Source organism: Lissotriton vulgaris, chromosome 1_1, assembly GCF_964263255.1.
Source record: "Lissotriton vulgaris chromosome 1_1, aLisVul1.2, whole genome shotgun sequence".
In the NCBI taxonomy this organism is placed as follows: domain Eukaryota; kingdom Metazoa; phylum Chordata; class Amphibia; order Caudata; family Salamandridae; genus Lissotriton; species Lissotriton vulgaris.
Window position 1 is genome coordinate 428,655,448 of NC_141685.1, and position 144,179 is coordinate 428,799,626.

The 144,179-nt window shown below is 45.6% G+C and overlaps 1 protein-coding gene across 1 annotated transcript; it reads right to left on the reverse strand.

Annotated features, from left to right (window-relative positions):
- Window positions 1-45,401: 45,401 nt before the first annotated feature.
- LOC147747302 (uncharacterized) lies at window positions 45,402-119,479 on the reverse strand. Its single transcript, XM_086936217.1, has 5 exons — window positions 119,207-119,479; window positions 104,334-104,374; window positions 77,506-77,580; window positions 58,500-58,695; window positions 45,402-47,731 (listed from the first exon to the last, which is right to left on the reverse strand). Exons 1-5 carry the CDS (start codon window positions 119,271-119,273, stop codon window positions 47,304-47,306), a joined length of 807 nt encoding a protein of 268 aa, XP_086792343.1. The 5' UTR covers window positions 119,274-119,479; the 3' UTR covers window positions 45,402-47,303.
- Window positions 119,480-144,179: the final 24,700 nt, after the last annotated feature.

Here is a 144,179-nt window from a genome sequence, read left to right on the forward strand (position 1 = left end):
AAGCCTACCAATCCGCGGTCAAAATTTACAAAGAGGCTATCAAATCAGCCAAAGCTTCCTACTACAACACACGTATACAAGAAGCATCGAATTCAGCACGAGAATCTTTTCTGATCGTCAAAGAGCTGACCAAGGTCCCCACCACCTCCTCCTCCACCACCCCCAAAGTTGACAGAAGTAACGAGCTAGCCAACTTTTTCAACGAGAAAATTACCCGGATCCTGGCCTCCCTCCCTCCCCCCAGCACCCCCTACATTATGGAAAGCAGCACTCCCCCCGAATCGACTGAAAGCATCTGTCAATCTGCACTTCAGACTTTCCGACCTGTCACCCACGCAGAGGTTGAGCGAACCTTCGTTAAAATGAAAAGTGGTTCCCCTTTAGACCCAGCCCCCATCAGGTTCCTCAAGACCGTAGCCTCAATAATCGTCCCTACCATTACGGACCTTATCAACTGCTCCTTCTCCCATGGAACCGTCCCCGACAGCTGGAAGAGTGCTGTGGTCAAAGCACTCTTAAAAAAACCCCAGCTAGATTCATCGGACTTGTCTAACTATAGGCCAATATCCCTGCTCCCGGCCATTAGTAAAGTCACCGAGAAATTGGTAAACACTCAATTATCTCAGTTCCTCGAAACAAATAAACTGCTCCGACAATCCCAAACCGGTTTTCGCCCAGGCCATGGAACTGACACCGCACTCCTTGCAGTGATTGAAGAGGCAAGGGGCTTACTAGATTCAGGAGGATCAGTGGCAGTGATCCTCCTGGATCTAAGTGCAGCCTTCGACACTGTCAACCACCGTGTCCTTCTGAGTAGGCTGACAAATGCAGGACTTACTGGGACAGCTATCAAATGGATCGAATCCTTTCTTACTGGACGCACCTTTCAAGTATGGGACGACAGCCACCACTCATCCACCCTCCCACTCACTAGCGGTGTTCCCCAGGGCTCCTCCCTAAGCCCGACGCTTTTTAACGTCTATATGGCCCCCCTCGAGGACGTGGTAACACCTTTTAACATCAAAATGGTGAGCTACGCTGACGACACCCAACTAGTCGTCTCCCTGTCCCAGCTGATTGACCATTCTGAAAATCTTACCAACTGCCTCATAAACATCCACAACTGGATGAACGAATCATCTTTGAAACTGAATGGGACTAAGACAGAGGTAATGTTACTCGGCAATCAATGGACAACTATCCCTCCTACGATATGGCCCGATGTGTTCGGTGAAATCCCCCCCCCCAAATCGGAAATCAAGACACTCGGGGTATGGCTAGAGCCACAGCTCACAATGAAGACCCAGGCAACCAAAACTTCGGGCACATGCTTTGGGCTCATGCGTACGACCCGTAAAATTCTGCCCTTACTACCACCCATGTCCAGAAAGCTCCTTATCCAGGGCCTAGTGTTGTCCCGTTTAGACTAAAGCAATCTGGTCTATTTGGGAGCCCCCGAGGCTACCATCACAAAACTCCAGCGGACACAAAACGCGGCAGCACGCATGATTACCAACACCCCCTCCAGACTATTTGCCAAGCCAGCCCTCAAAGCCCTGCATTGGCTGCCTGTTCGCCAAAGAGTGCACTTTAAAGCAATGTGTATCACACACAAGCTCTACAACGGATCTGGCCCTGCGATCCTCAGTGAAATGATCACTCCTTATACAGCAACCAGATCGCTACGATCTCAAAATGAGAATCTAGTCCGCATCCCCAGATTCAAAAAAGTCCGCACAGGAGGTCGTCAATTTTCAGTTCAGGCGGCTAAGGGCTGGAATGCACTCCCTCGGGCCCTCAGACTGGAATCCAACTTCCTTGCGTTCCGAAAAAAATTAAAGACCCATCTGTTCCCCAAATAATACCCTCCAGCTTCCTCCCCTCTCAACAGGATTCAAGCTATATAGCGCGGAGATGCCCTTGGGTCACCAGGCGCTTTAGAAATCGCGTAAATAAATAAATAAATAAATACTGAGCTGATGCCTAACAAGCCTTGAAGATGATCTGACAGGCGCAAGCCCGGAGATTAATATGGCACAGGGCAGTAGGTGACACCAGTACGGCCACCCTTACTGCCAAAAGAAGACTGTAGGAAAAGCTGACAAGGCAGGTGAAAACACATAGTTTATAGTTTATTCTTATAAACACCAACATATGAATGCATTTCTAAAGTTATCCCAACCACCCTCCAACATTCCATACGAGCATCCGCACACACCATAGGCGGGAAGTGTTGTAACTTAATGCAGCATTCCAAGTCCCTGCTGCTCAGCCAGTGTGTTAGTTCATGTAGAATGTTGAGAGTTTTAGAGTGGGACGGGGTGTCAGTCGAAGATATGGGCTCAGCAGCATGGATGCTGTTCCTGCTGGGGCTTAGCTATCTACTTACTTGTAACTAAGATCTAATAAACCTTCTTATAATCTACACTAAGGCTACTGGACTTCGTTTACAACAGGAAGTCAGGAGGGGAAAGCAAACAAGTGCACAAATTACTTCAAGAGGCAAAGTTATTGCTAAAATAAAAAAACACATGCTCTTCTCAAAAAGATATAACTCACAGGGAATCGAAAAACATTTTAAAGAACTACCGAACAAGAAGAGCAGCACACGAATAGTACATGGATCTGAGTAAATGACATGCCATGAGTCTTATGCAGCAGCTCTCTGCCTGCAGTTGGGTTTTCCAAAACAAAAGGAAAATGCTCTGCTGTGCAAGATGCACTTACTTTCTGATGCTTTGCCGCCGTCACATTTTCAGGATGCTGCAATAAAATTAGAATTAAAATCCACGATTTACCCACAATTCTGGTGTTATAGATGTTGCGTCCATGGCCGGGATATGCTAGATTGTAGCACCAAGGGCCAAATACTAATTATTGTGGAATGCCTAGATCTGGAAGTTTTTGAGGCTGTGATGTTCTTTCCATCCGGCGCCATAACTGATCACAGTGAATGCGAGCCAGTAGAGCAGCCATCATCAAATAGAGCTTCAATAAAGAAAATTAGAACACTGGGATGTTGAGGTCTTCATTGAAGAAAATGGAGAAGCAGTGACCTACATACACGGTGCAGGCCCGCTCTCTCAACATTACAATGTCCTAATACACATGTAAATGTAAATGTACAGGAATTTATATAGCGCAATACACCAACCGGTCTCTAAGCGCTTGCTTAGGGAACCCGTCCTGGTATTCCCCTGTGAGATAACCCCGGCAGGGTATCCGCAAGGTGAAAGCCAGGCATCCCGCCGCGAGGGGCCGTTGTGGAGATTAAGCAAGCTATTGCCCAGAGTCGCAGAGTGTGAACCCGTGAATCGAGTAGGCACCGGAGCGAGAATTGTCGAGTCCATGGACATTTTAGGACTCAAGACCCTGCCGCGTCGGGAATTGAATCCTGGTCCCGGGCTGACCTCTGCTTCCAGGTCTGCCTCCTCTAACCAGTGAGCCACACTTCTCCACATCCTGTGCCTCTCTCTTTCCCCTGTTTTTACAAAATATATGGATTGGGTAGAGGAAAGCAAAAGGCAGATCCTGTGCAGCAGTGCACACAGGAGCCTTCGCCCCTTCCTCTTTCCGTAGCTGACAGTGTCACTGGAGCCTCACAAGAAGGAAGGGGGGATGCTGCTCAGCTCCTATGAAAAGCAGTTTAGCTGAGCCCAGGGAGAACCAAGGACTGACTTCAGCCAACTTTCAAGGCTATTGCTGTGAATGTTACAGCGAACAGCGGTGGCTCTGCACGTGGTTGTAGTCTGTTGAACATTCACAACAACATAGGCTTTGGACCTGCTTGGGTCACCTTCCCCAGGCTCCGAGTAGCCTTTGTTATTTTAATTAGGACATTCTGCCCTCATGGGGTGGAATGTGCTGATAGCCTTATAGCCCTACACCAGCCGTTAAATCCTACGCTCCCTTGTTAAAGGCCCTCGCCTTCAGCTTGGGCCTTTAACACTGGAGTGGGCCTTTAATGGCTGGTATAGCCCGCTACGGGGTGGGCTATAAGGCTATGTACAATGGCATTGAATTCGAAGGGCAAATACAAACAAAAAATTAAATAAGTCAATTGTGTGCTATAACATATAAAAATAATTGATAAAATGCTCATTTATTTATTTATGTACTTATTTATTTATACATGAGATAAAATACACAAATACGAGGCTGGTACCGAAGCCTTACTTGGCTGCTATTTCATTCAATAAAAACTGCAACTCATCCATATTAGGTCAAAAAACTTACAAGGAGACTAATTGAGGTGATGTTATGGGTGGGCTAAAAAGTTTTTTTTCCATTTATGGAACTGAAAATCTTGGTACACCTGATACATTCTATTTTCATCTGTCTTCTTGCCTAGGATGACATTGTGCTATGTTGCTTTATATGTTATGTATTCTATTGCCATGGAGCTTTCTTGGCAAAAGTTCTAATGGTTCAGTAAGCCAGAGGATCTGCCTGTTAAGGTTCACTGGTACTGTGCCACTCTCAATAAATCCTTTATATATAGTTTACATTGCCTCCTGAATTCTTACAAAACCCTATATCAACACTTAAGGAACTACACCTTCACTATTATGCAAATACAAAATAAACTTCAAAGTGTTGTTGGCTAACATCTAGCACATTTTGCAACGTGACTGAAGTACTTTCAAACCTGGATGTACTTTGTGAAGCAATTAAGCTAATTTCAGACAAGACTGAAATTGGCCTTGTCGGACCACGTTTAAGGGACACAGGGAAGGCAGGGGCTACTGGGCCACAATCCTAAGGGTTGAGATATTTTGCCTCTGGTGTCCTCAGATCCATCCTACTTTGGAGCTGCAAACTGGGCTAAATACACCCTTACCACACTTGAGTCTCGGAGTAGAGTGGGTAGGCAGTACAAAGGGTTTCAGGTAGGTACGCAAAGGGTTGAGACTGAGAACTTGTCCAGACTAGTAGATTTATTTTAAGTAAAAAATAAGTATTTTAATCACACCACAACTCAATACTATACATAAGGAGCGTCAGCACTACATGGAAGGTATTCTACCGATGTTATGCAGGGTACTACACAGATAAGTAGCAGCTTTACATTTAAGCATGGTTTAGGCTCACTAAGGTAAAATCTAGTATTTCAGTGACACTCAGGTCAGTTGATATGGTTTAGCTAGGCAGTTCAAAATCCATTAGTCAAGTTCTCAGTTTTATATAGCACAAACTTGACCTGAAGGTATCAGAGCGCTTCAAATGAGCATCAGATACAATACAGACGGACACACTCATTTGCTTTTGGTAGGCATGGGGAGATTAAGTGATTTGCCCAGAATCAAAGGATGTTGAGCGTCCCTGCCGAGATTCGAACCCCGTTCCCCAGCTTCAAGTTCGACCGTTCTAGCCGTTAACATGTTCTGTTCAAATGTTAGCATTACCTGATTTCCTCATCATCAACCAAGTGGCAGTGCTCAGGAAGGAAAAATCTGCAGTCCCTTGCTAAAAAGTTATTATACAATTTCTAAAGGCAGCTTTGTCACCATCTCTGTCCAATTCTAGGGCTACACCTTCCACCTAAGGAATGCAGTCAAAACATTTCCACTGTCTGGAGAGGCTGTATAAAACCTCCATCTTGTGACATGTCAAACCACAGACAATCCAAAATCGATCCCACTGGTTTCAGCTTTTACATATTTGGGAGCAACATGGAGTTTTTGATCATTCACCATGCATATACACACACACACACACTCGACTTGTGCAAAGGGATGTCAGCGCAAAGCCTGGGCATGGTACACAAATGCTACACAGGTGTTCCTGTAGGCTTTGCGATCTCACTTTTGAACAGGCAAGAGAGGCCTATCTAATACTATGCATTCAAAACTGGTATGCTGCCACCACTGCTCACTATACATGTCCCAAATTATAGACAGTAGTCCAACATCCACTTGAGAGTATGATTTTGGCACCCCTCCTAAACTCAGAGCCAGGCCCTGGGTCTCATCTAGGTCTGGGCAAACTTTCCATTATGCAAGCGTAATTTCATGTTACGCTTGTTATGTGAAATTCCTCAAATTACACTACTATGACATGTTTTGTAAATCTGTGCCATCCGTGGCAAAAATTTTGCGAAGAGGAACAAGGGGAATGTCCAGAACAGGAGCAGCTCCTCTTTGCAGAGCTTGTGTTCTTTACATTTTATTTTTGCACAAAATTAATCCTCATGTTCAAAATAGATGTAGAAATGCATTAAGCATTTTACACTCAAATTGAGTGCCCAATACTGTTTTTGCATTTTGTTTAAGTATAAAGATTGTAACTTTCTTTTTGCATAATTACGCAAAAGCAAATTATGCAAATTTAGCACCCCAGTTGCTGGTTGCCTAGGGAGTTTCAGCATTTAGATCATACAAACCAAGTATGCAGAGCCTAAGCACGACAAGCCACAGGAAAGAGTCGGTAAACCTTTCAGCTGAAAGGTTTCCTCCTGCACACTTTACCAGCCTGTGAAATGCAGGTTTGAGTCAGTTCAGGAAAGTTCAGTCCAATGGTTTGGCATTAGAGAGAAATCAAAGTTCAGTAGGACAGCATGCCAGGCAGGAAAATAGAAAATGACAGCCAGCCTGACTCCTCCTCCAAGGGGCCATTATACTTCTAAAAATGTTAGTTTTTACCCACAAAGTATCCTTTTTTGTCATCCCATATGGTTCCCATTAGTCATCCACAGTGGGTTGTTCATGTTGTGATTGGTACCTCACTAAAAAATCTTGAATCATTAAGTAATCCTTTTGCAAAGTCATCTATTTCAAATATTGTATATTTCCATCCTTTCCTCAGAAGTAAGAAACTTCACTTTGTTCATTGTGAGTCTGTACCCACACGCTCTCTCTGGGTTTGCAATTTTATAGTTCTGTCAAAAATGTTGCTGAATCAAAAGAGAGTTCTTTGTCTTAAGAGTACCGGAAAGAAACTTCACGAAAAGTTCTCACAGCATTTAACGAGACTACTTTAGCCGGATTCAGCCTTTCGAACAAGGAAAGAAAAGCATCTGAGGCCTACATGAAAATTTGCTGAATCATTACCACATTATGATTAATATTAAACACACATTAATACAAGTATTTCAATTTTCATAGTTAATTCAATCATTCTTCTTTTTTTAGAAGTTGCATGTCAATATAAGGCACTGCTAAAATTATTTACATGTTTATCATTTTCAAAACAAAATATTTACGTTTCCATTCTAAAGTACACGTTTTTTATCACACAATAATAGAATAAGCTGAAAGCTTTCATTCTATCGGTCATTGCTAAATTAAGAATTTTAATAGTTTCAGGTGCTTTAGTACGTAGACATTGTTTTATTCTGACACCTTTAAAAAGTTCTCATCAGTACATTTTCTAAGTTAATTAGGTTTAGTTTCACAGACCGCGTGATTACAAACATAGGTAAATAATATCGGTTTCTCTCTTTGTTTACGTTTTCACATTTCCATGGTTTCAAACACTTTTGCATGCTTTTACGATGCAGTATGTAATCTCACGTTTTTCGTTTCAGCCATTTTACACGATTTCATCAAGAATTTATTTTCGTAATCTCTTTTTAACAGTGAGAATTGACAGAGCCAACCGTTATTTAACTTTTACGCTCCATCAGCCTCAAGGTTTAACAGAAGATATGGAGGGTAAACATGTAGATCGAGTTGACATATTTTCATCCCACTGGTTTCAGTACATTTGCAATAGCTCCACAGGCATTTCACTCATTGGTGGAGTTTGAGCCTGTAGATGCCACCTAAGTGCAATTCAGGATTATAAACCAGCAGTACCACCTACATATTATAGGGCATAATAGTTTGAGTTACCAAGAGCATCAGAATTGGTTTACGTGGTGAGCTACCATACACACAGGAATATCATAAGGGATCCCATTAGTAAAGAAGGGGCTATATGCCCAATATTACCTGGATACATACGCCTTCTACGTCCTGAGCCCCTGCCCATGGCTGAAGTTGTGGGGATCTTGAATTATACAGCCTCCTTATACAGGAAACTCATGCTGCATGTGCTACGAACCATGAACACTACACCAGCTCTAGCATGACTGTAGTACAGGGGGCAGGTTGTCAAACACGTAATTAGTCGATAGACAATACACACTTTCATGGGATAGATGCCCACGAAGCGTGATGGAATTACTTTCTAGATTGCTTGCAAGACCAACTAGTTGGAAGTAGTTTAACCTCACACAGCACTCGAAGACAAGTAAAGAATACTGACTGTGTGCCTTCTCTTGGAATTATGTCACCCAAAGAGGAGTGCAACACCTGGGGAAGTATGTTTGCTTGGTGTGTATCACTTACAACGCAACTTTTACGTCGTAATGCTGTTACAACGCAGCTATTACAACGCAGGATCCATTACATCGGATGCCATTACAACGCATGGCATTACATAGCAGATGGTTTTACAACGCATACCATTACATCGTAAGTATTGGTAAGTATATAATTTTTTTTAATTTTATTTAATATTATTTAATTGATTTAATTATTATTATTTATAAATAAAAATAAATAAAAATATTTATTTATGTTTTTAAATATTATAAATTAAATTTATTAATTTAAGTAATTTTTTAAATAAGTATGAGTATAGGAGTATATGTTTTGGGGTACTGAGGTATATGTTTTGGGGTGTTTGGGTATTTTTAGGTTTTAGGGCAGGGTTTGGATTTTGGGGTACAGGGGTGTTTTTAGGTTTTAGGGCAGGGTTTGGGTTTTGGGGTACAGGGGTGTTTTTAGGTTTTAGGGCAGGGTTTGGGTTTTGGGGTACAGGGGTGTTTTTAGGTTTTAGGGCAGGGTTTGGGTTTTGGGGTACAGGGGTGTTTTTAGGTTTTAGGGCAGGGTTTGGGTTTTGGGGTACAGGGGTGTTTTTAGGTTTTAGGGCAAGGTTTGGGTTTTGGGGTACAGGGGTGTTTTTAGGTTTTAGGGCAGGGTTTGGGTTTTGGGGTACAGGGGTTTGTGTTTTGGGTTAATTAAATTATATTTACCATTTTTAAATTAATTAAAATATATTTAATAAATTAAATTAATTTTATTTCATTAATTACATTTTTAAATTAAATTAAATAAATTATTTCAATTAATTTAATTTAATATCAATTATAAAAATATGTACATTAAGTTAATTTTATTATTTTAATTAAATTAAAGTATTCCCATTTTTTATTAAAATTACATTTATTAAATAGATATTATTTTATTAAATTAAATTAATGGCTATTTTAAAATGTATTTTATTTAAATTAATTAAATTAAATTAATTAAATTAACTTAATAACATTTTTAAAAAAAGGTATACTTACCTATACTTACGATGTAATGCCATGCGTTGTAATACCATCTGCTATGTAATGCCATGCGTTGTAATGGCATCCGATGTAATGGATCCTGCGTTGTAAAAATTCCGTTGTAACGGAATGCGACGTAAAAATCCGCGTTGTACTGACACCAATCCGTTTGCTTGCATGTACACTAATATGCATGGCACACACCTGCTAGCAGTAATCCCTGAAGTACGGAAACAAGTACAAAATGAGCACCATATTGCAATGGCTCTGAATTTAGGTATCTCCCATGCTATTCCATTAGGCAAACAGCTCCACGTACAGGCACAAAATCTGATGAAGCCAGAAGCAAAGTGCGACATAAAAGCAGTGTTAAATTAACTTTCATGTCAAGGCAATATAGCACCTTGTAATTCATCAACGAATACGAATGCTACGAACCATGAACACTACACCAGCTCTAGCATGACTGTAGTACAGGGGGCAGGTTGTCAAACACGTAATTAGTCGATAGACAATACACACTTTCATGGGATAGATGCCCACGAAGCGTGATGGAATTACTTTCTAGATTGCTTGCAAGACCAACTAGTTGGAAGTAGTTTAACCTCACACAGCACTCGAAGACAAGTAAAGAATACTGACTGTGTGCCTTCTCTTGGAATTATGTCACCCAAAGAGGAGTGCAACACCTGGGGAAGTATGTTTGCTTGGTGTGTATCACTTACAACGCAACTTTTACGTCGTAATGCTGTTACAACGCAGCTATTACAACGCAGGATCCATTACATCGGATGCCATTACAACGCATGGCATTACATAGCAGATGGTTTTACAACGCATACCATTACATCGTAAGTATTGGTAAGTATATAATTTTTTTTAATTTTATTTAATATTATTTAATTGATTTAATTATTATTATTTATAAATAAAAATAAATAAAAATATTTATTTATGTTTTTAAATATTATAAATTAAATTTATTAATTTAAGTAATTTTTTAAATAAGTATGAGTATAGGAGTATATGTTTTGGGGTACTGAGGTATATGTTTTGGGGTGTTTGGGTATTTTTAGGTTTTAGGGCAGGGTTTGGATTTTGGGGTACAGGGGTGTTTTTAGGTTTTAGGGCAGGGTTTGGGTTTTGGGGTACAGGGGTGTTTTTAGGTTTTAGGGCAGGGTTTGGGTTTTGGGGTACAGGGGTGTTTTTAGGTTTTAGGGCAGGGTTTGGGTTTTGGGGTACAGGGGTGTTTTTAGGTTTTAGGGCAGGGTTTGGGTTTTGGGGTACAGGGGTGTTTTTAGGTTTTAGGGCAAGGTTTGGGTTTTGGGGTACAGGGGTGTTTTTAGGTTTTAGGGCAGGGTTTGGGTTTTGGGGTACAGGGGTTTGTGTTTTGGGTTAATTAAATTATATTTACCATTTTTAAATTAATTAAAATATATTTAATAAATTAAATTAATTTTATTTCATTAATTACATTTTTAAATTAAATTAATTAAATTAAATAAATTATTTCAATTAATTTAATTTAATATCAATTATAAAAATATGTACATTAAGTTAATTTTATTATTTTAATTAAATTAAAGTATTCCCATTTTTTATTAAAATTACATTTATTAAATAGATATTATTTTATTAAATTAAATTAATGGCTATTTTAAAATGTATTTTATTTAAATTAATTAAATTAAATTAATTAAATTAACTTAATAACATTTTTAAAAAAAGGTATACTTACCTATACTTACGATGTAATGCCATGCGTTGTAATACCATCTGCTATGTAATGCCATGCGTTGTAATGGCATCCGATGTAATGGATCCTGCGTTGTAAAAATTCCGTTGTAACGGAATGCGACGTAAAAATCCGCGTTGTACTGACACCAATCCGTTTGCTTGCATGTACACTAATATGCATGGCACACACCTGCTAGCAGTAATCCCTGAAGTACGGAAACAAGTACAAAATGAGCACCATATTGCAATGGCTCTGAATTTAGGTATCTCCCATGCTATTCCATTAGGCAAACAGCTCCACGTACAGGCACAAAATCTGATGAAGCCAGAAGCAAAGTGCGACATAAAAGCAGTGTTAAATTAACTTTCATGTCAAGGCAATATAGCACCTTGTAATTCATCAACGAATACTCTTTTTCACGTTTCAAAACCAGACAGCTCATGTAGAATAGTTTTAGATTATAGAAAGCTGAACTCACACACACACACGCGTAGTCAGCCCACAATACTCACAGCAAAACGTGGTGCGGGAATAATACAAACTAACCATATACATTTCCGATGGGGTTTTTAGTCAAGACATAGCACTTGAAAACAAGTATGTAACTGCTTTTAGTTGCGATGGAATTCAATATTCTTTTCGGTATTACCCGGTAAGTATAACAATAGCCCTGGCTTATTTTCAGCATGTACAATGGATATCCTACAACCGGATCCCAAGCTGTTCTCTTACATTGATGACATTTACCTCGCAGATGATGATTTAAACACACACCTGACCTGGGTATTGACATCACATGTTACAAATTAACTTTAAAAAGATCTAAAATTGTTTACTGGATTGTTTTTGCTTGGGTATGAATTATTCAATGAGGGCAAAGGACAGGCACCAGATTTCCTTCAGAAATATGCTTCTTTGCAGCCTCAAGACACATTGAAGAATTTAGGATTCCTTAACTTTGGGCGGACTTACTTGCAACATTATGCATACCTAGTGAAGCCCTTGTAGGAATCGATTTTTCCCATGTTTTCTCCAAACAATTGACAGAGAAATAGACTGATATCTTGGACGCACTTCGAGCAGACATGCTAGAGACAACATATTTAAAGATTCAGGATAACAAGATGAATCTAGTATCAAGGATTGCACCAAGCATCTCAGGTAACACATACGTAATTAGGGACATACCATTTTCATAGCTTACAAGTCACACTTGTATTCTGGTGTCAAAGCACATTTTGCTTCCATAGAGAAAACTCCTGTGGCTGTGCAAACGGCCATTTTGAGAGGGCACCCTCAGGCGCAGGAAAAGCAAATAATTTTAGTTTCTCCCATTCCCACGCTAGAAGAGGCCACTAAGTAAAGCATTCCTAACACTCGCGCCCTACACTCTAGATGGGGGCAGCGGACCTCTTCAATAAGTACAGTTGAGGTAAAGTTAGAATGCAATCCGACTCTCCAGACACAAAAAGTTCTCCAATATGAATAACGTACACCCCAGACTTCCCAAGCATTATCCATTGAGTCATATACAGACGGCTGTGTACAACCTGTGCATGGTATGGTACTAAACAAAAGTACTTCACAACCTGCGCAGCAGTGCAAGGTGTAATTAACGATGGCAAATTCCTTCATCAAAATGTTGGGCATTAGGACTGCACAGCATGCAGAAATCCATGACTTTGTATTTGCATTACAAAATGTTACAAGTCCATTCCTACACTAACAGTGTCCGATACATCCTTCTGTGTGCAAGGACACAATGTTAATTTAACACACTGGTGCCTGAACTATTTCAAAGATTCAAAAGGGAAAACAATCGAAAATAGACAGCTCTGGGGAAAGGCAGAGGTTGTATAAGACAATCTTCTAATGGTCACATGCCACACACTTTGGGCCATCAAGCTTAAGAAATTCAGGAGAAGGGGAACTGTGCAGGCGACTCAACTGCAAAGGCAGCCTGCTAACTGTATAATTAGCAGCCATAACCAGATCTCAAACAAAGAGCGATACAGATATACAAGCAGGGATAGAAGCAAGAGCAAAGAGTGAATCACCCACATTCAGCTTTCCTCACAGATTCTCCTACACCTCACGTCCATACAAAGAGGGGGATAGGATAATGCCTAATCAGCTGCCCAGATTAGACTTAATTCAAGCACCTCATTAAGGGATTGCGTCTACTCATGCTGGGATGAGTGCCACTGTTACAATGTTACAGCAACGTCACTGGTGGCCGAGTTTACATAAAGAAGCTAAAGAATTTATATGACAATGTTAACTTTTGACAACAAATTAAAAATTCTACTATCAGGAGACCAAAGCAGACCCCACTCAGTGTCTCCAACCATTCCTTTAGAATTTTGTATTTGTACCATATTGGGCTTAAAAATCCTGGTAACGGATATAAATATATATTGGTAGCAATTGATTCATGTTCTCAATTCTTGTGGGTTTGGCCACAAAGAAATGCTGATGCTGAAGCAGTGATAAAGGATTTGAGCTGCCTTTCAGCCATGTGAGCAGTTCATACATTCTATTCAGACAATGGTCCAGCGTTTGCCTCCAAGGCTTACAGGGATGCTATGTCGGCAATTCAGCAACCTATTTTGAGCAGAGAGTAATGGGTTATTCAAGGAAGCTAATGGCATGACTACACAAATCCTGACCACTAGGGCGCTCAGTTCAGGACTTAGTTGGTACCATAACCAGTAAGGGGTCCAGAGAGCTTTAAATAACTTGCCTAGAAGAGTACTGGGTGGTGACACTCCATACGAGATGCTCTTCGGAGTACCTATGTATGTACTTGACCTATAGATAATTCTGGGAAGGTGGTAGAAAAAAAAATATTTGACCTGGAACAACATTTCACTAGCTTACAGAACGTCCAAGAGGTCCGAGACAAGCTATCTAAGTTAAAGCATTCTGAAAAGGCATTGCCAGTTGCTGATGAGTGGATCTCCCCAGCAGGTGATCTACTTCAAGAAAAGATCCCCAATAAACAAGTGTTTGGGCCATCCTATAGACCAATCCCCCAGTTCTTTGGGTAAAAGACACTTGACCTGTAATCCTGCCTCCGTAGTATAGTTCAAAGAAAAACAGAAAGATGTCCATTGACCACATTAAGAAACAATGTGTGGCCAATCCTGTGCAGCTAAGGAGACTTCAGAGTAGAGGTTCGTAACCTCCCCCTGCTCTTAATGAGATGCTTCTTGAAGAGAACAGTAACTTTGAGAACTTGACTCCAAGACAGAGATATTTGAACCTGCTGTGTCCCCAGCTTTGCACCACAAACAGGTTCGTTGGAAGGATCTGGTGCAGGAATTTCTACAGTTGCAAACATTACAATCAACTACATGGTTTATAAAAAAATTCTGCATGAGTAAACATCAAACAAGATGATACCTTTTGAAGAAATAACACTATAGAAGAATGAATCAGTATTCTGTACAGATGAATTTTCAACACAATCTTCTGTCACTCTACGCCATAGGCAGGTAACCAATACTACCATGGTCCCATGTTTGGATTGCTACAGGACTGTACTTTCTCATCATATGACTTGTGATGATGACTGTTCTGCTACTAGTAAAACGACACTATGTTCCTGAAGGAACAGTACCACCACAAGTGGTTTGAGAACTACAGTTTCATCTTTAATTCACACAGAGCTCAAAGAGATCTCTACTCTGTGAGCATTATAGCTTATCCTGTGCCCAGTGGCATCATTTGGGAACGGGTTCCTTAACAGGTTATTGGATCTACTGAGGCAATGAAATTGTTGTATGTGTTGAACGTTTTAATAAATTACTTGATTATTCCTGGCTCTATTTCAAATAACTAGGACACCGAGACTGTAAAAAGCAAGATATCTCAGTTACATGTTTTTATAACTCTTGATAACGAGAATCCCTGCATAAATGAACTTATCTGCAAAGAAATGTACTGCTTTTACCTTTATGCAGACCCTAACACAACATCGAACCAGCTATGCCCGAGAGATATAGAATTATACACAGTGGGAGTTGAAGAAATTACCTTATTTTCAGAGTAATTCAGGTCAATTCCTTCAGCTTTCTATTTTTCGAAACACCCAGAACATTTTCTGAAGAACTTACTTTCTCATACTTAATTACTAAAAATAATGAATCTATTAAGAAGAGTTTAATCAGAATCTGTCCATTCAAGGTTATGAGTACTGGAAAGAAAATATTGATGATAAAACTATTTGGGGAGCCAAATATTCTCAAGTTCAAGGTAAAAATGCCCTATTTAGAACATTGCAAAAACAACAGTTGATGGACAGAATGCAGAACAATGTCATATATTCACCCCAGTACATATGGCCATGTCTGAACTGGGGTGGCGGACTGAGATAAAGAATGGTGATGGATTCAACCAAGATCAGTTGACTGGGGGTGAGTTTTTGATTTTCTCAAACGCTCCGTCCATCATCCCCTTTTGTATCGCTTTGTTCGCCCTAAGTTGGCAGGGTATGCTCAGACGTGAGTCCCTTGCTCACTTTGCCACTGGATTCAAGATAGCCTGACTGATGATGATTATGAATCCGAAACCGGTCCCAGGATGCTTGTTTCCGGTCCAGGGAAGATATGACTTGGCAGTTCGGGCTGAACTTATCCCATGTGGCACAGGGTCAGATTGATTTGCATATGGCCATGTCTGAACTCGGGTGGCGGAGTGAGCTAAAGAATGGTGATGGATTAAACCCAGATCAGTTGACTGGGGGTGAGTGTTTGATTTTCTCAAACTCTCTGTCCATCATCCCCTTTTGTATCGCTATTTAGAACATTGAGCATTGAGAGCTCCATTGAAGACAATGAAGCAGTTACAGACTTATGGTGGCTGGTATAAGCCTTCTGCTCCAACATTCCAATGTTTGTCTCTAGGTTTCTCCCTTTGAAATTTAGAACATTCTATCCTTGGTGGATGGGATGTTCTAATAGCATTGTAGCCCTTCTGCCTTCGGCTATACGGGTTGTTAAAGGCCTTCTCCTTTATTATAGGCCCTAGTCTGCAGCCTGGTCCTATAACTCTAGTTCAGCGCCTTTAACAACCGGTATCACCCTTGGCAGCGGGCTATAATGTTATATTCCAAGCATATCCAGAGAAATTTTTTTCCTGAATTAAACAATTCAGCAGGCTACCTATCTGGGCTTTGGAACAAAGAAAAATCTTAAGAGAGCCTCTACATCAAATGTCTACTTAATGCAGTTCACCAATTGGCAACTGAAAATAAACATATCAGACACCAAGTTAAACAATCTGATCCAAAATGGAACCTACAATTCTTCATTATTGTCTCTTGAAACATTTAGCCCTATGGCCCATTGGCTGTAATACATTCATACACCATTTTCTTTCCTACACTCCTGGTCCTAAAGCTAATCTTGCTGACATCCAATATAACAGATGCATACCTGTAGTCTCTACTACATGTAGAGTAGGTAAGCTGTGCCAACGCTGATTGACATATTCCCGTGTACTGGCTGTGAAGGAGCATTTATCCACTATTAAGGGAAATATGGATTTTTCAAATTTCCTCCTGGGACCAAACCCCATTAGAACGACACGATTCATAGCGACCAGAATATATGCCATTAACAATTAATGGAACAAATATTCAAAAAAAGAAGCTGCTGAAAGGATTTGACAAATGAATTGAGAAGATATGCAATATGCTTTTAAAATTATAGACAATGGTATGCACATACTCTCTAAAAGCACCTTATCGATTATCAAATAAATGAAGGGAAACACATTTTCTGTCGCTGAGAATCCACAAGTTATGTGGCTTCTACACAGAGTTATTTCCCTTACAATCACAGTGTTCCACTTCTAGGAGTGCCAGAAGGAAAAGTAATTGGGCTGGTAATAGAAAAAGCACAATATACATGTACATCATGTAGGGATCCTTCCTTTCAATCAGATGTGTTTAAATGAAGACAACTCAGTATTTATCAGTGTTTATAGCTGCAGACATCTTCAAGGTCACTCGCTACTGTGTGATTCTATTTCCTTGCATGGAAAGTGTAATCCTTTTAAGACAGGGTTGAGTTGTACCTTATCAGTTACTTCTGTTTCAGTTATTCCAACACACTTCTAAGAAATGGATCACATTTATTGTTCTGGAAAGCATTCCTACCAAATCGGTGCCGGAATGCTTTCTAGACGATTCGGATCGGTGTAGTCCGACCAAGCAATTTTGATATATCCGGATGCTTCCGGATACGATTCGGCCGGACTCCCATTGACTTCGATGGAAGCCTGGGTTCTGAATGAGAACACAGGCTCCCATTGAAGAAAGCGGTGGCTGGGGAAAACCTTGCGCCCTGTGGCGGGCACCCCATGGTGCCTGCCACACTGTGCATGGTTGAAAAAGGGGGTTCCCTTGGGTACCTACATGAGGCCAATTTGGAAGGCCCCCGCTGAAGGGGGGCCTGCTATTCCAGCAGCCGTTCCGGAGAAACCGAATCGAAATGGCTGACCGAATCGGTCATCGTACACGCGAAACTGAGTCCATTGAGCTGTCCAATTCGACTCCAAAACACGCCACCTGTCCGAATGCCTTTGACAAAATTAACTAACTTCTATGTTGTTACGAAGGGAGGTGTCTTCAACATATGCAGCTGAGACTTATAACCTGCACACAACCCGAACTGCCTCAGAAATACACACGCTCTTACAAATGCAACAGGCGTTGTGCACTTTTTAAGAACATCATATCTGTTCTGGTGACTGGATTTAAAGCTTGACTGTACTCATCCCCTCGTTTTTTCCTCTCTTGTTCTCAAGCCTGTTTCGTGAAATCCTTATCATCCATCTAATCGCATGCTGTGGCTTTGTCACGAGTCTTTTAATCAAACATGGGTATCAATCTCCTAGAAAACATGAAGTACATGTATCCAGCTGAGCAAAAATGGCAAAGAAACATTAGTGCACAATCTGGGACATGAATGACTTTCTGAAATAAATGATGAATTGATTTTTTAAAATCTTTATTTATATTTGTCAGGGAAATACAAATACAAGTGATCTCCAATACCATTGTAACCATGTGACAGATATATGTACATGACTCTCAAAAAAACACCACTCAAAACAACAAACCCTCATCAATAAAAGGGGGGCATGGTGTACATCCACACAGTGTGTTAGGATGGCATGGTTTGAACGGTTGAAACAGTGGAAGATCGGACATCAGAGAATAATAGAAGGAGGGAATGAGAGGGAAAGATTGAGAAATCGGAAAAGAGAAGGGGAGAGAGAAGCGGAGAAGGGGGGGGTGGGAGGGTTACGTGGACATATCCAGGGTCACAGACCATTTTGCAGAGCCTTCGAGAAAGTTGTCTACATTACTGTGGACTTAGGAGCCTATGCAGAGCAGGAAATAAAAATAGGAGGAGACTGGGTGAGAGGGCCAGTGTAGGCGCTCCGGCTGGGTTGCAGACAAAGTGAAAAGATGGTGCAGGGGAGGAGGGGATTGGGAGGAGGGGAGGGCAGGGGAGATGAGGAAGGGAGGCCCTAAGCACAGTTATCGAACATCCAGGTGCCGGTTGGGGCTTACAGAGTGTATGCCCCTCAGGCAAAGAGGTAGGTGCCCAGAAAGGGCAACCAGGTCTGCGAGACAATTTGTTTTATCCAGCACTCTGTATATAAATCATTCATAAGAGGTCATTTTTTACATTTCTGTTAACCACTCATCATGGGTGGGGAGATGGGGCAATCTCCAATGATGAAGAATGCAGATTTTTGTCACAGCACTGTGGCTAATAAGAGTTTCTCGTGGGTGATGAGGGTAGGGGAATCATCCATATCTTGTAATATAATCAATTGCTGTGGAAAGGGCAGTGACAAGTGCAAGGTCTCAAAAAGGGCAATTTCTACCTCCCTATAAAATGAATGGATTTGGGGATGGTCACTAACAATGTGAATTATGGTACAGTCCATCTGGTCACATCTTCAACATTTGGAATGGTGCCGAAGGCCTGCTGAATGGAGTTTATGCGGGTTCCAGTCTTGCAATGTTTTGAAAAGACACAGTTTCCCTTCTGGATTCCTGGACTCCATGGTTAAGATCTGCCACAAGTTTGTCCCAGTAGAGTTCAGTGTAGTAAGTCTGTAATGATCTCTGCCTGGAGTCTCGTAGCTTGGTGAGAGTCAGTTTAGCATAAAGGTTGAATATTAACAGATTGTACAGTCCTGGCATCACACCCAGCTGTGAGCCCCAATGTGCCAGGTATCATTCTACAGAAGAATCTCATGTATCCCATGGGCGTGGCCCCAACAAGCACACAGTGTCGTAGTTTGACATATTTTCACTGGTGGAGGGCGGGCAGTTTGAATTTGTCTTTGAGTGATCCAAAGGGGAAAATGTCCTTGTGCGAAATTAGCTGGTCAAGGGTCAATATGCTCGCTCTGCTCAACAAGCCCCAAATTATAATGTGTCCGTGTATCTGGAGTACTGGGTCATTCCAAATGGGTGCGTGATTGTGCAACCACTCATCAGTCCCCCGACTTCACCGTTGGGTGACTGATCGGATTTATGTCAGGGAGGTGGGGTTTTGGGTTTAATAAAGGAGTTGCAGCCCTGGACCAGCAGAGATAAGAAGACATTCATGCAGGCATCCATCCCTTGGCTAACACTGTGAAATTAATAAGATGCTTGTTGACTCCTCACTATAGCTGTACCTACATGTGCTTCTCCGAGAAATCACCACCGAGGAGACCCTGAAAGGAGGCTATGCAAATTAACTAGTGGAACCTACAGTGATCTTTGCTCCCGCAATGGGTATGGGCTAACTGCAGCAGGAGAAACCCCCGCTTTGAGACAAAGAAGACTTTGCTGCCGCCACTGTGGATCACTTGCAAGATGCGGTAAGTGATGAGCCCTCTGATTCCTCAATGGCTATCCTTATTGAGCTCCGTAGGTTTGTAATCTATTGATGCTAAGATTGACTGATCTCCCCCAAGATGCAGCCCTATTGTCCATGTGATGAGTTATCAGTCAGACTACTATGCATGTTGTATTTTCTTGCAAATTTTATTGAGTCCAAAGGAAGAGATGGATACTCCCTGTCCTTAGATCATAAGGTTTGCGTCAAGGTCACCCTGCATTTCTGGTTATGCAATCGCTTGGGGAAGAATATTTTATCCGTATCCGCATGTATAAAGTCTGTCTTCACATGTACAATAACTATGTTTATGTAAACTGTGGTTTTAATTCTGAGAATATAACTATTAGCTAATGTTTGGGATTGTTCACCCAGTATTCTTAACGAATGTACCTATAAAAGTTATGTTTTCATTTGTTTTTATTGCGCTTTTATGATTATTTCACAAATAGTCAAATAAAGCTTGATTTGATTGATTGATTGACTCTATGGCTACTCATCTTGACGGCCTCACGGAACATATGGATAGAGGTGCAGATCGATGGAACAGAAAGGCAAAGTTTGGACCTCGAGGTGAATGGTACAGCTATTAGAGCTAAAGTTGTTAAGCTTGAAAAGCAGGTCTTGGCCATTTTAATGAAGAATGAGGATCCAGATGCACACTTTGGACGCAACAATATTTGCCATGGGGGCGGGGGGGGGGGTGCTGCAAAATATACTAACACTGGACACATGTCCGCGTATGAGGAGATTGTACCAGCAGGGCATCTCTGTGGCATTCCTTGTGGAATGGGAGCACAAGTTATTTGGTCTTCAGCCCCCTTCCTGTGACCCTGCAAAGCCCATTATCACCAGGCTTCTTAACTGCCAGGACCGTAACAATGTCCTCCGCCTGTCAAAGGAAAAAGGCCTGTTTCAAAACCAGGGATCGCAGATTTCCATATTTCTGGACTTCATCGCTGTAGTCCAAGAAGCCAGATGTAAGTTCACCAAGGTCTGGTACTTGTTTCGGGATTGGCGCATCAGAGACTTCATGTTCAATTCTGCAAGACTCGGTATAACTTGATGGAAAGGCACATATTTTTCTGCAAGCTCTGGAGGCCCTTAACTTCCTTCGATCCATCCCTACCTCTGGAGCCACACCAAAAACCCTCGCAAGTCCTGCCAGAAGATGTCGCTCCACTACTAGTTCCCAGGCTGGAACTCCAGAGGACTGATTTAATGAGCCCTTGTGATTTTCCCCTTCTCGTCCTCCCTTTCGTCTTGGAATTGCGCCATATGAAGGCTTTAATGTTACAGCCAGGAGGGATGGATTGACTGGGAGGGGTAACATGCCAAATACATATGTAAACCCAGGTACTATGACCATTTTCACAACCTGTATCCTGCCCCAAGGCGAGAGGTGGAGAGGGAAGGAAAGGAAAGAGACGGGATCCAAAATAATATATGTAGAAGGAGACAAAGGTTGTGTGAGTGGAAGGATTGAAGCCAGATTACTTACCCAAGTAAACTCTCCACAACATCCGGCACAATGGACGCTACAGCACGTCTCTAGAAAAGAAAAGGGAGAAGAAAGGTTAGAGAAGGAGGACAGACTAGAACACTGGCACAGAGAAAAAAGAGACTTGAGAGGAAGAGAGTGGAAATAAAAACACTCTCCCTATTCGTTCTAGCCTCTCACAGAATGAAGGAGAATGCAGAGCAGGAGAAGAACGTAGATCAGGAGGAGGAGATTCTGGAGAGGTGGAATATCTAGAAACTTCATCCTGCCCAGACATGGAGGGAACCAGGGCCCGCAAAGGATAAAAGAAGGAGAAAGGGCGGCCTGCGGCTACACAGGGGATTGTGAGAACCCGAGGAACCAGAAGAGAACTTTGACTAGAACTGACCCTTTAACAATGGCTATCACTCCCTTCATGATTCTAGGGACCTTAACTAACTAGTTGAGTGACAGGCGGTAAATGATGTAATGCCACCCTAAAGTTACGTTTGTGAGATTGAGGGGAAAAAATAAAATTTTACGCTGTCTCTAGCACTTTTTGTCAGCCGATGTCAAACCCAAAGTAGTCTCAGATTTTCTCCTTTTGAACTTCTGTTCAGAGAAAGTCCAGAACACTATTAGAAATGATGCATGAGGTATGAGAGAAGCAGACCAACTCCAGAGAACCATTGTAGTATGCCACCCAGTTACATAATAGATGAGTAAGCTGAAGGGGCTTGTCCAAGAAAATATTTCTAAAGCTAAGGATCAGCAAAAGGGATGGTACAAAGTTGGAACCAAATTTAGAGAATTTCAACCAGGCAATCCTTGTCCAATGGAACGTGCGCTTTCAGATTTAAAAGAGACTAAATACTGTCAGAGAGGAAAACTGAAATGCAAATATTTCATGTGAACCACCTTAAAAACAGGAAGGGCCAATGCCCCACAGGAATATGGTCTAGATAATCTAATCACAGTATCCTGAGCTCTCTGAGGCAGATGCTAACCCTAAGCTTTCCCTAAAAGAAAAGGCAGACTTGAACTCCTGTTGATATCATTCACCACAATTTGTTTTCCAAAAACACAGGAAAGACTAATTTAGTTAGACACAATAACACCACCAATCCTAGAAGGGTTGTTAACCCAACCCTCCATTTAATATCAGAGGCACTGCGGCTGGCAATACAAGAGGAGGTAGAGAAAAAGTTACAACTTGGAGTAATAGAGCCCTCCCAATGACTGGAATTCCACATTGTTTTAGCCAAAACACCAGATGGATTGTTAGATTCTGTGTAGATTTTCGGATGCGAAATCAAATTTCTTTATTCAACTCGTACTCTTTCCCTCATATTGACAAGCATATAGAACAACTATGGGAAACAGTGTTATATTATGACTCTCGACCTTACAAAAAGTTACTGGCAGATTCCGCTAAAATGTAATGTCAAGCAAAAACCATCTTTACTACACATGATGTTCTCTATCAGTATACAGCCTTTCCTTTTGGGTTACATGGAGCACCAGAAACCTTGAGGACACTATAATCTATAGCAGGACTTGCAACACCCATTTGAGTGGGGGTCTTTGATACTTTGGTGGAAGCTGGATTACATCTCATCCCAAACGAGAGTAGAATCGCCCAGAAACAGTTCAAATACCTAGGGTACTTAGTGAGGAACAGTGAGATAAAACTCCAGGAAGAAAACATATCTGTTATACATGGGGTTCCTTTCCCAGAGGACCAATGGTGAGCAAAGGGGGTCGGTGGCAGCTTCCTCCCGCGCTCGCTTGGTGGCTGAGGTGATTCCTTACTCGCACTCACTGACCTAATGCTATTTTAAATCAGAAATTGGAACGCATTTTAATGTGACATTTTAGCCATTTTAGACATTTTAGCCTGTGCATTGCGGTGATTACAACTGTATTTGCGCTCCTTGGCGCTCACCTTACGTGAAGGGGCTTGCCTGCACTCAGTGACCTGTCCCACCCGCCCTGGTCCGACGCGGTAACTAGTACCGTTGCGCGGAGGGCGTGGTGGGTAGAGTCAGGCACTTCCGGTTTGGTGGGTCAGCGTTCTAGCTGCAGGGGGAGAATCAGCCATAAATTTCACATGCCCCAGCGACCGCGTGCAGCGGCGCGCCAAAGGCAAGCCCATCTGCGCCCGTCCTCGGGCGGCTGGGGCCTGGGGCCAGGACCCCTGCTCGATCGCTGGCAGACCTATGCTACTCTCATCAGGAGCTACTTGATATGCGCTTAGGTACTGAGTACAATTGCAGGCATGATGGGGATCTCGATGTAGATGGCCCAGGGAACACATGCAGATGCTGTGGTTATTCATTTAGCCACTGGAAGAATCTTAGAGGATTCAATAGAAAGCTCAGTTGCGCATTAATCAATTGTAGGTCCCTTAGGAAGCATAGCATGGAAGTACGAGATCTACTTGAGGACAACAAGTTAGATATCCTTTTCGTCACCGAAACCTGGTTAGACGAAGATTCGGCCCCTGAAGTGCTGGAAGCTCTCCCCCCGGACTATGGAATACGCAGGTTAGATGGACCTTGCGAGAGGGGGCGGGGGGAATTGCGGTGATTCATAAGGGCGATATTGAGTGCACCATGGAGATTACCTCGGTATCTGATAGCGAGGCAGGCACCTTCTCCATAACGGTTTCTAATAACTATATAATTAAAGGCCTCCTAGTGTATAGACCCCCTGGAAGTAGTAGCCAGTTTGCTGCCAGTTTTATACAAAACATATTATCCCCGGCTATGCGCTATGAGAAATTCTTGTTGTTAGGAGATTTTAATTCCAATTAATCAAAAAGAGACTAGCTAGGAATGGGGTTGACAAGATTTTGATATTTTAAAGATCATAGTGACTCAGTTTTGTTTTGTCAAGGGGTGGTGGCACCTGATGGGTGTCATTAAAAAGCCCTCACCCACCAACCTAGTTGGTGGCATGCTTCATCATCGGGCCCACCCAGTGACACCTAGCGTGTCCCGGGTGTGCTACGACGCCTGGTTACAGCGGAGCAGGTATGTCACTGTGTGTGCGGTGAAGGGTGATAAGATTGTGAGTTTAAAACGGCTTGGCGGGGGTCCCAGTACCCGGAGGGTAAAGACACTTTATTACCTGGGCCTCCGTCAGAGGTTAAAAATAAGGCTGTGGGACGTTAGAGGCGAGTTACGACCTCCCACGTCCTTTAGAGTGTCAACATGTTTCAGCCAGTGCCTTATCAATATGTTGGCTTTCTACAGGACTGATAAAAAGGTGTGTGCAATTAAAACTAGTGGGTGTGTGAAACAGGCTATGTGTCTACACGCCCTAAAGTGTATCTATATGTGAGAGGGGGGATTCCCTTCTCAAGATCACGCTAGTTTTAAGTTGTTTTCTCTTCAAGGTTATTGAAGTGGCAAGGGGTTGGCCAGGATTTCTGGTCAGCGCCGGCTTTGGACCTGTTGTGCCTCCTTCGCAGAACTGGAGATTTTAATTTACATTTTGACGATGCCTCGAGTACCCTGGCCCAAGAGGTTCGCAACGAATTGCTAACCCTGCAATTAGTTCTGAAGTCTGAATTACCCACACATCGGCTCGGACACACACTAGACCCCATTTTTTGTAACTGGGATACTCTTAAAGTTAATTCCCCAGAACCAATGGTTTGGGCTGACCATTTTTTGGTGCCATTTCAGATCAATTGCTCCATGAGAATCAACCCAGGGAAAAGGGGTGGCACATCTAAGAAACAGAGGAGATGGGCTAGGTTTTCCCCTGCAGATTTTAGGGCCAGCTTGGTGCAGGGGGGATCACCGGAAGGACTTGGCTCAACTATTGATGGGGCCTGTAAAGTATTAGACCTTCGTATTAAGGCTGCCCTTGATGAAACTGCCCCTTGGTCGAACAGGGGACCCACGAGGCGTACTAAATCCACAGCGTGGTTTAACGATGACTTAAAAAGGGCTAAAACAGCCTGTAAGCGTTATGAAAGAACTTGAAGACAGGGGAACCTGCCAGACCATGAGAGGGCATATAAACTGAGCCTCAGAGGGTATCATGCCTTGATAAGGAAAACTCGCGCAGCCTACTACACTGAGCGGATTGACAAGGCTGAGTGCTCTGCTAAAAAACTTTTTGTAGTATATAAGGAGCTATCCTCACTGGCCTCTCTGGAAGAACGAGTGGTGACTTCTGTGCAATCCTGCAATCAGATTGCAGACTTTTTCCACAATAAGGTTACAAGATATTTACTCTACTTTTCCCAGTACGGCCAGAGCTTGTTCCGGTGGCAAAGTGTCGCTGGTGGAGGGACTACTGGACACAGACAGTCTGTAGACCAGCTGATTAAAGTGGCCGGAGGTGTTAAATCTGGCTCTCCCAGAGATCCGGCCCCAGCCAAAATTTTAAGAGGCAACATGGAAACGTTAGCGCCGTATATTAGGCATCTTCTTACATTGTCTTTTGACTCTGGTAGGGTCCCGACAGTTTGGAAACAAGCGGTGGTACTCCCACTTAAGAAGAAACCACAGATCAGTATAACTAAAATGAGTAACTTACGGCCTATCTCACTTCTTCCCTACATTTCTAAAATAGCAGAAAAACTGGTTAATCATCGACTTACAGCTCACATTGAAACCCACCTACTGTTACATCCTACTCAGGCAGGGTTCTGCGCTCTCCACTCTACGGAGTCGGCGTTACTCTACTCCACGTAGATGCTGCGGAAACATGTGGATGAAGGTCAGACAGCGGCATTGATTCTCCTTGATCGCGTTTGACACAGTGGCACATCACACTCTGCTTCAGCGCCTGAGGGAGGGTGAAGTTGTTGGTAAAGCATGGCAATGGCTGGAATCTTTCCTCCACAAACGTAGTTTTTGTGTGGAGCAGGGGCCTCATAGGTCTAGGGCTATTGCCCTGAACCAGGGAGCCCCGCAGGGCTCCAGTCTGAGCCCCACCATATTCAACCTTTATGTTGCTCCGGTGGCATTGATCACGGAGAAACATGGGGTTGATGTGGTGACTTATGCTGACGACACTCAGCTGGTTGTGGCTTTGTCACAGCCAGCTGAGCAGGCAGCCAGTCGATTTGCGTCTTGTCTTCAAGACCTGGCCAACTGGATGTCGAATAACGGTCTCAAATTAAACGGGGACAAGATGGAGGTGCTAATTGTAGGCAAGTCTCCGTCTGTTTGGACATCTGCATGGTGGTCCCAGACCTTGGGTCCTCTACCCGAACCTAAAGATCAGGTCAGGAACCTAGGCATCTGAATGGACTCGAAATTATCTTTCGAGTATCATACTAGACGTATAGCTGGATTTTGTTTTGGCATCCTCCGCTGTCTGAGGAAGACACTTGATTTGCTCCCGGTGTCAGCTAGGAGGGCAATGGTCCATGCCCTGGTTACTTCCAGGCTGGACTACGGGAATGCCTTATATATGGGAGCCAAAGCGAAGTGTCTCCAGCGACTGCAGCATATCCAGAACGCTGCAGAACGCCTGGTATTAAAGCTGCCTAAAAGATCTCCCTCCAAAAAGTCCTTGGAGGCGTTACACTGGTTGCCGATCAGGGAGCGGATCCAGTTCAAAGTCCTATGCATTAGCCATCGGATTGCACATGGGAATGGTCCTAGTTTCCGGCGGAACCTGCTCACTCCGTACAAGCCCACACGGCTTCTGCGGTCTGAGGGTACTGGCTTAATATGCATCTCAAAGACCAGTAGGGCTAGGATGGGCGGCAGATCCTTCCGCCTTCTGGCGGCCCGTAGTTCGAATGCTCTCCCCATTAGACTTCGTACGGAGCCTTTGGAAAAAGCCTTTGCATGGAACTGAAAACATACTTGTTCCCAAAATGATAGTTGCATTAGCTTTGTGAGCTGTACTGGGGGGTTGCTTAGGCCACTGAATAGCGCGGGGACACACTGGCTAGTGTAACCAGGCGCTGTATAAATTCAGAATTATTATTATTATTAATTGGATTTATGAGGTTTTTAGGACTGGTAGGATACTACTTTTGTTCAATCCTTGGTTCTCCCAAATAGCCATTCCCTTATCCAATCTCCTGCAGAAAGAAAGTCTTGAAAAACTGAAAAATTCCCCTAGGATAGCCATTCAGGCTTTCTAGAAACGAATTTTATATTTCTCTGAATTCTCTAACGGGTTTATCCTCCAAACCAATGCTTCTGACCTGGGGATAGGTGCTATCCTTTCCCAAATAGGCTCAGAGGGGTTTAAAAATGGTAATCTTTATATCATGGTCTGGCTGATAAATGGGCGGTAGAAAAATTCAAATATTATCTGGAGAGTTAAGAGTTTATTCTATGAACTGTAGATGCCCCTTACTTGGATGGCCCAATATGAAGGTAGAAATCCTGCATTTTAAGCTGATTCTGGTCTCTGCATCCCTATATCTTATAAGTTAAGCATAGGAAAGGTTAAGAACAAACTAATGCGGACTGTCAGTTTCTTAGTAATCTTCCCGATCGGAAGAATCCAGGTGATGTTTGTGAGCAGAAAGGACAGGGGCAAGATCATTTCCTTGAGAAAAAGCTCCCATGACATTCAGCACAATGGGTTTACGACAGGTCCCCGGAAACTAAAAGTAAGTACATCAATCCGGGTAGTTTACCTTCCCCATCTTGGCCTAGGAGGGCACGTGATGAACTATCAAGCGACCTCCTTCCATCCTATGCCCAGTAAGTCTCAATGTGGCACTATCCAATCCATTGTAACCAATCCCCTCAGAGAACCGACTCTCAACAACAGATCAGTAAATACAGATAACCTCACAAATATCACACCTATACTAAAGAAAGCAGATACCACCCCATCTGATCTCAACAACTACCACCCTACATCCAACATCCCCACTAGAGCAGATTACCCTAAACCACTCTATTAATAAGTTGAAGTGTGGGCTCATTAATTGCAGATCTGCTAGCAAACATGCTCCTGACATTTTCAACCTCATTCTAGAGAATGATTTAGACATTATGGTCCCCACAGAAATATGGCTAAATAGTTCGTACTCGCCCATCCTTGATTACTGGTTCCTCCTACCCACGAACTAATCTGCCTAGACAGAAACGGGAAACTTGGGGTAGGGGTAGCCTGCATTTATCGTAACTCAATCTCAGTCAAGCAAGCAGACTCCATCGGTCTATCCTCCTGCGATTATCTCTGTATTAATATCTCTGATGCTAAGCGCATCGCCATCAAACTTCACATATTCTACCATCCCCCAGGTGATAACTTGACTTGTATCGAGGAGATAATGGAGGTAATTGCATCCAACGCCAACTCACAAATACCTCCAATTTTCTTGGGTGACTTTAACCTCCACTGAAACAACACAAACGATCATGTTGTAGGCTGTCTTAAAGAGTTTCTGTCAGAACAGGAGCTATCTCAATTCTGTGACAGCCCTATTCACAACAAGGGAGAGACTCTGGACCTCATCATTGCAAAAACAAACATCGTCCTACTAGAATCCATCACCCCATGCGATTGGACTGATCATCACTGCATCCTCTTCTCCATCAATATCGAAGTTGCTCAAAAAAGGGGCCAACTCTCACAAACAAGACAATGGAAAAGGAACTTACAAAATATCAACCCCATCACTATGGCAAACCGATGCAACTCTGCCCTGAACCACACGACGGACATGACTGATGTACATGACCTCACAACCTTCTAAAATTCCACCTTGCTCAAAATCCTGGACTCTACAGCGCCCCTGCAAGAAAAAAACGTCTCCTCAAAAATGTCCAAACCTAGGTTCAATGAGACCCCGAACTCTGAGCGACGCCATCTAAGTGTTGCGGAGTGTCTATGGAAATCTGCACCTACCACTGGTAACCTTAATCACCTTAGAAGGTTAAGGAACTCATACAACAAGAAGATTTGTAAGGCAAAGGCAGATTTTTTCAGAACCCAGCTGAACCAAGCAATCAACCAGACAAAAAAACTCTTTGAAATCGTTAAGCAACAAGCATGCAACATGACTAACTCGAGGGAACTAAATGACCTGGCTACACCTACCTGTGATGTGCTTTCCAATTTCTTCCGCGAAAAGACTAAGGCCATCAAGCTCGACATCCAATCCAAGAAGGCGCTCCCACAATCTACAGTCCAAGATACTAAATGTGGAGCTCTACTCAAAGTCCATTTTAATACTCCAGGGGAAGTCACAAAAAATAATGCTCATGGCACACCTTCTCGCCAATCTCCCAACAAATAATCGATAACACTCTTCAAGCATTCAACCCCACCAATCACTTTTCTGCCTCCTGCCCTGTTCAAAATGTTAAAAACAACTATCCTACCGCTATGGGCAAAAATTGTAAAAGCCTCCCTGAGAGAAGGCGCCATTCCGGACTGTCTTAAAATAGGGCAGGTCACACCTATACTAAAGAAAGCAGATGCCACCCCATCTGATCTCAACAACTACCACCCTACATCCAACATCCCCACTTTGGAGAAATGTGTACAAATTCAATTATGCAACCATATTGAGAATTACAACCTCCTAGACAGTCACCAATCTGGCTTCCGCCAAGGTCACAGCACAGAATCGGCACTCACACACATTATGGACGACATCCTAAAAATGCTTGACCGCAACGAGTCATGCCTAATGATACTTATTCACTTGTCCTCCGCCTTCTGTACGGTCAAGCATGACAACCTTTTGTCCCTATTGGAACGAAGGATGGGCCTCTCGGGCACAGTGTTGCAATGGTTCTCCTCCTTTTTAAATAACAGAACACAAAAAATCAAGATGAAGAACTCACTCTCGCAACCCTCCGTGGTCACCTTGGGTGTCCCTCAGGGATGAGCCTTATCACCCATTCTTTTCAACCTACTCATGGAACCTTTGGCGAACGCACTGAAATCAGCAAACATTCGATATAGTTATAGTTATAGTTATTGATTTATATAGCGCTGAATCACCCATGAGGGTATCTCAGCGCTTAGGCTGTGGAACCCTTCCTGGCGTTCCCTGTGAGGGGCGGAGCCAGGCATCCCAGCGCTGGTGGGGCCGTTGTGGAGATTAAGCAAGCTATTGGCCAGAGTTGCAGCGTGGGGCCCATGATTAGAGAAGGCGCCGAAGGGAGAATTATCGAGTCTGCGGACATTGATCCTAGACCCTGCCGCGTCGGGAATTGAACCCTGGTCCCGGGCCTGATCTCTGCTTCAGGGTCTGTCGCCTCTAACCAGTGAGCTACACTTCTCCATATCACCTTAATGCAGACGACTCCCAGCTGTATCTGAAAGTCTCCTCTCCAGAAGACTTCATTTCCCTCAACGCTGGTCTACTGAACACACAAAGCTGGCTCACTAACAACCACCTCATGCTGAATACCCAAAAAACGGAATTCATTCTCATCTCTCCACCGAATCATACACCTAAGTTAGACCTATGGTTAAAACACCTAACCTCCTTTGACTGTGCTCTCCTCATAATTGACTCAGCAAAATCCCTAGGAATCACTATAGACAAACATCTGAATATGCAGTTGCACATCTCTAATGCCACTAAGGAAGCTAATCACAAGTTGAGTACACTAAGAAAACTCAAACCCTTCCTCCCTCAGGCCGATCTAAAAATGGCAGTGAAAGCCCTAGTGTTGTCAAGATTAGACTATGGAAGCAAAACTCTTTGTGGTCTCTCCAAATACAAGCTGGCTCCGCTGAGGGCATCACTTAATGCTGCGGCTAGACTGCTATCAGGAACTAAAAGAAATAGCCACATCTCTCCGACCCTAAAAGCCCTGAACTGGCTGCCTAATGAGGCAAGAATACACCTAAAAGTGGCCTGCATGACCCATAAAGCAATACATAACAATACACCCAGCTACTTAGCTCTAAAGCTAGAAAGGTTGGGAGGTTGCAGACAACTTCGAAATGTGCGAGTACTTTCCTTCTAAAACCACAATCCTTCCATAAGAAGAGAACTGGCTGTAGAGCTTTCTCAGGGATTGCACCAAAGATTTGGAACTCCTCACCTCCAGTGGTGCGTGGAATCTCTTCCTTTACCGCATTCAAAAAAGAAGTAAAAATACTACTAATGAACAAATTCACGTCCTAAGTCTTAATTCTAGGCTGACACCGAGTCACCTATATGATCTGCATATCATTGCCTACCTCCGGTGGAATGTATGAGATTATTATATGTAAGATTACTACCACAGCCACGTAATGCTCAATAACTGTATGTAGTGTAAAGCGTAGTTGGCTTTGGGTCTCCTATATTATCCATATACTTCATACTCATGGTGAATCGAAGGTGTATATTATATATTTGTTTGTTAGCACAATCACCTAATGCTCAATAACCGTATATTGTGCAATGTCTTGCTAATTCCGGGTCCCCTATGTTTGTTATCGATACATTATATATCTCTGGTGAGTTCTGCTGGCGCTCTACTCAGAGGCTGTTTTTTAAACTATTTTGCTTCTCTTTTATTGCTCACACTGTCTAGCTGCTAATTTGGGGCACTGCATTAGGTTCCAGGCATTTTCACACTGCGCCCGTGTGCTCCAACCCCGGTCCACCGCAGTTAACGCTGTTTGAGTGGAGGGAGGACCCACACGGCGCAACACACCCCCCTGGCACGTCAGATGATGACGGCAGGCAGGTGGGAGTGCACTTAAACAACTGAGCAGGACGCGCAGCGGACTTGGTGAGTTCTGCTGGCGCTCTACTCAGACGCAGGTTTTTAAACTATTTTTCTTTTCTTTTATTGCTCACACTGTCTAGCTGCTAATTTGGGGCACTGCAATAGGTTCCAAGCATTTTCTCACAGCGCTTGTGTGCTCCGACCCCGGTCCACCGCAGCAAACGCTGTTTGAGTGGATGGCGGACACACACGGCGCGGGACAACCCCCCTGGCACGTCAGACGTTGACGGCATGCAGGTGGGAGTGTACTTAAAAACATCTATGAGCCGGACGCCAGGCGGCCACCAACCTCACGAAGTGGATCAGCGACTGCGCAGACTAGCTCGCCCCCCTGAGGACCCCGCCTAGCAGACCCGGCAGCAAGAAAGCCCCATGGTTCACCGACGAGCTCAAGAGCTCCAAGAAGAACTGCCGAGCCCTCGAGAGAAACTGGCGCAGAGACCCAACATCGGACAACATGACTGCCCTCTAGCTCGCCACCCGAAAACACCACCAACTCATCCACGCCACCAAGAAAACTGCATTCAAGGAACGACTGGACAACAACGCACACAACAGCAAGGAACTCTTCAACATCGTCAAAGAGCTCTCCAACCCCAACGCCGGAAACAACGACATCACCCCTTCGCAAGAACTCTGCAACTCCCTCGCCTCCTACTCCCACAACAAGATCGCGGACATACACAACAGCTTCAGCACTCTACCGACGAACGCCACGACCGAACCACCGCCCCCCACCACCACCCTGCGCACCTGGACTCCGATCAACACTGAAGACACCGTCCGCACGATGAACTCCATCCACTCCGGATCTCCGACCTACCCCTGCCCTCACCACGTCTTCAACAAGGCCGACGCTGTCATCGCACCCCACCTGCGGGACAGCATCAACACCTCCTTCGACACCGCCACCTTCCCGGAGAGCTGGAAGCACGCCGAACTCAGCGCCCTACTCAAGAAGCCATCGGCCGACCCGACCGACCTCAAGAACTACCGCCCCATCTCGCTGCTCCCGTTTCCTGCAAAAGTCATCGAGAAGACCGTCAACAAGCAGCTGGCCGCCTTCCTCGAGACGAACGGATTCCTCGACCCCTCGCAGTCTGGCTTCCGGGCCAACCACAGCACCGAGACCGCCCTGATCGCAGCCACCGATGACATCCGAGCGCTGCTCGACAACGGAGAAACAGCGGCCCTCATCCTCCTCGACTTCTCCGCGGCCTTCGACACTGTCTGCCACCGTACCCTAGTACAACGCCTCAGCAACGTCGGAGTCCTGGAGAAGGCACTGGAGTGGATCATCTCCTTCCTCGCCGGAAGGACACAGAGAGTCCGTCTCCCTCCGTTCAGATCTGAAGCCACCGAAGTCATCTGCGGCGTCCCTCAAGGCTCCTCGCTCAGTCCAACCCTCTTCAACGTCTGCATGAGCCCCCTCGCAGACATCGCACGCCAGCACATCCTCAACATCATCTCCTACGCCGACGACACCCAGCTGATCCTCTCCCTCACCAACGACCCCGCCACCGCCAGAGCCAACCTTCACGAAGGGATGAAAGAGGTAGCCGAATGGATGAAGAACAGCCGCCTGAAACTGAACTCGGACAAGACTGAAGTCCCTATCCTGGGATCCTCACCCGCCGCTTGGGACGACTCCTGGTGGCCCCCCGCCCTAGGCAGCGCACCCAAACCAACAGACCACGCACGCAACCTGGGCTTCATCCTGGACTCCTCCCTCTCCATGACCAGACAAGTCAACGCCGTCTCCTCGTCGTGTTTCAACATCCTGCGCATGCTACGTAAGATCTTCCGGTGGACCCCCACCGAGACCAGGAAGACGGTCACCCAGGCCCTCGTCACCAGCCGACTGGACTACGGCAACTCCCTCTACGCTGGAACCACCACCAAACTCCAGAAGAGACTCCAGCGGATCCAGAACGCCTCAGCACGACTCATCCTGGACATCCCCCGTCGCAGCCACATCTCCGGACACCTAGGAGACCTGCACTGGCTCCCGGTCAACAAGAGAATCACCTTCCGTCTCCTCACCCACACACACAAAGCCCTACACAACCAAGGCCCAGGATACCTCAACAGCCGCCTCAACTTCTACGCTCCCAAACGACCAGCCACGCCCTCGCTGCCGTCCCCCCACCACAGGGAGATGGTCCTTCTCCTACCTCGCCGCCAAGACATGGAACTCCCTCCCCACCCACCTCCGCCTGACCCAGGACCACCTCGCCTTCAGGAAGCAACTCAAGACCTGGCTGTTCGAGCCGTAGCGGACCCCCCTCCCCCAGCGCCTTGAGACCCTCTGGGTGAGTAGCGCGCTATATAAATGCGATGATTGATTGATTGACGCGCAGCAGACGCGCGCAGCGGGCGTGCCTAGGGCAAGTCCGCCTGCGCCCATCCACTCTCGGACCGCGCTCAGGGTCAGTCCCCCTAAATCTTTTGTCCCAGGGAAGATATGCTATTCCAGAGACACTTTAATGAATCTTGACCCTATGAGGGGGGAGGTGAATTGCCCCAGACATTCACCTAATACCCACCTTCAAGGTCAAGCAGCTCCATGCATAAACTGCCTGTCATCTCTCCCACAGATTATGCCTCTCCCCAGCAAACTGTTGCCCACTTCGACTGGAAGAAATAACAGGCAAAAAGATTGCGTGTAAAGCAAAACTGCCATTAATTAACGCAACAGGGATGGTGCCTGGCTTACTGAGAAATGACGGTTTGAACTGTGGTCTGCTTAATTTAAGATTGCTTCCTAAGCATTCCACAGAGATACAGCTACTGATAGAGACACACAACTTAGATGCTCTATTTATGACAGAGACATGGACCACGGCAGGACTGGAGTTAGAACTGGAGCCGGCCTGTCCAGTGGGCTATAAGGCCTTTCATAAGCCAAGATCCAGGGGTCAGGGAGGTGGGACTGGAATTATTTTCAAAGAAGCATTGAATATCTCCCAGTTAGATATTGATGAAATCACTAGCGCGGAAATACTGGGCTTTTCCGTTAAGGATCAGACAGGACACTCTCCTACGGGTATGATCTGTTACAGGCCTCTGGGGGTAATTAATGTACAACAACAGCAAGAACGGATTGAAGTAATTAACAATGTGGCCATTACCCATACCAGGTTCTTCGTCCTGGGAGACTTTAATCTGTGGGCCAATGGTAGAATGGACAAAGTATTCAACAACCTTAATTAGTCCTGTGCAAAGCTGAGCCTGACACAATGGGTGACAGAGCCAACGCACACCGAAGGTCATATCTTAGATATGATATTTGCGGAGGAAGGACTTATTACTAGGGGGGAAACTCTGCCGGTGGGATGGTCGGACCACTATCTAGCCAATTTTAGCGTGTCAATTATAAGCAAGACGAGGTCCTTGAATTGGCAAGAAAGGACCTTCCGTGGCAGGGACTGGAAAGGATTACTAAGAAAGGCAAATACGGGCCCTCTATTCCAGACAGGGACCCTGTTTAACCCGGAGAAACAGGTAACAGAGAATTATACAGCCCTCTAAAAGTACCTAACTAGGAAGATTGACCAGCTTGCTTCTGTAAAGGATATCAGGAAAAGAGGCAGTCCCTCAGTCCCATGGTATACAGAGAACTTAAGGAGTCTTAAGCTGACCTGCAAAGTGGCAGAAAGATAGTGGAGAAAGAACTACGTGGAAAAGGATAAAGTGAGCTGGAGTTTTACTCTAACAAAATACAAACAAGAAATAGCTACTGCTAAAGCAGAATACTTTGCTTCCACCATATTCAAATCATCCAATAAATCAAGGGACATCTTCAGGATAGTAATAGACATGACCCACCCTGACTGTATTAACAGTAAAATGAAACCCACTCAGGAGTTATGTGATGGGCTGGTTCTCCTCTTCCAAGAAAAAATTAACAAGATCGTGGAAGGCCTGAAAGACGTGACCCCATCTGGTCCTCCAAAGCAGGAAAGGGGGGAGACTTGTGAGAACAACCTTAATTGGGATAGCGACGCCAACTTGGCTGTACCGAAGGTCATCATGGATGGTTTCACGATACCGTCGGAAGAGGAGTTTGGCCGAGTGGCCCTAGGAATCTCCTCCGGGTCACCTTTGGACCCTATCCCCCACAAGAAAATGAAAGAACTCAAATTAGAGAACTCTCTTATCTTACATCAGCTGTGCTGCCAATCCCTTAACAGTGGAATGGTGCCACCTAGCTGGAAACAGGCCATTATCACGCTGCTCTTGAAAAAACTCACACTGGACCCAGGCTGCCATAAGAACTATAGGCCTATTTCCCTCTTACCGTACCCGGTTAAGATCTTGGAATGTCTGGTCTGGAGACAAACAACAAACTGGAAGAGGAGCTATTTGGGTTCAGACCTGGTCACGGAACGGAGACAGACTTGGTGACCATTTTAGACAACCTTCGAATGCGGGCAGACAGGGGTCAATCGGCAACCTTTTTTTTTTTTTTTGTTCCAAGACCTTTATTGTCAGTATGCACACAAGTTACACAGCTGAGCGCCCATAACCTTACAATGGAAGGTCGGCGGCGTGTTGTTGAAGCAGAGAGACATAAGTAAGTTGCATGCATAACATACGTTACAGTACACAGCAAGTCGCCTACAACCACTGTGGGCCGGCCGCGTTTACAAACTCAGTTGGTCTCAGTTTTTGTTCAATTTTATGTAAATAACAATGGATATAACATAACTTAATCAGACCGCTACCGCATTCCAACTCCAGTTCCACATTGTAATGCTACGATATATATGAAACCACCATTCAGTAAGACACATGTAAGCAGTGTATCATGGCAATACGCCATGTCCTGCAGCCAGTGCTTAACTTGGGGTGTGTGTGAACTGTCCCAACACAGTGAGAGTCTGCGTTTGGCTAATAACAATGCTATGACGCAGAATTTACGTCGCGTTGATTTCACGTTATGTATCAGGCCCAGCAGACAACCTGTTACTGTGCATGCAATCGGTATTTCCACCATTTCCGTCAGTTTTTCGGTCACTTCTGTCCAGTAAGCCTGTATCTTTACACAATTCCAAGCCAAGTGTATAAAGTCTGCTTGGTCATGACCACATCTTTTACATCGTGCTTCCTCGCGTAGACCGTATCTATATAATTGGGCAGGAGTGTAATCCACTTGGTGAAGGTATTTGAAGTGGATTATACGCAAGTTACCATTTGGCGTTAGTATTTTCGTGAGTGTGCATGTAGTTTCCCAGTCTTTGTCCGTGAGAGGGGTGTCCAAAAGCGTATTCCATTTTTCCAGTGCCCTGGTAGCCCTGCGGTCTAGCTCTGTCTGTACCTGACCATATAGTCGCGAGACCAAGTGTGAAGTGTTTGTGGAGGTGATCAGTAGTTGTAGGGTGTCCATCGTCTGGGGTTCGTTCGGGAATGTGGGGAAGTGTTGCTTCATCGCTTTTTTTAGTCTGTAAAGAGTAAAGCGGAAGAGTGTCGTTTGATTTTGAATAAAAGCTAAATCTTGATCAGTTAGGAAGATCCCCTCTTTATAGACGTCACCCATTGTACAGAGACCCACTTGTTCCAATAGGCCCATTCCTACTTTTTCATTAGTGACGGATAGATTGGGGTGATGATGCAGTGGCAGTGCCGGAGCGTAGAGTGGGAGTTTATGCATCATGTGGCCCAAAGCTCTCCAGGCAGCGTTAGTGGTGTCTATTGTATTAATATCTTTATTATGGAGTGGAGGTCTGGTATGCGTTATGAGAGCGTCCAGTGGGACCGGGGCTGCATCTCCCTCCTCCACTGCCACATGAGTCAGATATGGTGTTGTGTGGTACCAATGTGTGGCAAATTGGGCCTGTGCGCATAGATAGTACAGCCAAAAATCAGGTACACCCCAACCTCCCTTATGAAATGGTAGTGTTAACGTGTCTAGTTTTATCCGTGCTTTTTTACCTGCCCAAATAAGCTTCAAAACCATGGACGTGATGCGTTTGAACACCTCCCTAGGTGGTTGTATCGGTATGTTGTTGAAAAGGTGAAGTAGTTTAGGGAGTACTACCATTTTCACAATCGCCATCCTATCGGCCAGCGACAGTGGAAGTTGGATCCATCTCGTGATTTTGTCTTCAAGTGTGTCAATCGCCCTGCCATAATTTGTTCTAATAACCACCTCTGGGTCTCGTTGGAACCAAATACCTAAATATCGGATAGGGTCTGTCTGCCACTCCAGTGGGTATTCCGTCGTGAGCTGTTGGGTGGAGTCGGTCAACGGAAATATGGAGGATTTATCCCAATTGATGTGCAATCCCGAGTACCCCCCAAATCGGATGTATACTCTTAGGAGTGGGTCCAGATTGATAGCTGGGTCTCTGACATATAGTAACATGTCATCTGCATATAGGGATATATGCAAAGGCCTATTCGGGAATTGAAGTGCAAGGTGGTGGTGCTTTTGTCTGACTATGCAGGCCAGGGGTTCTAGGGCGAGTGCAAATAGGAGAGGGGACAGGGGACAACCCTGTCGCGTCCCTCTCTCTATGACAATGGTCTCCGATACATAACCATTTATTTTGACTCTGGCGACTGGTTTGGTGTAAAGTAATTGTACCCACTGGACGAAGACCCGAGGAAAACCCATTCTATGCAGTATCGTTATGAGGTATGACCATTCAATAGAGTCGAATGCTTTAGCAGTGTCAAGCATGATCGCTGCTGCCTTGGTGGATGGTGTAAGATAATGTGAGGTGGCAAATAAAGTTCTGGTGTTGTGTGTGGTGTTTCTAGAGGGGATGAATCCCGATTGGTCAGGGAGAACCAGTGTGGGCATTAGTGGTTGCAATCGGGTGGCAAGGACTTTAGCCAGTATTTTAGAGTCAACATTTAAGAGCGACAGAGGGCGATAGGAAACGCAGGTCTCAGGGTTCTTACCTGGTTTCAATAATGCTATAATCACCGCCTCGCGCAGCGTGGCCGGAAGAATTTGGGCCTCCAGTGCCTCACCGAACATATCTACTAAATATGGGGACAGTAAGTCGCTGAATGTCTTATAGAATTCACAAGTGAATCCATCGGGTCCAGGTGCTTTCCCGTTCGGTAAAGTTGCGATTACTTCAGCAATCTCTTCTTTTGTTAGAGGTTGGGCCAAATATTGTCTCTGGTTATCCGACAACCAGCCAATGGCGATATCATCGAGATATTGTAGTGTATCGCGTTGTGAGGCAATGGGACGCGATGTATAGAGGTCCTGATAGGTGTGTACAAAATTCTGGAGTATACCTGCTTGGTCGGTGTGAATTTGCCCATCCTCTCCAACAGTCTTTGTAATGATGTTTCGTTTGTGCCCAGTGCATATTTTAGTAGCTAGTGCTCTACCCGGTCTGCCTCCTTCCCCGTATGCTCTAGCCACATGTCGTTTGTTTAGATATTTGATTTCGTCCGCGGCGAAATTTTGGTGCTCAGTGAGTGTGCTTCTGATGTCGCATAGTATGTTTTGTGTCGGAGTTATTTCGTATTGTCGCTCTAGAGCACGGAGCGTAGACTCGCATCGGGCGATCTGTACTCTGATGTCTTTTAGTATACCAGCGGTTGTACCTATACAGACCCCTCGTATGGTCACCTTAAAGGCTTCCCATAGAAGACCCGCGTCCTCCGTGGTGTCAGCATTGAGACTGAAGTAATCTTTGATAGCCTTACCAATGGCATCGACGTACAGTGGATCTGTAAGTGCGGCGGAATTGAAACGCCAGCTGTAAGGTGGCGGTATGTAATTTGGGATGATTAACAATAGTTTTACAGGGTTGTGGTTAGATAGCGTCCTGAGCATGTGAGTGATTGTGTGTGCCCATAGCGAAATGTCAGCTGTCCCCAACCAATAATCTATCCTAGACCAGCTAGCATGATGTATTGATGTGTGCGTAGCTTCAGAAATTCCAGGATGCCGTACCCTCCAGATATCTTGTAGGGATAGATCTCTCATAATGTCTAGCAGTTCAGTCCTAGCACGTGTGTGGTGTTCCATTGTGCCGTCTGATCTATCGAGGGTATCATTTAGAGCAATGTTGAAATCCCCGCCCCATAGTATTGTCTGATCAGTATCAGTGTGTAGATAGTGCCAAATTTCACGGAAGAATTCCGGTGCGTCCGTGTTTGGACCATATGTGTTAACCAGTGTGATTTGTCTACCCCGAATGTCACCCTGAACTATGACATATCTCCCACTGTCGTCCAGTTTCGTAGTGTTCACTTTAAAGTTCGTGCCTTTTTTAACCAATATAGAAACACCCCTAGCATAGGACGAATATCTTGAACAGTGTATGGATTCCGCCCATCTGCGTCCCACTTGGGCGTGTGTGTGTGGAGATTCATGTGTTTCCTGAAACATGACTATGTCAGTATTCCATCTGTCTAAACAGGCGAATATGTGACGAATCTTCTTCGGGTTTGTGTAACCTCTAATATTCCATGAGAGGACGTTCAGGGATCTGGATTGAGACATGGGGTTAGCCATTAGAGCGGTCGTGTCTGAATGCATGTGTTCTCCGCGTCTCACCCGGGGGGAACTTCGATGATTTGTAAGTGTGATGTGAATGGTTTCTGTGTTTGCAGTGATGAGAGTGGCATAACTGGTGATAGGCAATGCATCTCAAGCGGTCCGATCTATAGAGAACAAGAACAACCCCCCCGCCCTCCCTCCGCCCCAAAACAGCAGCCCAAACCTGCTGAGGCCACACCCGTATTGAACATCCCATGAACATGAGAACTGTATTGGGGGTCACCCATGTGGGGGCCCGCCTGGACTGCACATCACCGTCCGAAATCACGGACGTGGACGGTTAACTAAACTCATAAGGTCAGAAAGTACCTGCCATGGCAGCTGCAGCGATGCATAATGACTACATTGCTATGAGGAGCCAACAAAAGAACAGCAACATTTCCCCGTGGCCCCTAAGAAATGTGAATAAGCGTATAAACAGAACTATTAAACAGCTTGCATGCATCCCCGCATATATCTAGTGTAATTACGCGCGGCATGCAGCATACATTTTACCATAGATTCGTGAAGCTATGCAGTTTGTGAAGGTTGTATAGTTGCAATAAAGGAAGGAGTGGCTCAATGTGGACTACATGATGCAGTTACATTTAACCCTGTTTTACCTGGGCTATGCGACCGAGAAGCGGTGCAGCACAAATTTTGTTTCATCCCACCGCTGTAGAGGTCGGTAACCTTAAGTTTGTGGCACAACTGCATAACATTAGAGGCCGTCAACTATGACATCGTAACTGACCATAAAGTACAAGTTTGAAGGTCCAGAGGCTACATTGTTATGTAGATGAGTGCCCTAGGTCAGTGTATGTCCGACTGTAACAACAATTGCAGTAGTTTCAAATGGTGCAGACGAGTAATATAGTTCAGTTTTTAGAAAGAGTCATCGGTCTGACCTTGTCGTGCTGTGTTCCAAACCTATAATGACGCATGCACCATACAGTTTACATAGTCCAACATACCTGGTGAATGGAGTAGACCACATAGTGACAGTCCATATCGCAGCGCAATTGAGCCCCAGTCACTGATGCCATGTTTTAAAGCTGTTATTAAGTACCTGTCAGGAGCGTACGCCATCAACAACCTGCGAATTTGTCCTAACTAGCGGATCGGTCTGACGGCGTGTCATATCCGTTCTCCGTTATCAGTCCCCTTCGTGATCTTGCTGTCGACGCTGATCACTTTTCCTGTGATTCGTGATTTTCTTTATGAAATCATTTGCTGCTTTGGGCGAGGTGAGCAGAGTGGATTTGCCTTCCCAGGTGACTTTTAACCTCGCCGGGTAGAGCATGGCGTATTCCACCTGGAGTTCACGCAGTTTTGATTTCGCTCCATTGAATTCCCTTCTGGCCTGTTGGACCGCTTGCGTGTAGTCAGGGTAGAATGCCAGTTTGTTGGATTGGTATTGAAGATCTTTGTGCTCGCGTGCCATACGTAGAATCGCATCCCTATCGCGGTAGTTGAGTATGCGGGCTAGTATTGGTCTCGGAGGTGTGCCCGGGGGTGGGCGCGGTGCCAGTGTTCTATGCGCCCTTTCCACAATGAACACTTGGGACAGTTTGTCCTTACCGAACAGGGAAAAGCACATTTCCTCCACATATGCTTCCATATTGCCAATGTCTGTTGATTCAGGCACGCCCGCTACGCGTATGTTATTCCGGCGTGATCTCGCTTCCAAATCCTCGGACTTGGATTTAATGACGTCTAGTATTTTCTCAAATCCTGAAACTCTGGAGGTGCTTTCACGTGATTCATCTTCCACAGCGGACAATCTTGTCTCTGCTTCGTCCAGCCGCTCTCCATGTCGGTCTACTTTGGCCGCCATGTTGTCCAGCCGTGTTGTTAGATGGTCCATTTTACCATGCATTTCTTGCAGGCTGTCCTGTATTGCTTTCAACATCACCTCCATGTTTTTGGGTGGCGTGCGCTCTGACTCAGTCTCTGTGTCTGAGTGGGGATGGGATCCTCTCACCGTTCGGCGTTGTTCAAAGTTGAGTTTGGGTTGTTGCTTGTCCGGTTTCCCCATCTTGCAAGGTATCTGCTCTGTACTATGCTGCTATGACAGTATATTTTGCCACTCTGGGCTCGAAGCGCAGGCACGATTAGCTGTGGCGTCTTGTTGGCGTGCAAGGTCGTGAGCTATATGGTAGACTCAGTACCAGATGTGGCGCTAATCGGTAGGGTCGGACATTGCAGAGCCAGAGGACGTAATGGTTAACACCCGGCAGGTATTGTCACAAGAGTGCGGTATGCACGATCACAGGGGAGGACGCACTGGCCAACTTTGGTGCATATCACGGTGAAAAAAAACAACTGGTGTGGCGCAAACAAGTGGTGCTAGGCGTTTGTACACCGAACGGCGCTTAGTTTCCCAGGGACGCTCCTCTGCTATTACATTGAAAATCTCCAGCTACTAGCCTTGTGAAGGGCGATGCACTCCGTCGCCTCGCGGCACAGCAGTGTCTTCTGGCAATGTTGAGAGGATATTAGTTGACACCATGCAGGGGCTTAGCAGTCATAGCAGTGGATTTGCGTGTATTTGATTTAGGTCCATGCAGTCGGAATTAAGGTATGAATGTGGTTGTCTCCGCTGTGTAGAGATCCGTGGTATGACGCAAATGACCGCCTAGAAGTCACAGTGGGGCCGGTCGCGGAGACTGTGCTGACATCAGTCCGGCAGGGAATGGTTGTGCTACGTGGCGAGATGGAAGACTCGAGCACATCAACCTGTACAGTTGTAATTGCCACGCAAGGGTAGACAGAATGGTCGTCAGTTCACATGCCGTGTAGAGCGCATTCCAGGACATGCCAGTGGGGGACATGGGTTTGTGCAACTCCCTGTATGTGCACGCGTTCTGCAGCCACAAGCCCAGACTTCGGTGAGTGATCAGGCGCCAAATGCATATTAGTTCAGGACGGCCGCCGCCATGTTAGGTGATAGATTTCTCGCTTACAGCGTCCTGTAGCAGCGGTGTTCCGAAACAGGGTAGATCGCGGTGCTGCTGAGTGGGGGTAGTTATGGCAGCAGTCTCCCCCGCCACGACATGTTATATGGAGCCCAGTGTCAGTGCATAGAGGACGGGTCATGATATAGACCCAGAAAGCGGCATGGGTACAGTGATCGAGCCTCCGTGATTAACGCTATCAGTGCTCTCGCCGCGGTTGAGCCCACTAGTTCATTTATGGCCGGCTATAATGCATGTGATTGGTGCAGTTACTCACTGGTCCGTGGTAGGGGTGTTACGAGGCTCCGTGGTGTGTGCTCCATGCGTCACCGCTGTTTAACGCTCCGACCGGTCACAGGCAGCCACCATCTTGCCCGCAGGGATTACAGACCTCGGCTATCTTTGCCAGACAGATTCCATCGTTGCAGCAGCTCGTACAGCGGAAAAAAGCATATCATTGTGTGCCGATCATCCTTCGCTATCTGGTTCTGCCTTTTGTCAGCAGGTTCCGTGACCTTACATACGTTGTTCTTGCAGTTGAAAGAAACCGTCCGGCGGAGCTGTCAGACTAGCCAGCCATCCCGCAGTGCGCCCTCTAGCGCCCCCCAATCGGCAACCTTAATACTGCTAGACCTGTCCGCCGCATTCGACACGGTCAACCATGATATATTTCTCTTGAGGCTGGAAATCCTAGGAGTGACAGGTGGGGCATTGAGATGGATGAGCTCTTACCTATCGGATAGATGGCAAGCAGTAGCGCTCCCTCCGTAACAATCGGAGTTTATAAAAAATGAACATGGGGTACCTCAGGGGTCATCAATAAGCCCATTTTGTTTAATGCATATATGCGACCACTGCTGGAGATTATAAAAACATATAACATCAGCGTGGTCAACTATGCCGATGACACCCAGCTCATGGTGTCCTTGGACAGCGATCAGGCTGATCCCATGGCAAGTTTTCACGCTTGTATGCCTGAAATGGTGAAATGGCTGAAGAACAACACGCTTCAATTCAATAGCGAGAAAACAGAAATTTTACACTGTAAGGTGGGAAGGATCCCACGAGGATTGCCTACAGTTTTTTGGCCAATAACCACGGATGGCCCGTTGACACCAGTGAGCATAGTATGTAATCTGGGGGTCAGTTTTTATGAAAAGCTGAATCTGGAGTCCCATGTCAACAAACTGGTGGGAGGTTGTTACACTCTCATCCGAGGACTTCGGAAAGTGCTACCATTGCTGCCAGTTCAGGTTAGAACCATGGTAGTTAGGAGCATTATACTGAGCCGCCTGGATTATTGTAATGCCGTTCTTTTAGAGTCTCCAGGATATTTGATTGCCAGACTCCAGAATATCCAGGCGGCAGCAGCAAAGCTTGCTCTGCCTCGAGCACGCCGCTCCTCAACGACACAAGCATTGGTGGAACTGCACTGGCTCCCAGTGACTCAAAGGATTTTGTTTAAATCCTTATGTACAGTGTTCAAAGCACTTCATGGACAGGGACCCAAACTGCTTCAAGACAGGTGCCAATGGCATGAACCTATACGTAACCTTCGCTCATCCACTGCCAGCCTTGCCACGATTCCCAGGATAAGGAAAGTAACCGGGGGGGGGGGGAGGGGGGGGGGCGGGGTTGGGTGAGCATTTGGCGTGGCAGCTTCCCGCCTCTGGAACCGCCTTCTGCTGGAAATCAGGAGCATACAGAATCTAATGCTGTTTCGTAAGAGAATCAAGACATGGCGTTTCCCCAAAGTTTGATCTCTGATTCAGTTACATGATTTCTCACATTAGCTGCCTTCTTTTCTTTCTTCTTCTTTTTTTCAGCCCTCTCCTTATGTCTCAGCGCCAGGATGCCCGTAGGGTTGCAGTGCGCTCTACAAATGCTAAAATTAAACAAATAAATAAATGCTGTATACCACCTCATCCATTTAAGTTTTATACTGTATACTCAAAGCGCTCTGATACCCTCATGGGTCACGTTCGCGCTATATAAAACTTTATAAATAAATAAAGAAGTAGAAAAGTTAGAAAGGTTTGAGAGACTAGGAAACGGAAAGGCAAAGAAACAACTGATTTGAGAGGGAAGAGAGTGGAAATGAAAGACTCTTTCTATTAATTCTGGTCTCTCACAGAAGGAAGAAAAACACAGAACAGGAGAAGAACGCCAAAGAACATTGACTAAGAATGGCCTTCTGCCAACAGCTATCCACAGTTCTGAGGAGGACCATGGCTAACCATGTGGATGACGGGACAGGGGCAGAGTAAAACAATGCTGAATATGTTTCAATGGAGTGGATATCGGTAGCAGTGGTAACAATGTGGTAAAATGGGAAAACGCGATTTGCAGGAGAGCATTATTAGATAATTCTAGGGAACGTTTAATCCAGAGGCAAAGTGCAGGCCTAGCAGAGCTCTTGTTTAAAGTCACACTGTACCTGTGGAAAAGAGTAGCACAAAGGACACGAAGAACAGATTACAAAGAATAAAGTGAGTAAAACAGAGACTCTACTTCCAAAGAGAAGAGAAAGGTAGACTCAGAAGAGAAGTAAGATTAAAATATATCCCTCTTTCCCCCATACTTACCTGTTCTGATCTCGAGGGTGCTGCTCGTGCAGCAGCCTGAGACGGTTCAGAGGACAGAAAAACCTAGAAATAAGCAGAGTGGGAAAAGGACATGAAACACGTAAGTTTGGAATTCTGTTGCTTCATGAGACTGATAAAAGTAAAGAGCATGCCAATCAGTTTTGTCTTTTTTCCTAAAAAAATCTAATAAAAGAATCAGACTGGACATCAGCGAGGCCTAGGACGTAGTATTTAGCAGACTAATTAAGTAAGCTGGGAGGTGAATAATAATTTGTACCCCACTGGTAGGGAAAGGAGTAGATGTAGAGCTAGTACACGAGGAAGCGGTGAATCAGAAAAATCCAGAGCACAGAAGAATGATTTACAAAATAATACTGCATAATCAGAAGTAGACAAAAGCAAGTAGAGATATACAGGCCATATCATGAACACATTTTGAACCCATGCAAAGATGCAGAAGAGGTCCATGCCCCTGTTTTTGATGAAATTATGCTGCCAACAGTACATACATTAACTGCACTAAGATTTGAGTTGATGAGTGAGCTGCATGTTTTTTGATGAGATGCAGGAGATGATAGCTCAGCTTGGAAACAGCGTGGTGAATCTCTCTAGCAAGGCACAATTACATTTACCGCCAGTGCTGTAGAAATGATTCAACATCTTAATTAAATATATGTGCGTGATAAGAATGTACATTATCCTATGGCAAACCACCGAACACAAGATGTTAAAGGTGTGCACTCAATAGATATGCCAAAACATACAATCAACAATTTAGGAAATGAAATGCCTTAAATAAAGACTTCAGTCACATTTCTGCATTATTTAAATAGTCCCGTCAAAACTAATAAACACATAAAAAGCAGCAAGAAATGTATCATCTGAATAACACTTACGTTACAGAATTTCAGTTGGAGACATTACTGATGTTGCTGCAAGCCCAATTTGTACTTCATTTCACTCTACCTACAGCTCACAAAAAATAAGGAGACTTTGAAATGAGGAAATCGGTTTTAATGAAGAGTTGAAATTGCATTCTCACTATACAGAAGATGATCTCTCATAAAGGCACAATACAAATGTATTCTTCATGATATGTCAATCAGACTTTGGACCAATCAGGCCTCGTCATTTTCTGAGGAGGAGGCCGAATAACAGTCTAATCCTGGGAGGTTTTTCACATTTTCAGTGGCTTCTGCAATTTGCACTTCTTTGCTTTGAGAAGTGACAGTAGCTATTGTCTGTGGTAGGGGCTGATGAGGAGATAAAAGAATATCCTTCATTTTCAGTACATCCTCTCCCAAAGTGCTGTAAGGGGAGTTTGCCCATAGATACTTTGGGTTCATTTTGTTGCTGAAATTCAAAGGCTTGTCCTGTGCATCATGGTCAACACTTGAGCAGCTGATCAGTGCAGTGCTGTTGCTTGCTTCTGGTAAGCTGCAGTTTATGTCATCTTCATTCTGATTATATCGTTGATCTGAACCTGCATCATGTTTGACTTCACTGAGAAGCACAGGTGTGTGCAACAACTTTGTAGATTTTGGATCTAGCAGAGAGAAGGGAAATACATTATTAAAAAGTAGTATTCAAAATAACTTCCCATGATGATTTCTATGTTGTGACCTGCAAAGTACTATTGCTAATGGGCTTAGGTTCACTTGTCCGGATTTCTGATAACCTCCTTCCGCCTACCTAAAGGCCCAATTAACAAAAAGTAGTCATACCATTCCCGTTTACTCCAACACATTTTGGGTAGGTTACCTCCACCATCCCAACCTAAATATGAAATTACTGCTGCCACTGGCAAGCGTCAAGATAGGAGTATTTTCTTGGTGAGAAACTTCTTGTCCTCATTTGCACGTTTAGTGGGGGTGTTTGCCTAATTTTAAAGGTGCTCCCACCTAGATATTTATACAAACTGACCCTTTGAGGCGATGTAGTCATATGTACAATGATACAATACACAAGCACATACTTTTAGGAGGGTAAATTCACATTTTCCTAATATCAGACATAGATTTACACACCTAAATCTAGTCATTTGCTCACCTAATTTTAACTCAAATCCACACCTGGCTCTATGAAATGGGTCTTATAGGGGTAAATATAATAATATTTGGTGTTGCTTGCATGGTCCAAGAACAACAATCTCTTCACTACTATGCATTTGCAGGCACAGCATCATTTTAAACATGCAAGATTAGGTAAAGGTTGCTGTACAACAAAAGGTTTGGAACATTGTAACAGCACTGGTTCTTTGTTCTATCCTATCTGTCAAAAGCGAAGGCCAGTGAAATACATGGTGGTAACAAGAATGATCACAGGTAAAAACTCTTGCACTAGAATTTGATTTGTTTATTTAAATATATGTAGAGCTCGTGCCTAAACAAGCCAACAGAAATATAAAATAAAAGACTTAGGGAACAGCTGGGAAACTGAACGTAGATATTTGATGGGAAAGAATCACCACAGAAGGAAGCAGCTGAACAGCAAGTGTAGATGTATCGAAAAAGCTGCTAAATACGTTTCCTGCTAAGGTGGTGGGAGAAGAAACTAGTTTTTAGCATGCAGAAGGAAGAAAGAAGAGAACAAGCCAGATGAATGTCCATGGGGAAGCGTGCCCCAGTCTAAGATGCTATATTCATCTGTAGTCACCATTTGCAAGGCTTGAAATAAATGAGGCATAAGCATGGAGAGAGTCCGTGAAAGGTGAGAGGGCAGTTATGGAATATACAACCAAATCATACACAGAATCAAAAATAAACGTAGAGGTCAAGTTAATGGAAGTTAATTGATACTGAAGAGATTGGTCTAATTTCAGAGACTCGAGCAGAACAAGACAGCTGTGCTTCAGGGTCAGGGGGGGGGCAAGAGAAAACCCCTTCAAACAAAGTGGTATCACGAATGGTAATGTCTTACTTGAAGAGGACTCATCTTTCAAGGTAAAAATCATCAGTCATTTACTTTAAGTCCCACTAGAACCATTACAAGGCCACAATAATATAACAAGTGATTACAAAGTTTTCAGGAAAGGAAAAGGACACCTATTAAACTCACTGAGTTTAGTGTGCCTAAAACTGGTCACCATCCTGGCTGCAGAAAGGTAAAATCTGGGTATTTATGAATAAAAATACCACCACTAGGCATGTGAAGTGCGAGTTACTTGACTTCGGTAACGATGCATCTAGTAGAGACGATTCTAGCGGCAGTATCTTTAACATAGAATTATCCCCAGGCGTGAGACTGGATCTGGAAAATCTTTTGCCACAGCATCTCTGCGCGCCGGGAAACGGCACCACGTGACTCCGCCCTGACATTGTCCGCGTACGTGACGTCAGCGAGGTCACATAAGTCCCACCCCAGCGTGCTGACATCAGTTTTCTTCGGAGAACACTTCCGTGCCACAACGCAGAGCCATCACAAACAAAACTGTGAGAGTATGGGAACAGTGTGCGAAAAAATCAGGGAAAAAGCAAATGGTGATGAACAGCACCAACATGGACACTGCCATGCACTGTGTCACTGAAAGTCATAGAAGAAAAAGAGCAGAGCACCGCTCCGAGGAGCAACCCCGCAAAGCTAAGGTGATATCCTCCCTGGAAGCAGAAAAACATGTTAAAAATGCAATTGTAGACGTCAGAAAGCCCGCAACCAAAATCGATAACAGAGAAGGAGTCACAAGCCCGGAACAGACGAGTAACGACAAGGTACCCCAAGACAACACCATCAAGGAGTGTTGCATACCCTGTAAGAGCTAAGGGCTGAGGTACAGCCAAGAGACCCCAACCCATAGGATTGCAACCCAGGGGACAGCAGAGGAGTCAAAAACCCCAAGCAATGAAAAAGGGAGAGGATTAGGAGTAGGCCCCACACTGGGAACCAGGGTGTAGGGATGCAGAAGTACACATGAGCCTACCGTCCAACCACCAAAAAGGAAAAAGAGGAACAAATAACCAGAACAAAGCAGGGAGGAAGGGAAGAGGGCACTCGCAGAAGACAAGCCACCCGGAGGGAGGCGAGTGCAAAAGACCAAGCTGAAGGTCCTCGCAGAACGGGGAGGAAGGGCGGGCCGTGAAGGAATCTGCGGCTAGAATCGTCTCTACCAGATACATCGTTACCGAAGGTAAGTAACTCGTACATCTGATAGAGACTACTAGCCGCAGATTCCTTAACATAGAATAGATACCCTAGCCATACCCAAAAGGGGGTGGAGGGGCTGCGAGAGAACCTCATCAGCTTGGAAGAACACAGTGTCCCAATAGGCAATGTGTCATGAGTACAGGGAGGAAATCCCAGTTCCCACCAAGCAGAAGTAAGCAAGAACAAGGAGAAGGGAAGGCCAGGATACCACAAGCCTAGCCGAGGGCCAGGTCGTCCGCCAGAAACCCCGGAGGGACAAGCAGCACCAAGAGAATACCAAGGGAAGAAAAGAACCACCCGCAGAATCCAAAGAGCAGAGGTGGAAACGAAGGCAGAGCCCACCGCAGGAGAACACACTCACAGCGAAGGGGACAGCTGAACTGGCATCAGCCCGAGGCAGCAGACAAGGCAGGAACGGCTCCACAGCCGAGAAGCACAGACGTGAGAAGGAAGACACAGTCGCGAAAAGCTCCAGCAGAGCAAAGGACAGGAGCACACCAGTACACGCCGAGGTTCGCGGAGGTGGACCATAACAACCAGGCGTGCGCAGACAGTGGCTGGTAATAATATGAAGTAGTGTGCCCAGAGCAAGCCAGTGCAAGACAAAGGCAGAGGCAAGGGAACCTCAGAACAAGCCCCAGAGAAAGGCCGTCCCAGTGGCACAACCCGCCCCACGAAGAAATATGTAGTACAGACCTGAAGCCGTCAACCAGAACACAGGAGAACACCAGGAGTATCCTAGCCCCCCTGGAACAAAAGGCAGAGGACCAGGCCAAAATGTCGGAGAACAAGGTGAAAACACCACGACCCGAAACCGTAAACGGCCTGACAACAGTTGGGCTGAAGAGGGAAGGCAAAATGTACAAAAGCAGATGATCCCGCAGGAACAAGGGACAAAATGCACGACTGGCGAGCCCTGTAGACGAAGGATAGAAACACCCTTGGATACTGAGCAGGACAGAACCTTGAGCAGTGCAAGCCGCGCTAAGACAAAAGAAAAAGAAAGAAGACCGCACCAAGCAGTATACAGCGACGCCAGAAAAGGCAAGGAACCCAAGAGGGTAACCACACCCACCCAGCTTAGGACAGAGCTATACAATAGCTACAAGTACCCCACCTAGGGTATGACACGTGCAAAACAAAACATGGTACCACCTCTTAGGGAATAAACCCGCAGCAGAGGTCAAGAACATAAAGGACTGTGGGTAGCACCACAGGCGGCTTACTAAGCAGCCAAAAAATACACAGATGGTCCAATCCTAAGGACCTATACTATTTCACCAACATCCAAAAAACACATCAAAGCTAAAGGACTGTACTAGCAGCCAGCAGTACAGTGGGGCCAACTTAAGGACCCTGAAGGCAGTCCATGCCATACAGAACACACAGACAGGCCAACCAAAACACTAGGCCCCAAGAGAAAGGTGGAATAAACGCCTCCCATAATGCACCTGAGGACCAACAAGACGAAGCTTACTGAGGGGGAGGACGGAGCCGCGCAAGGAGTCGTTGAATGGCGGAGTCAGCGTGGGTGTTGAATAAAAGAATCCCATCAAAAGGCAGGTCAACAAGACGCTCTCTAATGTTCTCCGAAAAGATGCCATCCCGCAACCAAGCATGACGGCGGAGAGCCACAGAACTCGCCATAGTATGTCCGAGAGAATCAGAAACATCCAATGCCGAACGGAGAATAAAGGCAGCCAACTCCCGACCATCCAGCACATGGTGCCGCAGATCAGCGCAGACATCTTCATGAGAGGAGCGAGACAGAAGGGACTCCGCGGAATCCCAAAGGCCGGAGGTAGCCCTGGCCAACACACAAAGTGTGTTGAGAGCTCCCAAAGCAGCACTAGTGGAAGTGAAGATATTACGCTCCTAGGAGTCCAACCACCGGCCCTCCCGTGACAAAGGGAGCAACACTGAAGGCAAGGCAGGAAAAGCAGACTGAAGGACAGGGCCCTGGGCCAAAGGGTGGGAAAAAAGGCAGACTGGGTCGTGAGGGATAGGACGGTGGCGGTGGAGGAGCGGCTGAGGCACCGGATCTCCCATAGCAGGACGCCCCCAGGTCCCCAGGCGAGAGTTATGGAGCGAAGCTTTAGGTGGAAGAAGCAGCTCCCTTCCACCAGAGCCCTGGTGGAAAACCTCTAACAATGGTCCGGAGGGAGTCGATTGACCGGGGTGCCCATTTGCAAAATGCCAGCGGCCTTGGAAATGGCCCGGGCAAAGGCTGCACGCGCCTCCATAGGGCGTCGCGGGGGAGAGAGCAACTCTGCCGTGGGCGATGGCTGCAGACTAAGCCGCCTTTCCCCGAGCCCAGCTGGAGAAAGAAATGGCCAGCCCCTGAAGGATGGAAGACCCATGGATGAGTGAGGGGTCTGAGGGGTCTCCAGAGAAGGCAGAGAAGCCTGCGGGGCAACCAACTGTGAGGTGCGGAAGAGAGGGTCCGGGGGCTGTGGCTGCGGAGACAGCGTAGAGCCCTCTCTGGAAGACGCCGGGGAGAAGGCAACAATGCGGCGTCCAGTCTCCGGTGAAGAGGAGACAAGGAAGTGACAAACCTCCGGAGAGGAAGGGACTTCCGGAGATGAGTCGAGGACAAGACGTCGGGACGGCACCGTAGAGTCCACCATGGGCACTGGAGAGTCCTTAATCAGTGCCGAAGTGGCCCCTAGGGGTGCAGAGTCAACCTCCACCACCACTTGCTTTGAATGGAGAAAGGGGCAGGATCGGAGCTGGAGGGGCCAATGAACGGCGCCGGCTAGGCCTCCGACAAGGCAGCCGCCTGCGCTGAGGACTGAGAGAGACTCGGGAGGCGCCTCGGGTCCCAGCCTCCACCCGCTGCCCCGCCAGGGCCGGGGAGGAAAGCTGTCGGTGCCGTCTCGGCCTCCGGTAAGACAGCCGCCTGCCCACAGGACCGAGGGGGACTCGGGGATGAGCCACTAGTCCCGGCGACCTCCTGCGACACCACAGGGAACCCCACAGGGTTTAGTGGCGAGGCAGGATGCCATGGGCCAAAGAGGGGAACCCTGAAGGGCCGCACCTCGACAATACCACACCTCCAGAACCTGAAGCTGAACTCGCCGGCAAAGGCGGAAGGCCCCGCGCCTGGCGAGGTATCCGCGGACGTCTCAGGAAGAGGAGGGGGCCCCAAAGAAGCCTGCAGAGCCGTAGCGTAGGCCTCCATTTGGGCCCTTGTTACCCCAACGCCAGGAAACGGCAGATAGGGCAGCGACCGCCGAGGGCGCACGTACGGGGAGGAACCCGCGCCTTTGGCAGAACGAGGACAAGGCCTCGGAGAAGAATGATGCGCAGTCTGAATCGGCGGTTTTTTAAACCTTCCGAGGTAGGGGACGGACGCGGCGACGAGACCGATCTGGACAAGTGGGGGGAAAGCAACGTCATCCAGCGCTCCCGCCGGGACTTTGGCTTGAGATGCTGACAAGCGTCGCAGTCTGTCAAATCATGGTGCTCGCCCAAACACTACATACAAATAGGGTGAGTGTCCGTCGCCGACATCTGACGTGTACAAGAAGTACACGTCTTGAAATCTGAAGGCATTTGCACACTGTTCCCAGCGCAAAGGTTTCAAAAGAAGGCCTGAAAACAGGTCAAGGGAACACAATCCGGATCCGCGTTGCATGCAAAAAAGAAGGAAACTGATGTCAGCGCGCCGGGGTGGGACTTATGTGACCACGCTAACGCCACGTGGACGTCAGGGCGGAGTCACGTGGTGCCGTACCCCGGCGCACGGAGATGCTGTGGCAAAAGATTTTCCGGATCCAGTTTCATGCCTGGGGATAATTCTACGTTAAGGAATCTGCGGCTAGTTGTCTCTATCAGACAATGTCATGCAGAAAACTCTCATACCCACTATGTAGGCGGGTATAATCCTATCAAACTGCTTGGTCGTCAGTTATGCTTATGTCTTACTCATTTTACATAGCTTGTGTCTTTCTCGTGCCAATCTTATTTTACATACACAGACTTATGTAAACAGCCATTGGGTTAGTGATGTCACAACAGATCCTAAAACCCAAGTTGACATCATCAAATGAACATTCTAGCATACCGCACAAACCAGCAAAACACGCTAAACTGACATACGACTCAATTTATATGGGACCTCCTGTATTATAGCAATAGTGGATTCTTCTAGACCCTTCCTACGTCAGCACTGTACTAAAAGGATACTTGCACAGCTAGATATCATATCTCGACATTAAACTGAACTGCATTCTTGTCTACTTTAGTAGTCTTGGAGCAACTAGGAGAAAGAAAAATAACTATTTTTTTCGACAGTTATGACATGCTATACATGTACTAATAAAACTGAAGGCATTCCCCTTGTACAACAAATATGCTGCACTTGGTTTTAGGATTCATTGGTTTATCCTTAATACACAGTGAAGTTATTAAAAAGCAAACCAACCTCAGAGCAATATTAAAATGCTGGATATTGTTTGGGATTTTTATGAATGCAATAAAGACTAGGGAATAAAATACCTCTGCCCTAATTCTTTCCATGAATTAGGGCAGACAAGTCTTTTTTTTGTTGTTGTTTAAATTTGTTTATTAGATTTTAACAATTTAGATACAGAGAAGCACAGGTTCATACGTGAATTACATGCTTAGATAGGTTGCCATGGGTTTGGCAGTTGATTATACATTGGTAGTGATCTTCATACATAATTGCCACAGTTCGTCATTACACGTGTACATGCATATTGAGGTAATCTACATTGCTTGTCTGCCTTCGGTATGGTGCCTATAAACATATACCCTGGTGTGGGAGCTACGCCTATCTTTGGTGTCAGTGGGAGTCGTGATTTTCTGTCCCCTCGATTGGGCTATATCCTCTGCTAACAAGTGTTGATACCAAACTGCTGGCCTGTATCTCTGTCTGGTAACCTGGGTGTTGAACTGGGGTATTGATACGGGGTCAGTGGAGGGGGGTGCAGATTAAGTAGGTCCTCTATCCAAGTTTACATGGTGATCTGACGGTCGTAGGGCAGACATGTCTTAACAAGCATTGGCAAAGCCAATAGGTCTCTACAATGCCCAAGCTATTGTCTAGTCAATGTGAATGTCTTTTAGCCATGTTGTCTAGCAGCACATCTGCTGTTCAGCGTGGTTGAAAGTCACTGAAAAGCCATACTGGTTGCTCTAGAAGCAGAAAAAACATCCAACGTGTGGACTGCCACTTCCTAGGGAAGATGCTTCTGAAAGATGATTTGGTCAAAACTTTGTGGCAATGAAGTTGGCAGGATATTTACTGGTGAGGATAGTACTAACTGTGTGAACTTCCAGGGACACAATGTGGGCGCCCACTCTCTCCCCTGCTATTTGCTCTAAGCAGGCTAGCAGAATACAGGCTGATGAAGAGATTAAAAGCTTACATTTCGGCCTACACACATCCAAGATAATGTATTCACAGATGAAATACTCCTAACATTAAAAGAGCCAACATTATCTCTCCCCAGTTATAAGAACAGCTAACTGAATTCAAAGTAGTCTTGGGCTTCAAAGTAAATGCATCTATAACAGAGATTTTCTGTAATCAGACTCAATAATAAACTAAGCTGGACCAGGTCGAAAACTCCTTGAATTTTAAGTAATGCCTCAGGAGGTGTTACTTACTTGAGAGTCATGATAACGTCAAATATAGCTGACTTAAATAAAACGAATAGGATCCTCCTCCTATCCAAAATGGGCGAGGACCTGTAAAGGTGGACAACTTTGCCAGTTTTGTAAATGGGCAGAATTAATGCCATTACAATGAATACCCTCATACGAATATTGTATCTTTTATAGGCCCTCCTTATTAGAGTTTTGGATGAGAAGCATGACCCTGAAATACATTTTGGAGAGGGAAACACATCAAGAGTTTCAAATAAAATGCTATGTCAGCAACCCAATCCTGATCTTATCTGGGTGCCCGCTTTTCAGGGGTGGGAAGGTTGCCTACACCCAAATATCAGAGCTATCCACATCCCATGAATTATTGTTAATTTTATTTTAATATGTATGTATTGATGTGGTATTTCTATAGCACAAACGTAGCAAATCGCTGTAAGAGATTAACATAAAGTCAATGAGCGATAGAAGTGTTAACTGGTTTGTGGCCTGTTAGTTCATTGTGATGTAGTGTTCTTTAACGAGGTGCATCTTCAACTCTTTCCTAAATTGCAGCAGTGTTGGGGTTGTTCCGATGCATATTGGGTTGTTGTTCCAGGTCACATGTGCTTAGATAAAAAAAGGTCCTGCTGCTTTGTGTTTTTTCTTTTTTATACTTCTTAGTCTGCAGTCTGATGGAGTCCTGGCTGCGAGTATGCCAACAGCCAAAAGAAACGGTGGGGATGCTGAGAATGACTTGAAATGTTGGAGGTAATCTGGAGCAAGCCCATCCCCTTTCCATTTTTAAAATGTTTTTTCCTATCTAGTGGGATTTCGGGTGGGGGTCAAAAAGACTATGTGGCTGCTAGTGATGGGAGTATTGACCCATGTCTGTGGAGTCAAAAGGAGCCTTCCTCCTGTGATAATGTTCCAGTGGTCGAGTTGAAAGAACTCCTGCTCAGGAATTGCTCGCCTGCAGATGTCCAAAAGAAGTATCCAACAGGGATGGGCACCACTGGAAAGGCCAAAATCTCTGCTTTTCAATGAAGCCATTAGGCTTTGGTTGCTTTCAGTTTCGCTTACAATGACATATTTCCTCCTTTGTGCCCCTGATTTATCTGATAATGAAAGAGATCTAAACTCTTAGGTGAGCCACAACATTTCTGCAGCTTGGCCAGGATGTTCCTCCTCAACTGTTATATTTTCATCTATTACCATAGCCATGATGGACACGGAAGGTCTTCCTGAGCTTCATCGGCTTGTAACCATCTGATATGCTCGTAAGTGATGGTGAGAACACTGGCATTAAAAGGTAAATACCACACGCAGAGGTGAAAGGCCGACCTTATACACTTTACACCCTCTTGCGCCTTGTTGATGCTCCCTGAGCATCCATGGCACACGATTCCTGCATCTGGTGCAACTTCACATGCCAGTCCACCAAAGGAAAAATAATGAATTAACTGAGAAACAACTGCGAGCCGTTCTTCGTCTTTCTCAACTAGGTACGCAGCACCCATTGGCATAAGTAAGAGGAATACAGACGTTACTCTCGCTTGCTTCAGAAAGTGCACTTTTAAGATGGCGTAGATTTATCTTATAGAGACAATTTGAGCAAATCAATTTACTTACAAAAGATTTAATTTTACTGAATCCTTAAACAAAGTCCTATTTCATTTTGATAAAAATAGTGTTGAGTGCACAGTCAAGGTACTGCAGTTTATTTAATTGAACACCTACATTTTTTAAACCATCTCGCTTGCAGTTCTTACATTTTCGACTTCTGTGCACCCCCATTAAAACATAACTGGAAGCCGCAGACCCCGTTTAAGAAATTTGTATATATTTAACCCCAAACCTATACACAAAAATACAGAAAAAAGGGTACATCAATCAAATAAACAAATTATTAACTATTTCATTGAATTCAAACAAATGCAAACGTCGACATTTTAATGGGAAGGTTGGACTTTTTCAAAATGTAGTTTTATTTCTAAAAGATGAACCAATATACTAGACTCTAGCATATCATCCTATCTTTTTTGCATCAAATGTGTGCTTTTCTTTTGTCAGCGCTTAACACTGCTGCTTCAATTGAGTACACTAATTCTGCATACTAGATCCCGTTTGCTCTACTTGGGCTGCTCCCACAAATTAAGATAAGGAAGCCAAGTTATTGTCTAGCGTCCAATGTCAAATTCTTGATCATTTGCCGTGCATCTTGGAACATTCAATTTTACTTTTTATGTAGTTTATTAATCAAATATTTAATTTTCAAAAAAGACGTGGACCCTCTGAGTTGGCATAGCAGATCAACAGGGGTCCGTGGACCATAGGCTTAGAACAACTAAAGTAACCCTTGACAACATGCCCCGAGGACAGCAGCACAACAATGAGAATATTAGCATTTTAGTGAGCTGTGCATTAGCAGCCGCTTCCCTGGGATCCCCAATTAAAAGTCAATGCTTGCCACAAAGATTTCCCCCAGGTCCGGTAAAACTGGCCAGATGCAAGTTATTGTTATATTATGTGTTTAGGAGTCTTTTAATAGCCTTTTAAAATACCTTGATCACTTCCTGCAGTCAAGTTATCTGTAGGTCGTTTCCTTGTGTAGCCGCGTGGTTTCCACGGATGTTCTTTACAGGAGGGATCCAAACGCCTCAGTTTCCACAGGTGACTCTGGTAGTCCTTCCGTAATTTTTCTATGTGTTCCTCAAACTCCTGGATTTTTCTTTCAGAGTAGTGAGGCAACTGTGACTGCTAGGAAACACATGCAGATGACACTGTTTCAGAGTTCATATTCTAAAGGGAGCACGCTTCACAAAGCAGTGTTATTCAAGTACTTTTTATGATGCAAAATCGGCAGGGCTGAGGTTCAATGGACTGTGTTCTTGATCGAATAGGGTTGGCTTTATAGCAATATAAAAACAGTTGTGTAACACAATATTGGCCTGAATTGTTATTGCTGCTGAGATAATTATTTTAGAACGTGTCTGAAGATACTTTTAACAAATAGAAGCATTTTACCCTTTTCCACAATACTGGTTCACCCAACACAACCCCTGTACACCCCCTCTATCAAAATAAACATTTCTTCATGAAAGGACAACAATCTAAGGTGATTGTTTGAGGTTCTGAGATAATTGTCTGAGGTGCTACACATGTAATGCAACAACGGCCTCCTCTCCTGCTAGTTTGACCTCTCACATGTTTGTAGTTCATTTTACATATTGCCCAATTCTGGAGTTCATCTAAATGCAGCTACAGTGGCTCTCGCAGCTCCCCTATCAACAGGTAAGGAGTTTGCTACTCCACAAAGGGAGACTGGGGGAGCAAACTGCTCATTGTTGCTTTGATCGGAAACATTCCTGGCCCAACTAATTTGTTTCCACCTGTCTGCACTTGGCACGTTTGGTCAGTGGCACTGGTTCCCTTCATCTTAGAACATTTCCATTTCTATGGCAACAACCTGCATTACCTTCAAATTCTGCGTCTCTTGGTCAGTGGTCCTCCCCAATGTTTGTGAATGGGGAAGTTCACAGTCGTGGTTATAATTATTCCTTACCTCGCAGTTTAAATTAACCTCAAAACGCTAAACGCCCATATCTCAGCTCTACGTCAGAAACGTTTTCTAAAACTGGCTACATTTGCCATTGCTTAAGGAGTATCTAACTCGGACCTCAGCAGTTTTTATTTTTCTCATTATCTTTTGGTATTGTGTAGCGAAGGTCTAAATACGGGCCGACTTAGTATTCTTCCAAATATGGGATTCTTATACTTTCTCTCAGGGCTCTTTTTTTTGGCCCTTGAATTTGTTCATTTGTCGATATTACCACTTTTTAGTTGCACTATCCCTTAATCACTCATTTACAACCAGTGTATGTATGTCTTTTGGAGTCTCATTTACTGCTGCTATTAGGTTAATCTGGGAGGTTCTGGTTCATTCTTTAATCAGTTTCCTAAAATCTTCTTTTAGGTTTGCGGTAGACAGTATGTGGTCAATTATTATCAGGAAAGTAGGCTCATGCACAAAACTTGGAAGTAAGTTTTAATGATTCTCCTATTCCCCTTATTCTGGGGGTGCCTCAACTCGCCTACGTGAGATAACTCCCTTCTCAACACAGGGAAGTCAGGTTTTCACTGTATTGGGAGTATTATTTCCAAAATGAAAAGCCTTCTGTGTCTTTGTCCCATCTTGATGACACCAATAGGTATTGTAGTTAAATTTGACATTCTAGGGGCTCTGCAGTCATTGTCAAATAAGTCATCTCCTACAAATTATCACCATCAAAATATAACAATTCTAGACTACTATGGAGTAACAATATAATTATCAAAGTCAGTCAAACAGTTGCTGCATTATGGCCTTTGACAGTTATTTAATGGTGCACCATCAGACAACCTGTACCATACAAAGCTTAGCAACAGCACCTGGAGTCTCTGCCATTTGGCAATTGCTTCTCAGCAAGCTCTTCTATCTGCAGGCTTTGCCAATGCTTGTTTGTAAAGCATTGTTAAACAAATCTAAGGTGCTGGCGGTAACACAAACACAGGTACAGCAAAACTAAACACTGAATTCAACATATTCAATCTTTAAGAAATGCACAGCTTATTTTTTTAATTTTACCCAGGAAACTCTGGAACACAATTTAAAAAACGTATTGCATGATATTCAGCTTAATAATAAAATATAGAGTTAGTTGCACATACATAAAAGAACTGGGAAGTGTGCTAAATTTGCCATTTACTTTCCACATGACTAGAAACTGGAACACATGCTCCAGATTTAGGTGCTCTGCAGCATACCTGCACCCGATTTATGGAGTACACATCTCTCCAGTCACTAGTTTGCCTCAAATACAGGCCGAGTGCAAAACCCTGCCCCTCCCAGTGTCATTAATGCGGGTTTTGTGCGTCATGGCTTAGGCTTCCATGCAACGTGTGGAAAGCAGAAGATAAAGAAATTCAACACGATAAAGTCTGCTCTTTAGTGAAATCTGGGAAAAATAGACTTGTTGCTGTGCTTTTAGGGAAGGGATGGGGTGCAACATGGTGAGAATTAGGATTTAAGGAGGAAGCAGCACATGGAAAAAGAGTATAAAAACCCATGCATGCCATGGAGTGCTAAAAAGAGAAAGCGTATTTCCCTCTTATGAGCCTTGGAAGGATAGAAGTCATCCACTCAAAAGGATTGCAAAGAAGCTAACAGAAGAGGCAGGAAGGCCATCCATAACAAGGAAAAAAGCAAACAAGATTGATAAGAAAGCGAATAAGAAGCAATGTGCGAACCCAAAGTCCCCCTCACATTGGGATTGTATACAATAGGTCTTAAACAGATAGATCAAAGAGGAGACCTAAAAACTACTCAGATATGCTATTTCCTTTAGAGGGTAGTCACCTTGCTTATTGGAAAATGTATCAATAAGGCGTTGCTTCTACTTTTTTCAGGTGGTATTTGATGCCTGAGATTCCATACCCCACCTGTGTCTTCCCAACCTGTATTACTCAGGCAGTAATTCCTTCAAAGCCAGAATTGAAGGTGGGTGGGAAGACACTGCCTCACATCCCAGCACTCAATTTGCCCCAATGCATCATAGTAAATGTAGTGCATGATAACACTTACTTCAGTAGTAGTCTCTAATTTTTCACACTTGTTGGGGCAGCCTGTGCTGTGTAACTCTAAACACAAGTTTTAGACCTGGCATCTTTTGCGTGGTTTCGCCTGAATTTTTGCCTCTACCTCCTGTATTTTTGACGCTGTGCTGGAATTTGTTTTTGCTGCTTTCAATGCTTTGGGCATTTTGCCACTGCTGATCAGTGTCCGAGTGCAAGTGCTCCCTAGGAAAATTGTTACTGTGATTGGTTATCCATGATTGGCATTTTTTTTTACCAGTAGGTCCCTAATAAAGTGCCCTCAGTGTGCCAGGGCTGGTGATTCAAATGCTACTAGTGGGCCTGCAGCACTGATTGTGCCACCCACATGAGTAGACCTAAAATGGTGTCTCAGGCCTGCCACCGCAGTGCCTTTGTGCAGATGCTATCTGCCATACTGCCCTGAGGCCTAACCCTTCCATTTCTGTACATATTGGACACCCCTATGGAAGGCCCAAGGTACTCCCCTGGGCAGGGTGCAGTGTATGTGAAAGGTAGAGCATGTACTAGTTGGCTCACATGCTCTGATAGTGAATAACAGCCATTTTCGTTTTTCACTATTGAAAGGCTATCTTGCCCATAGGCTAGAATGGGGAATGCTATGTATAATGTTTACCTGCATATCTTCCCATAGGAGCAAGATGGAAAAATGAAATGGGGAACCCCGAACTCGGACTTTAATAACCCATCTTTTATGAAGGATGTTTTTTGAATCCTGTGTTTGAAAACAGCACTTTTAGTAAGTGGCTGCTTTCTTGACTGACCTTTCTGCGTGTCTTTTTGTGAGTTGACTGTCTGGTTTGTGAGTTACAGGGGCTGGGGTGGCTCCAGGAGGCAGGCTGGGTCAGATCAGGGCTGAATAGCTCCATCTGCATCTTTAGTGGTGGGAGGGGATAGAACTTGGGCCTGAATAGGGCTGTGCCTGCCTTCCACAATGCTGGCTTCACCACCTGCTGAGCGGCTGACAACCCTGCCCCTTTCTCTCAGAGGAAAGAATGAGTCATGTAAACAGAATACTCCAGGACTGACCAGAACTGGTTTGGACTAGGCAAAGGCCACACTGCCTTCAGAGAACAAAGAAAATGTTGATATAAAAAGGAATACCCAGACCCCAGAATTTTAGATCATCCTGGAATCAAGAAGGAACCTCTGCCAAGGAGAAATGTGGAAGACTGCAGAGGAAGGACTGACCTGCAGTAAGGCTGACCTGCAGTTGCTTTGCTGCCAAGGAGAGGGGAAGGACTTTGCTGTTGCTGTGTCCCCTTGCTTGAAGAGATTTCCAAGGGCCTGATGAGAACTGGCCTACTGTTAAGAAGTCCCAGGAACAAAAGTTCTTCTCACCCCCGGCTTCCCCCCTGAACTCTGCTGTGTGATTTCTGATCTGCCTAGAGTGCTTGATTCATTTGTGGGGCCTCTGGAGGTTGTTTCCTGCTGTTTGAGGAGCTGGAAAAGAATACAATCTACAATTTGCACGCATCGCTCGCTTGCGGAGCGCATCGCCGACAGTGCAAGAGAATTCCCGTCGCCGCGAAGATCGTCACCGCGCCTGTTGCCACTGATTGAAACGACGAATCGTTCGCTTGCGGAGCGCATCGCCCCGATGCTGGAAGATTCCTGTCGCTGCGAGTTTCGTTGCAGAGCCGATCGTCGCTGTGATAACCATTGCACCGCTTGCTTGCGGATCGCATCCTGTCCCTGTGAACATCGTCGCAGAGTCCAGCGCCATCACATCGAGGGTCTGCGGTAGAAGGGGATCAACGCTGTGCCGCGTATCGCTGCTGCACTGAAGATCGTAGCCACCCCGAAGATCGCCGCATCGTACCTGTGCTAGACGCATCCTTTCGGAGAAGCTACACGCCAGAATCCAAGCAAGGTATCGCATTGCCCACTTACAGACCGAATTTGTCGCAACACGCCCGCTGCATGCAGCGGGGTTTGCATCGCCTCCCCAGGGTCTCAGGATTGACGCATCACTTATTTTTCGACGCTGCAGTTGCCGCTTGGAACTTTTGTCGCATCTACAGGTACTTTGGGCTAAAAGTTACGCAACTGTGGATTATTTTAAAGAAAACCCTTGAACTCTTTTTAAAGACTTATTCTTGAACTGTGTATGTTGGATTTTTATCGTTTTGGTCTTGTGTAGTTTAAAGATACAGATACTTTATTTTTCTAAACTGGTGTGGAGTCCATTTGTGGTGTTTTTACTGTTACTGTGAGTGTTGGTACAAATACTTTACACATTGCCTTTGATAAGCCTGTCTGCTCGTGCCAGCTACCAAGGGGTTGAGCTGGGGTTATCTAAAGAGTGTATCCCCTTACCCTGACTAGAAGCAAGGGTCCCTATTTAGACATTGGCACTACCTCTGCCAACGAGGGACCCCCAGATCTAACAACGTGTATCTGAATTCATCCCTATATCAAAGAGAGCGACAAGGAGTGCTGGAAATGCATACTAAAGTCTTCTCAGGTCTCTGTACCACTCACTGGGAGCAGGCGCAACAACACAGTTCAGTAGCTCAAGGAAGCCTTTTCAAATAGAAGGAGGAGTTACACAGCACAAGCTGCACCAACAAGGGTGAAAAATTAAAGACTGGATTGGAGGCTGAGATTAGCCGAAACGGACACACTCTCCCATAAGTGCAGGCTGGAAATTGAAAACAGGCTCACAACAAGAAGTCATGGCTCTTTGCCATCCAACATTCAATTAAAGCCCTGCAATTAGAGGATGCCTGGAAAACCCCCATGGAATGTGCCGCCTTCAAGAGGATCACCAACAGAGCATCCAGGCTTTTATCATGAACCTTAGACAAGGTTGTATTTGCTCACTACCCCATGTGTGGGCAGTCTTGCTATCGTTTGTGGCCTGGGGCCCACAGCAATATCTGACTTCTCATTTCTCTGCGATCAAGAAACATGCTTTACTGCTTATCAAACTTGGCCTTTTCCCATCAAAGGATCTTGTGCCCTCTTGGAAGCAGTTTGGATCCAATGACCAGTGCCACTTATGCAGGTTTTGATCCAATGACCAGTGCCACTTATGCAGATATACTCACAAACACCTGCTCAATCTGCTTTGTCTGGCCCTTTTATTTTGGTGTTTTATAGAGTGCGAACTTGACCCGTTAGGGTAACTCATAGGTGAAAACTCTTACAGCCAGCTCTAAGAGCCTTGCAACTTAGGTCATGTCGCCCAGCAGTAATAGCTCTACTAAGTAGGAATCCAGTAAAATTATCCTGCAAGGCAGAGAGGTTCCTCACGTATGCTTTCAAGAAGTTGGAAGGGCATTAAAGCTGAGCTGCTGGGCCTTTCAAAACGGACGCTTGGACAAAGGGATTAAGCACATTGACAACTCTCACATTGCACTTCTACCACTTCAGTCCAGCTCTAGTCTGATTTATAGAAGTTAAAGTCACATCTGCGCACAAGTACTTTGTGGACTAGATCACTACTCTCTGTATTTAATGCCTCAAAGAAGCTCTTTATCTGTTTACAAATTGTTTCATTATGTCAGGTAATGTTATTGTAAAGTTCTTAATTAATCGAACAATAAAATGTACTTACATAAACACTACTACTGAAGTGTTATCATGCACAACATTTACCATGAAGCATCAGGGTTGAACTGAAATGGTTTCAGTCTAGCCATACAGAATCAAATATAGATCAATGAATGTGAGGTGGGTGGAGTTTCATCCTTTGTACTATTCAATGCTTTGCTAGTTTTGGTATTTAGCATTTACTGCAAGGAACTGATTTCCCCTCTATGGATACATCCATCGATTGTATTGAGCAATCTAATCCTATTACAAATCGTTTCAGAAGTATGAATGCATCTGTAGCTTAATCATATACGGTTTACGATTTGAAATCCAATGACCATTTCTTCTCACGGTTATTCCAGCGTATCTCTATTTAAAAAGCTACCACATTTGCATTATTTGTTTTTTATTTACAATACTGAATACAGGAGCATTGTATAAACACAGATACCTTTCTTTCTTAGGTCGAGCCTAGCCTTGCATCGCATCGCATGCGCTGCACGCTTTGCGAGGCATGCTGTATTAGGGTATGTTTTAGAAGAGGGTTGGAAGCGACGCCCATATTTTTCATTGGCTGGCGTCATCATCCATGGTAAATGCTGGCTTCCGATTAATAATAAGCCTTCCTAGTCCCTCCTTGTTACTGCCCTGTCTCCTTTTGTGACCGCCCAACAGGACTGGATCTTTTACTTGCGCCGTTACACTGTCTCCTTTATTAGTCTGTAAGCACTCTTTTTTTTTGTTTTTGAGGACATGGATGGAGTTTGTTACTTTATTATGAAAAAAGTTTGTTTGTGATGGGTGCTTCACTTGTCTTTGAAAAGTAGCTTTGCTATTAGTCTTGTAAAGGTTGAAGTACTCGCCGGGCATTCAGCGGGGTTGTGTTTTTAGCAGGTCTGCAAGGGTTTAGGGTGCAGTTTTAAAACTGGATTAGGGGGCTCCTGAAGGTTTTTTTTTAAGGGCATATTCTCTATGACCTAGCTTCATCACAATAATAATAGCTATTTACTACAGCATTCTTTCAAACTCAGGAGTTTCTGTTTGACGGTTCTAATGAAGGGTGGGGTTGCTGAAAGTGGGCACCTGGAGGGGGAAGATTTGGGGGGGCTCCTCGTTATTGAGTATTATGTTGGTCGCTCGGCGGTGCCTCAGCCTGGGTTCAGCCAGCAGCCGATAGGGACTAGGACGGTGCCCCCCTGTACGCATCGCATTGCCCATCCCCGATCCCTACGGGGGGTACAAGGTGCGTTTCCTATATATAGAGCTCCCTGTTGATCTAGTGAGGAAGATGGGCTGCATACCACCCCTCCCTCTCCCCCCCTTCCACATCACTCAGTTTCTGCCTGCACTTGACTAGAGCCTCCCCCGCCTCCCACCCCCCTCCGAGTGAGCTTCTGTGTCGCATTTTTAGGGCATCGGATATTTTATTCAAATATTGGGGAGTGTGTGGTGGATCGAGAGGTGTACTTCTGATTGTGGGTCACTGTGTCAGGAGTAGTTTGCGCTGGGGAGGGAGGCTGGCCGTATTTCTGTGCGATGTCCATTTGGGAGGTTGTGGCATTATTTGTTCTACCAAGAGACCTTTAATAACCTTTTCCCCCACTGGCTTCAGGTCTGTTGTGCGGGTCGGAGATTAGCGCTAGACCGAGTTTGCCATGCTAAGCTTGTTATATTGTCTCTCCATATATCTAACCTGTATGTTAAAGCATTACTTTTAGTATATGTGACACTGGCCTTTCACTATTAAAACTCCTCTGTGTATTCTGTGCCCCTGGGTCTGTAATCTATTTCTCTCGACCACCACAAACATAAGCATGAATATTAGGGACCGTAGGAAATAGTAACGCCTCAACTTCAACTTCAAAACTTACAGCATTAAATCCGTAAACATTGGAGGTACCTACTCTCATAGTAATACAGGAGTGCACTACAAGTGCTCAAACCACACAAATGTGCAACATAATATTATGGTAGCAGTAGAGCTGAGAAAGGAATGGCGCACTAAACAGAAAATGGTGCTAGGGAATGGAAAGCACCTTTATCGTACTGCTGAATGACCTGGCAGTCACGGAAACCTCTTCAGCATGGTAGCAGACATCCGTTTAGGAAGTCAGCACCCCTCGGTCAACAGATAGAATAAGCGTAGTGTGAACAAAAACCGCTACACCACATTGCTGCGAAGCACAACTGTTACCAGATGTCAACAAATCACCGTCTAGCTAGGTTCAAGTTATATAAATACATTTATCCACCAAACCATGAATAGACACATACATTTAATGACAAAAAAGTGAACAGATCAGTAAAAAAAATTCTCACCATATTTTACAAGGAGACTTTTTTAAGAAAAAGGAGTAACTGACGTCTGAACCAATGTACACACATACACATTCTATAAAGCGTCACTGTGTTCTTTCAGTTACTGAGTGCTCTGCAGAGAGCTCCCTCTCATCCAGTGCCTCCTCTTCTGGGATTATTTTAGACTTTGTAGGGTGCTCTTGAGACTGTTCACACAACAGATTTTCTTCCATTTTTTTTAACTTGTTAGAATTTTAAAATTGTCATTTGCAGTGTCATTTTGAAATATTGCACTGAATTGAATCTGAATTGAACTTACCCGTATTGGTACGATCAGGAGGGCCCGAAACCGCAGTAAAGCTCCAGCACAAACCGGAAGTTACCGGAAGCAGCGCTGCGGGAGGAGCAACAGTCTCGGTGGAGGGAACGTACAAAAATGGGTCCGCGGAGCGGAACCCGTAAGGATTGCATTCTCCTTTGCACTAAATATGCTAACTACTTCTTTCTGGGCACTGTATTCTCGGAGCTCTAGGCTCACATTTCCTCAGGTTTGCACCTTTTACATTTTTTTAAGTTACCGTAAGCAGTGCTGGAGGAGGAGCAATAGTAGTTGCTCAACATAGGAGAGTACAAAAATGGGGCCGCAGCACAGCTGCGCAGAGGATGCAGGCAGCGGGCGTGCCATAGGCAAGCCCGCCTGCGCCCGACTGGGACCAGGGGCCAGGAACCCTGCCCCTGCAATGCTAAATCTTAACATATATCAAAAGTATTCCAGAGAAATGCTTTTAAAACTAGATAAACCACAGCAACTCCATGAACTCTGTGTGTTAAAACATCTCCTAGAGATCTGGAGGGTCCATTCTCATGCGGTCATTGTAAACGGGGCTGTAAAACAATACTTCTACAATATATGAGGAAAGATATCAATTTAGATAGCTACCAAATGACTTGCATCTATTTTAACTCCAGATCAATGCCTAAACATTGTCTTGAGATCTGGGACATCTTAGCAGATTTAAAACCAGACCTAGCATTCACTACTGAAACTTGGCTAGACGATAACAACTCCCCCGATATTGCCACTGCTTTACCGGCGGGATACAAGTTATTAAAACAGCACAGAAAGGGGCGGAAGCATAGCTGTCCTAGTCAAAGAGTGCTTCACTTGCGACCCCAAGTCAGGGGCCCAGCTAGGCTCGCATAAGATCCGAGCTTTCTCTGTGTCTAACGGTAAACATAAACTATTCGGGGGAGCAGTCATTTACAATCCCCCTGGCTACTAGCCACATTTAAATACAAAATTGTTGTCTCAACTTTTCCCTCTCTGCCTAAAACACAAACACTTCCTAGTCATTGGAGACACTTGGAAAATGACATGCTGATACTGCAGCTAAATCAATCGATCAAAGTGCCAACTCACATGGCCGGACACACACTACATCTACTGTTCTCCAACATAGGGGCCGATTTTTATGGTGGAAGGACCACCACCACCGCCCATGCGGTGGCGGTCCTTCTGCAATCGGACCACGATTTTTCCCCAAAATTAGGATGACGGAGGCATCCGACCACAGCGGTCTCAAAGATCGTCTGCCACGAAACCGTCACAGGCAATCGATCAAATTGCCTGGCAGACGGTCCACATTAGGTAAAATGGTGGTGGTGCCTAGCAGGCACCATCCGCCATATTACAATAGGGCTTCAGCTAACCCTGGGCGAAGAACTACGCTCCGCTCGCGGAGTTTGCGGAGTTTCGGCAACTCCGCGCTCCGCGGAGAACGCGAAGTTGTCGAATACTCCGCAAACTGCTGCGTAGCGTAGTTCTCGCGCGCTCAATAGCATTTTCGCGTGCGCGAGGATGCTTGTCGGTAAGATCGAGTTGCCGAACACGCAGAAACTGCAATCTGGCACAGAATAACTCGCGAACACGTTAGTAGTGACCGGAAATAAGGGGACGCGAGCGGGCGGGACAAACCTCATGGGTAACTTCGCGCGCTACACATCCCGAGCATGCAGGCAATCAATCAATCAATCAATCAGGATATTTGTATAGCGCGCTACTCACCCAGAGGGTCTCAAGGCGCTTGGGGGAGGGAGGTCCGCTACTGCTCGAATAGCCATGTCTTGAGTTGCTTCCTGAAGCAGAGGTGGTCTTGGGTCAGGCGGAGGTGGATGGGGAGGGAGTTCCAAGTCTTGGCTGCCAGGTAGGAGAAGGATCTTCCTCCCAAGGTGGATCTTCGGATGCGTGGCTGGTCGATCGTAGCTGGCGGGTGGGAGTGTAGAAGGTCAGGCGGTTGTTGAGGTACCTGGGGCCCAGGTCGTGGAGGGCCTTGTGTGCGTGTGTGAGGAGTTGGAACGTGATTCTCTTGCTGACGGGGAGCCAGTGAAGGTCTCTCAGGTGTCCGGAGATGTGGCTGTGTCGGGGGATGTCCAAGATGAGTCATGCGGAGGCGTTCTGGATGTGTTAGACTCTTTTCTGGAGTTTGGCTGTGGTTCCGGTATAGAGGGTGTTTCCGTAGTCCAGTCGGCTGGTGACGAGTGCCTGTGTGACCGTCTTCCTGGTTTCGGTGGCGAGCCATCGGAAGATCTTTCGGAGCATGCGTAGGATGTTGAAGCATGATGATGAGACGGCGTTGACTTGTCTGGTCATCGAGAGGGAGGAGTCCAGGATGAAGCCCAGGTTGCGTGCGTGGTCCGTTGGTTTGGGTGCGCTTCCCAGGGCAGGGGGCCACCAGGAGTCGTCCCAGGCGGAGGGTGATGATCCAAGGATGAGGACTTCCGTCTTGTCTGAGTTCAGTTTCAGGCGGCTGTTCCTCATCCACTCGACTACGTCTTTCATCCCTTCGTGTAGGTTGGTTCTGGCGGTTCCTGGGTCGTTGGTGAGGGAGAGGATCAGCTGGTTGTCGTCGGCATAGGAGATGATGTTGAGGTTGTGTTGGCGTACGATGGCTGCGAGGGGGCTCATGTAGACGTTGAGGGTGGGGCTGAGTGATGATCCTTGTGGTACGCCGCATATGACTTCGGTGGCCTTGGATCTGTACGGGGGAAGCGGACTCTCTGGGTTCTTCTGGTGAGGAACAAGATGATCCACTCCAGTGCCTTCTCTTGGATTCCGATGTTGCTGAGGCGCTGCACTAGGGTGCGGTGGCAGACCGTATCGAATGCTGCGGAGAGGTCCAGGAGGATGAGGGCCGCTGTTTCCCAGTTGTCGAGCAGGGCTCGGATGTCGTCAGTGGCTGGGATGAGGGCGGTCTCGGTGCTGTGGTTGGCGCGGAAGCCGGACTGCGAGTGGTCGAGGCTGGTTGGGCGAGCGCAATTGGTGATCCACTGTGTGAGGTTGTTGGCTGCTTGGTTGGGGTACGTTGAGCTGGCGGGAGAGTTCTGGCTCAGTGAAGTGGTGAGCTGGTCGGTGGTGATCTTGTTCCAGTTCCTGCGGGGAACCTGTTGCGGGTGGTGGTGAGTCGTGGTCTTTCTGAAGCTGAAGTGGACGCAGCTGTGGTTTGTCCAGTGGAGTCCGGTGGAGTGGCTGAAGGAGATGTACTTGCTGGAGGAGAAGACTGGGTCAAGCGTGTGTCCGGCGTAGTGGGTGGGGGTGTTCACCAGTTGCATGAGTCCGAGGTTGGCGAGGTTGTCCAGCAGGGTGGTGGTGGTGTTGTCGTTGTTGTTCTCCAGGTGGAAGTTGAGGTCCCCTAGGAGGATGTAGTCAGTGGAGGCGAGGGCGTGCGGGATGATGAAGTCTGCGATGTCTTCGCTGAATTGTGTGCGAGGACCTGGGGGTCTGTAGATGAGGGTGCCTCTGAGTGTGGTCTTGGGGTCGGTGTGTATCTGGAAGTGAAGATGTTAAGCGGCTGTGAGGGTGTCGTCTGAGTTGGTCGTGATGCGGATGGTGTTCTTGTGGACGATGGCGATGCCTCCTCCTGTCTCGTTGACGCGGTCTCTCCGGGTGATCTTGTATCCGTCCGGGATGGCGACGGCGATGTCGGGCGCTGAGGAGGCGTTCATCCATGTTTCCGTGAGGAAGGCGACGTCTAGAGATGTGGTGTCGAGCAGGTTCCAGAGTTCCACGGCGCTCCCGAAGACGAAAAATGGCTCGCGAACGGGTCAAGCAAGCTACTACGCATGCTTGCGGAGCTATGCGTAGTTTCACGGAGTGCAAGTGCATCTTCGCGTAGCTCCGCGGAGTGCGGCTACGCGAACTACGCCCAGGGTTAGCTTCAGCCAGCCTCTCAGTGGCGGTTAAATCGCCATTGAAAGGCTGGTAGAGATTGGTTTTGGGGGCCCGTTTCGGGCCCCCCTTGTGTTGGGGGAGGTGTGGGTGCCCTGGGGGGGTATTTTACAGCACCAAGTGGCAGGTAGCTTGTGGTGCCTGCCACGTAGTGCAGTGAAATGCCCAAAATGCACCTTTAACATCGCGGCGGGTGCTGCTGTCTGCAGCACCCCCTGCAATGTTAAAATACAAGATGCGACCGCCATGATGGCGGTCGCATCCAAATTTGGGGTGCGGAACCGCCGCATGTTTTGCGGGTGGTCCTGGTCACCACCACGATGGCGTACAGACTCCAGTCCGTCTGCCATCGTAATCGGCCCCACAGAGACCACCAATGTTTCTGAAATTATACCTCGGTCCTGGATCGATCACCCTTTAACTTCCTGCAATTTTAACCTGCCAATCAAACCAACCCATGGTCCCACCTGGGCAACAACAGGAAAAAGACCATGGAACCACATCACCCCTAACATATTTGCTTCCCATTTTTCCTCTTGTGACCCAAGCACCACCAAAACACTCTCTGCCCAGGCAGAGCCAGAGCTCCTGCACAAAGAGATTGCGAATGCTCTGGATCAGTGCACCCCTAAATTAGAAAGCAAATCAGGCAGGCTAACACAATCAGAGACGTGGTACTCACTAGAACTGAAACTGCTGAAAAGATAAATGAAAATCTCTGGAATTGGAAACTATCTAAATATAGCAATGATAGGCAGATCTACAAAGGTGAGCTAAAAATGTTACCATAATGCCCTAAAAAAAGCAAAAAAACATTACTATGCAAAACGAATAGAAGAAAACGGCAAATCATCTAAAGAACTATATAAAATAGTGAGTGAACTCTGCAAACCAACTAGTATGTCCCAGACCATGGCTACCACAATTGATATTTGCGAGCTAATCAACCGCTTTTTCACCGATAAAGTGGCCAAAATGTATGCCTTCCTCAATAACCAGCCTGCTGTTAACAATACGGATTGGGAAACACTAGCATCACATCCTCAGGCACATGCCTATCTTGGCCACCAGGCCCATCTTTCAGAAGAACAGGTTGCAAAAGCCATGATCGAGGTTAAAGCAGGATCCCCACTTGATCCATGCCCTCACTCTATCTTCTCACGACTTGTATCAGTCTTATGCCCACATGTCACTCAAATCTTCAATAAATCCCTGGATTCAGCCTCACTCCCAGCTATATGGAAGGAAACCGTGGCATTTACACTGCTAAAGAAATTAGGTTTGAAATCTATGATCCGGCAAACTACCAACCAATCTCGCAACTACCATACTTAATCAAAAGTATTGAAGAGATTGGTCAATAAACACCTGATCAATTTTTTAGAAACCAATGACCTCTTAGATCATTCTCAGACAGGATTTAGAGATGCCAATAATACAGAAGCCACCTTACTTGCCGTGGCAGACGACATTAGATTCTTGGTATCTCATGATCACCTGCCACGCATCCTTCATGAAAAAGGAATACATTCAAAAGCTCTACAGTGGTTCTCCTCCTTCTTACAAAATAGAACACAAAAAATTCAAATGGGCCTCTATTCTTCATGTTCAAAAACTATCAAACACGAAGTCCCGCAGAGGACCTCTTGAGCCCCACTCTTTTCAATGTCTATGACCCCTCCTTCACAGCGATTAGCAGGAAATGGGGCTTCGATATCTGTTCCTACACAGATGACAAACAGCTACTAATTGCCCTGGAAGACACGCATGCGGACAGCAGAAGTAACCTAATTAACTGTCTCACTGAAACAACAACCTGGATGACGGAACACTGTCTAAAGTTAAATGCCGGAAAATCGAAGATTCCGCTCTTCTGTGGAGCACACTTATCTTGGACAGTACCTATTGGCCCCAGGCGCTGGGAGCTGCCCCAGAACCCAAGTGAGTTGCAAAAAGTTTGGGCATACTCCTTGATAACGCACTGTCCATGCAAGATCAAACTTGAATGCTGTGTGAAAAAAGCTTCGATACACTGAAACTACTTCGTAGACCTTTTCATGGCTCCCCCTAAACTGCACAGAATCAATTACCCAGGTCTTATTTTCTATGAGACTGGACTATGGGAATGCGCTCTATGTGGGCATGCCCGAGTATCTTTTCTCTCGTCTGCAGGTGGTCCAAAATGCAGCTTCTAGGCTGGTTGCAATAAAAGCAAAAACAGCTCGGCATCTGAAAGTCTGAGAGAACTGCATTGGCTGCCAGTACGCTAAAGGGCCAAGTTCAAGCTCCTTTGTTATGCACACAGAACGCTACACAAGAGTGGCCCCCATATCTTGCAAGATAAGATAGAATTCTACACTCCCCACGAAACTTAAGGTTTCGCCATCAGACCTTGGTCAAGATCAAACGGACCAAAAGGATTAGAGCAGGAGACCGATCCTTTTCAAAATTCGCAGCAGTCCACTGGAACAAACTTCCACTAGATTTACGGCTAACAGATGAATAGCTTCTCTTCAGGAACAAATTAAAAACCTTGCTGTTTCCTAGATTATAACCAAAGCCATCTACTAAAGTCTCACCCTGAAAGATCACAATCGCCCTCCCCATTTCAGGATGATGCTCTCCTAGCGCTGTGCTGTCCCTTGGGATGAATGTTGCGTTCCACAAATACAAATTAAGCTGAAGAAAAATAAAAGCAAGAAGTGGAAGCCTGTTTCATCACTTTCTGCCGCTCTCCAACAGAGATGATGCATGAACATCAACAAGCCTATCGGTCTATTCCAGTCACATACCGAGGAACAGATCCCTCAATTTATTCCAATTTAATCAGAGTTTCCGGGTTCATTTGCCACTTTGTAGAAGATAGAGTCTTTCAAAGAAGCCATGCAGCACCTATTTGACACCCTACCGTTCCCTCTGGTGCATCGTCAATTTTCACAGATTCAAGGAGGCCTCAAGCTGTATGGCTGTGACTGATCCATCTTTCATGACATCTGTGCCTCTTGACCCCGTTTGGGTGTCCGCCCTGCCTCTGAGGCCGATGCCCAACCAGATTTTGATCCCAGCGCTAAGACCTGAGCTGGTCCTCATCACATCAACACTGACCCTGATGAACACCGGAGGAGGACTCCATTATTTAGTCTCACTCCCTAGTGGCATCATCCGCTACAACTAGTCCAGTCCCATTCTGACTCTAAAAAGACACTTACCCTACCGGGAAATCCACGCTCTCCACAACTTGGTCGGGTCAGATTCTGACCACAAACAGCATCATTTTGAAGAGCACACAAGATTATGGTTAATATTATAATGATACTAATTTATAGATTTTTAAGCTTCTTTTGCTGCACTCATCGTGCCGGCAGCTCGATTATAAGACTAATGTACTGTCAAACGTTCCATAGCTCAGACAGGTATCTACGAATACATTAATGGGCACCTGGGCCAAACCTTATTCTTGTCCACCAGTAAATAGATAAATGGCTAAATGTCACAGACCTACTCCGAGAGAGCCTGCCTTTCTTGCACAGCATGTTACACATGTGAGCCTGGTTATATAGGCTTCTAAAAGCAGGCTTAACCTGAACAAATTTCCCAGGAATCCCCTTTGAATTGGAGTCCAAATATATGGAACATTAAGTGAACCGGTGTTTCTGCCAGTCTTACTCTTCACTCTATCAGTGCTAGCTGCCTCTTAGGGTTACTCGCACGCATTATGGCATATGGTTAGCGAACCTTTGCTGACAGTCCCTGAGGAATTTCGTTCCAATTTAGCAAAGATCATCCAGGATGGCCAGGATGCAGCAAAGTACATAATCCATTCTAAACTGAACACTGACTGATTAAGTACTGCGGTCAGCACCAGCCCGGTACTTCGGTGCCACATGTGGATGAAAAACACTCGTTATTTGGATGGCGTTCAAACGTCAATAATGAATATGTCATTTGACGGCACCGGTCTGTTCACAGATAAGGCAGACTAGGCACTGTAGGGCCTTATAGAAAACAGGGCCACAACATGCTTCTTGGGCCTGTTTAAGCCCGAGCAGCAGTATCCACCACAATGCCACCCCTTTTGAGCAGTCAAAGAGTTCAGTACAAAGACAACGCAAAAGGCCTCCACCAAGTAACAGACACCCAGTCCTTTCGGGGCCAGAATCGAAGATCTAGCCGACAATGTCCAGGCCAGCATGGGCAGAATCCTGCCCAGTCCCCTGCCTTAGCTTCCATGCCACTTTACTTTGACCTCAGCAGCACATGGCCATCCTTTAGGAGGCATGATAAGTTATTACCTCCATTGTGACAGAGTATCACATCCGAGAAATCCTTCAAAAGGAATACGCCGAGCGGTTGCAGTCAGATACTGACCTTCCCTAAAATGTAAAATGCATGGTAGGGAATGAATGATGTGACGCACATACTCTGTAAGTGCACATATTTCCCAAAGTTCTAATAAATGAATGATGTGAGACAAACGGTCGACTCCAAATTCCTCTTCTAGCCTGTCTAGATTAAACATACTTTTGCATTGAATGGTCCCCTATGCTCTGTGCCATGCAAAAGACCACCTATTCCCTGGTTGGTACTAGTTAAATATGTTCCTATTGGTCCTTGCGATGTTGTGTTAAAAGTCTATTAGTTAGCCAATGTGCGACATGTTCGACCCATTTTCTTGGGATTGTTTTATTGAGTCACCCATTTGAGGTTATAACACCCTCTCATGCTACGCACCCCGTTCCATTCCCGCACCTCTTCGCCTACCCCCTCCATAAGGGGCTGACTCTGGGATAGTCAGCATGTACTAGGCCAACCCAAGGGCTTTCGCAAGTGAAGGGATTTGGAGACCTAGTGCACCATTTTCTCCATCAAACTGTCTTGATGAACAACTTAAACCATTCTAAAAGGCACAAAATGGCAGACATTACAACATCCACACCCCTGGGCGTGGCACCTGCCCCCAAGAAACCCACTACAGCTTTTTGGAAAGACCTCACTCTATTCCAGAGTGCAACACATGAGGCATAAGTATATGCGCTGTTGTTGTTTTTGTGCACGTGTAAGTGTTATGCTTATTTTTTGGTGCGTATGTGTGCATGAACATTTTGTGGTTATGTGAGTGTGTGTGCAGCATCTGTGTATCAAAGCATGTGTTTTTCAGGTCCTGTGTAGGTGTCAATACATGCATGTTCAGTGTATATGGCTGTGTTTGTGTATGAATGTGTACATGGTGTACCAACTGTCACATATTTCATCACTTGAATGCACCCAAGACAAATTTTGAGATAGAAAGAGTGGGAGTTGTCTGACGAGCACTAAGGGAATTTTAGCTGGGAGAGAACAACATCGATTAAAAATTTCAATATTTTGGCGATAACATTGTGAAACTCCCACTTTTATTGGGGAAAGTTGAAAAACAATGTATATTTTACCATGAATTCACTGTGGTCAATTTGAGAATATATTGTCTCGAATTGTATGATCCGTAAAACTGTGTAAAGTGTATATATTACACTGCTGTACCTACCTCTTAATTTTAATTTCTCAATGTTATGATCTTATTCTATGCGTTTAACCTCTTCGCTGCTGATGACGAGCTCAGCTCGTCATCAGCTACGGCGGTCGTGTGCTGATGACGAGCTGAGCTCGTCATGTAACGCGGCTTTTTGAAAATTGCCGCACACAGCGGGAAAAGCCGCCGCAGCGATGCGGTTAAACTAGGTCTCTGGTTGTTCATATGCATATCCTATCCCATTACGTCATATGGAGAAAAAAAACAGATAGATGGGTAGTAAGCAGCAAAATTATGATTTTTAAATACAAAAGCTTTAGAAGGATATGAAGATATAAAGTTTTACCTCCAAGAAATATTCAATTTCCTTTTTAATGCTTGGTATCCACTTTTTCACTTCTGTAGCAGAGTTCAAAGTCGACTGTAGGAAAAAATATATAAGATATATTCAAAGCTAGAAAGTTCATTCGCAAGTGTCACATATGAACAGCACAAGTGAAGGCCTAAATCTGTGTTTAGTAGAGAACATAAAAATATCCTGGAAGAAATATTTTGAGAACTTTGTGTCAGACGTTTCAGAGAAACCCAAAGGAGGGGACAGCATTCCAGTTTAGACTGTCACATTATTTCAGTATGTATTTGGCAGTTTGCTACAGACATCTTGGGGCCACTCTTCAAGTGTACAATATAGTATCATACACAACATAAAGAGGTGATAAAACTCATGCTACGGTCAAAACCAAACTGCAAAAAGTGTTAACATCCAGTTAATAAGAATAAGGTGAACATCGGTTTGGCTTATAAATGTAGAGAACAAAAATGCTTTACTGAATCAGTATAAAAATGATAATGTAGTTCACATTTCTAGTCCTGGGTTTTGACATTGCAGCTGTCAAACAGACCTATTGTCTCCAAAATATTTAACAGAGGGCCTCATTCAACCATTGGCTTTTTGGAGAATTTCGATCTCATTTAATGCTTTTGGCTGTATCCACCTACCTCCAATCGAGTACTTCCATTGAACAGCATTAGTGACTCTTTTACCCCTAGAGTCTGCTCTGCTGGCTCCCTCCCATCTTACTCCAGCTTGTTGCCGTTTATTTATTTATTTATTTAAACTTGTAATGCGCAACAGCTACCCACAGTGGGTTTCCCGGCGCCAGGGATAGACACAAGAAGAAAAAAGGAAAAGAAAAGGAGCTCAACACAATACAGTGAGCCAGCTAATGCAAAAGAACGGATCTACTGAAAGAGCCAAGTCTTGAGTCTTTTCCGAAAACAGAGTAGATTGGTCTCTGATTTCAGGGTGATAGGAAGTGCATTCCAGGATTTGGGACCTAGATGGGAGAAGGACCGACCCCCCATCTTTACAAGTTTGAATCTTGGGACAACAAAGTCACCATTTGCAGTAGATCGCAATGTGCGACTGGGTTTGTAAGTTTGGAGAAGACTCTGTAGATATTTAGGGGCCGAGCCCTGTTTAATTTTAAAAAGATAACACAGGGCTTTGAACTTAATGCGGCTCGGGACCCTAAGCCAGTGTAGATCCCGAAGAGCCTGTCGGCACCGAGATAGAGAACGTTTCCATAATCCAGGCGGGAGACTACTAGCGCCTGAACAACAGTTCTCTGGGTGGCACGAGGCAGCATCCATAAGATTTTCTGAAGCCATCTCAAGGTGGCAAAACAAACGGAGGCCACCTTGGTGGCCTGCTGTCTCATAGAGAGCTTGTCATCTATAAGGAATCCGAGGTTACGGACTACGGAGACCGGCTGGGGGAGAGGTCCCATATCACTCGGCCAGTGCTGGGGGCCCCAAAGATCTTTGTTCTTCCCCAAGATGACAATCTCGGTCTTGTCACCGTTTAACTTGAGATGCTTCTGCATCCACTCAGCAACACGTGATAGTCCGGTCTTCAAGACCGATATACTGTTGCCCTCACTGCTGGAAAGGGAGAAAACAATCTGAGTGTCATCGGCGTATGAAAATATTGTCAGCCCAGCGTCCTCTACGATGGAAGCCAGGGGTCTAACATAGATGTTAAACAGTAGGGGGCTGAGTATAGACCCCTGGGGAACGCCATACGCCGATGAACAGGTAGCAGATGCAGCTTTCCTCGAAAAGACCTGGAAAGTGCGCTCACTTAAAAAGGAGGCAATCCAGGCTAGCGCAGGACCATCTACTCCCAGGGATCGGAGAGAGTTCAAGAGGATGGAGTGGGACACGGTATCGAATGCAGCACTCAAATCCAGAAGGATGAGTGTAGATGTCTCTCCGCGGTCGATACCGTGCCGTAAACTCTCCGTCACCCCAAGGAGCGCGGTCTCTGTGGAATGGTGCGCTTGAAAGCCGGACTGGGAAGGATGTAGAAATCCCGAGCTTTCCACAAGATGATTTAGCTGAGTGTTGACATGCCTTTCCAGCACTTTTGAGAGGACAGGTAGCAAGGATATGGGTCTAAAGTTAGCAAGATTGGACACGTCCGCTCCTGCCTTCTTTAGAAGCGGGACAACCATCGCATGCTTCCATTCCTGTAATACGTGGGACTCCATTAAAGATGCATTGAGAAGTCTCATAAGAACCCGCCGGGGTTCAAGGTCCAATAACTTTAGGACTTTCGCAGGTACTGGATCGCGAGGTGATCCAGATTTAACACTGGTCAAGCAGGAAAGGAACGAGATATCATCAAATAGTTGTCAGTTTGTGACTTTAGCCGTTAAAAACGGTCGTTCAGTCACCGCAGTCTGTCCTGATCGGGGTTCAGTTGCTGTCAAGGGATTGCTCATAGAATCGTATATGTGTTCAACCTTGGCAATAAAGAACTCAGCAATGAAATTGCATTGGGCTTCCTCCAAAGCTGGAGGGATCGGGACAGTATCCGCTCCGGTTAGCTTCTTGACTACAGAAAAAAGAGTGTGCGGGCAATTCTGTGCTTGCGTCACTGTACTCACAGTGTAAGCAGCTCTCGCAATTTTGCATTGTGAATGATACCTCTTCAGCGCTTCTTTATAGGCAGCTTTCCTGGAAACAGAGTAAGAATGCCTCCATTTCCTTTCAAGGGCTTTACAGTTGGCTCGTAAGATCTTCAACTCATCGGAGAACCAAGGTGCAGGAGAACGATGAGACCTAGAATGTTTCGGCGTTAAAGGGAGAAGAGTAGTTACAGCACTAGTAAGCCAGTGCGATACTGCGGTGTTCAGTTCCAAAACAGGAACATCCATGTCAGGGCGTGTATTAGAAAGGTGCTGGTTTAACTTCGTAATATCAAGTTTACCCCACCGATGGATTAATTCGCCCTTATCGCAACTACCCTTCACCAATCTCTTGGCCTGAGATAAGGAAAAGTGAACTGCGTAGTGGTCAGACCACTCCAGCGGGCGAGCACTCTGTGAACAATCAAAGTGAAGGTTGGAAAGAATAGGGTCAAATTGATGTCCCGCAGAATGAGTAGGACCAGAATTACGCAGTGAAAGATTGAGAACTTCAAGATCAGATAGGAAGTGCTTACTAATAGTGCATAAAGGGTCTTCAAGATGCAAATTAAGATCCCCTAAGATAGTGAAATTTGCCGCCCTGAGAAGTAGGGGAGCTATAGTCTCAGCAAGTGAGGATGTCCAGGCGTTAGCATTACCGGGAGGGCGGTAGACTAAAAGGTCCGACAGGGTGAGTTGGGGGCTAATAGCTAGTTTAAAAAAGGCAGCTTCGCATCCGGACAAGGGAAATGCTTCCAGTTTGCAAGTGTAACTAGATTTGAATATTATAGCGATGCCTCCCCCTTTTCCGGAGTCTCTGTCCTGCCTCACTATGACGTAATTGTCAGGAGCTGCGGTAGCAATGTCGGGACCAGAGCTTTCATGGAGCCAAGTTTCAGTAAGAAATATGGCATCAGGCTGCTCATCACTGAGGAAGTCAAAGATATTTTGTTTATGTTTCGGGAGGGACCTGCAATTAATACTCCAAAAATTGAGTGGAGGGCGGGTAGGGGGATATTTTACATCCCTCCGTCTGCCTCGTGTACGGATACGAGTCATTGCTTTGCATCTAGACATTTTACCAGTAGAAAAGTTACAAAAAGTTTATCCATCTGCTCCCTCCTTCACTTGTGTCATGCTCATCGTTCTCCCACCCGTGTGCTGCACCCCGGGTTATCAAGGCCTTACCTCCCATGTATCGCTCCTTGTGTCGCCTCCACCTCTTTCCCATGTGTCTCTCTACTCCCAACCATTATACCATCATTTCCACCTCCCCCTCCTCTTCTTCCCCAAACATCCACCATACTTTGCTTCCCACTCTTTTCCCCCGCCATCACTTTATGCCAGTTCTCTCCCCACAGACCTTGCCTGAACTCCACACCTGCCGTGATATGCAGAGAGCTATGAATGAGCATCCTGTTTTGCCAAAGTCTGTTTTCCACACAAATAAAAGGCGGCCTGCACTGAAGGATCCCTTTTGAGAGGACAGGTAGCAAGGATATGGGTCTAAAGTTAGCAAGATTGGACACGTCCGCTCCTGCCTTCTTTAGAAGCGGGACAACCATCGCATGCTTCCATTCCTATAATACGTGGGACTCCATTAAAGATGCATTGAGAAGTCTCATAAGAACCCGCCGGGGTTCAAGGTCCAATAACTTTAGGACTTTCGCAGGTACTGGATCGCGAGGTGATCCAGATTTAACACTGGTCAAGCAGGAAAGGAACGAGATATCATCAAATAGTTGTCAGTTTGTGACTTTAGCCGTTAAAAACGGTCGTTCAGTCACCGCAGTCTGTCCTGATCGGGGTTCAGTTGCTGTCAAGGGATTGCTCATAGAATCGTATATGTGTTCAACCTTGGCAATAAAGAACTCAGCAATGAAATTGCATTGGGCTTCCTCCAAAGCTGGAGGGATCGGGACAGTATCCGCTCCGGTTAGCTTCTTGACTACAGAAAAAAGAGTGTGCGGGCAATTCTGTGCTTGCGTCACTGTACTCACAGTGTAAGCAGCTCTCGCAATTTTGCATTGTGAATGATACCTCTTCAGCGCTTCTTTATAGGCAGCTTTCCTGGAAACAGAGTAAGAATGCCTCCATTTCCTTTCAAGGGCTTTACAGTTGGCTCGTAAGATCTTCAACTCATCGGAGAACCAAGGTGCAGGAGAACGATGAGACCTAGAATGTTTCGGCGTTAAAGGGAGAAGAGTAGTTACAGCACTAGTAAGCCAGTGCGATACTGCGGTGTTCAGTTCCAAAACAGGAACATCCATGTCAGGGCGTGTATTAGAAAGGTGCTGGTTTAACTTCGTAATATCAAGTTTACCCCACCGATGGATTAATTCGCCCTTATCGCAACTACCCTTCACCAATCTCTTGGCCTGAGATAAGGAAAAGTGAACTGCGTAGTGGTCAGACCACTCCAGCGGGCGAGCACTCAGTGAACAATAAAAGTGAAGGTTGGAAAGAATAGGGTCAAATTGATGTCCCGCAGAATGAGTAGGACCAGAATTACGCAGTGAAAGATTGAGAACTTCAAGATCAGATAGGAAGTGCTTACTAATAGTGCATAAAGGGTCTTCAAGATGCAAATTAAGATCCCCTAAGATAGTGAAATTTGCCGCCCTGAGAAGTAGGGGAGCTATAGTCTCAGCAAGTGAGGATGTCCAGGCGTTAGCATTACCGGGAGGGCGGTAGACTAAAAGGTCCGACAGGGTGAGTTGGGGGCTAATAGCTAGTTTAAAAAAGGCAGCTTCGCATCCGGACAAGGGAAATGCTTCCAGTTTGCAAGTGTAACTAGATTTGAATATTATAGCGATGCCTCCCCCTTTTCCGGAGTCTCTGTCCTGCCTCACTATGACGTAATTGTCAGGAGCTGCGGTAGCAATGTCGGGACCAGAGCTTTCATGGAGCCAAGTTTCAGTAAGAAATATGGCATCAGGCTGCTCATCACTGAGGAAGTCAAAGATATTTTGTTTATGTTTCGGGAGGGACCTGCAATTAATACTCCAAAAATTGAGTGGAGGGCGGGTAGGGGGATATTTTACATCCCTCCGTCTGCCTCGTGTACGGATACGAGTCATTGCTTTGCATCTAGACATTTTACCAGTAGAAAAGTTACAAAAAGTTTATCCATCTGCTCCCTCCTTCACTTGTGTCATGCTCATCGTTCTCCCACCCGTGTGCTGCACCCCGGGTTATCAAGGACTTACCTCCCATGTATCGCTCCTTGTGTCGCCTCCACCTCTTTCCCATGTGTCTCTCTACTCCCAACCATTATACCATCATTTCCACCTCCCCCTCCTCTTCTTCCCCAAACATCCACCATACTTTGCTTCCCACTCTTTTCCCCCGCCATCACTTTATGCCAGTTCTCTCCCCACAGACCTTGCCTGAACTCCACACCTGCCGTGATATGCAGAGAGCTATGAATGAGCATCCTGTTTTGCCAAAGTCTGTTTTCCACACAAATAAAAGGCGGCCTGCACTGAAGGATCCCTTTTGAGAGGACAGGTAGCAAGGATATGGGTCTAAAGTTAGCAAGATTGGACACGTCCGCTCCTGCCTTCTTTAGAAGCGGGACAACCATCGCATGCTTCCATTCCTGTAATACGTGGGACTCCATTAAAGATGCATTGAGAAGTCTCATAAGAACCCGCCGGGGTTCAAGGTCCAATAACTTTAGGACTTTCGCAGGTACTGGATCGCGAGGTGATCCAGATTTAACACTGGTCAAGCAGGAAAGGAACGAGATATCATCAAATAGTTGTCAGTTTGTGACTTTAGCCGTTAAAAACGGTCGTTCAGTCACCGCAGTCTGTCCTGATCGGGGTTCAGTTGCTGTCAAGGGATTGCTCATAGAATCGTATATGTGTTCAACCTTGGCAATAAAGAACTCAGCAATGAAATTGCATTGGGCTTCCTCCAAAGCTGGAGGGATCGGGACAGTATCCGCTCCGGTTAGCTTCTTGACTACAGAAAAAAGAGTGTGCGGGCAATTCTGTGCTTGCGTCACTGTACTCACAGTGTAAGCAGCTCTCGCAATTTTGCATTGTGAATGATACCTCTTCAGCGCTTCTTTATAGGCAGCTTTCCTGGAAACAGAGTAAGAATGCCTCCATTTCCTTTCAAGGGCTTTACAGTTGGCTCGTAAGATCTTCAACTCATCGGAGAACCAAGGTGCAGGAGAACGATGAGACCTAGAATGTTTCGGCGTTAAAGGGAGAAGAGTAGTTACAGCACTAGTAAGCCAGTGCGATACTGCGGTGTTCAGTTCCAAAACAGGAACATCCATGTCAGGGCGTGTATTAGAAAGGTGCTGGTTTAACTTCGTAATATCAAGTTTACCCCACCGATGGATTAATTCGCCCTTATCGCAACTACCCTTCACCAATCTCTTGGCCTGAGATAAGGAAAAGTGAACTGCGTAGTGGTCAGACCACTCCAGCGGGCGAGCACTCTGTGAACAATCAAAGTGAAGGTTGGAAAGAATAGGGTCAAATTGATGTCCCGCAGAATGAGTAGGACCAGAATTACGCAGTGAAAGATTGAGAACTTCAAGATCAGATAGGAAGTGCTTACTAATAGTGCATAAAGGGTCTTCAAGATGCAAATTAAGATCCCCTAAGATAGTGAAATTTGCCGCCCTGAGAAGTAGGGGAGCTATAGTCTCAGCAAGTGAGGATGTCCAGGCGTTAGCATTACCGGGAGGGCGGTAGACTAAAAGGTCCGACAGGGTGAGTTGGGGGCTAATAGCTAGTTTAAAAAAGGCAGCTTCGCATCCGGACAAGGGAAATGCTTCCAGTTTGCAAGTGTAACTAGATTTGAATATTATAGCGATGCCTCCCCCTTTTCCGGAGTCTCTGTCCTGCCTCACTATGACGTAATTGTCAGGAGCTGCGGTAGCAATGTCGGGACCAGAGCTTTCATGGAGCCAAGTTTCAGTAAGAAATATGGCATCAGGCTGCTCATCACTGAGGAAGTCAAAGATATTTTGTTTATGTTTCGGGAGGGACCTGCAATTAATACTCCAAAAATTGAGTGGAGGGCGGGTAGGGGGATATTTTACATCCCTCCGTCTGCCTCGTGTACGGATACGAGTCATTGCTTTGCATCTAGACATTTTACCAGTAGAAAAGTTACAAAAAGTTTATCCATCTGCTCCCTCCTTCACTTGTGTCATGCTCATCGTTCTCCCACCCGTGTGCTGCACCCCGGGTTATCAAGGCCTTACCTCCCATGTATCGCTCCTTGTGTCGCCTCCACCTCTTTCCCATGTGTCTCTCTACTCCCAACCATTATACCATCATTTCCACCTCCCCCTCCTCTTCTTCCCCAAACATCCACCATACTTTGCTTCCCACTCTTTTCCCCCGCCATCACTTTATGCCAGTTCTCTCCCCACAGACCTTGCCTGAACTCCACACCTGCCGTGATATGCAGAGAGCTATGAATGAGCATCCTGTTTTGCCAAAGTCTGTTTTCCACACAAATAAAAGGCGGCCTGCACTGAAGGCTCCCTTGCCTTCATTTGAGTCTTCTTTATGTTTCTACCCAACATCTATCTCACAGAAACAACAGGACTTTAACACCCTTGGTATCCTTCAGCAAGTGGACAGAGATCCCTGAGAAGAAAAACCATGTAGCATTGAACAGGGCCCAAAACATTTGAATCCATGAAAAAAACAGACATTATAGACACTTAGTACCAGAAAATACAATTTAATAATTTATGGACACAACATGACACAAATTAGTTACGTGGCTAAGGAGGTATTAATTTTTAAAGAAAATGTCAAAGTAGAATTTAGAAAAGAGCAGGAAACTTTCAAATCAATTCTACTATATGGGGCATGCAGACAAGGGCACATACACCTTTAGCGGCCGACTGCGATGGATCGAGGGTCGGGTAAGGCAGTTTGTTCTGATCAACATTTTTACTTTAAGGCTTGGAAACGTGTGTATGCTATCGCTGAAGGTGGTTAAAAGGGGCAGATACTATCTTATTGTGCTCCTGCGGTAGTCTCGATCTTTGCACTCAAAAGGTTCAAGCAGGGGAGGAGCTACGCGGGCATCCAAGATGGTCGCGTGAGCAGAGAGCTCCCGAGACCCGCGCCGCCCTTACTGATCTATCCTTCTGCTATCCTGGTCACTTCGATGGGCTTTTGAAGTGCTACTCTTGCTGATGCTGCTGTACTTTTTGGGGCCGAGATCGGACTTCGGGAACCATATTTACGTCGTCTTAAGCTTTTTGGCCTAGCCCCGGAAGGGACCGGGGACTCCGCTGCTTTGATGGCCGAGCAGTAATGCAACAACAACGGCTGCCTGGCATCTGCTCAACCGATGGTGTGTCACTTTCACTTTCGGTTTCTCTTCCATCCTTGAACTAACTGCCTATGACCTAATCTGCACTCCTGCTTTTGGTGGTCTAACCAGCTGCAGGCCTTCACCACAGCGCCGGCTCAGTGGTCTGTGATTTTTGTGAAGCTGCGACTTTCGAAGTCCGGAAGGTCCCTGCCATTCTATCGCACCCGGGAGGACTCAACGGGGTGCTGATTTCAACATGGCGACAAAACCCGAGCTGGAGAAGCGCAGGAAAGTCACCAATCGTGGGGGATCGGTCCAGTCTAATGTGATCGATCGCTATACTCAGCCGAGAGGATCCCCCAGTGCTGCCAGCCGCAGTTTAGAGGACCCCAGGGCGGACATGATGGCCTCATCGGAGGTGTCACTTCAAGACCTGCTGGCCGCCATTGCAGGACTCAAGGCTGATATGGGTCAGCAATACGAGGCCATCGTGTCCAAGATAGACACGGTGGCGATCGATGTTACCCTTATTCGAGCCGACTTAGCTAAGACTAACGAGAGGGTCAAGGCATTGGACCTTAAAGCTACCAGTCTGGTGACGGATATGGCGGAAGCGCAGTCTGAGATTGGGAATCTGCGGTTGTCGCAGGACCTGCTGACCAGACGTATGGAGGAGTACGATAACAGGGCCCGACGAAACAACATCCGCCTGGTCGGGGTGCCGGAAGACAGTGGTGCTGCCTCGATCGATCTGCTGGTCGAGGAATTAATTGTTGCTAAACTTGCTCCCGCAGGCCTCAGTAAGTTTTTTGCGGTCGAGCGTGCATACCTTTTCCCGGGTGGACAGGTTAAGCCGGGGGGACCCCCGAGGCCTATTATTGCTAGGCTGTTTCACTTTCGGGACAGAGACGCCATTCTTCAGGCCTCTCGCAAGCACGGCCCGCTGAAGTTCGAGAACAGCTCCATCTCCATCTACCCTGACTTTACTCCTCAAGTACAGCGGCAACGATCCGGGTTCCTGGGAGTGAAACGTCGCCTGAGAGATTTGGGACTTAAATATGCGATGCTGTTCCCCGCTCGCCTACGTATCGAATACAGAGAACATGCTTTCTTCTTCGATCAACCGGACAGTGCCAGTGACTGGTTGGACTCGTTGCCAAAGGATGATGCCGAGAGCGGGGGCCCCGGAGGCGCGGACGGAGGCGCAACGGCGCAGGAATGACTTTGGGTCCTGAGGTCCGATTTTGGACTGTAACTTTTGCAGAGTAACTTATATTATATGCTTTCACCTTTAGGCCCGGGGTGGGGCGGGTTGGGTAGTTTCTCCCTTCCTCCTCAGGGGTTCTTTGTGTAGATTCAGATGGGGCGACAGGCACACTGCAGTTTGGGGTGGCTTCTTAGTCAGCAGGGGTGCAGGGTGGGGGGGTGTTGTAACGGGTTCTTGGTTTGGGGGTGGGGGGTGGGGACTCGGTTATGTTATGTGTTCTATGTTCTCTTTTTCACATGGTACTGTATCGCTTGTATGCATCCTAGCTCTGTGGTTCCGGGAGGGGGTGGTTTGGGACTCTTTCTGGGATGGGGGGGGGGGTGACGTGAAAGTTCTATCCTGGAACGTTAATGGTTTGGGAGACAGGATCAAAAGTGGTATTGTGTTGCAATTTATAAGACGTCATTCCCCTGATGTTGTTTTACTCCAAGAAACCCATTTGATTGGCAATGCCTGTAAAGCTCTTGACCGCCGAGGTTATCGACTTGTTGCTCACGATGGTTTTACATCCGGTTCCCGAGGGGTTGGTATAATGGTGAAATCCTCCTTAGCCCTTGAAATAGACGATGTCGCCCTCGACGATCGTGGTCGCTATGCTGCTGTCTCGGGAAGATGGGAGGGGAAGCTGATTGTAATTGTTGCTGTTTATGTTCCCCCGGGACTGCAGGCTACCACTTATGCTGACCTTGGTAAGACTCTTCTAGGGCTTCCAGATGGACTCCTTATCATTGGTGGGGATTTCAATTCGGTAATGTCGGGCGAGTGTGACCGGCTGCCCCCCAGAGTTCTGCCATTGTCACAGATGTGGCTGACTGACTTGACGGAAACCTTTGGGTTGGTAGATGTTTGGCGGCTGCTACACCCCTCACAAACTCAGTACACTTTTCACTCTGGTGCTCATGGCAGCCTCTCAAGGATTGATTATTTCTTTATGCTAACGGCTAACTTATCCTTGGTGCGTGAAATCCGTCATCTTCCTAGGGGTATTTCTGACCACTCTCCCTTGCTACTCGAGGTTTCGGTGGGAGGTCTTTCCGGAAGCAGAGTTCCCCCTGTTCCACCCTGGCACTTTAGGAACCCTCAGCTCCGCTCGGATTTGGTTAAGGCGATCGATTGTTACTTTGATGAGAATGTGGGTTCGGTTGCTTCCCCTACGGTTTTGTGGGAGGCCTTTAAAACTGTTATACGGGGTTCCGCGCTGTCCCTTATTGCAGCTGATAGGAAGGCTAGGAGGGAGGCTGTGTTGGCCCTTGAGACTCGAGAGTGAGTTGGGTGGAGATGATACGCCTGCACTTTTACACTCCTTAGAACTGAAACAGGCAGATTATAGAGCTCTTGTGACTGATGCTGCTAAGGTGATGCGTATGAATCAGCTGGGCCGTTTGTATGATGTGGGTGACAAGGCCAGCAAACTCCTGGCGTGGCTGGACAAGGTTGAAAGAATGAACCGCGTGATGCCCGTTATCACCCGTGAGACTGGTGAATGTGTGACTGATCCCGGGGAGATTGTTGAATGTTTCGTGGATCATTTTCGAATGGTGTACAGTTCAGTGAGTGACCGTGATGAGGCCGACTCCCGTTTACTTTTACGCGACATTGCACTACCCTGTGTCTCAGAGGAGGATAGATTGGCTCTGGAAGCTCCTATTACAGTGGATGAGATCGCTCTTGCCATTAGGTCCTTGCGATCGGGCAAAGCGATGGGACCCAATGGTTTGCCTACCGAGCTCTACAAACTCCGACCGGATAAAATAGCTGCCCATTTGCGCACTATGTTTCTGGATGCATTTGAGGCGGGCGTCCTTCCGTCTGAACAGCGCTTGGCTACCATAGTGGTCATTTATAAGGATGGCAAGCCTCGTGACCGTTGCACCTCTTATCGCCCCATCTCATTGCTCAATGCCGAGCCTAAAATTCTGGCCAAAGTCCTGGCAAATCGTCTGTTGTCTGTAATCTGTGACTTGATCCATCCGGATCAGTCCGGTTTCATCCCCCATCGAAACACAGCTCTTAATCTTCGTAGACTCCACAGCGTTCTCGGGAGAGCTGGAACTCTCGCTGAGCCTGCAGTGGTGGCCTCCCTGGATGCTACAATGGCCTTCGACACCATAGAGTGGCCATATTTGTGGGCGGCCCTTTCCAAGTTCGGGTTTGGCCCTAGTTTCATTGCATGGGTGCGGCTCCTATATGAACAACCGTTAGCCAAAGTCGTGGTGAACGGCAGAAGCTCTGATTCGTTTCCATTGGGATGTGGCACCCGTGGGGTGCCCGCTCTCCCCACTTCTTTTTGCATTGGCATTAGAACCTCTAGCAGCGTGGCTTCGATGGGAGCCCTCGATTAAAGGGATCCGATGGGCGCCGGATCTGGAGGATCGCATCTCGCTTTACGCGGACGATATCCTTCTCTATTTCACCTCACCCCAGAAGTCTTTAAACGTGCTATTTGATGTTCTCACCTCCTTTTGTAAGAACTCCGGGCTTGTTATCAACTGGACCAAGTCATGTGTCTATGTTATAGCGGGGGTATTGCCTCCGCTGCCTCGTAGGTTTCCTATCCAGGTGGCAGAGGATGTTTTAAATATTTGGAGATTTTTATTTCCATGGACTCCTCGGTGCGATACGATCGTAATCTCTACGCTCCCCTTCGTCGCCTCAAGCAAGATGTGCGGCGGTGGCGTGAATTGCCCTTGTCTCCATTGGGTCGAGCGGCACTTTTTAAAATGATGTCGCTTCCCAGGTTCCTATATGCCTTGCAGAACTTTTTCGACCCTGTCCCCGCTCGCTATTTCCGTGAGGTTGAAGGCCTACAGAGGCAATTGATTTGGGACGGACGAGCCCGTATCGCCCTGTCAAAACTTACGCTTCCCTGGTATGATGGCGGTATTGCTCTGCCAGACATCAAACGATATTACTGGGCCTCACAACTGAGTGCAATTAACCATGTGACGTACTCCCCGGGACCCGCTCCCGCTTTCGCTCTGGATAAATTCCTCCTGCCGGGTGGCAACTTTAATAGAGCTTTATACTCGAAGTCACCACTCCGTCTCTTGACTGGTCCCACGAAATGTGCTGTGCGTGCCTGGAAGGATGCGAATGTGGCTACAGGTTGGGGCGGTAGATTGACGCGTATGACCCCGCTGTATGATTCTGAACGGCTGGGTAACCTGTGGCGGACGAAAGGGTTTGATAGATGGGATATGATTGGGATAGCAAGGTGGAGGATCTTTGGGCCAGGGGAACAGTGAAATCCTTTGAGGCCCTAAAGGTAGAATATCAATTGGATGATAAGGAGTATTTTCGTTATCTTCAGGTGCGGCATGCCCTATTCTCTGCCTTTCCCCCTGGGACTGACATCCCACAGTCGTCTCCGTTGGAAGATCGTATTCTTGACGGCCATGTCCCGGACAGTACGATTTCCTTAATATATAAAAAACTTAATAACAATAGGGCTGACCTTCTGGAGAAGCATCGGGCCTCCTGGGTGGCGGATGGGCTCGAACTGGATGACGAAGACTGGCAAACGGCTATTTCTTCTCCTAAGGAGGTGGCTATTCCGGCTCGGCTCCGTTTTGTGCAACTAAAGATCCTCCATCGCGTCTATGTGACTGGTATGCGTCTGGTACGAATGGGGCTCGCGACGGATGGATTGTGTAGGCGTGGCTGTGGTATGAATGGTACTTTTCTTCATGTTTTGTGGGAATGCCCGGTTGTTTCTGCTTTCTGGTCTAGGATTCACGATGTGATGGGACGTGTTACTGGGGTCCCCCTTCTTCCCGAGGTGAGGCGCTGCCTGCTTAACCTGTGGGAGCCTACGGATTGTATGGCCGCTCAGACTTTCTGGATCACCCTTGGCAACATGGTTGCCAAAAGGGACATAGCGCAGCTTTGGGGCTCCCACAGGCCGCCTGGACTCAGTGCCTGGAAAGATAACATGGATTGGTGCATGTTTCGGGAGAAGACGGTGTATGAGGCTCGGGGTCGTCCTAGGAAGTGGAATAGAATCTGGGCGCAATGGAATGAATACCGGGGTGACATTTGTACCCCACCACTTGATTGCGCCGACGCCATTCCCTCCTCCCTATAGTTTACGTTCCTTTCATTGGCTTCCATTCTTAACCCCCTTTCATCGTTCCCCTCCCTTAGTGGACTTGCCTCCATTCTTATATATTGTTTCCCGCCTTTCCTCCCCTCCCGTGAACTTGCCATTGCTTTATCATGTGTTTGTTTTTTGTTGTTTGTTCAACTTCGACAAAATTACAAAATTGAACCCTCAGTATCCTCTAATTGTTGTTTTATGCACTACACCATAATGAAGCATGATGCGGCCTTCTCCGCAGTATAATGTGTTGTACTCTTTGGCCGATTGTCATAGCGGCCGGCCCAAAGGGGTTGTAGGCAGACGCTGTGTACTGTGCATTTGATAAATAAAGGTTTTAAAAAAAAAAAAAGGTTCAAGCACAACAGAGCTACAAAAAAATGCCCACCAAGGGCTGTTCTTTTTTTGGTTGGCTTGGCACCTTGTAACAGTACTTTAGAAGTTGTATACGGGTAGACCCTAACTTTATAAAAAAGCGGATAACTTCTTTCTGGGTATCCCAAATGTCCCCAACATTTTAGAAACTGATCTTGGGATACCAAGCCATAGATGTCAGAAGAGAAAAGCTTTTCAAACACTTTCTTCAGGAGCACAGACAAATTTCCAATTCTGTGCATAGTGCACTATAATCTTGGGGCCTTCTTTCCACATTTGCTATTTGACATTGATGACATCTGCACAGGATTTCTGCAGTTTTACCTTGAACACACATAAAAGTGAAATATGGCAATCACCATTCCCAAACAGCTGCCCTGTTTAGGGGAACATGTATGCTTTGAGAAGGTGGTTAGCTTTCTCTCACTGCTCCGAAGTCTACGATTCGAGTCATATCGCCCCATAAAATAAAATGGCCAGTACATAGGAAAAAGGGTCCTAATTATTCACTTTCAGTTAGAGATGCTGTTACGTGTGCATATCAAGACAGAACAATAACAATGCCATTCAACACCACAAAAGTTACCAAACCTTCACAGTGATCAGGTCTACATACTAAGGGCCTGATTACGATTGCGGTTTTCCCGCATCCTCCGGGCCGGCGGAAGCCACCGCCGGCCCGGAGGATGCGGGAAAACCGCTGCGGACTGAAAAAGACCCCCCGCCAGATTAGGATGGCTGGGGGATCGTTTTTCAGTCCGCAGCTTTTCCGCCGCGGTCGCCTTCCGACCGCGGCGGAAAAGCTTTAACATGGCTGGCGGTGTCTATCAGACACCGCCAGCCATATTATGATGTCTGCGGAAAGATGCCTTTACACGGCGGCATTTCCGCCGTGTAAAGGCATACGAATTTGTGTTTGGGGGCCCGTTGCGGGGCCCCCAGGGGTGAAGGGGGGGTGGGGGGTGCACATGGGGGGTACCTATGGTACCCCCCTGCATTTGCCTGCACAAAGCGGCAGGCACCTCGCGGTGCCTGCCGCTTTGTGCATGCAAATGCACAACTTACATTTTTATGATTGCGGCGGGTGCTGTTTCAAGCAGCACCCGCCGCAATGATAACAATACAGGATGTGACCGCCAGGGTGGCGGTCACATCCTAATTTGCACGGAGGGACCGCCGCAACCCCTGCGGACGGTCCCTCCTACTCTATGGTGGCAGATGGACTCAGGTCCGTCCGCCATCATAATCGGCTCCTAAACTACTTGTTCAGTAGAGGCTTCTCTGAAAAACATGACACTACCTTGATGCAAAATTTCAGAATTTCTAATTCAAATGTTTGCACAATACTCTGAATATGACATTTAACGTACTGCCCAAGAAAGTTAATTTGTGGATGTGGTTTGCCTTTTTCTGTTTTGTCATTCTTGCAGACATGAACAAGCATTTACAATGCAATGGTCTCGGCATTGTTAAAGTTAGAGCTATTGGCATTGCTCATGACATTATTTTTGTTTATGTTTTTGTTTTTCAAACATAAATAAATGGCATTGTCATTTGCAATGGCAATAGCTTAATCTCTCGCAAATGCGATATCTATTGCATTTGCACCAACACACAGAGCCACACACACAAAACCTCCCACACACACATACAGAGCCACCCACACAGAGCCACCCACAGAGAGCCACCCACACAGAGCCACCCACACCCACACGGAGCCACCCACACACACACAAAGCCACCCCCACACACACAGAGCCACCCGCACACACACAGAGCCACCCGCACACACACAGAGCCACCCGCACACATACAGAGCCACCCACACACACACAACTAATAGTTGCAGTAATATACATTTACAGAAAATAGACTTTATTGTCTGCATTCTTCATCTATTTAGTCCCAGAGGCAAATCAAACAGCAAAATAGGTTAAACCTTCTCTCTTACACCCAACACAGTTCAGATACAACATGACCCTCAGATTGCTATCACAGAACATCCAATAAATGTATTCCATCGTATTCAGATTCTCATTTTGCTCTACCCCAACATAACATTTTAGCCATCCTGACAGCACCAAGCTCTCAACAGAGCACCAAACGAATGTAGTTGGCACATTCTTCTCTTCACAGGATTATTCACCATATATTGACTACCCTCCAGCATTTAAGCCATACAACTAGTAGGGTTTGGGATTAGTGGACAAGATGTAGGGAGAACGAGATTGAGTAGAAGCTGCCGTCTGTGGCACTAGGAAGTAGTTCTATGTGGGACGTGTGAAGGTGTGTGTTCTGATGCTGTTGGTGGATAGTAACTTACCTTCGCAGTGACAGGTGCCCCCACCACGGGTTCTTGGTAGGGGCAGGTGCCACGTCGCCTGTGTAAGTGACTGGCCGCGGCGGCAGAGGGGTGTCTGCCTGTCACTCTGCGGGTGTCCAGCTGACAGGAGGAGCACCCTGGCAGGGTCCTGGTGTTCGCCTCTTGGCTGGAGGTGCCTCTGAGGATGAGTGGGCGGTGCTTTGTTGCTGGCTGGATACAGAGGCAGGTCGGTAGGCGTGTGTAGGTAGTTTCAGCAGATGTTGGCCTATCCTTCTCCACCGATGGATCTGCTGTAGGAACCCACTTCCTCTCAATTTATCGTCTTTCCTCCCGCCTCGTCGTCGCACCGGTAAGTTGCTGATGCCTGGGGGCCGGAGCAGCTCCGAGAAGCCAGCACCGCCCCTCACACGCGCTGCACACACTGTCTTCTTCCTTGTGCTCCCTGCCAAGAGCGACTCTTCTCTCATCAGCAGGCTGACTTCCCCATGGGCCGGGCAGCCATTAACCAATACTTGAATCCCCAGGAAACAAGCCCCGGGCTGCGCGTTATCTGATGATGATGTGGAGCGCGCCTCCGATAAGGACATGGCAGGAAACGGGGGCCGCCACAGGATGTTTGTAGATAGGGATGCGGAGGGGCAGGACCATGGCCAGAGTTGGTGCTGCTCCAGGCAAAAATGCTGAAGTATCACACACGCCCTTTCCGGCGCACGCACAGATCCGATGCCATGCTCGCTTTTGTAAGTCACGGGTATCCATTTCACTTTTATAGCATTAAGATTAGCTACCACGCAAGGGGAAACAGTTTTAATAAACAAGCACTCAGCTGGGGCGGAGGACTTGGCGACTTCCGGCGGCAGTCGGGAGGAAATGCCAGAACAAAAGCGCCGCCATTTTCACGATTCGGGGGCGTGTTTTTAGCAGTTGAGTGACGGATGACGTCATAGCTTAAAAACTGCAAAAAACACGCCCCCGAATCCGCTAAAGACGGGGCCTGAACCGAGTGGCGCCCCTCTCCTCCAATGGCAGGCCAGCATTTACGAGGCCAGCCAATGGAGAAGAGGGGCGGGTTCAAGCCCCCATACTGGAAATCATTAAATCTTCGGCTCCGCCCACTGCTTACAGCAGTGCGGACGAGGCCTCGACCTAAAAAGCAGTATTCTGTGTGAATCCAGGTCTAATTATAAATATGTGTATCTGAGAACGTGATACATGCAAGAAATAATCCAATGAACCTCATTTACAAGTATCTCCTCATTTCAGGAGATTACTGTGACTACTTCAGCAGTTTATGTAGGAAACCACAATGCTTATAGGCCGAACCAGATACTTAGACACATTTACCATTTTTAATCTCTCATCGCAGCCACCCTCTCCTGCTACTTCTCAGAAAGTGAGGCACCATCTCAGTTTTCCTAAGAGCTTTCCTCTAACTAATTTACATAATATTTTCAATGTACCTATTATTTTTTAGGTTTGTTCGGCTTGGTCTATCTTTATCGCTATTTCTACACACTTTAGAAGGGATTATTGTCCTTGGTCAAAGCTGCTTAGCGAGGTGACTTATATTATCATTTAAATAAGTCATTTGTCTAGTCAAGCGGATATAAATATTTTTTGTAGGAAAATAGATTTGCGTGGTAAATGTTAAATCTATCCTGGAATTGGCGAATTGAGCAAGGGTAAAATAATTTTTCAATATTCACACATTAGATTACAGAAGTTGATTTATCAAGAGTTTCCGTCCCACAGGCACAATTATCAGAAACTGTTGTGCTCGAAATAAATCCGTTGGTGTCCTAAAAGAGCTACTTAGTTTTTTTGGTCTAGCATCAGTGCGCATGTGCCGTTTGTTTGTTTGCTGTAATCACTCTACTGACTGTTATTATAGCTACTGCTTACCATTAGTTATAAACTCTAGTGGTCTTGTTTTCTAGCTCCTTATAGGCTGGTGATGTGTTAAGGATGTCTGCTCATACACAGAACAGTGCACAGAGACCTAGGACATTAGTGAATTGTGGTGTACCAGACACTCACCTCAGTACCTAGAAACCCCAACCAGCTGGTAATCAGTATCACATTAGCTCTTCGTCCTATAGCAAAGTAACCAATGATTAGACAACCTAGAACATGCGACTTAGGACCATCTCAGGAATGATGGGAAGTAAGAACACTCTTTTGTTATACTCTCATACCAGTCCACAACAGCAGTAAAAAAGAGACACAGTAAGGTTAAAATATTTATTTTAACAACGTGATCTCATGTGCAGTATTTTAGTCAACATAAGCAGACATACGATTAAAAATATTTTTGGTCAGCATGGTTACAACTCCATAAAATACAAAAGGAGGAATCATATTACAATGATAGTGCAAACAGGTGATATAGCACCCTTCCTATATAGGAACTATGTATTAAAAACTATAGAAGGTCTCTTGAGCTGGTTTTGGGAGACCCCATTACCTTTCCATTCAGTAAGTGTAAATTACATCTGGATCAGCAAGTCTCTCTGAATCCCTGGAATCTTCCAAGTGTGTGAAATTATGGCAAGTGTGCTATGATAAAGGTGCCTGAATTTTGCTTGGCTCGCAGCTGCCAAAATGTGGTGTCTAGAATGTGTTACACGGACATGCCGATAAACTGGCTCAAGTTATGATAACCTTGACGGCTCGGCACACACTATACAGACTGGGGGCACGATGTATGTCTAGAGATGTCGAAAAAACAAACCTTTTCTCCTGTATAGACCTTCGTGAAAGCTAACTTGCAAAAACAGCTAAGCAGTATTTTGTGCAAAAGCTAAAGGTAAAATTGTGTTTAAACTTCTAATAAGCCAAGCTAACATAAAATGCACGCAAAAGGAGGCCCTAAACCATACTACAGTGCTCTTGACACATCACTTCCGTCTGTATGAGAGGAGCACCGGGCAACTACAATTTCCCTACACTTTAGTTTTTAGGTTTCGCCTGGCGTCCGCTGCGCAGCAGAGTTCACACAGGCGAAATTGTATGTTAGAACAGTATCCGCCCGATTCATGAACCTAAATTGCGCTCGCAAGGGGCCGGATTCTGAGAATCCGGCCCTTTGCGAGAGCGATTTTTGCATTTGGGATTCAGCATCCCAAATGCAAAAATCGCTAATTACGATGTCGCAAATGTGCGAGGAATTACATTTAAGGAATCTCTATTAGAGATTCCTTAAATGCAATTCAACATCCAATTTAAATTTGCGAATTCGCAATTTCTTGCTGCAATTTACCGCGAGGTCAGACCTCGCAGTAAATTGCGAAAACTCAGAAAAATGCATTTAAATGCATTTTTCTGAGTTGCATGTTACACACACACATGTCCTTTGGACATGTGTGTGTGCAACACCTGTGTGAAATTTCATTTGAGGGGTGCTACAGGGTGTCCTGTGGACACCCCTGGCACCCTTCAAATCGCAATCTTATTTGCGATTAGCTAATTGCAAATAAGGAATACTCCCCATTCATTCCTATGGGCCTTTTGGCCCATAGGAATGAATGGCGAGTTATTCCTTATTTGCGATTAGCAATTTGCTAATCGCAAATAAGGAATCAGTAGGAATCGCATTTTATTATGCGATTTCTACATGATTACCGTTTTGCGAGTCCTTAATAGCGAATCGCTATGATTCGCTATTAGGGGCTCGCAAAACGGCCCGTTGATGAATCAGGCTGCCAGTGGCTTAGTCGCGCCTCTCTCTTCCATTGGCTAGCTCCATAAATGGAGGCTAGCCATTGGAAGAGAGATCTGTCCTTCATTGTCCGAGGCGATTCGTGGGCGTTGCGGCAATTTTTTCCCTCTCCGCCCCTTTTAAAACGTCATGCGGCGGTGGGCGGATGTTTTTTTTCCCCCATGATGTTTTGGTCTTTTTCGAAGTGCCTTTTGCCGGAGTGGGCTGCGAGATTTAAGTTGCCAGGAAGTTGTTTCTATTTGCGATCAGGTAAGCAGCCTTTTGTTTATAATTTTCTTTTCCCTTCGTACGTTTACCCCGTCTCATGTCGTCTCCTAGTTTGTACGTGTACCCAGTCTCATGTCGTCTCCCTGTTTGTTTTACGTCTTTGCGTGTCTTGTTGCTGTCGTCTCTACATGCCCCGTGTTTTACATGTTTATCTTTCCACGGTATCTTTTCCCTTTGTACGTGTCCCCCCCCCCGATCGGCAGCAACTCGTCCTCCCCAGTCTCGCTCTGTGTCCCGGGGTCGGCAGCCCTCCTCCCGTCCCTGTCCCGGGGTCGGTGGCTCTCCTCCCCCTCCACCAGTCTGGATCGGCCGCCCTCCCTCCCCCTTCAGTCTCTCCCTGTCCCGAGATCGCCTCCTCCCTCCCTCCCTCCTCTGACAGTGCAGCTCTGCTCAGCACTCTGCACAGGACGGCGTGCAGTGCAGCCGCACCGGGACCCGCCTGCAGCCTATAGGTGGCCGAGAAGCACCTTTACGGGGCCTTTCACAGCCCTCTGTGGGGCCCCGAGAACAGCCTCTCGCCTGTGGGGAAGTGCCCTGCGGATCTGGGCTTGTTAAACAAATGTTCGTGACTGCGCAGAAGTCTCTTAAAGGCGGAAATATTCCATAAGTTGTTTGTGCAGGCAGGCCCCTCCTCCGCCCGAGAAAGAATTGAAAGTATGCCGACCAGACACGTCATGGGCATTGTGGGTAAAAGCAGGCCGCCCGGTTAGTTCTCTTTTTGTCTGGTAAAGCAGGTTTTGCGTGATTGTGTGATCTTCGGCAGGCAGCATGGTGATGCTGTGAAGCTGCAGCCGGTCAGGGGGAAGCTGCGTCCGAGGTAGGAGCGAGGCATCGCCGCGTAGACGGAATCAGGCCGGCTGCTGGACACTGAGCAGTGAAAAACCCAGGAGCAGCAACCCCCCCCCCCCACACACACCCTCCCCTCCCAACCTCCGGAGCCCTGTTCGTTTCATTCTGGTCTCATTTCTGTGCCTGTCCCCTTGCTCAGCGCTCGGTCTTTTTCTGCTCATCCTCCCTCTCTCAGTGTATTCAGTAGAGCTTCACTGGCCTGAGTTGTTGCTGACATATTGATTTGCACGTTTTGCCAAAGCGTTGCAGGTTCCCAGGTATTGAATGCTGTATGATGTCACATACAGATCTCTGAGGGTGGCACAGGTATTTCCTGGATTTCTCTTCCGCCTCTCAGTGTAGACTGCAGGCTTGCTGTTCATCCTTCGGCCTGGTGAGGTTGGGGATTGCCTGGGAGAAATCCCCGTAATATTAGTTTGCTGTCTTGTGTCCGTTCCAGAGTCTGCCCGGGTCTCCCTTTACAGCCTCAGGCTTGTGATCTCTGCTGCTGGGTTTGGTCACTAGATGTCTCTTCGCTACTGGTACATTTTGCAGGACAAGATTTCTGTTTCAGCAGGTCACATATTATCTCTTTTTGTCAGATTCAGATTCTTTGCTTCAGAGCTTTCCCTGTTTGTTTTGTCAGTATGTATTACCTTCATCGTTCTCTACCTTGTGGCCTCTTACTCTCTCCATCTCTCGCTTCCTCCCTGTGAGCCTCTCTTGCTGCATTTCTGTCTGTATGTGATTTTCTCTCCCTTGTCTTATTCCATGTGATCGATCGATCTGTCTGTCTCTGTCACAAAACAGGCATCAATGTGATATGGTCCTGTGTATCACCATAATCGGTCTCAGTGGCACCTCAAACGTCACCAGACCCCCCCCCCCCCCTCCTCCCAATGTCAGTATAGAAACATATAGCGCAAGTTACTCATCATGTATTTTTTTAATTGCATGCTTACTTTGGTGCAATGAGCATGACACCATTGCATAATTTTCAATCATGTAAATGTTTATTTAAAGCAGTAAATAAAGTACAAGCTTTCATTCTTTAGTTGTGCTAATAGTATGAGAAAAGTATTTAATTCTGCAGTTACAAAACAGGGCTCCTCATAAAACATGTTTGGCTACAAAAGCACATTCTGGCTATAGGAATCAGAGATGCTGAAGCTGATAGCAAGCCAGAGCTAACAGGGGGCAGGGGCCCTGATTGTAGTTAGAACGTTTAGCTTTTGTGAATATAGCAGTGCGCACAGCACAAAGTGGTTATTCTCAGACATTTTTGAAACTCCTTATGCAATGTAGAATGAGCACTTGTTCCTCCTGTAATGTACCGTTTGCTACCTCTTGTATTTTGTTTGCTCACAATTGTCACTTTTGCCTCATGTAACTTAACGTTTGCTTTTGTAACTTGTTCACTTGTAATTTTCTCCTCATGTATCATTACTGTTCCTATTGTGAAGCGCTCTGACACCTTCCGGTAAAGTCCGCGCTATAATGCCAATAGCTCTAACTTTGGCAAAGGCGAGACCGTTGCATTGTAAATGCTTGTTTCTTTTTGTTTAGGGACTTTTTTGTTTTAATAAGCGCTCCATTACAGCGCCCGGCAATGCTTGCCCGCTAAGAACACCCCTCCTGCCTCCCAAACAGCATCGAGCCGTAATCGCCTTGGCTCCCACGTCCCAAACAGCATAAAGCAGCAATCGCTGAGGCTTTTTATTTATTTATTTACTAGAGAACCGTAATGCTTGGCTGCAAAGAACACCCCTTCCACCTCCCAAACATCATCCAGCAGCGATGCCGTGGCTCGTTTCACTTTCTTTGTTGTCTATTTCCAAGCTCCACTGTCCCCCTCCCAATCAGTCATGAGGCAGCAGAGCCAGGGGGACGAAGAAGGTGGGTTATGCTGCAGCCTGCCTCAGAGCAGGGGACTCTGGTCTTTGCCTGCTCCTCACAGCTGACCCGACTGAATGTTAGCATCTATCTTCTCAGTTGGGTGCAGTTCAGACATTCACAGATGTCTTGAGCATCACACTGCAGTCTACAGAGTGCATGAGTTAATGTGAGGTCACCCTTTTGCTGCTGACTTGAGAGTGCAACCACCATAAGGTGAGGACATCTTTACCAATGGCAGCAGTTGCCCCAGTAGGCACAAGCATGGTGTCTCTGACTGCTTCACCATAAGCCACAGCTAAGTTGTGATTCTTAGCATGTAGGACATAGGATAACCCTTGTGGTCCACCTTTCAGCCCACTGAGGTGGAAAGCAATTAAGTTCTAATAAGAAATCAAATGGATTGCTCTGAAGAAGATAAGGGCATAAAAGGACTCATTTTAAAGCAACCACCCTGCCTCAATGGATTATGTGTTACCTGCTCCAGGACGGTTGCTGGAACTTTTGCCTCATGCATGCATTGCTTAATTTGTACAAGAACGAGTGACCGTGCCAAAGGTTCAGTTCAGAAGCCTGAAGCCACTGCATTTGAATGTTAGCACACCTAATATCAAGAATGACTAATTTTGAATCCAGCTCCATTGCCCTTAATCACTACCAGACACTCCCTGCCCCTTTATCTCAGTCCTTCAAGTTCATGCTTTCTCCTTTTATGACGGTTTTCCTTCTTTCTCTTCCTCCGTCTTTCCATTTTGTTTAGTTTCCCTCGCTTGCTCTTGGTAAATGTCTGATGCAGAAAACTAAGTGTTGGTTGCAAAAATGAGAACCAGTGGCTCCCACCGGCAAACACAGACTCAAATTAAATAAATCACCTCCATAACAAACGACACTTAGCAGCGTGATTTTTGTGCGGAGCCTCTAAAAAAAGGTGGTCTTTGTTAATACAACTAGGATTCCAAAGGCAGCTTGCTTCGCCATGCTCCAGGAGGATCAAAGTCCAACTTCTTCTCCAACAGCTCATGGTGCAAACCAGAGCAGAATAGCAACATCTAATTAGGCTGATGGTTTCTCAACTGAGCTAGAACCATGTTGAGGTCCCACTCTGAACACCTCTTTGAGCCAAATGGTGCACAGAAATCTGTTATGGTTTGTCCAGAGTGCCGTAAATTCAGGCTGACTTCCCTGGGCTATTCTTGGACTCATAGAGAACTTTGTAAGAAAATCTTACGCTGTCTGTTGACTTTTTTTCTGTTATGAGAATCATTCCCCATGAGAGCAATGTTTTATTAATTTTGCAAGTGAGAATGATAAGTGAAATGTGTGCAAAGCAACAGTGGCTGATGTATAGTGAGTGAGTCACAGAGAGAACCAGTCAGCTGACTTTGCCAATGCAATGTCTTAGAGAGCACCGGTTTAGATATGCACAATAAAGTTCCACCTGTCAAAATATCCTTAAGCTTTGACAATCACATCTTTTTTTGCCTTTGTATATTGAAAAGATGTATCCCAAGCCACAATAACACAGACTATAAGGACACCATGAGCAGCAGCAGTGTCAGCTTCCCTAACACAAAAGGTACAGACAGATTGTAACATCTGCAATACAGATCTCCCAAATACACAACACATATGTACAGGTAGCCGCAGTATGTGCTTCTTTGCACATTCAACAGGTACTGCTTAGATTTGCTTATAGATAGTGAGGAATAACAGCGACAGCAGCTGAGCATCCTTCCACACATGAAAGCCCGCACAGAATATGTACAGCAACGGAGCAAGCTTCCATGTGTTAGAGTCAGTGTGTATTGTGGTGGAGGTTGGGTAAGTTAGTATGATATTAGTGATTGTATGTGCTTGTATTGGTGAGCAGGTGTATGTGTGGTGTGCTAGGTGCTGTAATTGTATGTTATGCTGTGTGTGCTGGTGTGAAGTTGGTGAATGGTTTGTGTATGTAATTTAAATCATTTATTTAAAAAATATGGATTGATGTTATTCTGAGGGCAGCGGCCATCTTTGCTATTTACTTACTTTTGTAGCAATTGCTGAATGCTGCACATTAGGTTTTACACGTTGTGCAGCAAATGCTATAAAAAGAAATACATTTATCAAAAAGGCGGGCGCCTTTACATCATTGTCAGCTTTACCTTTCAACATGGCGGCTCCTAGCCTTTACTTTCTATTTATTTACTTTTCTAGTACTGAGGACACAGCACGTTTTAGCTTTAAACATATAAAGTTATAGCGTGGCATACCGCAAAGGCTGCAAAAGGCCCAAATGAAAAAAGCTCATACTAGTTAATGCTCCCTGTAATTTTATTCACTTTGAACATGGTGCCTGCAGCAGCCATTTCTACTGATTTCCTTTAATAGCATGCGAGGCATGGTGCACTTTAGCTTCAAACATATGAAGTTAAAGCGCAGAGTCCCACAAATGCTACAAAATCCCCCCCCAAAAATGCTAGCTCTTGTGCCTTGTACCATTGTATAATACTATTCTGATATTAGGTCTCAAGGAAAGGGTGGAGTACCACAGGCTGTTGCATCCTTAATGCAAATATGAAAGGATACATTACAGTAGAGCATACGTTTCCATTTGTTTTTATTGGAAGTTTAATTTTTGTTAGCTTGCATTTTAAAAATGCACAAATTTTCTTGATTTCGCTTTATTTCACAAACAAATATAAATAAATAAATAAATAACAATGGGGCATTTTTTAAACACAAGCGAACAATAAAAAACAAATTAATACGTATACTCAGCAGCACTCTTTCTTTATATTTCAATTAAATGTGCAGTACCTTATGTGGCTAATAGAGGTCCATTTACAACTCCACAGGGACACCTAGTAAGAGCCTCTAGTACTGCATGCTTTACTTCATTCGTGGAATTTCATTTGCTATTACTTATGCTACTACGGGGATATTTTAAACAAAAAAAACATACAAACATTAGCATTTGCAATGCCAATAGCTCAAAGTTTTACTAATGCAAGACATACTACATTGCAAATGCTTGTCTTAACTGCTGTCAGCCAGACTTCACCTTTAAACTAAAAGAGAAATTAACTGCAGCTGGTGAGATGATTCACATAGGAGGACTGTAGTCATGTTATTTTCAGAAACAGACCTTACCAGTTTAGGTCTGTTGCGATGTGAATCCTTTATATGACCATCTGCCAAGACAAAAATCAAAAGTTACACACAACATAAAGAACAACCAGAATAAAACTACAATAAAATCAACTGAACCCACTTCCAAAACACATGCTTGTGAAAAGTCAAATTCAGTTCTACTGAAATACCATATAAAAAAATAAAAAAAATAAAACGCTTTGTTTGAATTTCCGTTTTTGGACAGAACAACTGATGACATTTGGTAATAAATGTTTCACTTATGGTGACATAGTTTGCAAATTAAATTATAAACATTTCAGGTTCTAAAGTAAAATCATTTAAAAAGCTTAACTTGGTTAGAAGGAATTCTTAAGAACTTTTTAAATAAAATCTGGAATGGGTTCAATAAACCTAAAAGGGTTATGATTTAGTCATTTAAAAAGGTTAGACACAGGCCATTGAGAGGCTTTTAAAGCGAATATCTGTGGAATGGTGTGGAATGGCGATCGCGAAACATGGTGGTACACTACGTGATATACAGTGCTCCTTGGAACGTGTGGAGGCGTACCTTTGGGGGCTGTAATCTGGGGCCTTGGGGGGGGGGGGGGCGGGGGGGGAGGATGGTGACCGATGGGTTACTTCTCCGTGCGGAAGCAATGGGGGAGTTTTGTGACATCGGGGACCAAGAGGTGTAGTGTCTGGGGAAGTACGCAAGGGCACGTCGGTACGGGGAACTCAAGTGCCCAGGCCACATCTTGGTGAGATTGCTGCATCCGGGGAAGTGACTGCATATCAGAGCTAGGTCCACAGATTGGGGGGACATTTTGGTGGAGCTTCTGCAATACTACACTCATCTTTACACCACTAGATACGTTGAGGAGGATGGAGGTCTGGCAGACTATCGGTCTGAGATCACCATGGTCTGGCTGTCCAACACACAGCAACAGTTCCTCAGTGAGCCGATCTCAGTAGAGGAGATTGTAGCCGCAATTGACTCTATGGATGGGTCGAAGTCTCCTGGCTCGAAGAAGCTTATGGGCACATTCTATAAGACTCACAAACACTTGCTGCCTCCATACCTGCTGGAGTTTTAGTCCGAGTCCCTGGAAACAGGTGTACACACCCATGCTGCGTGAGGCAATTGTGGTCCTGCTATTAAAACCCGGCAGGAACCCACAATATTGTCAGCCTTACAGACCACTGCCCTTACTGAACTTTGACACTAAAATCCTGGTGAAAGTACTATCACGTAGATTGTCGCTTATTCTCGAAATATTATCTCCTCACTCCAGTCAGGGTTCGTGCCCCACCAATCTACCTCGGTAGCCCTGGCCCTGCTTGACGCAGAGAAGGCCTTTGCCTGCCTCGAGGGACCTTTTTTATGGGACAGCTTTGGATACTTGGTCTAATGCTCAGCTTTACATCTCTAATACAGCTCCTCTATTCTCACCCAACTGCCCACATCAGCACCAATGGCTCAATAACTGCTCCAATGTCGCTGGCTAGGGGCACGAGACAGGGGTGACCACTCTCCCCGCTCTTATTTATTATGACAATGGATCCCATGGTCCGCCACCTGCAGAAGAACCTGGTGAAGGTTGCAGTTCGACACAGGTCTGCTGTTACTATCGCTTTACACAGATGACATCCTGATCCGTCACCCTGCTACAAATGTTAGCCCAGTGTTGCAAGAGATTCAGAGATTTGGACTATTCTCGGGGTTCCAGATCAAGTGGAACAAGTCAGAATTATTCCCACTGATGGAGGGTGCCCAGCGATTCCACATCGACTTACCGCTGTGTTGGTGTGCTGACACGGTTAAATATTTAGGCATCCACGTCCACCGTGACAAGGAGCAAGTTCCCCACCTCAACTACGGCCCGACTGTGGACAAATTAACACTGATATTTGAATGATGGATCAGCCTTCCGCTGTCAATAATGGGACAGATCGCAATAATTAAAATGTTTGTACTGTCTAGATTTCTTCATTTGTTTCTCTACATACCTTTTCCTCTTACCAATGCCTTCTTCGCCACCTTGAGGGGGCCGTTGAAGAGATTGATTTGGCCGGTCACAGACCACAGGTGGGCTGGTGTGCGCTGATCGTTCTTTACGTCAGTGGTAGCTTCAGAGTACCTAATTTTCAGCCATATTACTCAGTGGCCCAGTGTCAATATGCGTATCATTGGTACCATGTGGGTGCCAGGCTGCTGTGCAGCCGAATTGATAGAGATTTGGCCGGCTCCATGCCACTCAATGTCATGCTCCATGTTGGTCTACAACTGGACCCTACGACATACAACCTCTCTACACTACTTGTTGGGCGTGGCAGCAGTTACAGTGGTTCCTGGGAGCGGATCTCTTGTACTTGGGTGCCCTGTTGATTTCAATGGGAATTCTCCGGTTTCAATAAAGACTGCAGGCTCGGGGACAAAAATCTTCTGAAGTTGGAGAGGTAAGTTGGAATGCTGGGACACTGTTGGTTGGGCCAAGGCAGTTTGACTTCGGGTGCAGGGGTGTCTTTAGGCGTCGGGCTTTCTTACCAGCTCTGGTTATGGTTGGCTCCAGAAAGAGGCTGCAGGCTTTGCCGGGAGAATGAAGGCAGGTCAGAGATCACCAGATCTCAGGTCAAGATTGCCGGAGAGACCTCCTTGTGGTGTTTGGCCACTCAAACTCGGGCCGTGGGCTTTGGGTGCAGATTAGTGAAGACTCGCAGATTTGGCCAGAGCCAGAGTCTGCGGTGAGCAAATCCGGTGCTCAAGGGAGACAGAGTCTTTCTTGTGGAAGGCAGGGCACGTCCTTGGGGTTCTTAAGGTTGTTGGCTGCAGGTCACACCAGGACTTCGCTTCTGTAGGCTCGAGGTAGGGACAGGCCGCTAGGGTTGGGGACAAGTCAGTGGGCATCCTCCTCTTCTTAGCTTCGGCACAGGTCTTCGGTCCTTCTTCTTTTCTTCTTGGTCCGTTCTTGTCTGAGGAGGCAAGAGTCAGGTGGCCCCTAAATACTAGATTATGGGGTGTTGCAGGTAGGTAAAGGTTGCGACCAATGGTTCCCTTAATTGGGGTGGGAACACCCCCTATTATGCCACTCTCCAGTGGGAGGAGGGCATATGCCTCTCTCTGGTTGGCTGGGTCCCCCATCTGCAAGATGGTGGGGACTGAGAGCTGTGCTTCACCTCGCCTCCCCAACCAGAGGGGTGGGGTTGGCAAAGGTGGGCACACCTCCCTTCCTCACTTGGTTTTCCCGCCAATTCTCCCACCTAACGTGGGGGTCAGAAGCGGTGGGGACCAGTTGCTGGAAGCAGCAAAAGTCCTGGGGAAGCTCATGAAGGTGGCAAGCCTTTGAAGCTTCCCCTTCGTAGACCCTGCCCATCCTGGGGGAGGAGGCTTGACACCTCGTCCCAGGATGTGCATTGTTTCAGACCCTCAAGAGCAGCAGGCTCTCGACCCAAGGGTCCAGAAACATATCTGGTGGTGGCAGCTGGTGAGCAGCCACTCAGCCTGGACACTAGAGTTAGGTCGTTTTTCAGGGGGCATCTCTAAGATGTCCTCTGGGGCATTTTTCATTTAATCCCACACTGGCATCAGTGTTTATTTAATGTGCTGAGAAGTTTGATACCAAACTTCCCAGTTTTCAGTAAAGCCATTATGGTACTGTGGAGTGCGTAATGAAAACTCCCAGCACCATATACTCTTAATGGCATTGTTGCACTTACAATGTCTAAGAACTGACTTAGACACTGTAGGGGTACAGGGCTCATGCACCTGTACCCTCACCACTGGAATAGTGCACCCAGCTAGAGGGGTGGCTGACCTAGGCCAGGACAGTGGGTTGCAGGCATGGCACACAGGGATGTGTACCATGTTGACTCTTCACTTTGATCTGCACCCAAACCGCAGCCTGCAAAGGTAGTGTATGTGTGTGTGTGTGTGTAAAGGTACAGGGCCTCTAAGGGTGGCACAATAAGTGGTGCAGCCCTTAGAGGCCTTCCCTGGCCACAGTGCCCTTGGTACTTGTGGTACCATTTAGAAGGTGCGGACCCGTGGCCAAAGAGTGCCAATTGGGTTTTGTTTTCAATGCAGTTAGGGAAAGAACATAGGCCCTGCGTACCTGCTTGGCAGGAACCCAAGGCAAACTTGTCAAAGCACATCAGCGCAGTTTAGCAAAAAGTGGGGGCAACCATCTAAAAAGAGGGCACTTTCTCGCAATGTGGTATGCATAATGTATTGAAAACAATAAATAAAGCTTTTGAAAAAGGTTAGGCTTCTTTATTTTACGAATTTGAAAAAAAGAGGAGTTGGTGGGGTGAAAAGCTAAGAAATATTCATAAACTATTAGTATACATTTGTTTAAAAAAAGTTTCATTAAGTTATGGTATACGGTTTGTGTCTGTTAAGATGGGAATGTCTCCTACATGCGAAATAGGTACGTAACCCTTCCCGGAGTACCAACTACATATGAAACTGACTTTATTTTGGCTCTGATGTCACTCTAATCTAGAAGAGGCCTATATCTGTCCCTCAAAATATGTGGGCCAGAACCGGTTTTGTCACATGGCAGGGTGCACCAAGCATGCCGTCATATTAGGCAGCGGACTACTGCCCCTGGCCTTGGTACATTATGTGGAGCTGTGCTGGATAATTACCATATTTCATGAATTTGTTGTTTTACCAGATCTACTTCTCTGTGTTGGTGGCAGTGCAGCCCACTCACCCTGTCATGTAAAGTTTAGCTGCTATATCAATGCCAGAATCTTGTGCTGAGATCCTGTGTGCATAAGGAATGTTTATGTGTATGACCTTTGCTACAAAAAGGTTCCCTTTTTCTCTCTGTGCTATTTCCGAGTGAACTGTTAGATCACAGCAAAGATTCCTGTCTTGCCCAACAGCCTAAAGTGGTTTGGAGCTATTGGTAAATCTGCTGCTGAAGGAGAAAATGAAAGCTGTGTCACCTTCAAAGCAGGATGCCAGAGATTGGCCTTGAGGCTGCAACTGTTGCATGTGATCACTGATTTGCAGCTAGCTACAAGGGCTGCCGAAGATACATCTTCAAAGCTGTCCCACAGGTTCTAAAAATGTCATGAGTAATCCCCCGAGCTGAGGAAAGAAGCGTAGTACAGAGAGGAGAAGTCATATGGGTAGACGTTGAATGGTTAATTTCCCATGCAGGGCTGTTCGATTACCAATTTGGTGCACACTTCTAATGACACTGGACATTTCATCAACAATGTGCTTTCCTTAAAGCTTTAAGATACAGGGCGTTCAATCTCAGTCCTTTTTGCTTTCTTTTTATCAGCCACTGCACTTTGGTAATTTCACTTATTGATGCAATTGGTGAGGTGTAAGTAAAGGTTTCAGTTGTTTAATAAAAGCCCATGAGCCCCTGGAACACGGTTTCAACAGGTTACTGGCTAAAACGGTCTTTAAAAGAAGACGCCAAGCAAGAGGACTAATTTCCATCATCCATCTACACAGGAAGTGACATAATTGGATTTCTCACCATCCATCTGCACGGGAAATTACATCACTGGATTTTCCATCATTCATCTACACAGGGAGTGACATCACTCCTACCCCCTCCCAGGACTTACCTAATAGTGACCACAGTGTGAAAAGACAGTGGACCTGCGCAGCCAGTCTGCTCCCATCCAGGTTAGGACCACACTTAGAAGCAGTAACCCACTGCGACCCTCTACGCTCTCAACCCCAGCTGCCACTTCCCACGCTACTGCCTCACTGCACCACAAAACACAGAGGGAGTGTTAACTTGTGCTTCCTGCTATTTCTAAGGCATTTATCCACACCCAACAGTCACCACACCAGTGCCGACAGCACCCACCACCCTGCTCTCTCACTCAAAGTCCTGCAATCACTAACACAATTCTTTGCATTTGCATGCATGCTCCTCAACACCTGCTCACTCACCAAACACACACCGAAGAGATTTGTGACCTGCTGCACAAAACTATCCCAGACCTACTTAGCGTTATGGAATCCTGGCTGAACCCACATCGGCCCTTGACTTCGCCACAACCATCCTTGCCGGCTGCAAAATTGCCAGGCATGACAGACTTAACAAGCCTGGAGGAGGAATCGCCAAAATTCACAATAACGCTGTCCGCTGCAGAAAATCCATGGACACGTGATCCTCCAAATGTCATTGAAACTCCACATCACAGCCAACTTCACCCTCTCATCTACAGACCACAGGGACCGGGCACCGACTTCACAGACACCATCATGGACTGAGTTGTAACACATCCTCGAAGCTAGCAATTACATCCTACTCAGAGACCTGTATTTCCACCAGAAGGACCAGGCAGATCCCAACTCAAAAGCATTGGGAGCCTGGGCCTCACCGAACAAGTAAAGGGACCTACCCTCATCACCACACAACGCCTTCCTGGTCCCTATTTTCACATCCGTCAACAACATCTGAATTGCATCAATGTCAGCACCAACAGAAGCAAAGAAATCTTCGCCATCATTAAGGATTTCACCTTAGAAGTGGTCGGTTCCAACTTAATTATCCCCTCACAGGATCTCCGCAGAAATCTCTCTCAATTCTTCAACAACAAAATCATAGCCATTTACAGTAACTTAAACCTGCCACCAGATCAAACAGGTCTCGCGATATGCCTCCTATCTTATCTAAAGAACCAATGTTAAGCATATGGCCCGTTATTACACAAGATGAAACTGCCATCACCATGAAGTACATACATTGAAGGACCCCACTGGACCTCTGCCCCACCACACCTATTTCAGAGGACTGCAACCCATCAGCGCCATGCTCACATCCATTCTGAACAGCCACCTTTTTTGTGACCATTTTCACAGATGCTTAGAAACAATCAACAGTCCTCGCATTGCTGAAGAAATCCTCTGGGAACCCTTCAAGCTCGCCAACTACGTTGGATCTCCCTGCTACCATTCTCAGCCAACGTCTCAGACAAAAATCATACATAGACCCCTCACCAAATACCTTAGTTTCCACAATCTCCTTGATACCAGTCAGTCTGGTTTCAGACCCAACCACAATATGGAAAGTGCCATAATCACCGCCATGGATGACATCTATGTCACTCTGAATGGAGAAGACACAGCATCCCTCATCCTTCTAGACCTCTCCGCCGCATTTGACATCCTGTCCTCATCCAGTGCCTAAAAGATACTGTAATCAAAGGACAGGCATTCTGACAAATCTGCTCCTTCCTGACTGGAAGGACTCAGTCTGTCAGCCTGGCTCTGTACACCTAGGACACATGCAACCTCAGCTGTTAAGATCCGCAAGTATCATCCCAGAGTCTGACCCGCTTCAATATATACATAATCCCTCTAGCCAGCATCATCTGCTTTCATGGTATCAATGTCCTCTCTATTGGCGATGACACAAAGTATTCGTGCTCATGGAGAAGAAGCCCAGTACCCAGATCAAGTGAAATGCCTGCATGACTGAAAGTGACAAATATATGACAACCAACTGCCTGAAGTTTAACACCGATAAGACCACAATTGGTATTTTCGGAAAGGGCACTTCACCATGGGACACCGCCTAGTGGACAACAAAGTTAGGACCAACACCTACCCCCACCATGCAAGCCAAGAACCTTGGGATCATCATCTACAGCATACTCTACATGACTGCTTAAGTCAACGCTGTCACCGTCCCCTGCTTCCATATCATTAAGATGTTAAGGAAGACATTCAAAGGGCTCCCAATAAGCACACGGAAAACCTTCATGAGTGCCCTTGTCGCAAACAAGCTGGACTATGGGACCACTCTCCATGTTTGTCGCTAAAAGGTAGCTGACCATTCAGAAATCAGCAGTCATAAACACTCTCAGCCTCCCACACTGCACTCACATCCCACTACATCTGAAGGAACTCCACTAGCTACCGATACACAAATGAGCACAATTCAAATCCCTCACCCACACTTTCAAGGTACTAAATAACACTGACCCAGCATACCTCAACAATCCCATCTGCTTTCACAAACCTCCCAGACACTTTTTTTTTTAGACTTGTAGAGCACGCAGCTGCCCCAGCAAAGGGGCGTCCCGGCGCTAAAATCAGTAATTGCAGCTAACAGCAGCAACCCATCATGGCGAAAGAAAGAACAAGCATTTGCAATGCAATAGGTCTCGCATTTACGTGAGTTTAAGCTGTTGGCATTGTTAATGACAATGCCATTTATTTCTGTTTTAAAAACGAAAACAAAAATAAAAGGCATTGTTATTTGCAATGTCAATAGCTGAAAGTTCCGTAAGGGCGAGACCTATTGCATTGCAAATGCTTTTAGCTCAGTGGGCTATGGCGTCTGCTGCAGAAATCCGCACTTAACCTTAAGGCCACACCTGTTGAAGTCATTTAAATGAGCTCCATTGTTAACTTCAGAAAACTCAGACCTCTCTCCTGCACCTGAAACGTACCACACTGCCAGGGTTGCCACCTTCCCAAGGGAAACATACCGGTCAGGTGTTGTCGTGTTAAGAGTCTGTGAAAGGCCCAGGCATGATACTAAATGTGACTTGAACCAAAATCGTATATATATGTTAATAATATCACTTTACTGTCTCTGTTTTCTTTCATTATTAGCCCTGGACGGTTAGCGGCTCTCTCAAACACATCAAAAAAGTGCTTTCTACTCATGTTTGCTGTTTGAAGTAAATACAGGCAATGTGGAAAATACTGTCTTTCGGTTATTTTGCTTATTTCTGTACCTTGCAAGGCGTTAAACTACCGTCGGTGCCGATAGAAAACCGGACGTGGGCAGCCCTACACGTTGCGCGCTTTGATCAGGTGAGGGTGGCTCCATATCCCGTGTCAGAACTGCTCCGTATATCTTAGGCTGTCCTCGAAGCTATCACCGCTGGAATAAATAATATCAAACCCTGGCTTTAATATGTGGGAAAAGGGCAGTGAAGAGTGAAACGGCGGGCCCCCAAATATCGAATCACAATTAACGGCTAAAACTTCAAAGATGAAAACAAGTAAACGTATAGTTTTTTATTTTTACTTTTGAGTTTGTTCGCGTTTCACTTTTCTATTTTATTTTTTATTTTTACAAATTATTATAGAATTATTTTAATGTTCCTCTGGTCTATCTTGGACACTCAACATCAAGAGGTAAGGCGGCGGTGAGGGCAGGAAAGCAAGTGAGTGAGTGGAAGGGAACTGTTTAGGGTGGGAGAGCAATAGAGACGAGAGTGAGTAGATCAAGGAGAGCGGTCCGGGAGAGAGAGGTGAAGAGACAGTGTGGGTGACAACGGAAGGGAGAAAGAGTAATAGACAGAGAGGCACAGAAAGGACCCAGGAAAGGAAGCGAGGGTTATAGGAAAAAGAAAGATAATTATGGTGTGTGTGCGCGAGAGTGTTGAGAGCGAAGATGCAGGAAGAGAGAGAGAGGAAGACACAGAAGTTGAGAGATTGAGGGGTGACAAAGAAAGAGGGACAGAAAGAGGAAATGTGATGATGAGAGAGAGTCTAGAGAAAGAGAATGGGAGAAAGAATCAAGGGGGTAAGAATCCAATGAGATAGAGAAAAAGAGAAGCGAGTCAAGCAGAGAGGCGACTGAGGGAGAATGAGCAATAGACGGAGATGGAGAGAAGACAGCGAGAGGGGAGGAGGGAGAAGTGGGCAGAAAAAGAAAGGGGAAAAATGGGAGTGCGGTAGAGACACACAGACCTAAGTGCAAGAAATATAAACTAAGGAAAGAGAGGATAAGTATCAGGGGGAAGGAAGAAAGGAGAAAGAAAGAAAGAGGGGATAGAGGAGGTAAAAAGGAGAAGAGAGAGACAAGTGAGAAAAAGAAGTGAGAGAGATGGGAAGGAGAGAGTGAGCAAGAAACAACCAGCCTGCTGAAAGAGAGATGGGCCTGTGAGGGAGAGAATTGAGAAAAAGAAGTGAGAGAGATTGAAAAGAGTGAGTGAGCGAGAAATAACCAACCGGCTGAAAGACAGATATGCGCTTGAGGGAGAGAAGTGAGAAAAAAAGAGAAGTGGGAAACAGTGAGAGAGCGAGAGAGAAAATGTCTGCCTGACTATAGGAACCAGACGACAGAGTTTTTGTAATTCCTGCTTTGCACCTTGTTTCGGATTCCGCAAAAACCTTACTGCTCTCTACAGCGCCCCATTCGAGGTCCTTCTGCTAGAATAAACACAAGCTGCTGCCCATCGAAGCTAAGAGGTGCAATATTAATTGTAAATAAAAGCGCTCACAAGAGAATATGCCATGCTTAATGCACACAATAAGGGGACAACCCCTTGGGCCTGGCAATAACTCTTCCTTCTCAAGAGCGCCTTGGGGCAAGGGGCGCGCGCCGCATCAGCATTCATGTATTCCGCCAAAGAATAATTGTCATTCCATTTAAAGATAACTCAAGTCAACTCAGCACACAAAGCCCTTTGGAAATGGCAGCCCTGTGCGTGCGGTGCCTGGCTGACAAGTGATGGCATGGAAGACAAGCCTGGGCGTTGTGTGCGCGCGTGCCGCGGAAAAAGTGAAAGCAGCTGCAGCGTCCCGCAAGTGTAAGGGTGTCCGCGAGCAATGCGCTTGATGAACGATGACGAGAGACGAAAGCCAGATGGCGCCTGTACGCATAGCCGTCCGCGTAACCGCAAGCTTTAGGTCACACAAAAAGCATGTGGTCGGATTTTTGAAGCCCACTTACTAAAAGTCGAGCCAGACAGCGCATGCGCTGGCTCAGGCAAGACCTAAAAATGACTAATGGGCTATTAAGAGCTACAGAGGTAGCAGAAGTGTGTGGACTACAAAACTAAAGAGATGGGAAAAGATGTGTCTTCAGTGCTTTCCGAAATGCCAGATAGTTATCCATACTCCGGATGTGTACAGGAAGGGCATTCCAAAGTTTCACTGCCAGTGTGCGAAAGGCGTGCCCACCGGCGCGAGACCTCCTGACCTGGGGGACAACTACCAGGTGTTGACCTACTGAGCGAAGATGACGAGTGGGAGTGTAGGAAGAAAAAAGGCACACTAAAATGTCGGGGCAGGGGAATTCAGGATCCTAAATGCAAAAAAGAGAGACTTGAACTCCACCCGTCTCGCCACCGGAAGCCAGTGTAGCTGACGAATGGCACTGGAGGTGGGGCAGCGTCTAGGCATGCCAAGAAGAGTTCTGGCGACTACATTTTAGACTCTGCAGTCTCAAAATCTCTGTCTTGTTGGCCCCCAGGTAAAGCGAGCTGGAATAGGCCAGTCTCGACAACACAGATGCCTGAACGATAATCTGTCGGATGGAAGGGTAAAACAAAACAGCAGAGGCTTGAGCCCGCGCAGAATACAAAAGCATGTTACCGCCACCTTCTTCGTTTGGGTTTGGAAACTAAGTGCATAATCGACCCAGACACCAAGGTTTTTCACCACCTGTTTGGGAGCGGGTGCATGGTCCAGGGTGGTGGGTCACCACTGTTCGCTCCATAGCTCAAGATCTTTCCCTACAGCAATATCTCTGACTTGCTGGCATTGAGCTGGAGACAGTTGGCAGTCATCCACCCTGCAACGTCTGCAAGATCACTCAGTAACTTAGCAGCATCATTTAGACAGTCATCGGAGAGGGTGACTACTAATTGTGGATCATCAGTATATGATACAATAGTCAGCCTTCTCCTCTTGGCTACCGCGGCTAGAGGCTGAACATACAGGTTGAAAAGCGTTGGACTTAATGCAGAGCCCTGCGGCACACCCTGTTTGATGGAATGGACCCTGGAAATGAAAGGAGGGGGCGACACTTGAAAGGACCTACCCGAAAGAAAGGATGTAAACCAATCCAGGGCCCACAATGCCAGCCTCCTCCGTATCAAGATCTGGTGAGAGACCGTATCAAATGTGGCACGGAGATCCAATAGGATCAGTGCCGAAGTACATCCTTAATCCAGTGCTGCTATCAGATGTTCAGTCACAGCTATGAGGGCAGACTCAGTGCTGAGGCCCGGGCGGAAACTGCACTGGGAGGAGTCCAATATATTATTCTCCTCCAAATAGCCTGACAAGATGGATTTAATATAGGCTTCAGAGATCTTAGAGGCCCAAGGTAGCAGGGAGATACGGTGAAAGTTCTCCGGTTTAGCTGGATCGCTTGCTTCCATGACCTGGGAACCGTGGCCATAGACAAGTACATATTAATAACCTGGCCCAGAGGTGTAAGAAGCACAGGTAGCAGTCTCATAAGATGGTTAGGCTTCATGGGGTTAGCCGGTGAGCCAGATTTAACCTTCCTTCAGAGTACACGTAGTGCATCCTCAGTAATTGACTGGAAGGTGGCTAGTGTATGGCCCCAAAGCCCCCAAAGTCAGAGCTCATAGCCACCTGAGGGAAGGTCTTATAGATGTTATCCATCTTATTTATAAAGAAGGTGGCAATGTCCTCACATTACACGTCTGACTTGATGGCGGACGCCACAGATGCCCCATAATTTTTGAGATCTCAAAGAATGTAAAAAATTCTCTTGGAGGGATTATAGCTGTTTGTGATCTCATCAGCAAAATGTGCTGCCCCTGCTTTCTGAACAGCACTATGGTATTTCTTAATGGCTGACTGCTAGCATCCGTTCAAGATCGGATCAGAATCTCGCCTCCAAGCCCGTTCCATCCGCTTACAAGTTTTAAGCATATTGGTAAGATTGTTGTTAGTCCATGGGTTGGATTTAGTGCTCCGACACTTAGATTGTTTGGCAGGAATCAAGTCATCCAAAGGATGCCGTAGCCAATCAGATAGTGCTTTCTGGCCAGCTAGGCACACTCGAGAAGAGGATGGTACTAAGATGATCAAAGTTTAATTTGTGCCAGGGGCGATGGAGCGAGAGTTTCTGAGGTGACTTTTAAGTGGGCACAATCCCGGAAAGCATCATATGGATCAAATAATGGTCAGACCAACATAACGAATGGGGTTTGAAACAGAGAGACGTGAAAGGTAGGAAAAAACTGATTTGAGTAGGTGGCCAGCAGAGTGGGTGGAATCATGGACTAGTTGGAGCAGCTGGCAGGCCGCTAGACCAGCTGAAAAACTGTCCCCTTCTGAGTCATGGTTGATTGTCAAGGAGCAGATTTAAGTCAACAATGACAGTGAAGTTGGCGTACCTCATGACCAGAGAACCCACTATGTCAACCAGCGCAGCCCTGCAGTCCTTTAAAGGGCCTTGAGGACGGTATACCAGTATGCCAGACATGGTATAGTTGAAGTTAAAGAAGACCCCAAACCGTCCACACGTACATCCCGCTACGGTTTCTTTGACAAGTGTGCATCATTTAAAAACAACTGCCACCTCTAGCCTCTCAATAAAGGAGGAGGATACTATAGCCTGGGGGAACGGCCAAGCCTAGTTCTTCCACCGGGTCAGCTGACAACCATATATCCGTCAAAAAATGAACATCAGGAGATTCGTCATGTAACAAGTCATAAACATCCAGGTGGTGTTTAAATGACAACCGGCAGCTAAAACTAAACAGTTTAATGTCCTGACCAGAGGCAGATGGATGGATAGGGGGGCATGAAATGGTCACCCATGAATTAAAGCCATAGTTCCTACAGCAGAATGGATCCACAGGAAGCTTGCAAGGGGGAAGCAGCAGGTGTTCCTAGCTAGCCTGATAGCTAAAGATTTCTCACGGGAATACAAAAGCGTATTATTTCCAGAACCAGCAGCATAACTGGCGTCTGGCGACTTCCAGGCGCAGACGGGCTTGCATTTTGCACGCCAAGCAGCACAGCCACTGCGCGTTTCCGCGGGCTGTTAATGCCTAAATACCGGCAAAGCGAACAGTTTTGCCCCCTGCATCACCAGGCAGATTTGCCACCTCCCACACATATGAAAAAAACAAACAGTGTCAGCGGTTGAGACAAATCAATAACTCCACTTGTCTGTTTTTTTTACTTGTTTTTTAAATATGTGTACAAATTGAAATTATTGTCACTTGTAATATTGTTATTTGTAATATCCATGAGAAAGTAATTGTATGATTTTTTAACTGTGTCAGTGATTTGATTAAATATTTTTTGTATTTTTAATAAGTTAATCATGAATAACACTTTTTCTTATTGTTAATAATTTGATGTGCACTACATTAGGTGATCTATTGTTTGGCTACAACATTTGATGTTCCACAGTACCTGCTATTCCCTCAGGACCTATTAGTTGCCTAGGATAAGTTATTTATATAATATTTGTGCCCTGACCTAGGAACTATCTAGCAGTATCAGGGGGTCCCTTTTGTTATATATTACAGCGGTTGAGCTTTCTCCAACATGTTTCCTAAAGAGTGGAACGATTTAACAATACACATAAAAGTCTCCTCCTCACTTATTGAATTCCACAAGAAGCTGAAGAGCTGGCTTTTTGAGAAGTTCCACTACCGGGGGATAGTGTGCTATTAAAAATCTGCATAACAATGTAGGAAGGAGGATTTTGCAAAATTGGGACTGACTGCAGGATACATACTAGAACATGTTGCAATTATCCAGATTATGACGTTATTTAAACATACTGATGGTTTAAGATGTGGATACTCTGTATGGATAGCTGAGGTATGGCAAAACCACGAACTTGCATGTCCATATTTACAATAGGAATAGAAACTACGTACTAGCATGCTTAATGCTGTTAGGAGGAGAGAAACAAACTAGCTAAAAGTAATGAGAAATGCATGGAGCCAGCGAGCAGCTACGCTCATGTAAAGGGTGTCGTATTTAACAAATAAATACACAATTCAAAAAAATATTCCACATTCATTGGCGAACGATAAAGAGTGGTGAGATTAGCTTGCATGGTTAAAGGTTGTTTAGTTGTGGTAACTACGTAAAGAAAGGCAACGTGAGAATTAACTCGATAAATTAAAGAGTCTATATTCTAAAGACGAAGGAGTTATAAACATACCTTGTCTCTCCTTTTCCAGCCACAAACGATTCAGCCTCCCCAGCTGCTTTTCCTGATTCCGGGCCATAATTACTCATTGGCAATGGAGGCGACACGCTCTGAGAGTGAATGACATAATGGTATAGCGTAGGGCGGCAGTCAGGATAAGACAATCGGATTTAACACAAACATATCCATTCCGAGCTGATTTGTTTACAGAAATACAAATGTGGCTGCCCCAATACAAATGAATCCACGACCGCTCTAGTGTTGAAAAGAAAGTGGACGGCAGTAACAATCAGGTACTAAGAACGAACGAACGAACTGGGCGGCCATTTTTAAAGAGAGTATTATACGATAATAAACATCCGAAATCCACAATATGACTCTTTTTCCCCCCTAACAGGCATATATTTCGAATTAAGAATGTTACAATTCTTAAAGTGTTTACAATGTATATTTTAAATCTTTCATATATGGAAACATGTCATATTGTTCCGACAGTTCATTTTTTCATGAACATCGGTGCGCAGTATTACTTCAAGCTAAATGACTCTTTCCCCCCCCCTAACAGGCATATATTTCGAATTAATAATGTTACAATTCTTAAAGTGTTTACAATGTATATTTTAAATCTTTCATATATGGGAACATGTCATATTGTTCCGACAGTTCATTTTTTCATGAACATCGGTGCGCAGTATTACTTCAAGCTCAATTCTTTCTCCAGTATTATCTGTTTAGTGCAAGCTGCTCATAGTCTGTGTGTTTAATAACAAAATCCCACAGCTAGCTAGAGTCCTGAGGGAGTAAGGCATTGATATAGTTGTCGGGAATATCGGGAGGGTTTTTGAGTCTATAACTATATTGTAAGAGTTTAACACAGAAGTACTGACTGTAACAAGTTTAGGTCTCGCTGAGACAGCGCACAGGCGCTGCACATAGAGACATTTAGGGGCTTAGAAAAGTGCTCACAAAGCGGTGATCAGCTTGCCAGAACGGGCACGGGCGCACGCGACGTGCACAGCACTTTTTCACGTTGTGCGCGCACATGCGCATCACTGGCGTTTTTTCATTTTTGCGCGCGACACAACTCCCGGTCGCGCGGCCAATGCTTGTTAAGCATGTATGTCTCTTTTTTTGATGATCCGTTTCAGGTGCCCGGTCTCTTTATCGTTTTATTTCTGAAATCATTTTAACCTTTTTTAAGTCTTTTCTGCCTTACCTTTGGCACCAGCAGAATAAGGCTTTCAAATATGTGAATGGGCAGTTATCTGCTTTTTTATTACCTCCACACCACCACCTTTAGAATCTAACTACTTTCTGTCATGTCGTCTCCCCTGACCCTGGTGTTGGGACGGGGCAGGCGGATGCAGAAGGGGAGGAGCCAGGAGGGCGGGGAAACAAGTTAGTAGGGTGCGACGCAGAGAAATAAAGAACAGTAAGATAAAGCTTCCGCGTCAGTGTCTTCCTTGGGGGTCAACAACACGAAACTGGCGGTGTGGGTGGGACCGCTGTGATCCACCGCTTCTGCCCCCTCACTGCCGCGCCATCTGCTGAACACTAAGCCGAAGACCTGTCCATCGAGCGCTCGGATGAGAGAAAAGTGCGCAAAGACTGACCCAACTTGTGTAGCGGTCCGCAATTGACAGAGCGCCCTAGCGAAGGACTGAAGCACAAGACCAAGGGTGAGTCCAGTCCAGCGACTACCCTTCTGAAGCAGCAGACAATGCTAAAATTAATATACTGCATGTGAAGATTCACGTCCTCCCCGGCGGCTATCTTTAAGTCAGGCACCGTGCATAGGATAACACTGACTCCTACCACGTGGTCATTTTGAAGTCAGGCAAGTCACCAGAAACCCCTACAAACCTACAAATATCCGCAAATAAAGGCTCCTATGGTCTGTTGAGACCGCATCCCTGCTCAGCATGTCAGTTGAGGCTGATTCCATCTGGACAACTGCTACTGGGTCTGCCCAACAGGCCCCACAACCGAGTCCAATGCTTGTGGGAGCGCCTTACCTGCGCCCTCCGGAGCCTCTGGAGCTGACGTCCGGGAACAGCATGGGGCCCAAATGGAAGAGCTGGGTTGAAGGCTTCGAGGATTTTATGATGGGGTCTCAGGTGCAATACTCTAAACAGAAGCTGATAGCTCTGCGAAACTTGATAGGCAAAGACATTGCGCAGATCATCAAAGAACTGCCTGCTACCAACGCCGCCTAATATAAAGATGTGAAGGGAGCTTTAGACCGGAAGTTCGTCCATAAACAAAATCTCGACTATGAACGATACACTTTCAACCTTGCCTCGCAAGAAAAAGACGAGCCAATGTGTGATTTCATTGCCCGGATCCGGCGCCTAGCCCGATACTGCGAGTTTTACACTTTCAATACTGAGGATGCACTTTGTCTGCGCATTATTGAAGGATGTCAGTAGTAATCACTATGCCGCTGATTGCTAAAGAAACACTACATGCTCGAGGAGATAGAAGAACTCACCTGCATTAATGATCAGGCAGAAGAGCACGCTAAGAAGATGGAAGCCAGCAAACCCGACAAAAAGGAACAAGCTCTTCTAATACAGTCCCACACAGACTCGAGGCGTTGCCCGACCATCGCAAACCTGGAAGATCGGCAAGGTCCCACCGCGCAACTTCTTCACGCAACGGAACTCGAAACAGTCAGAAAAGCAGGCCGGCCTCAAAATGCTACAGATGCGGCCAAGACTACCCATAGGTCAGCAGTGTCATGAAGTAGCCTGTCAGACGCGATGGTTGGAAATGAAGCTATCCAAGCCAAACACAGAACCCCGCCACCATGCGAGAGCAGTACCAGGAAGAAGAAGACGCTCATCCAGTTCATCGAGATCAGTCAACTCCTACAGGTCCCGGAGGTCAACGTCCCGGGAATCATTGTCTCTCACACCCATCTCGCAGGACAGCGATGAATATGTGTGCATGGTGTCAGATCCCGACAGATTGAAGAAATACCCACGGTTGAACATTCAAATAGGGAGCCAGCCCGCCAAGTTTGTACTGGACACAGGAGCATCACTTAACTACATTTGCGCCATGGAATACCAGAGCATGAACCCCTGGCCAAAACTGGAGCCTGCAGCTGTCCGAGTCTACACATGGATGTCTAGGAAACCCCTCCCATGTCTGGGACAGTTCTGAACGACTCTGACATATAAGAATCGACAAATACAAGTTCACATCCACGTGATTGAAGGCCCTGAAGCGGCGGATTTCCTTCTCAGTCTGCCGACAGCAGAACGCCTCAAGCTTGTTGAACTTCTCTACACTGTGGATGACTCCCCAGACATTGTCAACAAATTCCTAAAACTCTTCAAAGTCTTGGGAAGCTTGCCCAGTTCAAGGTCAAACTACACATCAATGAGCAACTACCACAGATAGCACAACACCACAGGAAGGTGCCATTTCACCTGCAACAGGCGGTGGACGATGAATTGCAAGACCTGCTGAGAACAGACATTAAGCGATCTACAGGCCCCACTCCTTTTGTTGTCACCAGTGGTAGTTGTGCCTAAGAGAGGGCAAGACAACAAGGTACGCCTGTGTGTGGACATGCGAGCCCCGAACACAGCTATTGAGAGGGAACGGACCCCACATCAGTGATATGATCGCACGTCTCAATGGGGCAACAGTCTTCTCGAAGCTAGATCTAAATAAAGGATATCACCAGCTGGAACTGCACAAGAAATCCCGATACATTACCACCTACACCACCCACCAAAGTCTTTTCCGATATAAGCGTTTGAATTTTGGAATATCTTCAGCCGCCGAGATTTTTCAAGAAGCTATCCGGCGTGTAATTCAGGACATTCCCAACACTTTTAATTACAGCGACGACATCCTGGTCTTTGGGGAGAATCAGGCGGAACATGACAAAGCATTGGACCAAGTGTGCCACGCCTTACTCAATGCTAACCTCACACTTAACCCAGACAAGTGTGAGTTCCACAAGTCCACGCTAAAATTCTATGGACACATTTTCTCCAAAGACCTCATGTAGCCAGACCCTGAGAAAATGTCTGCCCTTGAGGACACCCCACAGCCAAAAGACGTCAGTGACCCTTCGCTCATTCCTGGGGATGGCAAGTTACAGTGCCCGTTACATTAAAGATTATGCCACCATCAGCTACCCGCTCAGAGAACATACTCGCCAGGGACAGCAATTCCTGTTGTCACCTGCGTGTGAACACGCATTCAACAAGATCAAGAAGGCTGTAAGCACTGCTATCAACCTAGCATATTTCGACACCAAAAGAAAGACTGAAATCACTGTGGATGCCAGTCCTGTAGGTCTGGGTGCCATCCTGGCACAATACAATGATGAAACGGACCAACGACACGTCGTTGCGTATGCGAGTCGCAGTCTCACTGACACGGAAAAGGCTTACTTTCAGCCTGAAAAGGGGAGCCTCGCGGTTGTGTGGGCCTGTGAACACTTCCATTTATTTTTATATGGAAAGCACTTTACACTCATCACGGACCACCAAGCGTTGATTACCATCTTTGGCAACCCGCGGGCGAAGATGCCCCCACGGATAGAAAGATGGGGAATACGTCTGCAGGACTATGTCTACACCATTGTCCACAAACCCTGGAAGGCAGAAAACCCAGCGGACTACATGTCACGGCAACCCAAGCTCAAACTCAAGTGCAACGCTCCGTGGCGGAGGAATATATTCATTTAGTTATTGACACTACATGTCCTCCAGCAGTGCCGCTAGACGCTATTCGTGAAGCATCTGCTCAAGACGTCACTACCCAAGCCATCATGTCCCGAATACGTACTAACTCGTGGAGACACCTGGACAATGCTCACCAAGATACAGCTGTCGACACCCATGAACTTGCTGCATTCAAACACGTCCAAGAAGAATTATCAATCATTACGGACGGCTTACTACTGAGAGGTGGGAGGATAGTCATTCCTCAGAGACTGCAACAGGGTGTTATCAACCTAGCCCATGAAGGACACAGAGAAGTGGTGGCCATGAAGAAAGCGCTGCGGGAACACGTCTGGTTCCCATCAATCGATCAGATGGTGGAAGCCACACTCAAAGACTGCGCCTCATGCCAGGTAGTGGGTCGAGATGAACCACCAACACTACTGCATATGTTTGAGCTACCAGATGGCGTGTGGCAACAAGTAGCCATTGACTTCTTTAGTCCGTTAAAATCAGGAAATACATTATCGTCATCATGGACGAGTACTCCCGCTTTCCCATTGCACATCAAGTATCTTCCACCAAAGCGACGGCTGTCATCCCTGTCATCGATGAAACATTTGCAGTCTGGGGAATCTCCATGGTAGCAAAAACAGACAACAGACCACCCTTCAATGACCACAAATTTGCTGAGTTTTCAAAACATCTAAACTTCAAACATCAGAAGAACTCCCCATAAGGCCTCCAGCCAACGGGATGGTTGAACGCTTCATGGGGACACTCAAGAAATCTGTTCAGCAAGCAGAACTAGCACACCGCGACATTCAGCAAGCGCTCAATGATGTGGCGTGAGTGGTCTGGGCAACACGCTCAAGCCTCCGGACGTGGGGCGAGCTCCAGGCGGGTCACTAACCGCTGGGTGCCGAGTTAGCCTTCTTCACGCACACGTGGGGACAGGACACCTTCGTCGCCAGATGTAGTGTCGCTCTTTCTACAGAATGCACGCAGACACGGTTGGATGTACCAGCTCCTTTATTCAGCTCCTTCTTTGTACAGGGCTAACGGCTAACTGCCGTTCCTGGTCCCCGACTCCTCCCTTTCCGCCCGCCCTCGTCCCACTTCGGGCAGGACCTAGTGACTGTCAAGTGTGGGCATCACTACATCAAGGAGGGCAGAATGTTGTTCACGATCTGTTGCATGGCTGTTTCTGCACTACAACCAGGTCTGAAGCCAGAGTGAAAATCTTCAAAAAGGTTAAGGGCTCTGATAAATTGTTTCAATTGGGTTGAAACACAGCTTTCAAGAACGGAAGATTGGTAGCTGGGTTTAATTTTTTCAAGGCTTCAGGGTCAGCGAACGGTTTTGTCAAATATGGGGTAACTTGACCTCATTTCAGGCAGTTTGTAACTTTGCCATGGGTTAGCGAAGAGTTGATCAACAGAGTCCAGCAAGGGGCGATGTGAACAATAACCTATATAGTATGGGCCGCTTTGGATCTGTGACATTTGGTGCTGGTCTGTGTTAGCTATTGTTGTGTTGCTCTGCCGAACACGGATAGGCTATCCACAGATGTTTCTACATCAATAGTACATTCACGGTGCTTGGGAGGTCCAGTCGTATTGCGTACCAGTGACTCGAGGGCAAGTAAAACAAGCATTTACAATGCAACGGTTTCGCGTATGGAGAAGTTAGAGCTATTGGCATTGTAAATGACAAAATTTGTATTTATGTGTTGGTTTTGAAAACAGATAAATAAATGGCATTGTCATTTACATTGCCAATAGTTTAACCTCTCGCAAATGTGAGAACTATTGTACCCTACGGACGAGCTCAGCAGACAGCAATTACTACCACACACACACACACACACACACACACCCAGACCCACACACCCAGAGCCAGCCACACCCAAAGCCCCCCCCACACACACACACACACACTGGAGCAGTCACACACACACACACACACTGGAGCAGTCTCACACACACACACACACACTGGAGCAGTCACACACACTGGAGCAGTCACACACACTGGAGCAGTCACACACAATGGAGCAGTCACACACACACACACACACACTGGAGCAGTCACACACACACACACACACACACACACCCACACACTGGAGCAGTCACACACACACACACACTGGAGCAGTCACACACACACACACACACTGGAGCAGTCACATATACACACACACACATACACTCTGGAGCAGTCACATACACACACACACACTCTGGAGCAGTCACACACACACCCAGGAGCAGTCACACACACACACACCCAGGAGCAGTCACACACACACACACCCAGGAGCAGTCACACACACACACACACCCAGGAGCAGTCACACACAGGCGAAACCTAAAAACCTCCCGCCCATGCTCATTACTTGATAAACAGTACCCTCAACTCAACCATACCCGACATGGGTGACCAACGCCTATAACCACCAGCTATTCACAAGGTTTAGGTTACATTTTTAATACAATGAATCAGCTTCCCCAAGGGCTAGTCTGCTCATGGTTCACTAAGCCGCAGTGAGAGCAAGAAGGCGTACACATGGGCGTGCACTTGACATGTCAGAGAAACGTCACAAGAAGTGTCATAAGTGGGTGGATACATAGTGAATTCCTGCAGGGTCAGCAGAAACATTTGGCCTAGATGCGCGTGCAACTGAGTATGACGTGTAACTGGGGAGAACTGGGGGCTTTGACTTTAGCACTAAAAGAGGAGACTGGTGTCTGGGATGTCAGAACGACCTGTACCTATGGCATATCTGGTATCTCATGTTTGGAGGATGTAGTATCTGGAGTAAAAGGTCTCTCGGACAGAGCCCGTTCAATACTGGATGCTAGTGCGTGCATACGTGTCTTGGTGCAATGCGCGGGGCCGTGGGCCTACCATGGTAACGGGTTCTGTAAATCACTTGCAGAGGAGGACAGGAAGGCCAGCCCCTTTGCTCTGCAGCCGGGAATATGTTTACCTATTTCATTAGACTGGAATGTGTTTTCGAGGAGGCCGAGCAGATAACTTGTAGGCAAAATACTAACTTGGCAGGAAGGCCAGGCTGAGCCGGGCACCGCGTCGCTGGGTAGGAAGTAAGGCAGAGGTCAGGGATGCATACCTAAACTACAGCTTTCAGAGACAGAAGAGACTCGGAGCCTCAATTAAGGGCCTAGCTCGACTGAGCCAGGAAACATGGAGAAAACGTGTGCGAGATTCAAAAGTGTACCATGTAAAGACGTTGGCACCATAGGCCTAGAAGCCCAATTAACGTAATTTTCTTGGAGAATTATATAACTGACATGTTAACGTCGGACGCAAATGCATATGGGTCTTTCTAGCATGCACGGGAAGGAAGTTACATGACATACAAGGAACATGGGTGCATGGATGGGGTGCGAGTGGGGGACACATTGGCTACCTGAAAATTTCTATTACCTCATTCCCTCCTTGGCCCCTACTTCACCCTTTAGGATATATCTATGTTCATGAGACCATCTATCTGTTCATATAGCATCATTTGTTCATCTTTCTTCATTCGGGAACGGGAACGTGAACTTGGACGGGGAATACAAGCTGTGGCGCACAAGCCGCAAATCGCTGGCCCACATTGCAGACAGAGACAACAACTGAATACTATGAGCAGTATAATTCCTAGGAATGACAATACTTTCCATCCCCAGGCGGATATCACACTCCAGAGCCAACCGGACCAAGTCCAGGTGCCTGGGTTCTGATGTATCTGATGAGCTATCTCATGAAGCCGTGTTATGGCCTTATACACAGATGGCGCGTTATTAGGAATAAACACGCAACAACTGGATCCGATGACTCTACAAGCCCCGCCCCTATCGGCCAGGGTGACGTCAAGGACAAGTCGATTTTGAAGAACAACAAGTCTCATGGCAGACTGCTCCTCGGTCAGGTTACCTAAAGCAGAAGTAGTCTCATTCACTACTGCTTCCAAAGTTCGTGTTAACCTACGTATTAATTTACTATTTTGAATGGGGCCTATGAAGAAAAAGAATCCTTTATTGAAATCTGTATATTGCTCCAACGTTGTTTCAGTCTGATCGACAATCGGGGTCTTGATCTCCCTTCTATGTCTTACATGCACAAGATGTGGATTTCGATGATAATCAGTTGGGGCTAGGAAAACAGGTGGCAATAGGAATGCGATATAACACGTCCCATCCCAATCCAATGGCAGACGTACATAAGCTGTCTGACCACATATAAAATATGAATGGCGGGAGGCTTTGAAAGTAGACTTTCCTTTATCACTGAATTCGACCACAGTATTACAATCACTGTGTCCTAGATGTACTGAACCATTCTTTCTGACGCATAATTCGCCTTTCACTGGTAAAACTGTAATAGACGGCAAGTCTGAATTAGTCTCAGACTGCACATTCAGAATCATGAGGTTAAGTGTAAAATTACCTAATCCATACACTTCATTTTCTAGATCGGTCCCTGTCCTTCGGGGAAGACCTTCCTTGTCTGGGAAACATATTTTATTCATAACTGTATTCAAGTTCCCCCAAATCCAATTGCCTTGGGAAACCGTGGACGTACTGTCTAGGGAGGACATTAAAGTAAACCATGCACCACACGAACCATTATGTGTAAACGGATAAGGAAAGAGGGGCAGAACTCCCTTGTATTTCTGATAGGGAGGGAGTCGGCCACATACCCAGCAATTGGTGGCATTGCTAGTCTGGTGGGAATGGTGTAACATACGGATAAAGGTATTGTTGCGCATTGCTAATCGATAGGACAACTCGTGTGGGGGCAGGTCGCTGAAAGTGTGCTCTACAGTGTCATTAGAGGAAGTATGTACATGAGAATCAAGAGGAAATAAAACATGTAGCATTAAACTTATGCATATGATCGTAAGACTCAGAAGAAACATAAAAATTAATGCGATAATGCATCGGCTGTGCAAATTCTTGCAATATTTTTCTCTTTTCTCGATTCGCCTATCTCTCTGACTACTTGGGTCTATCTTATACATGTCAGAAACCTGTCTAAACGCTTCACCCAAGGGGGACTTAAACAATTAAACGCTTTCTGACTTACTAGACCTCAACTTGGCTCGGTACTCCTGTTGCGGAGTTTTCTCTAGCAGGGGGAGTTTAGAGTCAGTGTCTGAAAGGGGGCAGTCCTTTATTGCAGTCTCTGGACACAATCCATGAAATCTCTTCACGTGGCTGGAGTGCAACCATCCCTTCCGGCCTTCTATCTTCACTGCGGTCCTCGTCGTCAGCAACACCAACTTTGGCTGCTTCCACCTCGGCTCCAGAGGGCTTGATCGGTCGAAATTACGGACGTAGACGTGGTCCCCTGGTACGATTTCATGCAGTTTTACTTGGGTGTTGTCCAGGAAGGCAGCCGCGACCTGTGAACGACAAGATAGTAGTGCAGACATCAAGGAAGCTAGGTAATCTGTCAGCATAGTACTGTCAACATCTGTTATTTTTCGGGGCATAGGCGTACCCCACATGTTTGGGGGACGTCCAAAAATTATTTCATACGGGGACAATCCAGTTCTAGAATGGGCTACCATTCGCATGTAAAAGAGGGCAACTGGCAAGGCTACTATCCAGTCTACACCTTTTGCTGCACAGATCTTCTTTAACCGTGTTTTCAGGGTTTGATTATGTCTCTCAACGAGACCAGCGGCTTCAGGGTGTCGTACGCAATGGAATTTCCACTGGTAACCTAACAGGAGTGATACCTGTTTCATGAGCTCGGACGAGAATGGCTGACCATTATCAGAGTACACGACACGGGGCAAACCGTATCGCGGGAAAAATTCGCGGACCAACTGCTTGGCAGTGGTTACAGCAGTGTAATCTGGGACTGGATATGCTTCTGTCCATCGGGAAAGGGCACATACGACTACGAGGACATACTTGAATCCTCGGCACCTGTCCATCTGGATATAATCCATCTGGAGGACTTCAAAAGGATGGTCAGGAGGATGAAATCCACCTTGTTCCACGGGGATACCTTTGCCTGGATTGAACTGACAACAGATCATGCAGGTACGCACTTTCTGTTTCGCTGCTGCACGTAAATGCTTGTTAAACCAAAGATTCTGTAAACTGTCTAACATGGCTTTCTCTCCTAAGTGTGCTGGACTATGTGCTGTGTTAATGATAATTTGAACCATAGAGTCGGGGAGGAACCATGTGGCTCTTCCCTTCGTCATCCATCCCTGATCTGTCTGGACCCCTCCTTGTTCAATCCATTTCTTTATTTCATCTGGAGTTGCATGTGTCTGTATGTCGAGTACATCTAGTGTGGGATCCTTAACTGTCATACAATGTGTCAGTGGAGTTACTTCAGTCTTTGTCGGGTCATTTGGTATGTTTGTCTCAGTCTGAGCTGTGAGTTTAGCTGTTCGATCTGCCAGGTCGTTACCCTGGGAAATAGTATCGGTGACTTTAGTATGTGCTTTGCACTTCATGATGGCTATGGCTGTAGGCAAATGTATTGCTTCTAGCAGGGCTTGAATGAGGGGACCATGTTGTATCTTGGCACCGTGAGAAGTTAAAAAACCTCTTTCTTCCCAGAGAACACCGAAGTCGTGAACGACTCCGAATGCATACTGTGAATCTGTGTATATGTTTACTTTCTTGTTCTTGGCTAGTATGCAGGCTTGGGTCAGAGCGATGAGCTCTGCTGCTTGGGCAGATAATGTGTCAATACGATGTGTTTCTATGACTTCAGTTTCAGTGGTTACTGCATATGCGGCTACTAACTCTCCTGTGCTTGTTCTCATACATGAACCATCCCCGTAAAGTGTCAGGTCTGGATCGGACAATGCAATGTCTGTCAAGTCTTGTCTTGGCTTTGTCACGGTATTAATGACCTCTACACAGTCATGTGGCGCTGGATCAGTTGTAATGGAGGGTAACAATGTGGCAGGGTTGAGTATGTTGCAACGTCGGATTTCTATGTGTGGTTGAAATAGTGTCAGTTCATAACCTGTCAGTCGTGCTATGGTCAAGTGTTGAGTCTGGGTTCGATTTAGGAGAACTTCCACGGAGTGTGGAACCTGTACTGTCAAGGGATGTCCTAACACTATTGAATCGCTTTGTCTGATAGCTAGAGCTGTTGCTGCAACTGATTTAAGGCACGCAGGCAAGGCCTGGGCTACTGGATCTAATGTACTAGAAAAATAAGCACAAGGCTTGTGGTGTCCTGCTTGATCTTGTGTGAGAACAGATAATGCTGTGCCATCGCGTTCCGTGACAAAAAGTGTAAAAGGTTTGCTGTAACATGGTGTAGCTAAAACTGGTGCTTGACATAAAGCTTTCTTCAAGTCATTAAAAGCTTGTGTATGTTCCTGAGTCCAAGGGAGGACAGTCGAAGTCGCTGCCTCCTGTGTTGTCAACTGTATGAGTGGCTTGGCTATGTATGCATACTGGGGAATCCATTGTCTACAGTAAGAAGTGAGGCCAATAAAGGCCCGTACTTCCTTTTGTGTCTTGGGTTGTGGCAGATGTGCAATTAACTGAATACGATCTGGTGTCAACTGTCTACCCCTCTTGGACAGCAAGTGTCCAAGGTATACCACTTGCTGGGCACAGAATTGTAGCTTCGAAGGGGACACTTTATGCCCCTTTTCGGCCAGAAAATACAAGACTGTCAGTGATGCGCGTTCGCAGTCACGTTCGGTCCGTGCTGTGATTAACAAGTCATCAACGTATTGCAGAAGTGCAGTGTCAGTAGGCATGTGAATACTGTCTAGTTGTCGTTTCAGAGCTTGACTGTAAATACTAGGACTTTCTGTGAACCCTTGAGGTGCACGTGCAAATTTGAAGCTTCGGCCATTTAAACAGAATCCGAAAAGGTACTGGCTTTCAGGATGAATGGGAACACTAAAGAAGGCGTTCTTGAGATCGATTACAGTAAAGAACGCTGCTTCGGAATCAATAGCAGTCAATAGGGAAGAAATATCTTGGACTACTGGGTACTGTGGGATTATGCATTTATTCAGTTCTCGAAGGTCGATCACCAATCCGTAGACTGGTGGTGCATTTGGGTCAGTTCGTTTAAGAATCGGAATGATTGGAGAATTACATGCATTGGAGTCAGTTTCTACAACTACTCCTTGTGCAATGAGCTCGTCAATAATTTTCAGTAAGGCTGCTACAGCCTCAGGTGGCAACTTGTATTGTCGGATCCGGGGTAGTACAACACCTTGTTTGAGTGTGAGACGATAGGGAGTAATGTGCATACAACCTACATCAGTTGGACCTTGCGCCCATAAATGCTGTGGTACATTTTGCAATCTTGGATCAAAATCTCTCAACACATAATGACCTTTAAAGTCACGTAAAAACAATCTCACTCCTTCCGGAGAACAACATATCACTGCTCCTAGTGCTTTCAATGTTTTAATACCAAGTAAGTTTTCTGGACATGATTTCGTAAGTAACAAGTCTGTAGTACGAGACAATGGACCAACTGCAAGGGGAACTGGCTTTGACACTTCGTTAACAATAGGCTTTCCTGAAAATCCAAGGGAAACATTCTGTGAGCCTGAGAGGGGTGCCCCTGGAACCTCGTCGTGACTAATGGTAGTTCTGCTCGCCCCTGTGTCAATCAAAAATTTTCTGTCTTTCCCTAATACCTGACTATGTACATAGGGACCCTCTTGATCTACAGGAACCTCGATAAGGGGCAAGCCAACCTCCCTCTCTAGGCTGTTTCATGAATACTGCTGATAATCGGGGTACTCTGACTGTGCATATTGGTACATTTGCTGTGTGACATAATGCGTGGCAGCAATGGGTTGGGGCCGGGGTACAGCTACTGTCTGTTGTTGTGCATTCTGGGGAGGTTGCGTGTTCTGTGGAATATTCTGTGGAACATGTTCTGGTCTAGGTGGACGCGGTCTTTCTTTCGTCCTGCCTGTAGCAATATTGTATTTCAGAACGGTACATTCGTTTATATAGTGACCTGGCTGTTTACAGTAATTGCAATTCCCTTTAACAGGAACTGCAGGGTGACTAGTCTGTGTGGTACCCCTCTTTTGACTATCTGCTGGGACGGACTGGGCAACTAGTACTTTCATTTTCGTATCTTTCATACGTCTCTGTTCATGTTCGTGTTCCTCTCTGATTCGGTTCTGGTGGTACTGTAACATTTGTAACATTTGGGAAGGAGTATTTGCTTGCCAAGTACTTTCGACTTTCAGTACTCTGTTTTAAACCTGTGGTAAGGAATTCTCGACTAGTTTGGTCACAAAAAGATGTGGATAAGATTCACTACTTGTTTTCAGGCCACTATTAATAATAAAACATTTCTCGAATCTAGAATAAAAATCACTAGTGTCTTCGTCTTGTTTCTGTTTGCAGGCTGAGATTGCATCCCAGTCTTCCTTTTTAACTGTCAATAACCTAGGCAAAACCTGTACTAATAATCCTGGCAATGCTTTGGCTTTGTCCCCAAGACCTGTACCTGGGACTCGCCTATTTTCTTCGTCTTCTAATTCAGTCCAAACAATCTTTTTATCTCCCACCTCCCATTCTTTCTCTTTAAGTTTTTCGTAAATGCCGGCAGGCAATAATACCTTTAACATTTTAAGAATGTCGGAATACGTATAATCTCCCATGAGTAACATGTCTTTTAATTCACGGTGGAACCCTGCTGGATCTTTATCATGACAGGGCACTAATTTCTTCATTTCCAATAATTCCATTTTGGTCAGGGGTGTGTATACAAATACTCGTTGAAGCTCACCCCCTGGGGTCTGGACGGGATGAACTTCTCGTAAGGGATTCTGTCTGTCTATATAGAATGGTTGTCTTACTGGGGGTGGAACAGGAACGAAATGTGGAGTCAGGAAAGTTCTGTATTTGTGGCGTTGTTCTAGAATGGTATTAATTAAATCAGTACCTAGGCCTCTCCATCTTTTTAGAAGTAATTCTTCCAATATATTATATAGGGGACCTGGATCAGAATGCTGACTTTCATATAGTGTAATGAGGTGTTGGATCATGTACATACCAGCTAGTCGCTGTTCGTCTGGGGTAAGACTCAAAAATGTTTGCGCTACTGAATCATCTTTATATATGCTGGTATTTCCAGCCCATTGGACTGCTGACCGGGCTAGTTCTTGTTCAGGCATGGTGCGAAGTTCACTATAACCTATTCTTTCTTTCATTATTTTATCAGTGGCTTGGAATACATGTTCAAGAGAACATTGTTCTGGTATGGGAGAGAGGAAACGTTTCTGTTTTTCCAGACGAATGGGTCTGTCAAAAGGTCTGTCAAAAGAATACTGTTTAGGAAGTCTCGCTCTTCCTACGTACGCTATTCTGCCTTGAGTTCCTGTGTCCATATCATCGTCCTCTGAGATGTCATCATCTGCTTTCTCATCTTCTCTCGCTGTTTTGTCCCTTACGTGTATGTCTAGAATTTCTTTACGTATCTTTCTACACATGGCTTCTATACAACTTTGTCTATCATGTTTTCCATTAGCTATGTTATCACTCCATTTAATCAGAAGTTTCATTTCTTCTATGTTTTTACCTGGCCCGTCTTGTTCCCTAATCAAACAATTTATCAGGAACTGTAAGATCATACTCTGGGTCTCCACCTTTTGGTGTGCCATGCTCTAGTGAATACTTTCTGGTTTCTCCCCCGTTCTAATAAAGTGATATATGTTGTCTAAGTGTTTAGTCATTTCCGGTAAAATAGTCAAATAGTTTGCAACACGTCGCAGACGTAATGAATATAATATCATCTCTCCTTCGCCTGGTACTGGATCATATCTACAATCTGTAAGGTACTGTCTAAGGGTTGCGAATGTAGCCGCTTTCGGTGTGCGTTGTAATGCTGCTTCTCTGAGTGTAAGTCGTTGTAGTGGAGGCGGGGTGACAGGAATACCTCCTACAGCGCCTCCTGAAGCGGAAGCGTAACCATCAACTAGATGCGTTGTTGCTACTGGTGTCAGAGCTTGAAAAGTAGGTGTAGGTAATGTAGGCAGACTGTGTTGTCAGTGTAGCAAAAGGATTGGTAGGACCGACAGCAGGAGGGACAGAAGCAGTAGTAGTGACAGGATGGGAAATGATGACGGGTGGGGGAGTCGAGTCTTGAGGGAGTGGGGGTAACGTGTCCTGAACAGGCTGAGCAGGCTGAATAGGCTGCTGTACATTATTAACAGGTGGTACGCGTACATTGGTGTATGCTGGAGCTACATCATCTAAATAGGAAGAAAGGAAAATGTCTGCTGCGGTCTGTTTATGATGGAGTTTAGTCGGGACCAATGGTGGTGGTAAGTTACAGGGTACTTCCGGGGTCGCCTTGGGCAGGCCCCCGGCAAGAACAGGATACATGCCTGTAATAAGGGCATTTCTTTGACGGTCTTGTTGTTCTATTCCGACTCGTTTTCCTTCTTCTAGTAACTCTTTTTCTTTAGCTTTTTCAGATTCCTCTCTACTTTTCTCTGCTTTTCTGATTTCTTTTTCTGTTCTTCTATGCGCTTCTTTACGCCATAATTCTATGGCATCTTTCTGGGATTGTCTGGCTTTCTTCTTCCATAATGCTTCTTCTACTCTCATGATGCATTCAGCATCCCATGTCCCTGAGACAGGCCATCTATACTTCTCTTCCAGATCCCTAGTATAATCCACCCACAAATCTAGATATAGTATGGCATCTAAGCCGTGCTTGTGGTACATAAAATGTCCAGGAGTGTCCCTAGGCGGGACGGGAACTGCTTCTTCGAGTATCCCTTTCCTTGTTCCTATCTGACGTAATCTTGAGAACAGCGGCATATCTGAACTGACTTTGAACGTGAGCACAATAAACACAGTAATGAATAGCAAACAATCATTCATACCACGACATTAAACACATTGAAACATTTTAGTCTGATATTACCTGGAACAAAGAAAACATATATTCTGGAAATCTCGAGAAACAATACTAGAATACTGGATTACTAGATGCACTGCTAAAACAGTACAGACAATACCGGTCCCGTAAAGAGACACGTCATACCGTGTTCACCTAAGTGAACACGTCTGGACCAGGTCTGTGTACCCAGACCTGTCTTGACCGGGCACAAATTAATGAACCCGTCTAGATGCGTTCCCAACAACGGTACTCACCGGGAAGCAGAAACTGAAGGCCTCGGAAACTGGACTGGACTGGACTGCGTCGGGCTACGATTTCTCCTACGCATGCGCTCCGGAACAGGTGGGCCTCCGGATACCTCGGACCTTGCTCTCTCGACTTGGGGCTCTGGTCGGGATCCTCCGCATTCCTCACCGCCTCGTCTGGATGCCGGACCGCAGTCTCCGTCTCCTCCGGGGGCCTGAGGGAGATAGCAGGAAAACCCGCAGGTGTGCACTGGATCCCTCACGGCTGTAGAAGGGGTAAAGGCCTGCGTTACATCGCCGGCGAGTGGGGAAGGGGGGGTCCCTGTTCGGGCACCAGAATATGTGGTAAATAAATTTACCGGACTATTTTTCCATACATTAAATATCAATAAGGATAGCTCAATCAAATGAGAGGCAGAGTCCGTGGTATCTGAGTCATACGGGCTTTAATTATGATCCTCGAGGAACAGGACATCATGTTCCATCACCACTAAGGTTCAGGAAGGGATATTCAACGCTTTATTAACATCACACATTATATATAGTAAAGCAGTATAATTGAAATGAATACAGTAGGCGTAACAAGTGAAAAGTAAAAGATAAGAACACATGTGCGTAACAGGAGGCGTGCACTTGACATGTCAGAGAAACGTCACAAGAAGTGTCATAAGTGGGTGGATACATAGTGAATTCCTGCAGGGTCAGCAGAAACATTTGGCCTAGATGCGCGCGCAACTGAGTATGACGTGTAACTGGGGAGAACTGGGGGCTTTGACTTTAGCACTAAAAGAGGAGACTGGTGTCTGGGATGTCAGAACGACCTGTACCTATGGCATATCTGGTATCTCATGTTTGGAGGATGTAGTATCTGGAGTAAAAGGTCTCTCGGACAGAGGCCGTTCAATACTGGATGCTAGTGCGTGCATACGTGTCTTGGTGCAATGCGCGGGGCCGTGGGCCTAACATGGTAACGGGTTCTGTAAATCACTTGCAGAGGAGGACAGGAAGGCCGGCCCCTTTGCTCTGCAGCCGGGAATATGTTTACCTATTTCATTAGACTGGAATGTGTTTTCGAGGAGGCCGAGCAGATAACTTGTAGGCAAAATACTAACTTGGCAGGAAGGCCAGGCTGAGCCGGGCACCGCGTCGCTGGGTAGGAAGTAAGGCAGAGGTCAGGGATGCATACCTAAACTACAGCTTTCAGAGACAGAAGAGACTCGGAGCCTCAATTAAGGGCCTAGCTCGACTGAGCCAGGAAACATGGAGAAAACGTGTGCGAGATTCAAAAGTGTACCATGTAAAGACGTTGGCACCATAGGCCTAGAAGCCCAATTAACGTAATTTTCTTGGAGAATTATATAACTGACATGTTAACGTCGGACGCAAATGCATATGCGTCTTTCTAGCATGCACGGGAAGGAAGTTACATGACATACAAGGAACATGGGTGCATGGATGGGGTGCGAGTGGGAGGACACATTGGCTACCTGAAAATTTCTATTACCTCAGCACTGCGGGGAGTTTTGTTTCACCACTGGCTAGGGATATTTGAGCATCTATTTTAGACTGATAAGTGTACCACGATTTACATTATAACGGCACGGATGCTGGTCGCACTTCGCATTAGGTGCTCACTGAAGCCCTGTTGGGCAATTTATTTATTTTTTAGTATGTTTGTATGCTTTTTTACCCCCCAATACACAGAATTAATCTCCTTGTGCTGTATTTAGTGTAATGTTTAATGGTTTGTATGTATCTTATGGTTATATTTTAACCCTATAAAAAAATGTTTGATAAAGTACTCAAATGGTAAACTGCCACTATAAACATGTTTCATGTGCAGAGCAATGGTTATGCGCCGTGAGACGCGCCGTGAGAAGCAGTGAATAGCCTGCTGTGGAATCTTCTTTGAGGCGCTGGGATTCTGCACCCTTTCATATCACAGAATGTAAATGGAATACTGCAAGGTCCATAAGAGATGAGAACTGGCTGAATGAATCTGATACAGCAGTTAATGGTAGTTAACAGAGGTGTTAACATTTAAAAGTGCAATGTAATGGTCTAGTCTGCACTCCTCTTTTTTCAAATGTTGATCTTTTTTTTGGGGAATAATTCAGGTTTTGGGAGCTTCCCAGTAGGTCTGTTGAGCCCACAACTGGAGTTAAACTGCTAATTGGAGGCCTAGTGTAAGCTAGGTCTGAACCGGGAGCTCTCGCTATGTGTCCCTAAGGTTTCAAAATGTATATGTCATTAGTGTGGTTCAAATCAATGTATACAAAGACTCATTGGACATAATTTCATGAGGTTTGAAAACTTATTTAGTAAGCTTAGTTTCAATGTCCGTGCTTCAAATATGTACAAAAGATCAACAGTATCGATGAAACAAACAATTCAATGAATAATCAAATCATGAATCAACTCAAAATGTTAAAGACGAACAGTAAATGATGAAACTTAAACATTTCCCAATGCATTTCGGGTCTGCCCGACCCTTCTTCAGGGGAATTTTCAAATGTATATGCAAAATATTGTTGATGCAAAATATTGTTCACAGTGTTAAACACTTCAGTCCGTTTTCAGGCACTACAAAATAAAAGATTGTTGTATTCCATTAATGTTCATTCTTTACAGGATGAAAAGATAGAATTAACACTATTTCCCTTAGTGTGAGGTGATCTCTGACTGGCATGCTGTTAAACCTGTAAAAACTTTTAGAAGGATATTGTGTCCCAAAAAAAGTGAATAGGTTATCCTGAACAAAATTACCAACCTAAAAAATGTGATTACTGAGTTGACACCCTCGTGAGTCCAAACATGCTCGAATAATTTAAGAAAAGACAAATGATAAAGCCCAATGCATGCCCTATGAGGAAAACTACCTGTGTAGTATCTCTATCTGTGCTTGAATCTAGCGAGAAGGTGTTCCTGAATCCAAATGTAACTCTGCGGGGATGATATACATAACTGCTTATTAAGAGAGTGACCGTTAGCGAAATTAATAAGAGCTCAAGAAAGGGTTATTCTGGCTTACCAGTAAACTCACACGTAGTGTTGAGGATAGCTCTGAATAGACTGTTCTGGACAACCAGTCCTGAGGAAAATTAGGTTAAACTGGTTATTTCTACCCTAACTGTGTAGATTGCGACCATGATACCGGTCACAATACAATCTTACCGTGAATCCGTATGCAAACTCCGCTCTCCCCCTGATTTTTCTCAACTCGCCTGAATGACCTGGTAAGAGTGAGGAGAGGAACATATTATCCCTCCGCTCGCCGCTATTACAATCTTGCTCAATCAGCGCCTCAGCGGCGCGATGCATTTTCCTCTTACCGCTGGCGTCCGCTGACCTCTACCCTCTCGAGCGCTTCCGGTGTCAACATCCGGTTAGCGGGTCGGGTTTATATGCCGATTGCCTGATCTAAAGTATTACTATGGAAGACAGACTGGATTGCTGTCCTATGGCTAAATCGCTGTTCTTGAAATTAAAACCTTAAAGAAATGAACGTGATATGAAGATGACACCATGTGCAGAAAATAGAGTTAAAAAACAGAGTTAAAAAATAGAGTTAAAAAAGAGTTAAAAAACGGGAGTTTAAATAAATGTCCCCTTCTGCCCCAAATGATAGGACCTATGTAAGAAAACGTGCGTAATTAATTCGATCATTACAGTACCCGCTGTAGGTGTTTGTAAAATGAAATTAGGGTGAGAACTTTATTAGTGTGTCACACACTCGGTCATAGTGTCAATCCTGTACAATAGAGAAAATATGATCATAATGAGAAATACTGAGATCAAACTGAATAAATATCATGGTTATTGGTCACTGTACTGAATGTAATGTGTTGCTTATAAAAAGCATATCATTTCATATTGGTCATTAAGCCCACCTGGTGTTAAAGTCCCGAGCATTTTTATCCAAAATGTCTCTCTGCGTGCCAGGGCTATGTTGTGATCTATTCCCTTGTGTTTTTCTACCACTTCTAAAATGGTGTATCGCAATTGTGGTATGGAATGACTGGATTCTGTCCAGTGGGTTGCCAAACAAGATGTTGTCGATTTGTTTCTTATGGTGCTTTTGTGCTCGATGATTCGAGTCTTGACTTTGCGGGAAGTTCTTCCCACATAGGTGAGTCCGCAGGGGCATCTTATCGCATAGATTACCCCCACTGTATTACAGTCTCCACTGTATTTAAGTTGTATGGCTTTACCACTGTGGGGATGCTTGAATTCTTTGCCCGTGATAACATTGTTACATTGGCCGCAATTATAGCACTTTCTCATTCCCCTATTGGCATCTTTTGGGTAGTTTACAGGAGCCTTCAGTATTTCTCTCATATTTTTTGCTCTTGTATGTGCTATAATCGGAAATGTTTTGAATAGATTGGCAAAGTCTGGTTCATTTGCGATGATTTCCCATCGCTTCCTCAAAATCTGTTTTATCCGTTGGGACTGTGTGGAATGTTTCATCACAAAAACAATTCGGTCATTATCAGATTTCACCGTTTTTCTGAGTAAGTCATTGCGATCCATCTTAGTAACCTTTTGTATTGCATTGTCAAGTACTTCCGTTGGGTAACCTCTTGCAATGTATCTGTCAACTTGCTCGTCTATCATATGATTGCTGTTAGATGCATCTGAGGATATCCTTTTGATCCTTATGAATTGCGAAGTGGGAAGGTGATTTTTTAAGTTTTTAGGATGAGCGCTTGAGTAGTGCAATGCGTTATTTACATCCGTGGGTTTGAGGAAAATATTAGTTGTTATGCCATCTTGTGATTTCGAGATCTCGATGTCCAGAAACTGTATTTTCTGTTCTTGGATGTTGTGGGTAAATTGTATTCTGGGGTTACACTGATTCAATTCCCTTATTAGTTCTTCTAACTCCGTCTTGGATCCACGCCAGATTATCAAAATGTCGTCAATGAATCGTAAGAACAAAATAAGGTTCTCCGTCCATCTGGTGTTCGTCAGTATGAATCTCTGTTCAAAGTGAGCCATGAAGGTGTTAGCGTATGCGGGCGCCCCCGAAAAGCCCATGGATGTGCCTGTTTTCTGCAAATAAAAATTAGAGTTCCAAGAAAAGTAACTGTGGTATAAAGAAAAGTGTAAAAGTTCTAACAAAAAAATCCCCAAGGAGTGATCCACTTCTGATTGTAGTAATCTCCATTCGATGGCCTCCAGGCCCTCTGAGTGTGCAATTGACGTATAGAGTGCCACGACATCTATAGTACAAAGTAATGTGTTTTCCCCAATCATGTTGTTGACTTGTTGAAGTTTCAATAGGCAGTCTGTCGTGTCTTTAAGGTATGTTTCCCAAGACTGAACTAAAGGTTGTAAATGAAAGTCAATAAATCGGCCAACAGGTTCATGGATCGAACCGCATCCTGCCACGATGGGTCTGAATGGAGGATCAGTGATACTCTTATGAACCTTAGGTATCATGTACATATGTGGTACTTGTGGTGTGTTAGTCCTTAGGTATTTGCCTGTGTTGTTGTTGATGACATCTGTGTCTTCCGCTTGCTTGATTATGGTATCCAGGATTCTACTGAATTCATCAGTGGGATCTTGTGCCAATCGTATGTATGTCTCAGTGTCCAAGACATGGGCGTCAACTTTTCTTTCGTAGAACGTAGTGTCCATCATCACCAACGCTCCTCCCTTGTCTGCCGGTTGGAATGTAATCGTTCTATCTTGTCTGAGATCATTGAGAATTCTCCTCTGTTTGATGGATAGATTCTGTTTTTTGGGTGTTACATATTTTATGCTTTCCAGATCCTTTTTAACTAAGGTTTCGAAGTTGTCCAAAATTTTATGTGTGATTGGAGACATAAATTTGCTTTTAGGTTTGAATTTTTCTTGAGTCCTTGTAGTTCCGTCTATCATGGTAGTTGAAAAAAACCATTTGAGTCTTAATTTGCGTAGAAACTTGAAGAGGGCTATTTCAGTTTCTAAACCATTGGATACATAAGTCGGTACAAAAGATGTGCCCTTGTTTAGAACTTTCTCCTCTTCCATCGTTAGTTGTCTGCTTGATATGTTGATAATCAAGTTGGTTTCTTTGTAACTTGTCTTTGTGGACGTCCTGTTTCTGTGGTTTTTTTTGTTACCTTGTCCCCTACGGGTGCATCTGTTCTTGATTCTGAAGACTGGTCCGGTGGTTGGATTGCTGATTGGCCCTCCGCTAAAAAAGACTGTTGGTTCTGAGAGGTACCTGGCGTTGTAGCCTGTGGTGTAGCTAAGGTTGTGGGAACAGGTGCCGGCGGTCTTTGTAATGAAAGGTCCTCATCTAGTGCCACACTCTCCTCTGACGAAGTGTTCCTGGGTGTTTTACTTGAGAATCTTTTATGTGCATAGGCCTCTGCCCATGTCTATACCTCATCTAATTTATAGTCTATCGTATCTCTACGAAATTTGCGAATCTTCCGGTCATGAACCTCTTTAGCGTGGACATCCAATCTATTGTTAATTTCTTCCAGAATCTTTGTCCAATCTGTGTCTGGTATGGTTTTTGATAATTCCTGTTGTAATTTGAAAATATCTTCTTTTAAGTCAATGAGTATTTGTGATAATTCCTCAATGATCAGCAATATGAGATCCAGTGAACATTTGTTCAAGATGGCTTGCCATTTGATAAGAAAGGCCTTGTTAAATTTAAAAAGCATAGGTTTTAGCGCTATCCGTAGTCCCCTGGGAATTCTTTTCACCTTGTGGTACTCAATTAAAGTTGTTGCGTGTAACCGTTGGTTAACTTCCTTGCGCATGATATATTCAAGTTGTTTGAGCATCTGTGTGGTTGTGCCTTTCGACGTGCTGAATGTGCGTACTTGTTCGATTAGAGAGTAGATGGAGGTTGCTTCCTCTGTACCATACACCTTAATCTCTGCTTGGTTCAGGGTTAAATTTGCTATCTCTTGAAAGGAGGCCATTGTCGTGCGTGATGTGGGTGCTAGTCTAGTGTGGGGCTGGAGTTAAACTGCAATGTAATGGTCTAGTCTGCACTCCTCTTTTTTCAAATGTTGATCTTTTTTTTGGGGAATAATTCAGGTTTTGGGAGCTTCCCAGTAGGTCTGTTGAGCCCACAACTGGAGTTAAACTGCTAATTGGAGGCCTAGTGTAAGCTAGGTCTGAACCGGGAGCTCTCGCTATGTGTCCCTAAGGTTTCAAAATGTATATGTCATTAGTGTGGTTCAAATCAATGTATACAAAGACTCATTGGACATAATTTCATGAGGTTTGAAAACTTATTTAGTAAGCTTAGTTTCAATGTCCGTGCTTCAAATATGTACAAAAGATCAACAGTATCGATGAAACAAACAATTCAATGAATAATCAAATCATGAATCAACTCAAAATGTTAAAGACGAACAGTAAATGATGAAACTTAAACATTTCCCAATGCATTTCGGGTCTGCCCGACCCTTCTTCAGGGGAATTTTCAAATGTATATGCAAAATATTGTTGATGCAAAATATTGTTCACAGTGTTAAACACTTCAGTCCGTTTTCAGGCACTACAAAATAAAAGATTGTTGTATTCCATTAATGTTCATTCTTTACAGGATGAAAAGATAGAATTAACACTATTTCCCTTAGTGTGAGGTGATCTCTGACTGGCATGCTGTTAAACCTGTAAAAACTTTTAGAAGGATATTGTGTCCCAAAAAAAGTGAATAGGTTATCCTGAACAAAATTACCAACCTAAAAAATGTGATTACTGAGTTGACACCCTCGTGAGTCCAAACATGCTCGAATAATTTAAGAAAAGACAAATGATAAAGCCCAATGCATGCCCTATGAGGAAAACTACCTGTGTAGTATCTCTATCTGTGCTTGAATCTAGCGAGAAAGTGTTCCTGAATCCAAATGTAACTCTGCGGGGATGATATACATAACTGCTTATTAAGAGAGTGACCGTTAGCGAAATTAATAAGAGCTCAAGAAAGGGTTATTCTGGCTTACCAGTAAACTCACACGTAGTGTTGAGGATAGCTCTGAATAGACTGTTCTGGACAACCAGTCCTGAGGAAAATTAGGTTAAACTGGTTATTTCTACCCTAACTGTGTAGATTGCGACCATGATACCGGTCACAATACAATCTTACCGTGAATCCGTATGCAAACTCCGCTCTCCCCCTGATTTTTCTCAACTCGC

Excerpts from the sequence above, each read along its gene's own strand:
- LOC147747302 (XM_086936217.1), bottom strand. The coding sequence starts at position 119,273 with ATGGCCCGGAATCAGGAAAAGCAGCTGGGGAGGCTGAATCGTTTGTGG. Across the intron at positions 104,375-119,206 it reads GCTGGAAAAGGAGAGACAAG|ATGGTCATATAAAGGATTCA; the intron begins GTATGTTTATAA and ends TTGTCTTGGCAG. Across the intron at positions 77,581-104,333 it reads ATCGCAACAGACCTAAACTG|TCGACTTTGAACTCTGCTAC; the intron begins GTAAGGTCTGTT and ends TTTTTCCTACAG.